The sequence below is a fragment of the Tachysurus vachellii genome, chromosome 16, assembly GCF_030014155.1.
Source record: "Tachysurus vachellii isolate PV-2020 chromosome 16, HZAU_Pvac_v1, whole genome shotgun sequence".
NCBI classification, from domain to species: Eukaryota; Metazoa; Chordata; class Actinopteri; order Siluriformes; family Bagridae; genus Tachysurus; species Tachysurus vachellii.
In genome coordinates, this window is record NC_083475.1 from 10,654,986 (window position 1) to 10,799,164 (window position 144,179).

At 37.2% G+C, this 144,179-nt stretch overlaps 6 protein-coding genes across 7 annotated transcripts in view; 3 read left to right on the plus strand and 3 right to left on the minus strand.

Annotated features, from left to right (window-relative positions):
* Nucleotides 1-2,446: 2,446 nt before the first annotated feature.
* On the minus strand, nucleotides 2,447-17,065 carry LOC132859008 (solute carrier organic anion transporter family member 1C1-like). The gene is made up of 15 exons (XM_060889554.1): nucleotides 16,983-17,065; nucleotides 16,188-16,244; nucleotides 14,956-15,097; nucleotides 14,607-14,739; nucleotides 12,337-12,461; nucleotides 10,891-11,037; nucleotides 10,364-10,462; nucleotides 9,918-10,172; nucleotides 9,398-9,562; nucleotides 7,949-8,144; nucleotides 6,940-7,105; nucleotides 5,746-5,930; nucleotides 5,600-5,664; nucleotides 5,378-5,495; nucleotides 2,447-5,133 (listed from the first exon to the last, which is right to left on the minus strand). Exons 2-15 carry the CDS (start codon nucleotides 16,236-16,238, stop codon nucleotides 4,914-4,916), a joined length of 2,067 nt encoding a protein of 688 aa, XP_060745537.1. The 5' UTR covers nucleotides 16,239-16,244; nucleotides 16,983-17,065; the 3' UTR covers nucleotides 2,447-4,913.
* Nucleotides 17,066-17,547: 482 nt separating this feature from the next.
* Nucleotides 17,548-39,598, minus strand: LOC132859120 (mucin-2-like). The gene is made up of 42 exons (XM_060889720.1): nucleotides 39,449-39,598; nucleotides 39,279-39,311; nucleotides 38,693-38,918; nucleotides 38,160-38,289; nucleotides 37,771-37,834; nucleotides 37,386-37,468; nucleotides 36,844-37,036; nucleotides 36,648-36,767; nucleotides 35,658-35,778; nucleotides 35,414-35,549; nucleotides 35,266-35,337; nucleotides 35,087-35,162; nucleotides 34,579-34,710; nucleotides 34,330-34,479; nucleotides 34,066-34,160; nucleotides 33,854-33,986; nucleotides 32,645-32,888; nucleotides 32,269-32,309; nucleotides 31,708-31,796; nucleotides 31,392-31,546; nucleotides 31,165-31,303; nucleotides 30,965-31,057; nucleotides 29,783-29,977; nucleotides 29,309-29,551; nucleotides 28,992-29,148; nucleotides 28,477-28,590; nucleotides 28,123-28,264; nucleotides 28,010-28,038; nucleotides 24,777-27,917; nucleotides 24,292-24,536; nucleotides 23,929-24,115; nucleotides 23,418-23,637; nucleotides 22,611-22,789; nucleotides 22,172-22,241; nucleotides 21,947-22,056; nucleotides 21,593-21,624; nucleotides 21,129-21,279; nucleotides 20,644-20,681; nucleotides 19,944-20,051; nucleotides 19,811-19,850; nucleotides 19,403-19,505; nucleotides 17,548-18,154 (listed from the first exon to the last, which is right to left on the minus strand). Exons 1-42 carry the CDS (start codon nucleotides 39,492-39,494, stop codon nucleotides 17,992-17,994), a joined length of 8,238 nt encoding a protein of 2,745 aa, XP_060745703.1. The 5' UTR covers nucleotides 39,495-39,598; the 3' UTR covers nucleotides 17,548-17,991.
* Nucleotides 39,599-43,236: 3,638 nt separating this feature from the next.
* On the plus strand, nucleotides 43,237-84,135 carry LOC132859015 (proton myo-inositol cotransporter-like). Its single transcript, XM_060889563.1, has 10 exons — nucleotides 43,237-44,039; nucleotides 48,503-48,662; nucleotides 50,286-50,494; nucleotides 63,135-63,243; nucleotides 78,927-79,090; nucleotides 79,586-79,706; nucleotides 81,467-81,592; nucleotides 81,825-81,934; nucleotides 82,129-82,281; nucleotides 82,464-84,135. Exons 1-10 carry the CDS (start codon nucleotides 43,463-43,465, stop codon nucleotides 82,688-82,690), a joined length of 1,956 nt encoding a protein of 651 aa, XP_060745546.1. The 5' UTR covers nucleotides 43,237-43,462; the 3' UTR covers nucleotides 82,691-84,135.
* Nucleotides 84,136-84,253: 118 nt separating this feature from the next.
* LOC132859135 (uncharacterized) lies at nucleotides 84,254-91,325 on the minus strand. The gene is made up of 11 exons (XM_060889742.1): nucleotides 91,154-91,325; nucleotides 90,952-90,991; nucleotides 90,574-90,721; nucleotides 90,319-90,451; nucleotides 89,669-89,732; nucleotides 89,336-89,527; nucleotides 88,804-88,910; nucleotides 88,462-88,574; nucleotides 85,759-85,871; nucleotides 84,754-85,387; nucleotides 84,254-84,580 (listed from the first exon to the last, which is right to left on the minus strand). The coding sequence occupies exons 1-11, from the start codon at nucleotides 91,174-91,176 to the stop codon at nucleotides 84,354-84,356; spliced, it is 1,794 nt and encodes a 597-aa protein (XP_060745725.1). The 5' UTR covers nucleotides 91,177-91,325; the 3' UTR covers nucleotides 84,254-84,353.
* Nucleotides 91,326-93,046: 1,721 nt separating this feature from the next.
* Nucleotides 93,047-109,445, plus strand: LOC132859087 (ATP-binding cassette sub-family D member 2). Its single transcript, XM_060889671.1, has 10 exons — nucleotides 93,047-94,192; nucleotides 94,814-94,994; nucleotides 95,337-95,458; nucleotides 100,407-100,575; nucleotides 102,646-102,740; nucleotides 103,199-103,344; nucleotides 104,092-104,237; nucleotides 105,192-105,276; nucleotides 105,361-105,486; nucleotides 106,890-109,445. Exons 1-10 carry the CDS (start codon nucleotides 93,239-93,241, stop codon nucleotides 107,104-107,106), a joined length of 2,241 nt encoding a protein of 746 aa, XP_060745654.1. The 5' UTR covers nucleotides 93,047-93,238; the 3' UTR covers nucleotides 107,107-109,445.
* Nucleotides 109,446-110,970: 1,525 nt separating this feature from the next.
* Nucleotides 110,971-144,179, plus strand: part of LOC132859086 (kinesin-like protein KIF21A) — a 37,469-nt gene continuing 4,260 nt past the window's right edge. The window contains exons 1-29 of one of the 2 annotated variants that reach the window (XM_060889669.1): nucleotides 110,971-111,269; nucleotides 125,600-125,822; nucleotides 127,290-127,472; nucleotides 128,107-128,256; nucleotides 128,662-128,793; nucleotides 129,346-129,513; nucleotides 129,867-129,982; nucleotides 131,280-131,475; nucleotides 131,637-131,826; nucleotides 132,397-132,460; nucleotides 132,600-132,803; nucleotides 134,569-134,616; nucleotides 135,187-135,262; nucleotides 135,594-135,702; nucleotides 135,964-136,152; nucleotides 136,844-137,043; nucleotides 137,211-137,318; nucleotides 137,399-137,467; nucleotides 137,998-138,143; nucleotides 138,398-138,542; nucleotides 138,660-138,854; nucleotides 139,100-139,201; nucleotides 139,815-139,980; nucleotides 141,758-141,815; nucleotides 142,084-142,138; nucleotides 142,724-142,908; nucleotides 143,071-143,196; nucleotides 143,455-143,487; nucleotides 143,772-143,908. In XM_060889669.1, the coding sequence (XP_060745652.1) occupies nucleotides 111,226-111,269; nucleotides 125,600-125,822; nucleotides 127,290-127,472; nucleotides 128,107-128,256; nucleotides 128,662-128,793; nucleotides 129,346-129,513; nucleotides 129,867-129,982; nucleotides 131,280-131,475; nucleotides 131,637-131,826; nucleotides 132,397-132,460; nucleotides 132,600-132,803; nucleotides 134,569-134,616; nucleotides 135,187-135,262; nucleotides 135,594-135,702; nucleotides 135,964-136,152; nucleotides 136,844-137,043; nucleotides 137,211-137,318; nucleotides 137,399-137,467; nucleotides 137,998-138,143; nucleotides 138,398-138,542; nucleotides 138,660-138,854; nucleotides 139,100-139,201; nucleotides 139,815-139,980; nucleotides 141,758-141,815; nucleotides 142,084-142,138; nucleotides 142,724-142,908; nucleotides 143,071-143,196; nucleotides 143,455-143,487; nucleotides 143,772-143,908 (3,817 nt within the window). In that variant the 5' untranslated portion in view covers nucleotides 110,971-111,225. The remainder of the gene's footprint in view (nucleotides 111,270-125,599; nucleotides 125,823-127,289; nucleotides 127,473-128,106; nucleotides 128,257-128,661; nucleotides 128,794-129,345; nucleotides 129,514-129,866; nucleotides 129,983-131,279; nucleotides 131,476-131,636; nucleotides 131,827-132,396; nucleotides 132,461-132,599; nucleotides 132,804-134,568; nucleotides 134,617-135,186; nucleotides 135,263-135,593; nucleotides 135,703-135,963; nucleotides 136,153-136,843; nucleotides 137,044-137,210; nucleotides 137,319-137,398; nucleotides 137,468-137,997; nucleotides 138,144-138,397; nucleotides 138,543-138,659; nucleotides 138,855-139,099; nucleotides 139,202-139,814; nucleotides 139,981-141,757; nucleotides 141,816-142,083; nucleotides 142,139-142,723; nucleotides 142,909-143,070; nucleotides 143,197-143,454; nucleotides 143,488-143,771; nucleotides 143,909-144,179) is intronic. The other variant, XM_060889670.1, reaches the window with a different exon arrangement.

The following is a 144,179-nucleotide window of genomic DNA, read 5'->3' on the forward strand; positions in this document are numbered from 1 at the left end:
ATATGACACAATGCAGAGAGAGGAGCTATGGTACTGTATGGGGATGTGGCAGGCGTGGCAGCAGTGAGATGTGCTGTACATGTACAGTAGGTCAGACAGACGAGTTCAACGTGGGGCTACATCAAGGATCGGCTTTGAGTCCCTTCTTGTTTGCTATGGTGAAAGACAATTTGACAGATGAAGTCAGACAGGAATCTCCTTCAACAACAATTTTTGACATTGTCATCTGTAGTGAGAGTAGAGTGCAGATGAAGGAACACCTGCAAAAGGTGGAGGTCTGCTCTGGAAAGAAGAGGAATGAAAGTCAGTCATAGTAAGACAGAATGCATGTGTTTGAATGAGAGGGTGGAAAGTAGAACAGTGAAGTTACAGGGGGCTGAGGTCAAGAAGGTGCAGGAGTTTAATTATTTGGGGTCAACTGTCCAGCACGACAAGGAGTGTGGAAAAGAGGTGAAGGGGTGAGTGCAGGTAGGTTGGAATGGGTGGAGAAAAGTGTCAGAAGTGATGTGTGACAAAAGAGTGTCCAAGGACAGGTGTAAAAGACAGTGAGTCCAGCTATGCTGTGTGGCTTATGAACTGTAGCAGTAAGGAAAAGACATGAGGCAGAGATGGAGGTAGCAGAGATGAGGATGTTGAGGTTCTCTTTGGGAGTGACAAGGATAGTCAGGATTAGGAACGAGCACATCAGAGGGACAGCTCAGGTTGGCCGTTTTGGGGACAAGGTCAGAGAGATTAGATTGAGATGGTTTGGACATGTACAGTGGAGGGAGATGGCCATATTGGTAGAAGGATGTTGAAGATGGAGCTGCCAGGTAAGAGGTCAAGAGGAAGGACAAATAGGAGATATATGGATGTGTTGAAAGAGGACATTAATCCTGCCATGGAGGTGGAAACATATGATTCACTGTGACGACCCCTAACAGGAAAAGCTGAAAGTAGAAGAGGAAGAAGTAAAATGTGTATAGTGTGCAGAGTGGAAGCAGGAACTCTGGCAAGATTAGCTATGACAGAATAACTAAGGTCATTGGCTTCAGAGAAAAAAAGGCACAACTCATCCCTGTCTGTATGAGTAGCTGAGATGTGGAGATTGTGGACTCTTACAAATACCTGGGGATCTACGTTGACAGTAAGTTCAACTGGACTAAAAACACTGAGGCAATATGCAAGAAGGGCCAAAGTCGACTGCACTTTTTGCGGAAACAAGTCCTTTAAAGTATGCATTAAAATGCTTAACATGTTCTATCAGTCTGTGGTGGCCAGTTGCCTTTTCTATACTGTGGTGTGCTGGTGCACCGGTGCAAAAGCATTTGACGCTAACTGGCTAAATATACTTATCAAAAAAAAACAAGTTCTGTCATTGCAGATGATCTTGTCCCCCTGGAGGTAGTTGTTGAGAACAGAATGATGTCCAAATTGCTGGTCATCATGGGTAACACCTCTCACCCTCTAAACGAAATGCTTGTTGGATTGAGGAGTAATTTTAGCTGGAGACTGATCCCACTCTAGTGCAACAGTGAACGTTATAGGAGGTCTTTTGTAGCCACTGCATTAAGACCGTATATATTAATACATCCCTCATGTGCAGAGGCACCTTTGACCTTTTTAGTTTTTATTGAAATAAACAGCCACACTTATTATTCCATTACAACTTGAAGATCTATCTATCTATCTATCTAGTCTAGACGTTACAAAAGTATGAACATGTGACATATTTCTTATCTCAGCTATGAAAGAAGGCTATCCTAGTAATATTATCCACATGAGTTTCCAATGAAAGGCTGACTCAATAATCATACAAGGTCTTTTACTGTTGCAATGATGTTTGCAACCAGTTTCTCTCAAATCAAAAAGCTTACTTATAATCTTTAATTAATCTGACTTTGTTGGAACAAATCTGTCATCAGTATAACAGTGGAAGTTAATACCATGTTTAGAAATAATTATGCCTAGAAGTAGCATATATAGAAATCAACCGTTTCTAACAGAGACTAAAAAAGAACCTTAAAAAACTATCTTGGTGTATGCATAGTCACCATCTGCAAACTGATAACAATCAGTCAAATAAGACCTGATGCAGGAAAGGGCTTTTCCCTTAACCACAACTCCATGTTCTAATCTATCAGGGAAATAGTATGATCAATAGTGTCAAAAACCACAAGGTTAAACAACAGAAAGACATAACCCTGTCCAGAGGCAAGTAGTAGGTCATTTATCACTTTAACCAGCACTGATGTTGAGCTATGATGGGGCCTAAATCCTGAATAATACATTTCATGAATGTTATTCTTATGTAGGTTTGAGAATAACTGTTGTGCTACAACCTTTTCTAGGTTTCTTTTAAACTAGAGGAATGCCGACTCAGTCACCTGATCAATTTCTGTGGGGTCAGGCGGTGATTTAATCATGGTTGATAATTCTGTGAGACTATTGATAAAAGACGACATGGTTACACAGCAAGCAGCATATATTATGACAAAAACACATTTTAAAAGAGTTGAATTTAGATTTATAGATTTAATAGATTTAAATTGGCCCTGCTTTCTCAGTGGGATAGGGTTAGGCATACTGTCTGTTGTAAATGTCATAAAAAAAAATGATTACAAATAGCAGTTCAGAGTATTCTGAATTTCAGTACATTTTGCTGTACATTCTTAGGCAGAGGAATTGCTTGTGCAGGAATCATGAACATGTTGGCATTGAAATAAATAGTCTTAAAATAAATTAAAGTAAATAATACTTAATATTTGGTTGTATCTTTTAATCCACTTAATCCCCAAGTGACATCGGTGTTTAACCAGATAGCAAAAGAAATGAATTTCACAGTCCAGTAAGAGACATTGGCGATAAGGAAAATTCATTCCAAAATGAAATTGTTTGTTTGGAAACATTGTCTACATGTTTGCTGATGAAGGATATTAAACTGAAACATCCTGCTTCTCTGGAAAGTTTGTCTACATATTTGCTTACGACATTTATGCGAAACATCCGTCTTCTCTGAAAAATTTGTGTATGTAGTTCTCAATTTTAGGAAGACAAACACAAACAAAGATTTTATTCATATATAGGGGAGCACTAAATGCTATACAGTGTATAATAAGACAAGCAATGGTTTGTCATTCTATTCCTATATAGTCACCAGTCATCAGTCATCAGACTCATGTCTCTGAGTTTGATGTTCCTTCAGAAATACAACACACTGATCCATATGGATGTTTCTTTTACATTTAGCCTATTCAGCAAGTGGTAGAAACAAAACGGATGTCCTTAGAAATGGAACAAACAACAAAAATCTTGATTAATTAAAATAAAAAAAAATTAATGGCAGGAGAAAGATTTTATATCATATAAAGGAACATAAAGGTTAAAAATTGGGTGGTTTACCAGGAAAAGTGCCATGTTTTAAATTTTTAATAACTAAAAGATTTTAAATATCAGAAATTTAAAGCTGAATTTCTAATGTCATTTTATGTTGATCTTATGATCTTAAACCCAAATGTTTCAAAAGTATAGCAAAATCAATAGAGATGGCCTTGCCTTTCCAGTACTTTCAGACAGGACAGTATATAGTGGAACCTGCTGCTCCAACCTGATCTGTCCCGACACTGCACAAGAGACACAGCAATGCTTCCCTCTACTGGTGCATTCAACACTCGACTACGGTTGTGGATGACCTGGACTAGGAAAAAAGCCAGACTGAAGTTTGAAGGTGATTAGCGAGATGAAGACTTAATCTCTGATCAAATAAAACAAAACATATAACTGTTAGGTCATAAATAATTATTATGTAGAACATGAAGGGTAAGCCTATTAAGCTGAAGAACAGTATCCTAAGTCTGAATTAAAAAGGTGGCAGCATCATGCTGTGTTATAGTGGTGCACTTCAGTAATCCTGAGAATTATCCTGAGTATCTATAAATACTGAAGTAGCACTTCAAGACAAACCGGTCTAAAAACAGGACAATAATACTATTGGCATAGCTCCATATTTTTACCAAGATAAACTTATAAACATCAGCTAGGACCTGAATTCCAATAGAAAACTGAAATGAAAACATTACACTGACTAAGTTAAACCAGTTTTGTTGTGAAGAATGGGGGAAAAATCTAGCTAAAATTCTAAGGCCACTAAATACATGCAAGCTAAAAGTGTTTATGAATGTAGTTACAAGTTCACTCTCACTGACCCTAACAAATGGCCAATCAGAACCTTCTAAACATCATTACATCAAACCGTTTCAAACTGTAGTTAAAAAAAAAAAAAAAAAAGCTGAAAAATGTTTTGGAGATATTTAAGAACTAATAATCAGAAAACTAGCTATTATTTTGAAATGACCTCTTGTGTGAATAAAATACATGAACATGCCATAACTGTATTTTGTTTTTCTTTGTCAGCTCCATCCAGATACTGTAATTATTATTAAAAACCTATTAATTTTTTTAGACGTACAGAGATTTAAATATACACCTTTCTTAACACTTCTGGTCAGTCAAGATAAAAATTGTTATGTTGTGTGTAATACATTTTGTAAAACTGGTGACATATATAATTGCAGCTCTAAAATCAAAGGAACATAAAGGTTAAGGTCAGAATTATAATCTGTAAAAATCCACTAATTCACTTTTTATCAGATCTCCCTACATTATCATTTTAAATCTATAAAACAATTAAGATACAAATGAAAAAAAAAATGAGAAGGTATTATTAAAGATGTCACAAAAATACTGATTAAAATACAAAATAATTGGCTCAGTCAAAGAGCATGTGTTATAACAAGCAATTTCAGGAACACATACTTGTAAGATAATTCCTAGCACAGAAAAGCTCCCATCACAAACTGTACACTGTACAAGATTTTCATCATGTAATCAGCATAAGAGCTTATAGAACATGGTTGATTTTGCCACATAAGAATTCAGATACTGGTCTCTCTATCCAGCTCTTCTTTGCACTTGACAATAGCTGATGGGGCATTTCCATTATCCTTGGACATGTTGTTGGCTTCTGGATCTGAGTCTTTGGTCTGGTTTTGCAGTGCCAGCTGTTGTTGTTGGTGTGATAGTCTTTTATACAGTAGTACCAAGAGCAGCAAGGCCAGAGCAGACAATCCGTAGATGAGTCCCAAGAAAGTCACTCTGGAGAGTAAAAACAGTCATGTAAAAATGTACAACTCGAGTATCAATAGAGTACAACTCAATATATAAAATGTATGTGTGTGTGTGTGTGTGTGCGTGTGTGTATTGCATACTATTGCAAAAAAAAACAATAGCCATAACACATCAAACATAATCACTATTCTTCAATCTAGTGCTGATGCAATAACAGATTTGCATTTTTTATTTTTTTTTTTGCTGTTGTTTATGATATGCGGGTATTTACCTAAATGCATCAGCGTTGTAGAGTCGACATGCACCTCGGCCTCCACATCGCTTTGTTCCCCACTTCAGACATGTCCTGTCAATCAAAGCTCCAAAATATACTGGAGGGGGTATTCCACCTGAAAATAATCGGTAATTATGTCAAAAACTATAATAGTCTTATCTTACATTGTCGTCAGCATTATCTAAATGTTGAAAAGAAGTGAAATGCTAATCATCTTACCCAGAGTCCTGACTATCAACATCTGCATTCCAAGGGCCAAAGACTTTAAGTCTGGTTGAATAGACCTAAAAGGTAGAGGAAACGATTATTTTCACCAACATCTGATATGCTTAAAGGCAAACATACCAAAGTTCTGAGTGGCTTGCCTGAGCAGAACAATATATCCAGGAGTGGCTCCACTGGCTGTGACAAAGGCCCCTAATACAGTCATCACCATGTAAATCTTAAATATGTAGTCACAGTTGTCCTTGCGTGGACACTGCCCCAACACTGCAGACATGTTTATACTAGGTAGTGGTGCTTCAGCAACACATGAGCAGTTGTGAAAGACCTTTGAAAAAACAAGAACAAAAAAAATCTGAGTTCCTTAAATATCTCATGTTAAATGATGTAAATGTGTAAAGTAAAAAGTGTAAATGGTTAGCAGGAAGTGGAAGTGAATTAATCATTATTTATGAAGAAAAAATAAAGTTGAACATATTGAACATATGTGGATATAAAGTAATTCTTATTATATATAGCTGGCATTATAATATAATGCCTACTTTAATCAGCCTGCTGGAACACTTTATTTTTGTTTTCTTGCTCCTCTTCAAAATGCTTTCCCTGGTAGTGTGTGTAATTAAGGTTTTACCCCAGAACAAGTACTGTATATTTGGCTGAGTGTCTCTTATAAAAACATCAATTTTTCATTTTATTATTTGGGAGGTACTCTATCTGAGGAAGGGTTGCTGAAGCACATGCAACAACACTAAATACAGAAAATACAGCACAAAAACCTTTTTCTCAACATAAAATGACATCTGCAGGGAAAATTACAAGCACATAGTTTGGCAGAACATAATTTGGCCTGTAATTTTCTCCAAGCAAAATGGAGGAAAATATAAACATGGCCAACCCAGTAGACAAAATAACACAGTAGCACCTGTAAACAAGATAATTACCCCAGGCCTCCATATTATTTTTTATCAAATTCAGACAGCATGAATGAAGGGGATTTTAATAGCAGATATTCATAAATGTTTATAAATACACTAAGCAAAACCAAATGGCAGATGTCAGATTTTGAATTAGACATATTGCTATATGTGGCATATATACATACATATATGGCATATAGACATTAGGCATATTGAATTTCTTAAGGCTTAACAAATGTTTTATTTTTTTTTTCTTATTCAAGAAGTTGATCTTTCTCCTGCCAGGAGCTAGTGCAGATACACAGATAAAATGACCATGACCATGACCATGACCAAATCCAAATTAATGGAACCTTTGGTAAGGCATTATGCCTGTGTCTATGCGTTGAAGAGGAAGCTATTTGAAACAGAGAAGCTCACCATTTCCTTGCCGTATCCAGTGGAGCTTTGGCAGCCTGCAAGGCAGGGTGTGGAATATGTCAGGCCGTTGTAGGCACATACTGGGTCCCAGTGTTTCAGAGAGCAGGAGCACCCTGAGTTACACTGGGACACCAAACTCTGCTGCTGGGTGGAAATGTTCGGAAAACTGACAGGGAGAAACAGAGCCCAAAATCATCATAAGCATTGGTTGTTCAAAAGGGAATAAATCACCAGGTAGCTGTAACTATTATTTAATACATAAAATGTAAATATAACAAGCAAATAGAACAGGGCTCAAAATCTATCTGACATAATTAAACTAAGATCCATATTATACCACATAAATTTTAAAACAATTTTATTTTGAGTATTTGCTTATTGCTAATAAGCAATATTTGTAAGTTGCTAATACTATATAATTATCATAAACACTGACATGAAGATGAAAATACTTAACGTACTTTCAAGGAATTTTAACAGCAAGCTACAGTCATACAATGCCATAGTTAGACAACGAGGCTCAGATTTACAAAATGCATCTCCACAACAAACATATAAAACATCTAAACTGATTTATTACATAATTACATGTTGACAATAAATCCCATAACCTATAATTTTATTTTATATTCAAGCTAATTTAATCAATAATAACTGTGATTATCAGTGCTATGCTTTATGTATATAATATATATTGACAGAATGTGTATATGAAGGTTTTATATAAGAATTCACCATATGGAATTTTTTGTCTTGTTTCAATATCTGTCATTGAGATTATTAACTCAGCAGGAAGTTATCAACATTATGTTATGTTTACTCTAATGTTTAGTCTTATTTAAATGTTGCTTGCTCTTACTATTTTGTACACAAATTGATTCACATAATTATATGTAAACATTTATTAGACTGAGGGTTTGCATTACTACAAATTACAAACATTCCTACCTTCTGATCGTTCAACAGAAATAAAATACTGTATGTAGGCAAACACTGGGATTGTATTTACCCCCCATAGGACACAGTAAGCCCTGCCACCTCTGAATTTCCACAGTGCAGGAAGAACTGGCTCAGCATGAGAACAAAAGCGAGAAAAGAAGCGGAAATGGACATCTTGGCTGCACCAAGTACGCTCAGTTGGAACTTTTTCATCACAAAGCCTCCTAAGACAATTCCCAAAGCCACGGCAGGCAAATTCATAATGCCTGATAGATACAGAAAAAAAAAACTCCTTGAAAAATACATAAAAACATTCAAATTTTAATTTTTATAATACAATGATTAACTTTTGACGGTTTTAAGTGAATGGTTTGTTTTATGTGTGTATACATAAAACTAATATTATCAGAAGTTAAAAGATAAAATGATACTTTAGTCACTAAAACCTTTACTCTTATAATTTCAGACAGTTTTGTTCAATTTATTAGGTGTTCAGTTTGTGCATAATGTGCACGTATGTGCATTTATTTATTATTTTATTTCATTATTTATTTTCCGGCTGCTCCCTGTGTGGGGTCGCCACAGATCAAATGGCCTGCATAGTAGATTTGGCACAGGTTTTACGCCGGATGCCCTTTCTGACGCAACCCTCCCGTTTTATCCGGGCTTGGGACCAGCACTGAGACTTAACTATTCAGTGGCTGGGTTAGCTCCCTGCCCGGGAATCAAACATGGGCTGCGGATCACCACTGGGATTTGTATAAGCAGCATAGCTAGTAACAGCAGTTCCCTAAAGAATTTCTGTAAGTGTTTTAATGAGTAATCTTTTTTAATGTTATGGGTGACTTGATTCAGAAGCAGATATTTTTGCCACCTCACAGGGTTCCTGGTATGATACTGAGCTCAGGTTACAGTCTGTTACAATGAACTGAATTTTACAATCAATGAATGTGTTGCTAACAACAGCTGTAGTATCACTACATATCACCAGGTCACAAGTCCATGTTTTTATTAATGTATAAATCAAACACAAATGAGGATAGAATATTGGTATAAGGACTACACATCCCAATACACATGATTTTTAATTTCTATACCATGTACACATGTTACTAATCATTACCAGAACTATATGTGAATATATGTAATGGACTTTTACACACATTATCAGCAGGAAGCAAACATTCTGTTTTTGTACTCATCTGAACTTTACCAATATTGTTTGTTGTTCTAGTTCTTTAGAATTGTGCTTGCCTGTTGACATTCATGTTCTACCTTAGCATTACTATACTTGTTGAATTTGTTTACTGGGTATTTAATTAAACATCAGCCTCAACTGCATCTGTCTCAGACTCCTAATTCATGGCAGTTGGGTCAATCATGTAACCATTATATACTAATTTTATAATGTACAAGGCTACATTCTCTCTATGATTTAGTTTTACAGTCTAAAATAAAAACATGAATAAATAAGGTCACTTATTTCCAACATTTCTGAAAAAGGAAATACTTACTGTACCTATCAGTAGGATAACCTTGGATGGAGACTGGCCATAAACCTGTTCCATGTACTTGGGCTTAAATGTGATCATTCCAATAAAGCAGCTGACCTGGACCAAACCAGTGCAGATGATAAGCACGTATATGTAGTTACTGAAAAGCCTCTTCAAAGATGGCAGGAAATCTATAGTATTAACCAAAATACATAGTCAACAAACACCATCTTACACTATAATACACTTTACACATAATTCTTTAGGTATTGCCTAAATGATGGCCAATGAATTCCCCCATGATTTACTGATATATATCATTTCAGGTAGTCATGTAAACAGAATTTTTACTGGAGATTTTTAATGATGTGGATAATACAAACACCCTTAACATCTTGAGACATTAACATTAACACCTTAACATTTTTCTTTCCTTTTATGTGGGTGTTTTACTTTATGTATGTGTGTGTGTGTGTGTGTGTGTAAATACCAAATTATTAAAACTATTTAAATTAACTGAGAGGGTTCTTATTAGTAGTGAAGTACCTTTGGCCATGGCAACCATGTTGCCAGGGTCAGCTTTCTCAGGTGGTGAAGTGCTCTCCACTCCGATTAAAGAATCTTGTTCGCTGTGATGGACTCCTTGATCTTTCCTATCGTTGCCCTCTGTTTGCTTAGGTAGTGACCGGGGCAGGAACCAGAATGGGATTCCAGCCAGTAACATCACAGCACCAGTGATTATGAAGCCAAGCCACCAGGCTCCCACCCAACGTGTGTCTTTGTGGGTTATTGATATGTTGTCTGTGGACACAGAGTAGAAAAACAGATATATTAACTGATGTTAAATGTACACAAAAAACTGCTGTAACTGGATTGATCAGATAGATAGATAGATAGATAGATAGATAGATAGATAGATAGATAGATAGATAGATAGATAGATAGATAGATAGATAGATAGATAGATAGATAGATAGATAGATAGATATTACCTAAGTCTACAGCTCCAAAATCCACATAAATTCTGGCGCAAAAGGAACCCAGCATAAAGCCAACCATAGGCCCCAGGATACCAGAACACTGTATACATGCTGTGTTTAGAGAAGGACACAGTGGCATCAGCCATTATGGAACCAATTCTTTTCACCGTACACATGTCAGAGAATTAGGTTATTGAAAGTGAGAGAGAGAGTGTGTGAGTATGTGTGTGTATGTGTGTATGTGTGTGTGTGTGTGTGTGTGTGAGAGAGAGAGAGAGAGAGAGAGAGAGAGAGAGAGAGAGAGAGAGAGAGAGAGAGAGACAGAGAGAGACAGAGATTACAATTTTTGACATATAAACTGATTTCCAATATCACTTCATATCATTTAGTAGCATGATAGTATGAGCACTTTTTCAAAGTTATTATTCAATGACATTTATTGTGGAACCTATAATTAATATGTAAGTGCAATTGCAAGCTACTAAGCAAGGTTATTATAAGCCTTGGTAGGCCTTGGGGTGTGTTCTGATTCTTCATACCAATATATAAAGCTGTGTTCTCTTCTTTGGCAAAGTCATCCATGTAAGACATTCCAAGAGGCATCACTGGAGTCTCCCCAATCCCTCGTAGCATGTTACCCAGAAACACAAGGACCCATAAATTGGATCCTGCCGTTTTCTCACACTCTGCAAAAGGTCACATTATAGACACTATAGACACTGCCTAATGGGTGCTGATATTATATAACAGCATCCCATGCTTTCATTGTTGATTTGTCTTTTTGGGTCAGTATGTGATGATGATTTTTAAATAATCATTATCATTAGAATAAATTGGAATGAATCCATTAACATTTATTAACATCATTAAAAATTAATTCATATTTACAATTTACAAATTTGCATATAAATTAAAAATTAATTCATAGTAATAGTAGGAGCTATAAAGCTACCTGGTAAATATCCAAATACAAGGAAGTAGAGAAGAGGAAAAAAGTTACATCAAAAACAATGCACATTTGGTTTGTTCAGAGTTTCAGGCAGTAGTCATAATTTTCCCCTGTGCCAGACATTTTTTCTTGCAATTTTCTAATAATATTTAATGGTATGTTGTGTTGTGTTGTGATGTGTTTGAAGGGGGGATATGTTTTTGATAAACAAAGGGGGGTCTGGTGCCATCAGTCTCATAATCAGTCTGATTATTCAAAATGCTACAGCGCACCTTGTTTTCAATCAGCCCAGAAGGACCCACATCTCCCCTCTCTTCATCTCCTTCCACTGGCTTCATAGAGCTGCATCACATTCAAGGCCTTGATGCTCAAGTACAAGCATTTTAGTCTCTGTCTAGAACAGCGCCTACCTCAACACTCTCTAAACTTCCCTGCTTTATGTTCCTTCCTACAACCTGTGATCAGCAAATGACCAATGCCTGTTGTGCCTTCTCATTGAGGCATGAGGTTCCTTTCAAGAACTGTTACACTGACTGTCTATCAGTGGTAGAATGAACTTCCAATCAATCTTCAAAAAAAGTCCCCACCTTTCATAAACACTTAACTAACCCCTAAATTGTCCCCATTCAAAAGAAATTCTGCATTTACACTAGCTCCTGTATCTCTACATTGTGCACTTTGTCCTTTGCTTGATATATCGTTTGTTTATATTTCCTCAGTTGTAAGTCAATTAGGATAAAATCTGCTAAAGTAAATTAAAATGTCTTGGAAAAAAGATATTAATAATTATGCCTTTGCATGCCTGTGTTTAATTAATTGTGCTTTAATTTCACTGTATTTTGCCAACTGACGTCATTCTGTTGAGCTTGTGTGCAATATAAGGCTGAGGGGAAAAAGTTAGAAAGAACAAATACACAACACACTTGTATGCTCATATCCTTGTGAGTCACCTATTCTCTCAAACATTATGCTGTGTTATGTTGTGTTGTGTTATATTTCTTTATATTTCTGATTGTTTAGAGTGGCTGATGCTGACCTGTTTGGCTCTCATGTGTGCTAGATTCATCCACTTGTGAATGGCTCCCAGTTGGAAGACATGGGAGAATGGATTCAGTCTCATTGGATTCAGAGAAATGTGTGATTGACGTCTCATACTGGTACCTGTCCAAAGACAAGTTACAACTGAGGCACTTTTCTAATAATGCTACACTTTTACACATACATTTGTGCAATACAATGTCATCACTACAAACATACTCTATGCCACAGACACTGTTATTGTCTTCACATTACATTCTCTGTATGAATGCTATGTTTCATAAAGTTTGCTTTGAAGTCCTGTAAATACATTTTTATTTTTATGTTCTATGTCCTTAGCATATTCTCTCATGTTTCTGTAGTAATGACTTTGGACTGTTTATCTTGCTGTGTTTGCCCTCTGTACACATTTCTCTGTGGTCTACAGCTTTGACTTGGAAAGTCCAGACTGATTTGACTTCAGGGTTTGTACATGGAGTGTCTAATCTGTCCATATTCGTTGTTGTTTCACAGAGTAGCCTGAGTAGAGGTACATGAACTCAAAACCACTCTGTTTGCATGTAAGCCCTTTATTTTTATCTCACAATAAATCTCTCAATAAATTGTACAGTACCTATCAGTATATACTGGTATGCCTATGATATACAGTAAGTGTGCCATCTAATCCCAGGAATACCCCATAAAGCTCAGTTTCCTGTGACTGTCCCAGCATAACATTAGAACTAATTTTAATGGATCAAAGGAGCATTAACTGTGTAGAGGACCCTTTGTCATGGCACTTGCATACTTCTCTCATATGGAAAGTCCTGCGATAGATAAGAAATCCTGATCAACATCTCTGAGGCTCTAGAACTGAGCAATATTTTATTTACTTGTTACTGCAGAATTATTCATTCATTCATTCATCTTCTACCGCTTATCCGAACTACCTCGGGTCACGGGGAGCCTGTGCCTATCTCAAGCGTCATTGGGCATCAAGGCAGGATACACCCTGGAAGGAGTGCCAACCCATCGCAGGGCACACACACTCATTCACTCACACAATCACACACTAGGGACAATTTTCCAGAGATGCCAATCAACCTACCATGCATGACTTTGGACCGGGGGAGGAAACCGGAGTACCCGGAGGAAACCCCCGAGGCACAGGGAGAACATGCCGGGGGAGGAAACCGGAGTACCCGGAGGAAACCCCCGAGGCACAGGGAGAACATGCAAACTCCACACACACAAGGCGGAGGTGGGAATCGAACCCTGACCCTGGAGGTGTGAGGCGAACGTGCTAACCACTAAGCCACCGTGCCCCGACTGCAGAATTATTTTTTTTAATTAACTATTTAACATTGTAAAGGTGATGAATGGAAAGCAAAGGTCATTACCTGTATAAGGAATCTGGGAATGTTTTATGATCTGGTAAACATTCATTTCAAGACTCACCTTGAGGTGATAGTTTACATAAATGGTTTTTAGTTCAGTAGCTGGATCCATTTCATTATGCAATTGCAAGTTCATTCTGCATTCCCGTGTCTGCAACTTTTAATAATGCAGTCTACAACTCCTATGATTTCATTGAGTCACCTGATTACTATTGGTACACATCAGTCTGCAAATTATACTATTTCCATTCATTCATCTGGACTCTCGGTTTTACTTTTCCTGTGTTGTGTCTGTGGCTTGTTATCGGGCTGTTATCTGCCCATTTAGATTAATGTTTTGACCCCAGATTATTTCATGTTTACTTCAAGTACAGTATGTCTTGTCTAGTTTATACCTGACTGGCAATTACTTGTCTGTCATCTAAGAATCACACTCCTTGTTTGTCTGCTTTGTTGTCTGCTACATACAGTTATATTTAAGCCAGAAAACTTGCATTTGTTTCTTTCTATCCTCTTAATGATACCCATGGTTAACTGGTGATGCCACCTCTTATCATCAATGTCAAGGACAGTCACTAAGGTGGTTCTGTAACATCCACTCACCACACCAGTCACCAGAGATCTCACTTTCTGGAATTCTGAGCTCATTTCTCCAGTTTTTTAACTTTATTGCTATTTTTTAACAGGTGTAATTTCTCATACTGTATAACATCATGCATTTCAGTTTTTGTTAGTCTTGAGAATATAGACTATAAGACAATTAGTTAGCAGTTGATTTCTTAGTGTTGTGTTTAGTTATTTTCTTGGGGTATTGACCTTGAACTAGTTATCTCTTCTCGGTACTTGGATTTCTCTGTAATTGTTTGTAGAATGTAGTTATATTGTAACTCACGGTCCCTGGAAAAAGTGAGGCAGGGCAGTGATGAAGGAACCAGTAGCCATGATCAGACATCCCACTCCAATCAGTCTAGGTCTGTGAAGTTTTGCTCCAAAATAACTCACAAATGCAATCACCAACAGGTTGCCTACACAAGTGAAGATAAAGCATCCCAGCAGTTTATGAAAGAAAAATACCCACCTGGATCTTTAGAGACATAAAAATTTCAAGCAGCAGGGAATATTCTTAGTAATAAAACATTTGTAATTTGGAGAGACAGACAGCAACATGTTATGACAAGTGAAGCCACACTGTTAGCTGATGGGCTACTATATATAGGTGAACTATACATCTTTCTTCCTACCAATTTCAAAGCTTCCATCAATGAATCCAATTTGGGTGCTGGGAATGTCAAAGCGTCTCTCTATCTGTGTCACTGAGCTTTTCATGTAACTGCCCTGAAATGCTTTGGCAAAGAAGACAAAAGACAAGGCGGCCAGAAAACTCTACAACACACAAACATTAGGACAATCACATGAAAAAGAAAAACAAATGAAATGACATATTGTAATACTGACAACAAAAATGGATATCTGACCAATCAAGCAGCAAATCGGCAGCAATTCATTTATGATTTAAGTTACATTTATTATATTATATTTAATTAAAATACAGTTTAAATAAATACTTATTTTTCTGATGCAAGGTCAAATTTAATTTGAGAAATAATGCATATATTACATTATACTTCACATACACACATCCTAGTACTTCAAAAATGATTTAAAACCACCACTTTCATTATGTTAGTTTGTGTAGAATTAAATTAAAACTATATTATTACTATTATTATTATTATTATTATTATTATTATTATTATTATTATTATTATTATTATTATTATATTGGTAGTGGTGCCTAAATTAGTTGCAGTTTTGTAAACTGTCCATGTTTTTGTTAAATTACATATTATAAACATTTTTAGCTTTATCCTTTCGGGTGTTGTTTATTATGACTGCTACATGTATGAAATCTTGTCAGTCAATTAGAGCACTTTTTATAATCACATCAGGTGCAATTTGAAAATTTGAAATTGTTTTTTGCTGCATTTATTCTATATAGAATTGAATTATTTTTTTTATTATTTTAGAACTTGAATTGTTTTAGATTATAAGTTTTACCTATCCATATTTTTTTTTCTGAATCCCTGTAAATGTAGACCTTTAAATTTTTTATATTTGTCGATGTTGGCGTGTTTATACTTATTTACCTACATTCTAAATCTAATTAGAAAAAATAATCACATTTTGTAGAAAGCGTATAAAATGTTGATACATACAACATGTAAAGGTCAGAATCCTCAAGCTTATATTGTTTATTACATACTGCACAGCATCTTGAATGATGCTTACTGCATTATAGACATAATTAGAATGTATAGGGGAATGTACACTGTAAGAAAGGTAACAAAGGATTCTGTATTATACAACTTCACTCTGTCTGCTTATTACATAATTATGTATAATTATTTACAGGATATAACAAAAAATGTAAACTGATTTGTAAAAGTTGTTTGTAAAGGAGAGAATAACTGACCTTCAGTTTGGAGCAGCATTGCTGCCTGGGTTGTTTCTTCTCCACACTCATGGTACTCTGTATGTCAACAAATGTGAGTATAATAAAGTAGCTCTTGCTAGCATTATTGTGAATCTGGACCTTTGAACATTATTTGAACCTTCAAAAACATGAGCTGAAAGGAAGGACCCCTGTCAACCTTTTTTCAGGAGGTTTTCAGAAATCACCACCCATTTCCTGATAGAGGAACACTGTTTATAGATATCAAAGAATCTGAGGATAATGTGCTTTATCTCTTTCCGTTGGTAAATACCAATTTCGAAATGAATATAATGAGCATTGTGTTTGGAACTGAAGGAAACATCTTTTTGAGGTTTGCATACCATGAAGACTGTATTTACTACAATTCCTCTGCTTAGAGACTTAGTGGGACATTTACCAAAAATGGTAACTAAAAGAAATCTCTCTTCAAATGATTACATAAATGAGCAAGCAATAAAATAAAGAAGTAGAAACTAAAATTATATGCTAAACATGAGAACATGAGCAACATTTCATATTGTTGCATTTTCATAGGATGTAGTGTTCTATTTTTAATTGTCATTGTCATATTTGTAATATCATTCTAAATGAATCAATCAAATATATAAAGCAATAAATTTACTTCACATTACAATTATGAATATTGAATATTTAACTTTAAACAATCTCCTATTATATTTCTATAATATACAAAACTATTCAACAAGTGGTTTTTTAGCCTGCTATGCTATTTAATTAATTATAGAAAGAGAGAAAAAGAAAGCGGTTGGTTACCTGCACTTAAGATCAGGTTCTTCAGAATGGACAGAGTAAGAGAAACGTGTATAAAAAGAGTTGTGGCTTTCTAAATGGGACTTTGTACCAATCATGTTTCCCCATGACCCTGCAGTAATGCACCATTCAAACACACACACACACACACACACACACACACACACATACACACGCCACCCCAACACACACACACGTGCACACAAACAAACAAATTATAACAGGTGATGCTTTTTGATTGTGTTCTCTAGGTGAATGACTCTGTATGAGTCTCATATGAAAGACAACAGCAACAGATTGTCAGGAGACACAACATTACGCCATTGGCTCTGGGAGTTAATTGCTGCTATCGCAATATTCTTTTGTAACACCAGATATGATATAGCCAGTTCAAAGTTCTAGTTATACAGGACCCTCTGCCAATCCCAACCTGTGAATCTCCCTATGTTTAAGAGACGTTGTGTAACTTAAGTCTATTTAAAACTTCAAGGTGGTCATTTTCTCAGAAAACCAATAGTGTTTCATGCATACTGTATTAAGGAACAAAAACCACAGAATGTTAAACATGTTAAACACAGCATTGCATATATTTATTTACTGATTACATATGATTCATACAAATATGACTCCATCATTGAAAGGCATTGCATGATCCACTGGTTGAAAGTGATTTAAAAACAGACATTCAAGGAACATTCAAGAATTTTAAAATGAATTAAAATGAAAATAACAATATCAACTTTAGCTGCATTAGATTATCGTTTAAACCTGAGATCGCAGATTTTAGTATTTAATCACACCATGTGTAAAATGTAAAGAAAACAAATGGCTCACAGAAAATTTCTTTTGGCACTGACAGTCACCAGATCACCAGATCTGGTGTAAATCACCAGATCACTATATCATATATCATATATCGAGACAACAAATCATGTAAAAAATTAAGATACTCAGAACTGGCTCAGACCTGGTTCTCTGAGCATTACAGTGACATTGCAGATCTTTTGAGGTTTCAGACTTCACGCTGACACTCACAGCTGGTGATGTGTTTGTAAGTGTATTGTGTAGCTGTAGCTCCACTGCATACCAGAGAAATCTGTCTTATCTCGTAGTCTCTCTCTCGGCAGCTGGACTGATTATGCTCCAACTTCAGATCTATTCCAGACCTCACCCAACTACAAACAACAGCACATGCAAACATTTTACAATCATAAACATTCATTCACATGTTTATAGATATGTACTGTATGTGTGGTAATTGCGAAAAAACGTTTTAAATTCTCGCAAACAGCTATCAAAGGTAAACAATTATATTTTGTCAAAAATTGTTGGATTTAATAGAATTCAATTAGTGGGATTTTTCTGTCTAATGAACATCAACTTTAAGGATAAATATATTTCAGAAAAATGTGTGGAAATTCATTATTTTTTTAGTAATAAAGCAGTGTTCTCTTTTTGAATGTACTGTAGGTCTTTGTGTCTATTCATTTGATAGAGGTTTAATAAGACTACAGTCTATTCTTTTGATCGAGGTTTAATTAGACTACAGGAAATGTGCATTGAAAAACTAAAAATTTTTGAGATTGCTTAGAATCTTATATCTGCTTGCTTTAAAACAGGATACATATATATGCTTAAAATCCATCCATCTATCCATTTTCTGTACTGCTCACTGGAGTCTATCTCAGAGAACTGAGGGACACTCTGGATGCAGTTCCAAACCATTATAGGGCTCACACTTACACACTACAGACTACTGATATATGCCAGTCAACCTACCACACATGTTTTAGGAAACCAGAATACCCAGAAGAAACTAAGAAAGCATGGGGCAAATTTGCTAAGCTCCTAACACACAGTAGAGGTACTGAATCCCCAACCTTGGAAGTGCTAACATGCTAACACCTCACTCTCACTCTCACTCATTTTCTACCGCTTATCCGAACTACCTCGGGTCACGGGGAGCCTGTGCTCTCAGGCGTCATCGGGCATCAAGGTAGAATACACCCTGGACGGAGTGCCAACCCATCGCAGGGCACACACACACACACTCTCATTCACTCACGCAATCACACACTACGGACAATTTTCCAGAGATGCCAATCAACCTACCATGCATGTCTTTGGACCGGGGGAGGAAACCGGAGTACCCGGAGAAAATCCCCGAGGCACAGGGAGAACATGCAAACTCCACACACACAAAGCGGAGGCGAGAATCGAACCCCCAACCCTGGAGGTGTGAGGAGAACGTGCTAACCACTAAGCCTCCGTGCCCCCCCATGCTAACACCTAAGCTTGCATATACACACACAATATATATATATATATATATATATATATATATATATATATATATATATATATATATATATATATATATAGGTTAATTATGACCAAAAGGTTTCCTTAATGAGGAGTCTTACAAGGAGCCTGATGCACAGTTTCCTTCACAGGTGGGCAGCATCACCTCCTGGGTGCAGTTCTCAAAAGTCATTCTGGACAACTTGACTCCACACGTTGTGTTGCCTAGAAGGTTTACACAAGCCACATGACAACAACAATATGAAAAAGTAAAAGTGTCTGCATTTGCATTTTTTTTTGACCAAAATTATGATTTTGGTTACAAAAAAGAGATAACTGAATGAAAGTAATGGTTAAATGTCTTTTGCACCCACATACAGTATGTATTAGCAGCCACATATGATAACCAAAACATTTTTTAAATAATTGCAATAATCCCTCCAATCTAAGTTTGTTCTTCAGAATATTCCCAAAATATTGCACCATGTTTGTTTAAAAGAGAAATAATTAGAAGAAGATATTTCACATACATGAATAGCAGCAATGATTCTCATCCCAAAAACGAAGTTCCTAGGTATGCAAAGATCAGATGAAGTCAGACAGAATTTAAGATCCATATCAGTAATACTATACTATTTTAAATGTGTTATAGCTTGAGCTCACCTCAGGACAAAACTGTTGTGGACACATAGTCCGCTCTATTTCAGTGCCTGCACTTGTACAGCGATATGATAGACACGGGGTCTTGGGGTCCCTCCATGCCTCACCCACCTGAGGTGTCCACAGGGAAATCATCAGGACAGTACACTCTAGTTTACCCATTTGTTCAGTGTTATATAATACACAACTTCAGTCTTATTCATAACCACAACTATTAGTTGTATCTTATTACTAGCTTGAATAAAAGTTAGAATAAGTAGTAGTATTAGATCTACTGTACCTCATGGTGCATTTTAACAGGCATGTCCCCCACTTTTCTCTATAGAACATCATAACCCCTAAAATCCCCATATGTTTATATATTGTATTTTTTATTTTTTGCAATCCATCTCTCTATCTATCTATCTATCTATCTATCTATCTATCTATCTATCTATCTATCTATCTATCTATCTATCTATCTATCTATCAGATACATTTGAAAAGCTCTGCTACATAAACCCAGGATTGTTTAAAGTTCAAAATGTGAATAGAATTAGAAAAATTGCACATTTCTACAGTTAATCATGAATGTTATTGAAGAAAATACTGAGTTTAGAAATTCAACTACATTCAGTAACCAAGTAGTTCTGGTTTGCCTAAATGTTCCAAATAACTTATGGTACTTTCTTCACTCTCTGTACACACACAGAGCAAAACTGACCTTATATATTGTTCCACTGTATTCACAGGTCTTCTCAACTGTGAAAGAAACAGATCATGATTTCAATTTGGAATTGCTTTATGAGCAACAATTAGGTTTTATTTTAAGTGGCACTGATCCATCATCAACTAGTTAATAGCATTGTTATGGATTTTGAAGTCCGCAGTCGTGTTTTATACTGTACTCTGGAATCAATTACTATAGAACACATTGCTTTATCTATTAGGTTTTGTTCACTGGATTAACAGATCCTTTATATGAATTGTAATGTGTATATGAATTATATGATATTCATAAATATTCATAAATAAAATAATAAATATTAATATTAGTATTATCTTAAAATACCCCAAATGTATATCATATATTAGTTTTCATTCACATTTAAAATAACTTGTTTTGAAATTAACAGAAGGTACTGCTTTTCAACAGTTAAAGCACATGTATTAAAAGTTTGAAGTATAGTTGATGAAGTCTTATATTACCGCATATCTGGTTGTCGCAGCAGTCAGAGATGAGAGCAAAGCCAGGACTGCATATAGGAGATGGAAGTGGAGGTTTTGGCCAGCATTCTTCTGTCAGTGTCTGATTATTGCATGTACACATGTGGCAATTTGACTCCCATGTTGCCCCAACCTTAGACAGAGATTTGGAGTGTACTGTAATTACAGACTTGGTGGGAAATAAACATATTTTTTTTCCTGACAAACTAATCAGTGTGCAATTAATTGAAAGGCTCCACTATAATCTTTCTATATCTGTTTTGAGTCATTTTTAGTCTTTGTCTTTGTTGTTTGCATAAAGGTGTGTAAAAAGGTCAAGATTTTATTTGTGGTATGGGTTAATAGATAAAAATGCTTCAGGAATTTTTTCATGCTCACTCAGTGATATGTGGGTAACAGGTAAACCTTTGTTAGCACTGCATTATAGGTAATAGGTAATATCTCACCAGCATGGGTTCTCCCAGTGGGCCTTTACAGTCTAATAAAAAAGCAAACCAGATATTTATGCACATTTATTTCACACAGGAAATGTCAGTTTTAACAGTTATTCTGAAATGACAACAAATATGAGCTGGGTAAACACAACCCAACATTTTATTACTATAAAATCCTTTCAGTGTCAAAGAATGTCAATTTTAAAGCAAGAGTATGTATTTTTACTTGAAAATTGACAGTTAATCTGATATGGCTTTGTAAAACCTAAAGCTTTATTTTAAATATATGAAATATGCTGACACAGAAGTCAAAACAAATCCTGATGCTCTTTGTAAATGACAGACAAAAATATAATAACCACTCACTGGTGCATTCGGATACACAGACCATCTTGTGTCTCTCAGCAAGTAGCTGGTTGTTGGGGCAGAAACATCCAGACCTCACTGTATCCAAAACTGTTCCCGAAACACGCATGCTACATGAAAAACACATATAAAACAATCTCAAAACAAACTTTTAAGCAGATTTAAGTATTGTCAAACAAAATAATTAAGCAGTTTGTAAAAAAAAAAAAAAAAAAAAGCCCTCACCTGCCACGGCAGAAATCAGTTGGGGTGCTCCGGCACTCATCAAAAATCATTCCTTCAGGACAAGCAATGTCTGAGAAAGGTAAAGATTGTTATTTAAAAGAATGGATAACTTGAAGAACTAACATCCTGGCACAGCAGACTAAATGGGATTGTATTTGTTTTAAACCCTAAAATGCATGCATGCTTTATTATACATAAATTTTAGAAGAATTTTAACACCCTTTTAACCTAAAAGGGTGTTTGGAAGATTGTATGAGAGGTTGGGTGGGTCAGAGTTCACTGGACTTTAGTTATGCATTTAATGGTTAAGAGAATTAAATTTGTCTCTAAAACATAGACATATTCTGATTCTACATCATCATGCAGTACATCACGATCCAATACAACATCTGGAACCTCGGCATGTGTTCTATGCAAGTAAGTAAAACAGCAACTTTACCACAAATTCCACTGGTAAGATTTCGCCAGGCCACACAAGTGCCCATCTTCTTGCAGTGATCAGCTAGACGCTCTAGTGGGGAGCACACACTGGCGTTGTTTTGGGCCATACAGTAATCAAACTTGCAGCTACTCACAAGCTTCTCCACATCAATGCCCCCACTGCATTCGCTGAACACTCTGAGATTCAAAAAGCATACTTTATATTAATTAAATGTATCCTATGGAATTAAACTGTTATTATACCAATTTGGTCATTTGACAATGCCCACTATTTAGCTCTTTGCATTATATAACAGTTTCCAAACAGTGAAAGCTAGCTTATGCTTCCTCTAAAAAACATGAAGTCAGCTATTGCATCTTGTTGGACACAGGAGAAAATGATAGTATGATGTCTATCTTGAAGATCACAAAACAATTCTGTATGTTGCTCTGAATACGGGTATGTTCCAAATGCGCTAAACATAATTATAAAAGCATTCTCATAAATATATGCTGAGTTCCATGTTTATTAATTATTATATCTAGTTAATCTTGTATCTAGTAAACCTGATCTGGGTAAACTGTAATTTTGTAAAATCTCATATAAAGAGTGTTAATTTCCAACTTAAACATTTTATGGCTATTATGAAATGTTATTTATTTTAACTTTTAACATTTTTTAACTTTTATTTGTATACAGTATGTTGATGAAGGTTTGCCAGTTTTATAGATAATCTGTAATGTACAATACTTCATCAGATCCAGCAAGTCTTTTTTAAAGCCCACTTTCCTTGACACTAAAGCTGAAGAATAAGATGAAGCTTACTGATGTCTGAGGAGGTCACAGAAAGGAGCTGTGCAGGACAGTGGTGTTGGCTCAGGAGAAATAGGTGGTATGACAGGGAAACACGGCACATGCTGGGGAGCTTGTTGACAATACGGTTTCATTGGATCATTTTCTATCCATTCGTATGCAGTCTTATCACAGCAGTCCTCTCTCTCAACTGTACCATTCCTGCGTATACATGAGGCGCCTCCACAAACACCTGAAAATAAGAATTAGAGAAAGCTAGATTGCTAAAATACTGTATATGTAAGCCACACATTTCAACCAACCAACATTTCAGATGTAATACTATAAATAAATATACAGTACCTCAACTTTTTTGAGTGCAGTAATACAATTGTATAATTAGTAATGATTAAAAACAGTTTGGAATGATACAACATGAGGCATTCACTTTTCAACATATTTGGCTATTGCCGATATCTTATTCTATTAGGAAAATAAAGAGTATTTTACAAATACAAAGCAAGCAAAACTGTTGGACACTTACCACACTGGCCCTGTGTGTTATTAAAGAAATGCTCCATTGCCAGGTTGATCTGCAGTGTGTTCCATACACTGAGAGAGATGTATGAGCGGATCTCTTTAATGTAAATGTAGACTTCCGCATCTGTGCTCTCAAACCTTAGTCCATGTGCTTGATATGGGGCCTTTATTGTTACTTGATTCAGAGTAATCTTGAAAATATAACAGAGAAAATGCAAATTGTCATGGCACAAATATTGCACAAACACAGAGTACCATACAAACTTTAATGCTGAAAGCATCAAAAGCACAGGGACCAAGTCATTCCCACCACTACATAAGAGTCACCACTAAACCGAACAGCTTACGGATATTTATGTAAACCTACTTGTAATATAGGAATATCATCAGGAACTTCAACCACTTGAAGCATGACTGTGTTGTTTTGGTACTGCACAATGATGCCCTTGGCACAAGAAGCAGATGGCTCACAGTAATAATTATCAATGCTGATGCTGAGATGGTAAAGAGGAGTCCTTTCCTCCACCAGAACATATGTACAGTTTTCCAGGAACGTAAAGTCCTGTCCAGCAAAGGTAGTGTAATGTGGGTCTCCAAAGACATCACACTGACCTGAACAAAACATTGAAGAAATGTTAGCGCAATACCTTATCACAAAAGAAGCAGGATCTCAGGACACAGATAGCTGTTATATGTGGTGTGAATAAAAATATGTAGGAAATGTTGAATATTAATAATGTATTGATTTGGAGAACTTGTTTCATTTTTCCAACTGAATATAAATCTGGATATAAATAGAAAAAAATTTTTAGAATGTAATATCAGATAATATCAAAGAACCATTTCACTCACAGTCACACTGCCAGGTGTCACAACAGCCTTGTTTATCTTTCATCAGCTTTGGCATTCCTCTGGGGCACACAGGTATGACTGGAGTTGGACATATCAATGGTCTTAACTCAATAACATTGTTTTTGCAAATTTTAGTGAAGCAGTCTTCTGTCCATTCATAACCCTCTGGCCAGGTTTGGTTTCTAATCAGATCATAGCAAGCAGTGTAATGTGCAGTTGTGGTTGCTGGTATTGATGTGGATTCGGGTGTCTTTGTTGTTGTAGTTAATGGAGTTGTGGTTTCTGGAGTTAATATTGTTGTTCTAGTGACAGGTGGCTTTGATGTAATTATTGTAACCGGGGTTGTAGTTCCTTCAGTTGAGATTTCTGTGGTTGAAATTGTAGGTCTGGTTACGGGTGTCTCTGTTCTAGTTGTAGTTACTGGAGTAGTAGGTTTAGATAAACTCGTGATTTTTGGTGTTAAAGTGGTTACTAGAGTCTCTGTTGTAGTAAGTGTAGTTGTAGATGTAGGTTCTTCAGTTGAGATTTCTGCAGGTGATGTTTTGTTGGTCACTTGTGTCTCTCTCGTTGTAGTTAAATGAGTTGTAGTTTTAGATTCTTCGGTTGTGATTTCTGTTGTTGATGTTGTTATTGGTGTCTCCATTGTAGTCGTAGTAAGTAGAGTTGTAGATGGAAATCCCTCAGTTATGATACTTTGGCTTGTTGTTTTGGTTCTTATAGTTGTCGCTGTTGAAGCTGTATCTAATGTAGTTTTTGGTTTTGATGTGGTTACGGGAGTCTCTATTGTAATTGACGGAGTAGTAGTTATTACTGGTTCGTTAGTTATGATTTCTGTAGTTGATTTGGTTAACGATGTCTCTGATGTGGCTGAAGTTCTTATAAGTGGAGTTGTAGATGCAGATTCTTCAGATGTGAATTCTGAGGTTCTTGTTGTGGTCATTATTGGTGTCTTTGTTACCACTGAGGTAGGAGGAGTTGCAGTTTCAGGTACAGATGTGATTTTTGATGTTGATGTGGTTATAGGTGTCTCTGTCGTAGTTAATGTAGTTGTTAAATCATTTTCAGTTGTGATTTCTGGCGTTGATGTTGCTGTGATGATCACAGTTGTATCTGTTGTAATTGTTGTTATTGGGGTTGTAGTTGTAGATTCTTCAGTTGTTTTAGTAGTGATTCCTGGTGTAGTAGTTGTGTATGTAGACTCTTGAGGACTTGGACTGGCTTGGTTCGTTGTTGTCCCGGTTATTATAACTGGCTTTGTTGTTAGTGATGTTTGGGTTATGGGTGTCTCTGTTGCTGTTGTGGTGATTAAAGTTGTATCTGTTGTAATTGTTGTTATTGGGGTTGTAGTTGTAGATTCTTCAGTTATTTTAGTAGTGATTCCTGGTGTAGTAGTTGTGTATGTAGACTCTTGAGGACTTGGACTGGCTTGGTTCGTTGTTGTCCCGGTTATTATAACTGGCTTTGTTGTTTGTGATGTTTGGGTTATGGGTGTCTCTGATGCTGTTGTTGTGGTGATTAAAGTTGTATCTGTTGTAATTGTTGTTATTGGGGTTGTAGTTGTAGATTCTTCAATCATTTTAGTAGTGATTCCTGGTGTAGTAGTTGTGTATGTAGACTCTTGAGGACTTGGACTGGCTTGGTTCGTTGTTGTCCCGGTTATTATAACTGGCTTTGTTGTTAGTGATGTTTGGGTTATGGGTGTCTCTGTTGCTGTTGTGGTGATTAAAGTTGTATCTGTTGTAATTGTTGTTATTGGGGTTGTAGTTGTAGATTCTTCAGTTATTTTAGTAGTGATTCCTGGTGTAGTAGTTGTGTATGTAGACTCTTGAGGACTTGGACTGGCTTGGTTCGTTGTTGTCCCGGTTATTATAACTGGCTTTGTTGTTTGTGATGTTTGGGTTATGGGTGTCTCTGTTGCTGTTGTTGTGGTGATTAAAGTTGTATCTGTTGTAATTGTTGTTATTGGGGTTGTAGTTGTAGATTCTTCAGTTATTTTAGTAGTGATTCCTGGTGTAGTAGTTGTGTATGTAGACTCTTGAGGACTTGGACTGGCTTGGTTCGTTGTTGTCCCGGTTATTATAACTGGCTTTGTTGTTTGTGATGTTTGGGTTATGGGTGTCTCTGTTGCTGTTGTTGTGGTGATTAAAGTTGTATCTGTTGTAATTGTTGTTATTGGGGTTGTAGTTGTAGATTCTTCAGTTATTTTAGCAGTGATTCCTGGTGTAGTAGTTGTGTATGTAGACTCTTGAGGACTTGGACTGGCTTGGTTCGTTGTTGTCCCGGTTATTATAACTGGCTTTGTTGTTTGTGATGTTTGGGTTATGGGTGTCTCTGTTGCTGTTGTTGTGGTGATTAAAGTTGTATCTGTTGTAATTGTTGTTATTGGGGTTGTAGTTGTAGATTCTTCAATCATTTTAGTAGTGATTCCTGGTGTAGTAGTTGTGTATGTAGACTCTGGAGGACTTGGGCTAGCTTGGTTCGTTGTTGTCCCGGTTATTATAACTGGCTTTGTTGTTAGTGATGTTTGGGTTATGGGTATCTCTGTTGCTGATGTTGTGGTGATTAAAGTTGTATCTGTTGTAATTGTTGTTATTGGGGTTGTAGTTGTAGATTCTTCAGTTATTTTAGTAGTGATTCCTGGTGTAGTAGTTGTGTATGTAGACTCTTGAGGACTTGGACTGGCTTGGTTCGTTGTTGTCCCGGTTATTATAACTGGCTTTGTTGTTTGTGATGTTTGGGTTATGGGTGTCTCTGTTGCTGTTGTGGTGATTAAAGTTGTATCTGTTGTAATTGTTGTTATTGGGGTTGTAGTTGTAGATTCTTCAGTTATTTTAGTAGTGATTCCTGGTGTAGTAGTTGTGTAATTAGACTTTTGAGGACTTGGACTGATTGTGGTCTTTTCCACCCCGGTTATTATAACTGGCTTTGTTGTTTGTGATGTTTGGGTTATGGGTGTCTCTGTTGCTGTTGTTGTGGTGATTAAAGTTGTATCTGTTGTAATTGTTGTTATTGGGATTGTAGTTGTAGATTCTTCAGTTGTTTTAGTAGTGGTGGTGTGGGAGATGGATGTTATCCCAGTTTTTATGCCTGGTGTTGTTTGTGGTGTGTACACAATTGTAGTTGGAGGTGTTATACACGGTTCTGTGGGAATTAAAACAGTATTACAAAGATTTTTTTAATGGGAACACAAAATTAACATTTTGTAGATATAGCCATGGTGGCAAAAATCTTACCGCAAATCAGTTGCCCCTCAATGCACTCACTATGGCAAAAGAGCACAAATCGTCAGATATAAGGGTATGCAGGGCAAAAAAATATCCATAATGCATATATGATCCAAACTTACCAGCATTCACTGGGTGTGGTCACATTAGCACCAGGTTCGACCACAGTATTGTTGAAGTAACAAGTGCACTTGTCTAAACTCGAACAGATTCTTCTGTTCTCATCATAATATGGTTTTTCACTGGGGCAATGTGGGTAACAACCTTAACAAAACATAAACATGATTTTATACATTTATACAAAATATTTTAAACATTTTCACAAAATAAATGTTAACTATTAATTAAATCATAATAAATATTTAGTGTAAACATCTTCTAAACAATAAAAACCCAATTAATAAAGTTATCTATTACTGTCCAGAAACCACAACTAGGTCATAAAATTGAAACAATACAAAGGGAAAAACATAAACCTTCAAGCTTTCCAGAAAATTTGTTGCTTTTCCCACAAGTCTTGATGTGTTGAGGACATGCTTCATAATGCCAGCTGCACTGACCCTCTTCATTGTAATAGTCACAATAGACCGCTGTGAGAGAAAGAGCACACACAATGGATTTTCATCTCCTCAGTAAGCAAACACCAAAGGAGTACATTTCCACCCACCAGGAAGTAATTGTGTGATTAGTATCTGGACTTATGGGAAACTAAAACTAGATTGACAAAGTGTCCTTTTTCACATTGGCAAATGTAATTTTAACTCAGGTATATTGTTTTCTGAATGAATCTTATTTCTACAAAATGTATTTAAAAAGAGAATCTCTTGGTAAGATCGTTAGAATTTAAGCCAAGCAATTAAACATATCTAAAACACCTTAAATTTACAATTATTCATTAAATTATTTCATTCTTGTACATTCTTATTCTTTACTGCTTCTTCCATAAGAAATAACAAATATAAATATGTTGTAAATGTTGCAAGACACGTACGGCACAAGTCAGGAGTCCTCCATTTGATACAGACATTTTGAGTTGTGCAGGCCTCAGCATATGCTGCCACAGCTGTGCAGAATCCCAGGAACTTGCCCTCAAAATCACAGGAGCATGACTCCAGAATACAGGCCTGGTAGTAAGGTGTTGGATCAACCTGCAAGTTATTGGAAAGTGAGACACAATTTAATGAGCAGCTATTGTTTCCACCTCATGTGATCTTGTAACAGAATTATTCATGCTTGCCCATCAAAGTTGAGAAAACTTTACCATCAAAAATGACATCAAAATCTGTATAAATAATAGTGGTAGAGAACCTTTAGGTGGCAGGCTTTGAACGTGTCACTTTGTAGAATCATGCAGCGACGCTGCGCCCAAGCTGCACAGTATGAGTGACGTTCACAAGGAAACAGTTCCTGGGTCACATCCGAACAGGGAGGCACGGCTGTCTTCCAGCTGTTCCCAAACTCCAGTGTGCTGAAGACTACAGTGGAGCTCCTCGTCAGCAGGTCATTCATTAGCTTTCCATCAAAATCACCACACAGTCCACGCACTCGACCCTGTCAGTCCACACACAAAGGAACCATGAGTATGAAACTGCAAAATCTGAACACAATGAATTTGAACTATGAGACTAACATTAACAGAAACACCTATGGCAACAGGATCATACTCCATACAGTACCAAACAGTATTAAACCATCTGTAGAAAACATCTTTAGGTAGCTTTTTCCAGATTTGTTTATGTTCGATAGTTAAAAAGAAATATGTTCAAAGACAAAGCTTCTTACATTCCAGGAAGTTTGCAGCTCAATTGTGACTTTAGTTTGCTTGTCCCAAATCACTTTGAGGCCTAGTTCAGGTACAGAAATGATGATATACAGGCCCACAGTGTGGACAGAGTACAGTGACTGAGCTCTCAAGCGCCACCCATTCAGGAACTTCTGACTTATATTCATATCACGCAAGGTCAGAGTCACTTCATCCTGTTTGAGGTACAAACAACATTTTTGTTCAGTTACAACAAAATAAAAAAATATATATGTCAACATGTAACTGTGAACTATGTTTGACTTTACCCTTGTACAATGTTCGGGTCTGTGGGACCCATATTCATTAACATCAATAGTTTGCTAAAAAAAAAAAAAACTTTGCTTCCTTGTAAATTTGTTGATTCTTCCCACTCATAACCTGATTAAATTTGATTTTCTTTTTTTTTTTTATTGCATTTTATTAAAAAACAACAAAAAATGAGTAGCACTTTAATCAAAAAATGTGATGTAATAAAGGTAAAGGGCACATATTAACAATATATGCTGTTTATATTGCTTGTAATTGGCATGAAGTAAACATCTGTAGAGTATTTTAACATAAAATTTTTGATTGTGTTGAATTAAAAACCCAAAAATGCAGCGGGTCCATACAAGGGTTTAATACATGATTGTTACTGCAAATCCAATCTGAAAAACTCCTCTAATTTAACATTAAATGCATCTCTACCAACAGCTTACTAACTGTTTTTCATTATTAAAGATGATTAGATTTTACTTACATGTTTCACTAATATAATAATCATTTGGTTGGAAAATTACAAGAAGTCTTCCAGGATTCTTGAGGTCTACTGTCTTCCCAATTACTGAATGTTCAGTCTAGGGCATGGTATATGTACACTATATTGCAAAAAGTATGTAAAACCATATATGCTTGTCATACATCCCATTAAACATCCTATTTTGCTGTTATATAACCCCCACTCTTCTGGGAAGAATTTCCAATATATTGTGGAGTAAGGCTGTGGGGATTTTTGCTAATGGTGGTTATTTAATGAACAAGACCCACAAAAAGAAATCATGAAACATTAAAACAATAAACAATTAATCAGATTAAAACAATAGCACAGATCTGAGTGTTTTAGTCTGTAAATAGTTCTAAAATAAATAGAATAACTATAGACTGAGATAGATTCAGATTACCTTTAGTTTCACAGAGATGGCGCGAGAGCAGGTTAGAACTTCATCGCAACATGGCACACTCTCCGCATTTATGGAAAATAGCCCATTGATGTCCTAACACACACATATGTTCATTATGGCTTATCAGGTAATCATTAATATTTTCTTTGGTCATTTCACTTATATAAAATATATATGAGTATATAGTATGCATAACTCACCTCAACCAGAGTGTACTGACAGTGGCCATCAAAACGATACCATTTGGAATCAAAGGTCTTATATTGTCCATTTCCAAACACTTCACACACTCCTGGGCATGGATCACCTTTACAGTCCCACTGTCCTCCTCTGCATGTGCTGCGCGAACAATCACAGACACTTTGAATTTCTGAGCAGGAAAAACTCTGCACATGTAAATAAAAATAAAGTTAAAAAACATATTCACCATGTTTTACAGTTCGATTCTACGGCCTGCCCAGATGCATAAACCATCCCACTGAATTCACATGTGCAATTCTCTTGAGTCACACAGTTGCCATTATGGTCTGCATACTGGCCTTCTGGACAGTAACAGCCACTGATACAACTCTGATCAGAACTCTGTGAAGGCAAATCAGTTCAGTCAGGAATAGTTTAATTTGCTTCTAATTTGATTTAATCAGCAAATTAATTCATAGACACAGTTGTGACGTGTTTAAACCAGTTTAAGTGCATTGTAGTGCAATGCCATAATTAATGTCTGCTGCTATAAAAATACTCACAGATGGTTTGCTCAGGCTCTCACATGTCTTTTGCACTGTGTTTACTGGTGCTTGTGCACAATGGACACATATTTGTCCATTTGGACAGTCTAAAGGACAAAGTAAAACCAATATGGGAGGCTTAACATTTATATGAGACATTGGGAACAAGCAAAAAGACTATAATTCCATCCAAAACAATCCAGTTATTTAGGAAGCTTATGTTCTAGATATATTGTATGTTATACATACATTATTTTAACATTACACCATGAATATACAGCATGAGTTGTGTACACCAAAATGTATTAAATATTTTGTTAAAAAAAACTGTCAGATACAACAATTCCAAAGCTTCAATTTGTCAAATGTAGCCTCAAATGCAGAAAAAAAAATTGCTCATGAATAAGTACATTTTTATCAGTATTGAATTATAAACAGGCTATGATTAATTAAAAGCTTGTGAATCTTAAGTGTGACAAATGCAAATAGGGTTGAATCTTTGCACACAACCATATTCCTGCTCATAGGTTTCTATTTTTAATGGCTCAATATTGCATATATAAAAATTTAAATCTTTACCGCAATTGTCTGAACACTGGAGATATCCATTTTCACACATGCTGCAAGACAAATTTCAGGCATCAGTTAAACCCATCATATTTATATATATATATATATATATATATATATATATATATATATATATATATATATATAAAACATAATAATGTAATATTCTGGTTATATGTGGTTTTAGTTTTTACCGTATAGAGCACAAATACACAAGTAAAATCAAGCTTTGAGAAAGTATATCTGGTTGCACTAGGATTTTTATTGTTGGAATAATAACTAACTAAACAAATACTTCCTGCTGGAAAAAATGCTCTATTTCCTTGAGAGCTCATTTGCATGCACCAGCAGTGTGCTTGAACAGCAGAAAATAAGCAGAGCATACCATTGACGTCCATCAATAACCACAGGACCTGGAGGAGTTGTTCCACCTGGGTAGTTGCATTGGCAGAGGGCACGAGGGCTGCACCTGAGTGGTGTGTTGAGATGGGTGCCAGGTGGGCATCCGCAGCCCTCCACTAGGTCATCTGGCATGTCACAGGTTGGGTCAGGACCAGACAATGAGCGGCATGTACGATTACATGCCTGCATGGTGTAATCAAACCTCAGATTGCTCTCACAAGAAGGAGCTGGAACACAGAGAGAAGACAACATAAATGTCACCAATGGTTTTCACATTACTACACATAACCAAAATGTCCTCTGAGATTCTCTAATGACCATAAATCTCATTTTAAATCCTAACATAGACAGATTACTTCACTATGCAAATCTTAAAAAGTTACATTTGGGATACAGGATCTTTAATAGAGTAGGCAGAGCAGTAGCAGCCATGAATCAGCTGCACAAAAAGTCAATTGCATATGCGAAGCAGTGAAGCATGTGTGAAGAAAGGCAATGATTAATTTCCCCTCACTCACCAGAGTTTTCTCATGAGTGAAGTTCTCTGGGACAGGGAGAAGACAGGTGTCTCCACTTCTATTACAGGTCACTCTTAACAAACCCAATCTCTCCTGGCAATACAGGTTCTCTTTATCTTGATATTAAAACTGTCTTTGGTGATGTTATTACAGATGGGATTTCTGGCTTTTTTTTTTGTGATCATTCCCATTTTTCCTTAAAAGGACAAAGTTTATGATATTTTCTCTAGTGATCTAACAATAGATAGATTGCATGCAAAACAATGCAGGAAGCTATAGCAAAAAAAGGACCTAGCATGAAAGCAACCTAAAACCTATCATAAAGATTTCTCAAGTTAAAAAAAGCCTGGCCTTTCATCTGCTATTTGTCACCTTACATCATGCGACTTGACCCTACATACAGTATGTGCTCTAACTAACAATGCTGTATAATTCCCATTTTGTGACTAGACTTTTGACTGAAATCTAGGTAGGTTGTTTTTAGTTTAATTTTCAATTACGAATTTAAACTTTTTTTACTTGATTTTGACATTTAAATGCAATATCGGAGTTAGTAACTACTTCCGCAATCCGATCTGGTTTGTTATGTTCTGTTTGTATCAGTTGTTATCTTTTGTTTAGTGTTTTAAAATTTTGAACTGTGTATCCATTTTTAACTTTCAATTCAGACTCACTGCAGGCTGTTTCTGCTCTCCAGTCACCAATGATGATGCCCTGACTGGCGCAGGCTTTGGCATAGTTTCCCAGGCCAACACACACATGCTCCTCTAAGCCAGAGGAAGCTTGGCAGGTTCTCCGAATGCAGGCCTGGAAATTTAAACAATACCTTTAGAATTGCTACAAATACTTCATTAAAACTTCCAGTTAGCTATGAATAGTATCTTACATCTAAATAAGAGTTAACAGGCACGTATTCATGGCACAGAGCAAACACACCACTTGTGTTTGTCAGCTGGGTGCACTTATGTTCAGCAAATAACTCTAGATAGAAATAAGATACAAAACACAATGTTATCAGTTAGAAAAAAATGAAAGATATTGAGAACACAACTAGAAGGAAATATCAAGACAATCAATAATATTGCATATCGCAATAATATTGCATTGGTTTACGAATAACATATTGTATATGATAAAAATGCAGCTGTACCGTTGTTAGTGTTGATGCATGCATAGGGGTTATTTGCTGTGCAGTCCCCAAGCGTCCATGATAGAGCAAAAGACTGAGCTGAGTTTTCCACAATACCACTGCTCGTAGTGAAGTCATCTTCGGTGTTGTTGTTGTTTGATCCACAAAGACCTGTAATGTTGAAATGTGCATATAACCACAAATAAATTCTACAATGGATGTTAGGGTTATTTTTAGGCAATAAACAAATAATTTTTGTGTTGTGGATACCTGTGGCCGTTACATTCTGTAGCAAATACAAGTACATTTGGACTTCAGGAGAAACTTGGACTTGCATCTTCATTCCAAAAGATGTCTGGACCATAACAAACATGGAAGACTGCCAGTAGACTGTGACATGTTCTGAAATGGAAATATTATTTTCATTTTTTTTAAAAAGCAAAAAGGTAAACAGCAAGATTGGGAAAACATCACTGGCTATGTTAAACTTTGTAAGGTTTCACAATGATAGTTGTAGCCTCTATAATAATAATATAGATTGAAATGAAACATTAATCGGATTCCTTTTGTCTCCACTTTTTGTATCACATGGTTCAGACTTTATTAACTTCATGATAGCTTAGTTTAAATTTAACTACATCAACTACATCCTTTTTCTGTTTTATAGTCATTTGCATTAAAGATTAACTGCTACAGGTTATTTATTTAGTTTCCTTATTAAAGTTTTTTTTTCCAAGACAAAATTCTTTTGTTTCTAATTGCATTGTAAAGTACCTACCAGTTTGTGACAGATTTGTGGCTGTAATTTCATTTTCCCTTAGTTGTACACTGTTTAAGGAGAAGGTGTATCGTTCCTAAATATAGAGAAAACCATATTTGTTATTTATATCTGAACTACTTAAAAAAAAAACTTAAAAAAAAAAGAATAGTGCCATGTTTATATGGTGGAAAAAACACCTGATACACATCAAGGTAAATTTCTTCTATGGTCATGGCAGAAAACCTGACGGTGATAGTCCAGTTCAGTCCCTGTGGAAAGACACGATAAGTTCATAATTTGCTTGACAAAAAAAAAGTAATATTAACATATTTGATATTTACTAACCCTTGAAGCCACATAGGTACATGTCCCAGGCAAAGAATATTGTTTGCCATCAAAAGTAGTGACAAACCAGCCTTCAATGATGCACGGAGTCATACAGGTGTTAGCTGAACAGATCCATTTTCCTTTGATGCATTCACTAAGACGAAAACAGAGATAGGTGTGCATTAATACAGGAAAATGCACTACACGCACTGCAGATCCAAACAGAGCATATGGTTAGAACATTACAGCAGGCTCATCTCACCAAGTTTGGCACTTTGTGCTGCGTTTATCTCTTGGGGCATAAATATTTCCTCTGTGCACACAAGGACAATCCTCCACTTTAACACTGTAGTAGCTTTCAACTCGATCGTTCAGGACCAACCCTGAGAGAGAAAGTGGAAAGAAGAGATTAAGTGAAAGAGAGAGTGAGAGAAAAATAAATGGCAAGGTTGGCTATCACTTAATAATAGGTCATGCACAGTATAAGAATACACTTGGAGCAAGGATAGGCTTGTGCCATATAACAATATAATCACCTTGAAAAAATCTTACACTGCTCTGCTGTTCTGTGACATTTACTCCTATCATATTATATTACCAAACCTGCCAATCTTTCTGACATTATTCAGCATCTGCCAGCATTTTGACATTAGATTAGGTTGCTACTAGTAGTATATTAGCTACTAAAGACCTGTCTTTTCCCTCGGTACAACAAGAGAAGAGCACATTGACATGTTCATTCTGAAATAACTGTTGCATGGTGTTTTTATTGCTGTTTTGTCAGTGCTCAGATATGTTCAAACAATTTGAACAGCAAGAAAACAGTGACATTTTTGTTGCTGTTTACTATGCTGTTTACTGTGCATTTCTGCAGAATCACCTAAAAATTCAGCATCAGCCACTGCCACTGCCAACTAGCTGTTTACGACTGCACAGCTGCTAATATTACTATTATTATTATGTCCTCTCATCGATTGATAATAATTTTAAATCTGATTATATTTAAATACTCGTTTTTTGCTTATCAGAAAATGCTGTCGTTTAAATCTATGGTTTATAGATGATTACATCATTAATTAAATACATTGTGCAAAATAAATATTGTGAAGCCTAAACAAAATATTGAGTTCTGTAATCTGAAAACAAGCTTCATAACACAAAACCTGTCACTTCGCATTATAACCTCATAACCCAAAGATGTCAATGTGTCAAATTGTGTTTGCTTGTGCTACCATAAAACAGAAATACCTACCATTTGGAGGAAGACAGGTGGCAGTTTGAAAATCTGTCTGAAGCTGGGGGTTTGAGCAAGTGGGAGGAAAAGCAGCACCTTGGTCCTTATACAGCAGATCTCCAGGACAGTGATGTTCCTCTGCAGAGAATTTCTCATTTATTATCGGTACTACAGTTGGAAAATAAAGTAGTCCTATAAATTATGTGTCACTTACGGCATGAAGTTATGTTCCGCAATTTTGTTTGCAGGGCATATGATTGATTGCAGAAAAAAAAAAATTCTTCATAGAAAGAACACTTTGCCGATTCATGTATATTGATATACATGTTTAGCTTGCACAGTTGGTCAAAAATATAAAGCCTCTTGCCCAAGCACTCTCTAGCATTAGATTTAAAGTCGTTACAAATCTGGAAAACAAAACATTTCAATTATTCATCATGCAATAGATAGCATGGATTCTGACATGCAAACATTTGGTGCCACTTGGTCTACGTTCCCTTGGGCAAAAAGCAACAAATCTGGTATTGCTTGTTTGTGTTAGGAGAATAAGATATTACAATTTAGGCAAATTATTCTCTGCTCTCCTATGGCAACACTATCAGAGTTTTCAGATCCTACAGTATAAGAAACAGGATAACTTTATTTATGTCAATTTTTATTTTTATTATTTATTTAATGTCTCCCCCAATTTTTCAGACATCATCTAGTTTCTGGTACATAAAATTTAAGTATTTTCCTGAAAGCAGGTGTTTTTACCTTATCCTCTACCGGTTGGGAATCACCAGTCACACATATCTCATCATGAATGACATTTCTATCAAGAAGCTCTGCTCGAGTTTCTGTGGTAAAAAAAATATAATAAACATATTTCAGCGGTATGGCATATTCTTAAATCTCAATGAATTTTTTAGTAATAAATGAACCACATTTCTGAAAAAAATAATAATAATAATAATAATATAGAATATTATTATTCTACATTATACATTCTATTATTATACAGAGAATTATATATATATATATATATATATATATATATATATATATATATATATATATATATATATATATATATATATATATATATAATTATTCTTTTTTTTTTTTTAATCAAGTTTAAAAATATTGATGCCATATTAACCTGAACTATTTTGTCTCCCACACATCCCAGTCATCCCATCCACTAATGGCCGGTCCAGTTGCACCTATAACAAGAGCAAAACTTTTTTATGAAAAACCTATCCTATATCTGGTCACTTTTATGTAATAAAATTGTAATATTTTCTTAACAAAAAGCACTTTGTCATGTTAGTATGTTTTACAAATAGTTAATAATTTTAAAGTAAAATATAAAATCGTTAACATTTTGGAAATTTATGTGAAATTTTTTGTGAAAAGTTTCTTATTTTTATTTCTTGCCTTATTTTCAAAAATCAAATGTCATTGAGGTTGTATCGAGAGACAGCAAAAAAAGAGAATAAGAAAGTAAAAAGAGAGAAAAGAAAATATTGCTGTTTTTGCTTTACTAACCCAGAATCTTGTCACACCCATTGGTAAACTGTACCATGTAACAGAAAATGGCAGAACTTTGCTTGTAAGCTTTGTATAAATGCCAAATGCATACACTTTCTGATAGGTGTGATCATAGGGCAGGGAGATGCTGCAAAGGAAAATGATAAAGTTAAATTTGTTAGAATCTCTTGGTAATCATTACACAATGCATTGGGAAATGCTTTACTAAAGCACCATAACCAGAAGGTGTGGACTGACCTGAAAATGTATAAAAATAAATGTAATTTTGTACACCAGAAGGTGATAAGAGGAAGATAAAACTGTACTTTATAAATGTACTTTTTCATGCAACCTAGTAGAATCATTAACTTCAGTAACCCTAGTAAGTGATTTTAATCGTTAAGAAATGTACAATGGTAACTCAATTCTAATTTCAAAATCAGCAGCTGTAAATACATAATAATCGTAATTTAAATTCATTTAGATTATAAACTTTTTTAACTTTAGGTTCAGCAAGTACAAAAAAAAATTATATCACATTCTTGAGCTACCTGTTTCCTTCCACAGTGAGGATGCCATCCTGAATGATGGTAGCAATTTTATTCACATAAATCTCAACTCTCTTCATGATGCCAGTTTGATCACGCTGCACAGAGATGAAACAGTCGACTCCCGCATGAGAGAAGTGTGTCAGTGTTACAGGACATGTGGTTTTCACATGGAACATGGTCCCATTGAAAGTCTGCATGACCCCACTGCCAAAGGTCTTGCACACATCTGAAAAAAAAGAGAGCTGGAAAGTCAATAGTCAGGGAAATGACTATAACACAATTTTTAATTACAATAATTTAAAAGAAGAAATTAATTAAAAATAGGATCAAGATTAAAATTCTTTACGACTACAAATGTATAGAATAATATTGTGCTAACTGCTTAGAGATTTTAGTACACTTTTGTAAAATGATTTCAAATTAGGAAATAATTGAAGTTTGCTGGAAATCAGATCCAGCTGAGGACAACACAGTAGCTGAAAGCTGAATCGCCTTAGATAACCAGACCCAGCTTATCTGAGGAGCCCAGTAATGGAGTACTTTTACAACATATGTACTAAAGTTCAAGGATGACTACTGTACTTACTTGTGCTTTGGGTTGAGACAAAGCCAAATTGACCTAAGGGAAAAATGATTTAGACATTTAAAGTGCTATATAAAAGTACTGTGCATTGCAGGTGTAGTTTTCTTGACAAAAAAATGTGTGGCCACAACAAAATTTAAATTTTAAAATGAATCTATGCAAAAAGCACTTACCTGAAAAAAACACTAAAATCCCTAAAACGATCCTACGCTGAGCCATGTTCTAAACATGCAACTCTTAAACATGCATGCAGAATGTAAAAAACTCTATCCTGCCATCCGTTTTATACCCAGACCCAGTCCCCTAATTTGCATAGCATGAGGAAATAAATTTAGGATTAAGCAACTGCATCCCCTTGTAATTAAACAGACATCTTAGATGTCAGACATAAGAAACCTCCTTGAAGCCGCACTTCAATTTTATTGCTTTGTATTGGGTCAGTGAGCAGAAAGGCTCCATCCCTCTCTCTTTGTTCCTGCATTTTCCAGGGAGGAAACAGAGCAAAGCAAAGACCATAAAAACAGAGTTGGGTTTCCTTCAGGAAACACAGATGCAATGTACAGTAACAGAATGTACATATGGTGGGAAAAGTATTAATAGAAACAATTTTAGAACAAGTAGTTATGCCTCAGTGATTCTGAGTAATTTTAAGTAGGCAAAGCAGGTTCATTTTGTTTAACACTCAGGAACCAGGAACTAGGTGTGTACTAATGGTTTGAAATGATGTTTGTACAGTATCAGCCCAGACTTACTGGATTTGACTTTCGTTTAAAATGAAACTCACAATTTCTTTATTAACTGTTTATGTAGATTATACAAATTTGAATTAAGGGAATACCACCAGGTTGTAAGGATGATTGCATACCCAAATGTATTCCATATTGGGAGTTTATTCATTTGAATATTTGTTACTGTTGTTTCAAAGACTAAGGCAAACAGATCCTTCCTCAAGCTGGCAGCTAATAACAATGGATTTGTCTCCAAGGGTGATCAAGGAAATTCCATCATATTACTATTTAAAAAATTTCCTTGATTCCACTCAACATTCTTTTTAATGTTCTGTAGAGCAGAGATTCTTTGTAAAAGTTTCTGCTGTCAAAAATGGATTGAAATAGAAGAGCCATAAGATGAAACATCACTGAAATAGACATATAGGCACATTTAGCCTTGCTCTAGTGATTTTTTCCTCAACATGCTGTCACGCTAGCACCAAAATCCAGACACTCCACTTATGAGAGCACACCATGGCAAACCACAAAGGTCACCATAGACAATCTCCAGCACAACACTCCACTAGCATTAGTGTTCTAATCTCACACACATTTGTGTTCACTCACACACATTTGAGTTCTAATCATGGACACGTTTTCCCAGTCACACTCACACCACATATCCTCTATACCGACCTCACCATGGACTCTTTACAAAGTAACACAAAATGTGCCTTAACCTGTCATAACAAGCCTTATGTTTTTTCTGTGTGTTTATGATTTTTGCTTCAGATTTTGCAATTGTTTGCCTATTTCAGAATTATTAATTTACCTCATGATCTATTATGTAAAATACTGTATATAACTGATAATATCACAATATATTATACATAAGGATATGTGAACAATGAGGAAGGACTGACTTAAACATAAAAATACCAGGGATTTGGCAATGTTTACTCATAAGACCACAAGATGGTGACATACCCTGTGTTATGAAAGTGTCCTGCTCCACTTCTTTACATATTCAATTATTTGTTAAAATAAACCAATGGAACACCAATATAAAGTGAAAAAACACACATGTGGCCTGACGTCTACAGTCTCTAGTTGTTATCCAGTCCAAGCTTGTATGAGTCCACTAATCATTAGGCTTAATTAACACAGGGTTTGTGCAGTATTAGAAATAATACTACTAAAAGTGATGAGCCATTCTTTCCACTCCTTTAAATAACCATTCTTAAATAATATGTACTTATTTACTGGTACAATATGTAGAATAATAATTCTCCATTAAATTAATATGAATATTTAAATAGTAAATGGTTCTCTGCAGAGACAAAAGCTTCCTTTGCAAACCAGAACTGGTTCTTCTCTCATATTAACAGACTACAGTTTAATGATTATCAGAACACTTAGTGATTAATTTTCAATTATGAAGTATGTGAGTTAAACCTCTAGTCTGACAGTGCATACAAATTATCAACAGTTACATCATAGATTTTTTCAAAAAAACACATTTTAACTTATTAGATAACTATCAGTTTACTTACAATTTTACTAAACAAAAATATTTTTTTTCCCCTCACAAATTATTGCCATGCTTCCAAATAATATTTTGTGATGCTTGTAATGGAGATAATAACAGTCTCTTCCTTTAACAGGTAGCAAAAGACTAACAAAACTGTAGAAAATTATTATTATTATTATTATTATTATTATTATTATTATTATTATTAAGTGCTATTAAACCTAGTATTTAGGAGACACATCCCCTGAATATGAATAATGTAAAAGTAAAAATAGCAAAATGTAATGATTTGCCATCCTGTATATGGCTCTCACTCTGATTGATTTCATCAATCAGAACCACAATTAGCTTGTACAGTTCATGCTTATAGACTAGTACTACAGTTCTGGCATAAAACAAAACACAGAGTAATACAAAAACCTAATGACAGCTACAATATGACAGATTACAGTGCAAATATAACACAATCTTAAGGACCCCTCACACAGAACACAGTGCAAACATGGTGTAAAGAGCTTATTAAAATTAAAAGATTCTTTCAAAATTAAAAGAAAGTTAAAGATAAATTTTAACATATCTTTTTGTTTCTGTAAATAGTCATATGAACCATGTCTAAATCATGCTAAAATGCCATTGGGATATAATGAACAGAATATTATGACTATCCATGCTTCAACTTAAGTACTTAAGCTTGCTGTTTAAAAGTATAAGCATCATGGTCGACAAACCAAAGTTGGAAATTTTCCGTACAACACAGTAAATAAGATGATCATTTTATATATATATATATATATATATATATATATATATATATATATATATATATATATATATATATATATATATATATATACTGTATGTTGACACCCAACAGTTGACCATGAGTACTTATACTGTATGTATTTTTTCCACCTTTGGAGCTATAACATCTTCCACACTTTTCATTGGATTTTGAGACAAGAGGTCAGGTTAAGATGGTCTTCAGTGGGTTGATAAAAGTCTTCATAAAGCTCACTTTTTTGCCCAGGGGCATTGTCATGCTGGAATCGATTTGGGACAGTGAAAGGAAGTTGGAAATCTACAGCATGCACAGACATCCTATACGTTTATGTGCTTCCAACTTTGTGACAACAGTTTAGGGAAGAAGCATACATGTATGGGTGCCTAGTCACATACTAAAGGTATGAAACATACATGTTAAAGGTGCCACCACAGTGACAAGGAAAGGTTCAAGTTGGTGTGTGACATACTGGCCTACGTCTTTCTGAATTACTTAAACTAGCACTTCCTTTTCTGTATTTTTCTGTATTTTTTCCCAACAGCGTTTCAGACTGATGATGTTCTCAGTCACCTGCATTGATGTATTCTTTGACAGAGACTTCAAAAGCACTTCTATGGCTAAGATAAGGATCAGACACTAAACAACTTCCACAAGCTTTCAATAAATAAATCAATTAAACAATTTACAATTAACACCCTGAAAACCCAATCTCTTAAACATCTGCCTTAGCAAGAACTTTCAGAATTGGAGAAGAAACTTCAGACGTTTCTGTTGTGCATTCTATCCATACGCGTGTGCGTGCGCACGTGTCAGTCAACGCTTCACGTCACGAAAAAAAAAAAAAGAAAACGCCGGTGATGACGAAAGCCGTCGACGCCTTACTTTGTGAGAACACCCCCGAACCTGCCCCTCTCCACCCCCAGCCCCGCGTCTCTTATCCGTCCGCACGCGCGACTTTGGATCACCAGGATGTTTATGATGATGCTGATGCTGATGCTGTTTCTGCTCGATGCAAAGATTTGAGCTTAAAGAAGACAAACGTCGGAAAATAGCCAGTTCTTAAAAAAAATACTTCTGAGAATATTAAAAAGACCCAACAGATTTGGGATATACACTTTTTATACAATCCGATTTATTACTATTTGAAACATTTGCTTCCCTACTTATGTCCCGCAAATCCTCCGTACATGACTACACCCTCCGCAGCATGACCAACCTGATGGGCGAGAGGAGGAAGAAAGCGGGAGGAGGCGGCGATGACGGCGGGGAACGGACGCTCATTACCGCTCCGTCCAACACGAGCCTCACTAGCCTGACCGCCTCCGCCTCCTCGCGCGCATCTTCCGAAACCGCGTGCGCTGCCTCCACCGGAGACTTAGAGCGCGCTGCACGGAAGAACTTCCAGCGCGATGGTGCGCCGGCCTACGTACGCGTGTTGGCGATACTCTCTGCGCTCGGCGGCTTCCTGTCCGGATACGACGCCGGTGTGGTGTCCGGAGCCATGTTGCTCCTTAAGCGGGAGCAAAACATCACACTGCCGTGGCACGAGCTGCTCGTCTCGGGCACCGTAGCCGCCGCCGCTCTCTCCGCTTTCGCTGGAGCTTTTCTGAACGACATGTTCGGCAGAAGAACATGTGTACTGCTCGCCAGCTTCGCCTTCTTTATCGGTGGGATCGTGATGGGCTCTGCGCCAAATAAAGAGGCTGTTTTAATCGGCAGGCTTATTGTCGGTATCGGCATCGGTAAGAAGCGTTGTGTTTGTTCTGTAGTCTAAAATAAAACAACCAGGGATTTATTTTATTTTTACCTGAAACGCATCAAAGTACACACTCAAAACTTTACTCCAAAACGCTCGAGCTCGGTCTCTTTACCCTCTGTCATGCTCAACATGCCAGAAAATCTCAGCATGGCATTGTTCATAGACAGTGCATGAGATTAGAAACAACACTTTACCTGAGCAAGTAAGTATCGGATTAATGTAGAAAAGCAAACACACGTATCATACACAGTGAGTAAAATAACTTTGATAATAATATTTACCCTGCAGTAAATATTTAATACCCCCCTGAGTCCCTAGACCTCAGTTTATTTCAAACATCTGACAGAGCTTTTTGGGTTTTTTTTCTAACCCAAATCATGAACATAATTAGAGAGAAAGTTTGCTTTAAATAGCTACAAATCTTACCTAGAGCTGCAATATTGTCAATAAACTATCAATTGTGGCTCTGCTTCCCTTTTAGAGGACTATGAGTACAAAAAAGCATTTGTTTCCTTTTCTGAAAGTGAATTCTGTGAAGAATTTAATCTGTGTAAACTATAAAGGAAACAGAAAATCGTTAAACACACCATTATTCTGCTGTGTTGTCTTGATACGAATACATTTTCATCTCTATTGACTCCATAGCATCAAAACAACATTCACCGAATGATTACGAAAAGAAACTTCTTCTAACATGCACATCGTTACAAGCACATTTATATTAAACACTGTACCGAAAGTCCCACTTGCACATTTTTGTTTTCTTTTGCTTGTTTATTGATTTGGCTAATTAGGAACAAGTTAATCACATGGCATGACATGCATTGACGGTATGTCCCGCAGTGACTTTTCCATCAAAATCTATGCTTAAGACCTCTAATCAAGCACAATTTATGTGAAGACCCAATTTTAGGAACCATGGCTAACAGCCTGGTAGATTATTCTGGTGTTAATTCTCATGAATAATGGTGGATGTGAGTGAGAGTTAAACATCAAACGAGTGTAGGATCATGTGCTCTTTTTTAATCTCTTAATACTGATTGCATATTCACAGTTTGGTGTGGATGAAATAGAGAATAGTGTCTAATAAATTGTATTTGCAATGGAAAATAATACATAATTTTGTGGCATAAACTGACACAGCACTAATAAAGTATAATGGCTTGTCCTTCTTCAGCTGAGTTCCCCAATGCACAATGACACATAATCATCACCTTGATATTTACGTCTATTTAGGAAGGTATTTGTGCAGCGTTCCGCACTAATTATTTTGCCCACATATTCTGCCAGTCTGTCTTAATCAACATATTGACACTCATTAAATATTGCTTAGTGTTTTCTGTTACCAAAAGGTCAAATCTGTCTGTTTGTCAAGCAAATAAATGTCATACCTTCCCGTTGACACTGCTGGCTTCCAATTTGAGCAGTTTAGCCCAATTATTTGTGAGTTGCCCTTTGTGCCAGCACACCAGTGAAGCAGTTCATGGTGAACCAGAGCCACTTTAGCCATGAGAATAGATGACCTTTAGCCATTGTCATCATTCAGCATGAAAATTTCAAATAAATAAATAAATAAATAGATAATAGCAAAAATGCTTAAAGTTTGTTCTCTAGAGTTCAAATCCAAGTCCAATTCTTAGAGTACATATGATAGTTTCTGCTCCAGCATAAATTAACAGTGGTGTCTGAAAAATGCTTCTATTAAAATACCCTTATAACCTCTGAAAGAGCTTTGCTCAACAATAGATAGTAGAAAAATGGGTCCCCTTTGGCATCTAAGTGGAGAGGTTAAGTTCTCTGTCTTCAAGTGTCTACAGGGAGAAGTCATTTAAAGCAATTATGACCTCTAATATTAAACCAGAACATGTCCTTAGATTTTACAGCAATCCCGGACAAATCTCCTTCGGACATTGCATTTAAAACAGGAAATTTTAGCCTGAATAAAACATAATTGTTAACACCAGGTTCTGATAGAAAAGATTATATTTACTCTCAGTAATTTATGTCTCCTCTCCTCACTCCTCAAATATTGCTCTCACTTTTATACAAGTAAGACCGCAGGAGCACAGTACAGCTGTACACCATCCACTTTTGTACACCTGCACATTCATCATCCATACAATTATCTAATCAGCCAGTCACATGGCAGCAGTGCAAAGAAAATACCATGCAGATACAGATCAATAGCTTAAAGTAAAGTTCACATCAAACATCAGATTAAAGAAAATGTGTGATCTCTGTTACTTTAACCGTAGCTTTGATGTTAGTGCCAGATGGGCTGGTTAGTGTATTTCACCGGCTGATGTCCTGGGATTTTAACACAGAACAGTCTCTAGAATATTTATCGAATGGGTTGATCAATGATCAGTATCATACCATGATGTATGTAACAGCCACAGCTTTTATGGATGAGTAGATTTGTTTCTGTGAAGCACAAGCTTTTTAAAAGTCTAATGAAACGCCGATAAGAGTCGTCGAAGCAGAGTATTGATTAACCTCATGTAAGCAGGGAGCGAGGGGTTCCCATGGCAACAGGTGCGTCGTCGACTGAGCAACGGGAGCGTCAGGAAGCAGTGAGCAGCAGCTATTAATAGACTTTACAGCAAGCAATGATGCTGTGGCCCTTGTCATATGAATCTGCACACACACGTTGTTTGTTCTCCCATGTAAATATCATGTAGACATTTGTTCTGCCCTGAGATTACATCTTTATTACAGGCCGTGGGAAGCAAAAGAGTGTGTTTTTGTTTATATCCAAGCTTTTCTCAAATATCATTTGCACAATATGACACCTCCATGCTGTAATTGCCTCAGGATGATCATGACTGGCTGGCTTGTAACGTCAAAGCTCTCTTAAGGGGCATTTGATTGACAGCTGGGTTGTAACCATACATTCATTACTATTCATACATTGTACATGTGTAATGACGTGTTTCAAGGCATGCTAAGTAAATAAATATTCAAAGTTTATTAAACAGAATGAGGATTTGTTTTGACAGAAAAAAATATTTGCTGTCCATACCTTATTTCACTGCATAACATCATTTATTAAATGAGTACTATCTGCAAACCAATTAAAGTGTTTCTTCTGAGCACACCGTCAAGTTCATGACACAATTTCAGCGTCCCAAAGAATCATGGGCAGGCGCATGACTCAATAAAATTGAGCATGTTTTATAGATTGGCACGAGAAACTGTGCTCTGTCTCATAAATGTTGTCTGCCCCATTTACACCACTTTAAGCAAAGGACACGTCCTAGAAGTGTCCGATTTAATACGAGACAGAATTACACTTTGACATTGTGCTTAAAATGATGGCTTTCATTTTGGGAAAAATCACATTTATATTTCACCTGTGCTTTGTACTGTGTCCTCATAATTATTTTAATGTGGTTGCTCTTGAATAAAGCCTTTCTTTATCTCAAAATAGAAACCTGGGGTTTGGTAGGCAGTTATTGTTAACAGATAAGCTTTAGTTTCCTGTTTCTATGTAGTTTCTCTGATTGAAAAAATATTAGGTAAAGTTGGTTGTAAACAGCATTCTGTAATATTTAACTCATGTGTAAGTGACTGAGGTGGCAAGTGAAGTCTAACACATCAATCCAAATTCTCCCTATGTTTACGATAGGGCTCTCTCTCTCTCTCTCTCTCTCACTCTCTCTCTCTCTCTCTCTCTCTCTCTCTGTGGTGGCCATGAACCATTTTTCAGCTGTCTTTTTTCTAGTCTTTTTATCTCAGTCTCTCTCTTCTCATTGGTTTGTTGCTCATTTATGTTCATCTGAACTGTGTTAATGATCCATTAAATTGTTTATGGTTTATGCATACCCTGCTTCATGAAAGGCAGTTTAGAAATTTAGAAATTGTAGTAATCATTACACACCAGACTACTAATCATTTTGACCATTGAGCTTTGTCTTGGAACAGGGAGTGGTGACCAAAAATAAGCCCATATTATTAACATATCAGGGACTGGGTGACACCCAGCGGTTGATTAAACACTGGGTGATTACAGAGTTGGAAAACAGGAAAGGATTGTACATAACTGGGTTATTATAGAGAGGAAAACTGATTGTTGATTAGGAAATATGTGTGGCTAATACTTAGATTTATTCTAATACTTAGACTTGTTTTATCATCATTAACCACTTTTATACAGAAATGTTTTGAAGCCATGGTATTCCATTTATAGCTGCTACAATTAAACCTACTGACCAAATTAGTAAATAATCAAAATTATTCTGATCAACTAAACAATATATAGTAAATATTTTAAGAAGCCTTTTTAACTGTGAATATTTATAATAACTTGAATTTTGTTGTGGAAATCTGGGAAAGAAGAATCGAAAAAACGAGTGTGTCATAAATCTCAATTTGGTTTTTATTGGCATTCTGTAAATCATGCATCCATTGTAGTTTTCATTCCTTTCCATCTTTTGACTCATGCAGGAATCAGCTCCATGACTGTTCCTGTATATATTGCTGAGTCTTCACCGCCGCAAATGAGAGGACAACTGGTCACCATCAACACACTCTTCATCACAGCAGGCCAGTTTGTGGCCAGCCTTATTGATGGAGCATTCAGCTATATACAACATGGAGGATGGAGGTTTGGGGTCCACAAATATTAATTATTTTAATTTTCACTGGTTCTGTATTGCTCAGCAGTGCAATCTAATTAGCTCAGAATCCTACCCAAGGAGGTTTGGGCTAGAATGCATTGGGCTAATTATGTTAGGAGTTGGCATAGCATGATGAGAATAACTAATAGGGGTAATTTTTTGCTCACCACAATCTATTGTGTTTTTCAGCTCTCTGACTCACGGTTTCTCACATGCACAGAGTATCTGTTTGTTACTGTCGCTTTCAGGTGATTTATTATAGTGATTCAATTGAATCTTTTGTAATATGTGGGAGCGAATTTGAGTTATGAATTGAAAGAGACTAAGATTTACCTTGTCTTCTTGTGCTCCAAGCCTGGCACTCGGCTGGCTTTCCTGATAACAAAAATGAAGCTGTCATGGTTTGTGGTGAATGGATGAGTCTTGCAATAAGATATCTTTCTACAGCATAGGGTTTTGTGATCTGCAATATAAATACAATTAAGTGTTCTGCTGCAGTGGAAAGGGTGACACTAAATCTAATTTTTTTGTGGCCATTTGCAGCATATACCGTATGCCAAAACATTTATATGCAGAATGTTAATAGACTGGATGTTGCACAATGAATGATATCCTGATTATTGTGTATAAGGTTCCGAAATAATCCTGGGGCATTTTTGGGATTGTGTGCATTTATTCATCTGTCCAATTCTTTTATACAATCTGAGGCAGAATCCAGTGGCAGTGCTGAGCAACTTGCACTCTGGCAGCTCTGGTATATATACAACATTAGAGTCTCCAGCACTTTTCCATAATATAGAAAGATGCTGTTTCTCTTGGTTGCATCCCTTATAATGAAAATACATCATTGCTCTCCTACATACTCATGAGGTTCACAGAAAAGGCTGAATAAATAAATAATAATTTTGACAGTTTGCTCAGAAATGATTTCAATTCGGTCTCTCAATGAGTCATCAATTATAGGGCATGTTTTTGTTGAATGAGTTGTTTGAATTTCAATGTGGCAATTATGATTGCAAAAAATCTACTGCACTTATAGGATTCTTCAAATTCACAGTGTTTTTGCTATGGTTCACAGCAATTTAATGATGCCATTGGTTCACTAAAGTACAGATAGTAAGTAACTATAGTAAAATGATTAAGATCAGTGGGTAAAGTTCTGAAAGATTGTAGTTTTATTCTTAGCACTGTCAGATGGCTGCCACTAATAGACGCTACTGTTGGGAACTTGGTCAATGTCCTTAACCCTCAGCTGCTTATGTGTGAATTTTAATCACCCTAATAATGTGAAAGCAGCAGAGTATCTGGAAATTGGAACTGGTGTTTTTTCATTGGACACAGATATATTAGCAACCACGTGTAACCACATGGTTACACCACACTTTTCACCATTCATAGTCCTAGAATCATTTCCATCAGATTATTGTTTGTTTTGTATTTGAATGTCAATTCAAAATAGTTGAGAAATATTAGCAATAAAAGGCAGAATGATAGAATACTTTGATGATCTTGAGATATAATACCATAACAGATAGAACTGCTAGATGATAGAAATAAATAATCATGTTTGGTATCTTTCTAGCAGTTTAAATCTCTCTCTGCTGGTACAGATATATGCTGGGCCTGTCAGCCTTGCCTGCTCTGGTGCAGTTCCTGGGATTCCTCTATTTGCCTGAAAGCCCTCGTTGGCTCATACAGAAGGGTCTTACCCAGAAGGCTCGGCGTGTGCTCAGCCAGATTCGAGGCAACCAGAACATTGACGAGGAGTATGACAGCATCAAGAGCAGCATTGAGGAAGAGGAGAAAGACGGTGCAGGAGGTGAGTAATATATATGAGCCATAAAACAAAGGCATGTTCATTGTATAGTTCTTTTCTTTTATTTAACAGTGAACCGTGCCCATTGAATTGCTGGCTTTATGCTTACCAGCTAATTTCAGGCATGTCTGGTGGCTCTATAATCGTAGTACATGCTATTGGTAGATGTTGCAAATGTAAGCATTTTACAGGTTATTATTTATCCATTTTGGTATCTCAGGGACAGTATTAAATGTCAAGTAATATTTTATAGACAGTTTTTGTTGCTTTAGGAAATAATTCAAATAAAATATGGTTCCATGTTATATTTTTTTTTTGCTCTTTTGAATGCACAAAAAAACTATAAAATACAATCCAGAAACATTACAGTAGATTAATCTCCATTCCATGTGAATGTCAGAATATCAGAATTTTAGTAGACTAATCAGCTGATTTTTTTTTTTATTCCTAATGTAATAAAAAAATCTCGATCCTGATCTTCTTCTTAATAATGTTGTTGAAACAATAAACATTGTTTCTCCTGTTCTTGTTGTTCTTGCTGTTGTTGTTGATTAATCCTATGATCATTAAGCTTTGATGGACACAGCTGAAAAACTCTCTGTTCCTCTCTGTGAACTCAGACATTAGATAGAAATCAGCATTAGTTGGGCTCAAAAAAGCCACTCACATCTGACAGATTGATCCTGTTTCATGAGCAGAAGTTTTCTGAGCTTTGAGCAAAGCCAGTGCAAGGTCACACAGCAGGTCAGGAGGAGCTGTGAAAATTGGATGTGCTCTGTGAGTCATTAAGCCTGACACAGAGCTCTGTCGCAGTAGTGATCCTCTGGAGGACCTTTGATGCAGTACCTGCACTTTTTGTCCTTATTGCTATTGTAAGGCACTTTGAGCATTCACAGCCACAAGGTTGCTTTGAGTGTATAAATATTTGTCAGTAGTCTGGATGCTTGTTGGCAGTCATAGCTGCTATCATCTTGTAACCATGTTAAGTTCTTTCCAACACAAGGGACATAATATCAGGTTGAAAACTTATGTGGCACAGTGAGGATTAATTTATCCTTTCCAGTTCACTGGTTTCTGAAGGATACCCAACACAAGTTTGTCCACCATATGTCTTGTAAATGTATTCACACCCTTGAATTTTTCCAGATGTTTGTGTGTTACAACCTGAAACAACCTTCTTCTTTTTTTTAATTAGGATACAAAAGGTTAATTTGAAATGACACGGTGGTTGTATAAGTATTCTCTGCACATCTAGATTCTGACTTAGATTCTTCATTGGATTGAGGGCTGGGCGTTCTCAAATTTAGTTTTGCTGCTATGCTTAAAGCCTTTCTCTAACAGAAACCTCCACCCCAATGTCAAGTCTCTTGCTGATCTGGATTAAGGGCTGAGCATACTCAAATTTAATTTTGCTATTATGCATAGGGCCTTTTGCTAATGGAAACCTCCACCCCAATGTCAAGTCTCTTGCTAATCAGAACAGATTTTCATCTAGGATCGCCCTGTGTTTGACTCTATAATCTTGCTATCAAACCCTGACCAGTTTCCTAGATCCAGCTGATACAAGAGTATTCACACTTAATGCTACCACTACCATGCTTCACTTTGATGGTGTTCTCAGGGTGCTCAGTACTGCTGGATTTCCTACAAAAGTAGGCCAAAATCCCCCTAGAGTTGGAACTGTAAGACAAATTCGTAAATTGCCTTTAAATTTTGTTCAAAAGCATCATACTTAGCTCACAATTATGGCAGCTGTCAATTTAAGCCATTTGTGTGAGACAAAGACTTTCCTTTAAAAACAGACAGAAGATCATCTAGAGTAGCAGAGGCCTTAGGGCCATGTCACACTCACACAGACACACTCACACATTCACACACACACACACACACACACACACACAAATGAAATGTTGCAGCCCTCACATTTCAGGCGTGTAATGTCACTGGTCATTGCCTTAAAACAAGAGTGCAGAAGAAAACGTCCATTCCACTAAGCACTGCCTGGACATGTCAAACCCATTTATAGTAGTGAGAAATTTTCCTTACTTTTGTTTGCTTTCACCAAATCAGACTGCCCCTGATTTCACTTCAGTGACATTAAATTTAATTCTGATGTGTACATGCATGAAAAAGCTTCATTATAGTTGAAACAGTTTAAGGGCCTGGGTTTCTGATCAGAAGATTGCAGTTCAAGCCAACCTTCCACTATTTTACACTTGAGCAAAGCCTGTAATCTATTCTGATCCAGGGACACTGTATCACGGCTAAACCTGTGTTCTGGCCTCAACTACCTAACATGTTGGTATACACAAAGATAATAATTTTGCTGTATTGCAATGTATATGCGCATGGGCATGGATGGTCTTGAGAACCGGACACCTTGTGTCATATAAATCAAGCAGCAAACTGTTTAATGTCTGCACAGATCAGATTTTGAAATGATTGATACTGATTGATGAAAGACACTGCTTGGGGTAGCATCTCCTGCTGTTTTTTTTCATGCTCCTGGTTTTAATTGCTCTGAATTGTTTCACAGAAGGGAGGAAAATTTTGTCTCCTGGGTAAAGAGGGTCAGCAAAGGGTTTGCTTGCTCACTCCCTGGTGAGCCTCTAGGTTTTAAAAGGTGGGCCGGTTACAGCTAATTATTTTCTCTGCTAATTATTTTTATTGGATAGTGTGTTGTGATGTGCATTATTTGTATCTAAAATATTTATTTGAAATAAAAAATAACATTTCTTATTGTTGTAAAAATCTGTCATTTATAGCAAAATGGTTTTGTTTTTTAAATAATGTGTTTATTCAAATTTAAAGATAGAAGGTATTTTTTTTATCACTGTTTACATTTATGGCATTTGGGAAACACCATTATCCAGAGCAACTTACATTTATCTCCTTTATACAACTGAGCTGTTAAGGGTTAATGGCCTTGCTCAAGGTCCAAGCAGTAGTGGGATTGACCTCATGCCCATTTTAACAGAAGTCCAGTGGTTTATCCCCTGAACTACCACTTCCCATAGTCATAGCTTCTCTAAGTCATTTTATTATTCCATTTAGTGTTTGTGGTCTTTATTCAGCTAAAGGTACAATTAATAAGATAACTAATTGTTCACATCCCTTCAAAAATATTCCAGTATTTTCTTAATACAAAATATCGAACATTTCTTAATTCATCTTTGATATCAATGTGTACTAGTTTATGTATGACACCTCATTGGGGTTATATTGGGTTGCACATCAAAATGCATATTGGTGTAAATTTTTGCCCATTCTTGTCTTTCACTTGACTGTTACTGTGTCAGGGTATTACCAAACCATAACACTGACCACTGTAGATGGCACATTTTTAATTGGCTCAGAAGGTCTAACCTTGAAAGATAAATTCTGAGGGGTCTAAAATACTAGAATTTTCCTTTTGGTTAAGTCACATACAAAAGAGAAATGTATTTCGGTTCAGGATGGCCTGTAATTGAAGTAGAAGAAGTTGTATGTGGTAACTCAGAATCCTGAATAAGTTGCTTTGGAAAAAGATGTCTGCCATATGTTGCAAATGTCAATGTAAGTGTAGTAAAATGTCAGTTTTTTTCTACATGAAGAGTTTTCCTAGGATGCCAGACATTTGTTTATTTTGTTTTTTAGTAAAAAAAAAAAAAAAAAAAAAAAAAAAAAGGAAATTGCTTCTGTAGTGCTTGCTTGATCTCAACTGAAATGTAATTACATAATAAAGAGTAAACATACTTAATTGTTCATCACATAATACCTTTATATGTCCTTAGATTAGTTTGGTTAAAAATAGAAAGCATCCTCATATTACGGCACCATTATTTACGCTTTTTTTGGCTGATATTCAGAAGAGATTCAGTAGGGTCATAAACCATGTTCATGACTAATGTGACTAACAGTGATTAATTTCATGGGCATTTTGATCTCTTTGCGGTTTAATGATGCGGTCTATTTTTATATGATGATAAACATTATCTAATTCAGGTTCTTATATTTATGTGCCATCTATGGGTCAGGCAGCTTATTTGAAGCTTGCACAATGAAGCATGAAAACTAGAGAAATGGAGGCTGTATTAATGGATTTGCTGAAGAATAAATAATTCACAGTTTTAGGAATTTATGAAGCTCACAGCTCACGGTATGGTGGAAACAGCTGATTGTGCCATTAGGTTCAGTGTAGGAATTATGACATTATGATATTGTGTGTGCATGTGTGTATGTGTGTTTTTCATGTGATTGCAGTCTAGCTAATACTAATTGCTCCAGAGTGTTACACATTTTTTTAACACCCCAAACACTGTCGAGTTCTTTGCTCAACACTATTAATTTGGCTCTCTTAAGATTTACATGTTGTAAACAGAACACACTTTAATTAAATAGTATGATGCAAGAAGCATTGTAGTCTAATTCATTTCAGTTAATCAATTTAAAAGGATCATTTTCTGTCCCTCTCGTTGTCTGTGTCTCACCTCAGTTTTATGCAGCTTCCCAAGAGATAAAAGACAAATAGATCTTTGCTTAGACTGCCTTTTAATCAGTTTTCTTGTCTTCAGTGATGTTTTAGACATCTGTAAGTATCTGTTTTCCATGATGCTTTAATTGCGTTGTTTAGCTGATTATATGTAAGGACATTAGTCAAACATAATAAAGCTTATTCACCACTTTCCTCATTACTTCTCATTAGTGGGGAATTAAAGCATGATACAGAGGATCATTCACCATGCAGATGAAAGTTTAATGCAGGCAGATAGCAGTTTTTTCAGAGCCAGTTAGGTGGAGCTGTTTGACGTCCTACCATCATTAAGCTTTGATGGACACAGCTGGCTCATATTTCTGAAATATTACCAATGCTTCCTGGACATTTGGCCTGGATATCTCCAATTCCATTCGCTAGCCTCCAGCCGAGGCATAGAAAAAGATGCCAAATTGACAGTTCCCTTTGAAATCTAATCAAAATCTGCCCAATGTCTCTATTTTGCTGTAATCACTTACAGTGGCAAATGACCAAATGAGCAATTGTGGGGACTGAAGGTAGAACAAACTGCTCTGTGCCTTGGTAAAACTAGACAAGATTGTTAAATCAAAAATACCATTTGAACTCATTGGCTTTAAGAATATGCTCATACATACATCTGGAATGATGGCAATGTATTACAGAAATATTCTTGGGTTTTTGATCACTCAAAACCATCCATTAGGCTGCTGAAGATTCGACAGAAATGAGAGCTCAAGAAAACAGTCATGAATTACTCCTTCTGTAAGATGTACAGTATTTACACTATGAGTATAATATTTGCAGTATGAACAGGATAATATACAGATGAATATGCTACATTTTCTACAGGTTTTCTTATAAATAAAAGAATAGTTTACAATGAAAAAATAAAACAGTAGGTACACTTTACCAAAGGTTTTTGCCTGGCCATCATACCCATATGCAACAGTCTTTCTAAGGATACATTTTTCAAAAAGTCAGGAAAATACTATTTTAGCTGTGCTAAGAGGGGATCTCAGTAGGTGGTATCCAGAGCCCAATTTTGAAGCAGATTCAACAAGCAACACTGTGTTATTGGATTTTACTTTTTAACCCTACACTGTATGTTGCATCACTTCATCGCATTAGTGCAGGTACTTTAGTTTATTTAAGTAGAAATAAACACCCAACCAGTTTACACTCATTATAGAATCTGTGCTTAAACCCATGGTGAACAAATATGGTGCTAAAATATGTGTTTCAGATGTCATTAAAACTCTGAGATGTTGGGGTGTAGATACTAATTGTAAGTTATCGTTCATCTCGTGGCAACAGAAGATCTTTGACTGCATTCCATAATCCTGCCTGAGGCAAGGTATAATCAATTCATTTTGACTGACATAAAAGTGAACTTGAATGGCCCAAATAATTAAAAATGGATATTTATAACCAAATCAACATTTTAAAATATGCTGGAATTAGTCCTTTGTTCTATTGTCTGTCTAGTTAGTATGCATTGACTTTACTTGAATGTTTTGCACTTGTCTTCCAAATCATCCAGATGAAACACTTTTCTTCCAGTGTAAACAAGTAATACTGAGATGACAATAAAATCTAATTAAACTAGAAGATTCTCAAATGAAATATTATACAGTATATATAATATTCGAGATCATACACCATCATGTTTTAACCTCAGAAATTAGAATTTACATAATATAATCTAAATATCATGAGACAGGCCCAGACATTACCACTATAACTTTTATCAATAGAGAAATGGTGTTGTTACATTTTAGACATACTAGCTAGTTAGACTGAAGTCTTTCTTGTTTGAGGTTCATGTCTTTTATCATGCCATTTAATATTTGCAGCCTGAAGTCGTTTTCCAACATGTTGTGTAACACTAGATTTGTTTACACAGAGAACTTGTAATTCGTTTTATTTTTTTCTATATTGCACTGATGCTTCTCTGAGAATCCAAATGCAGAGCCACACATGTGTCTTTCACTGTTTACAAATGAAGCAATATCACAAAGCAGGACATAAGCATGAGCAGATGGCTGCATCTTCATTCTTGAGCCTCACAGATGATATGATCAGATTATGATACATAGACACAGCTCCATGTGCATAAGAGAGAGAAGATGACAGAGTGTGCATCTGTGCACGTGTCTTCAAAAATGAAATCATTTTATATGCGTATGCTAAATAATGGAAGGGGCAAAAGAGTGAGAGCTTTGCTTTCACCCTGCAGGTTTGTAATAAGGAATGAATGTCATTGTAGGGAAGCACAGCACACGCCGCTGCACTTTCAGCTGAACCTTTCTAAAATTTTAGCAAATAATGGAGGGTACTGGATGATAATTAAAAAGCCTGACTTGCCTTAGGGCTAGCTAAATGATTGAGATGCTTTTGAGAGCAAAACATACATATGAATTTATTTTGTCTTTTATGGGGCTGTATAATAGCACATATAACAACTTGATATGTAATAGGTTGATAGGTTCTTTAGGCATTCACAAAGCCAGTATGTATTAAAGGAACCATTTGTCTAAAAGGTGGATTTCCATTGAAATTAGAACATTAACAAGCATTCTCTTTATGCCAATGATCTCATCCTATTAGCTAAAAGTTTATAAGCTTTGTGAGTATTGTACAATTTATTTATTTTTCAATTTTTTTTTATTTTTATTTTTTTACATATTTACAGGTGTGTATTTTTTTATTCTCTATTTTTAATGTCTGTGTGTTGTTGTCTCTGTGTACGGGAAGCATATGACACTAACACAAATTCCTTGTATGAGTAGGCTTTGGAAGAATATGTGAGGGGCTGAACAACTTTTTGTTTTTAAACTGTTGGCAGGGTTTGTTAGTCTGAAGAATTGTACAAGACTTGGTAAGCTGTATTAAATGTTTTAGTTTTATTAATATGCATGCACAGATATATAAAGTTGTAGATACTGTAATATATGTAAGTATAACTTAGATATACATTACATACTTAATTAAATGTAAGTTTTTAATATACCTTTTTAATATACCATATGTAGTGGTTGCTAGTTGCTTGTTATTACTGTATTTTGGATCATAGAACTGATTATAAACGCATAGTTAGTATGTATTACTATACTATATTAGTATACTATTTGCTTGTTTTGTATATGCTTCTAACTATAAAGCTCCTCCTCTACTCATGCCTTCATTTTTTTCTCTCCTCTTCTGATGGCTTTTAGTTGGCTTTCAGCATCGCCCCTTAATCTCATTTTCTTCTTAGGAAAAGTGTTTTTTTTTTTGAAGGAGCAAAAAGTGCCATCATGCAACAATAATACTTTTGCTTTTTTCACTTTATTGTCAGCTCACTATCTCTGCACTTCAGTGTTTCTGCCTATTCTTGAATGTACAGGCCTTCTCATGAGTGATGAAAAGACTATAAAACTAGCTGATATTCAGTCTAAGGATGTTTCTCAGCTTTTGAAGTAGTCCTCACATTACACAGTTTATTACTTCTTGTATATCTCAAAAGCATACTGAGCAAAGGCACACATGTTTTGCTATGCATAAGCTCACTCAGTGATAACAGGGATGCCTAAAATGCTCAATGTAAATGTAAATTTCCACTTTTATGTGGAAATTATAGTTATAAGGAGATTCATAAGCCCCTACAAGTTGTCCTTCCTATGGTTTTATACCCTATTTACCATATACTGTGATTATACATACATGACAGCAAGATAAAAGCTAGGCATTATTCATACTGCCATTTTTTGATAATCTGTGAGGGGCTTTGTGCCAGACAGGAGATATGACAGAGTAAAAAAGAGAGAGCAAAAGACATACCTCTCCTGGGTCCATCTGTCTGGTCAGACCTTGCTTTAGGATCCTAGCAACCAGTGGTCCTTGGTGCCCTTTGCATAACTATCCAGCTGCTCTGGCACATCTGTGGAGACCAGAAAACACAGAGCCAAGCTCTAAAAGTGTGTGGCAGACTCAATAATGTGCAGACTGGCATGAGAGATGGTCCAGCTGGGGCCTCATCACCATATGAGAAATAATAGTCTAATTAGCTGCATATTCATTTTATTTCATTTCTGTTTGTGCCACTTCCGACTCTATATCCTGTTCCATTGATCTATATAAACATTTGATGTACAGTGTGTAGTGGTGGCATCTTGCAATCAGTTTCATAGATAATGTAAACACGGTGTGATGCTTATAACAATGCTGCCCTTGGTGGGCCTACAGTATCCGTGTACAGAAATTCCACTAAATTGTTATCTTTGCATGTATATTTGCAATCCCAAACACTGTCACCATTATAATCACTAGTATAATTACCGTTTGAAGGGTTGTTGTTATATATTTTACTGTATATAGATTTACACAGAATTTACATGATGTACTTATTTGAGTTAATGAAAAAAAAATTTTTTTTGTTGTTGTGTGCAGTGGACTCACATCTAGAGTGCACATGAATCTATTCCAGATCCATCATAACACTAGCCAGGATAAAGGATAAATTGATATTAATGCAAAGAAGGGAACTTTTCATTAGTAGCATTTTTACATCATTTGCATTTATCACTTTAGCTGTTTGCAATAAAACAATGGATAACGACAAGAACAAAAACACTATGGCAGCTAAGGTAGATAAGTACACCTTAATATAAGCACACCAACTAAGAAAAAACACTTTAACACATGTAAAACACTGTTAAAATAGCTTATATTAAAAATTTAAGAAAGAAATCATAGCATTTTCATCTGAGTGTGTTATTCTGCCCCAAGACACAGAATGGGCAGCAGTGGAAGAGAGCACATGGTAGACTTCTCCCACCAGGATTGGTAGCTGCTGGGAAAAATCTAAATAAATAAATGCAGTTCAATAGTAGCCCTTATTTTTCTTGGACAGTATGGAGCATGCTCCTCTGATCTGCTCTGATTGGATTAACATAAGGGACAATGCAATACACATGCTTGAGCAGCTGTTAGGAAGTAGAAATTGTCTGTCTAAAAGAATGGAGTTAGCTCTTCATTATAAGAGTCTTTTCACCGATGGCCTGGTTCACAGCACTCCATGAATCTGTGTTTGTAACTGAAATTGAGTTAGGTCTGTAGCACTTGTCTCAAGGGACCAGGCAGTGATCATTTCCCATGTGACATATGAGCTTCCTCTGGCAACATCATACTGCACTGATGTTCAAAACATCATAGTTTAAACATTTCCCTCTCTAGTAACCTGTGCCTTCTTGCTATCCCTGCCTCATTTTATGCCTTGGGAATGTGGGGATGATGAATGGATGGATGAAATTTGATTATGGAATCACTGAAAGAGTGAACTATACAAAATGGACGGGGAAGTGGTAGCTCAGGGTTTAAGGTGTTGGACTGCTTATTGGAAAGTTGAGAGTTTAATTCCCAAAATCACCAAGATGCCACTCGGCAGCTAAACTGGACCCTTAACCCTCAACTGCTCAGTTTTATAAAAGAGAAATATGTAATTCACTTTGGATTAGGGGGTCTGCCAAATGGTGTTTTGATTTCTAATTACAACCCATGTGTGCATCATTTGCATATGTACATGCTTTGGGGATTTCTTCCAGGTAATCCAGATTCTCCATGCATTGTGAATTGAATTGTGAGTCTGTGGTTGTGGTTGTGGTTGCGAAGAGGAAGTTGTGTCCCCTGACTTGTGCCCTGAGGCTCCTTGGATAGATGCCGGGATCCTCATCAAACTGTGTTTTATGAACAGTACAGAAAATGAATGGATGGATGAGAGTACATTTATGAAAAGCTATAACTAATCTGTATACATTTATATCTATGTTCATACAGTAGACTTTTGAAAAACATTTCAATTTCTTATATTCTCTAAACAAAAATATTGAAATGAAAAATGAAGCTTTGATACCCATTTTCAAATTTGCTATAATATACACTGCTTTATTAGGCCATGTCATAGATCAGTGGCAAGGTTTTCTGTCCTAATGAATATTGCAAGATGTTTCCATGCCGAAACATTTGCATTGTTTATAACATGACCTAACAGAGAAGTATGGCAATATCCCTGCCTTGAATCCTTGGTGGACTGAGTGCTTCCCTTGACCAATAAATGTGGATTCAATGCAATTTAGAAGATTGTTTGGGTCATATTACTACTGACAACAACAGGATGCAGCTAGAACTTGTACATTCAACTGGCTGGCATCATATACATCAAACTGGGCTCCAGTTATGACTCAATTGTTTTTCAAACAAGTTATTCTTTAGTTTAGTTGCTGCTGATTAAAAATTGAATCTTGGAACCTACTTCATGATTATCAAACAAGACTTTGTGTAAGTTTTGTATGTTATGTATGCAACATGCTGCTTCATTTGCGGTGTGAATGATAATAAATGAATAAATATATTGCATTGTGAGCTACTGTATATGAATGAAGTCATACACATATCCATGTAATAAATACCAATGATCTTGTGTATTCAGGCAGGTCTTCCAGATAAATTTTGTACTTCTTTTATGCATGCTTTGATAAATGAGACTTCTAGTACTTACATCACTCTTTAATCAGTGAACCCTTGCATCCATGACGAAGACTGGCTCCACTCTCATTTAGCAAATCAGATGAGTCAGTGAGTTTAATGAATCTTAACTGGGCTCATTCAATCTGATGTAAAGGACTCAAACACACAGTATGGCTCCATGTGCACAAGGTTTATTCACAAATGGCAAAAAACCTTGATGAAAAACAAATCTTTTGGTATAGTGTTCTGTGAACTGATCATTTTTCAGAGGAAATGGGTCCTGTAACATCTAGTGTAAAACTACTACAGCATTCAACAATAAAAACATCATATCAACAGTCAAACATGGTGGTTGTAGTCTGAGTGTGGGGATGCTTTGCTGCTGAAATTCAAGCAAAAGTGGTTATGAGGCAATCCAAAGCACAAGTGAAAATCTACCTCTGGGTTTAGTGTGACGTAGTCAGTGGCCATTCACAATTTTAGAAAAAAGAATGAAGGATTCATAGTGAAGTGAATGAATGGTATCTAGATATCAGAAACACTTGGTTGTAGTTGTTACTGCCAAAGTACTATAAGCAGTTATTAGGTTTAGGAAGGTAACTAATTTTTTACATGTGTATTGTAGAGTACTGTCGAGTACATTTTCTTTTTCATTCATTCATTCATTTTCTACCGCTTATCCGAACTACCTCGGGTCACGGGGAGCCTGTGCCTATCTCAGGCGTCATAGGGCATCAAGGCAGGATACACCCTGGATGGAGTGCCAACCCATCACAGGGCACACACACACTCTCGTTCACTCACACAATCACACACTACGGACAATTTTCCAGAGATGCCAATCAACCTACCATGCATGTCTTTGGACCGGGGGAGGAAACCGGAGTACCCGGAGGAAACCCCCGAGGCACGGGGAGAACATGCAAACTCCACACACACAAGGTGGAGGCGGGAATCGAACCCCCAACCCTGGAGGTGTGAGGTGAACGTGCTAACCACTAAGCCACCGTGCCCCCTACATTTTCTTTTATCGATTAAATTATTATTTAAAAACTGTGATTTGCGTTCATTTCCTCATATTCAAAAATCATGTTTGTCACAAATATGCAAAAACACTGTAATCTGTTTGTTGCTTTAGATGGTTACATAAGCAGGCTGCACATTTGTGCAAACCATACAAATGGTGAAAGGACCAGAACATATCATATAACTGGAGTGGAATGTTGTAAATCAGAACGATTAAAGAATTCTAAAGCATTTAGATTGGTAAAGGAAACATTTGTGAAAACATTTGAAAGGAAAAAAGATTCAGGACTGTCAATCAAGTCCCTCTATGTTAATTAAGACTGCCTTCAGCTGAAGTCAAAGAGAGAATGCACTGTTCAACTTTGAATTCATTTTAGACATTCGATTATAATCAGCACAGTATGCAGCTGAAGCTTGAGCACCACACAATTATGGAAGTTATTGGACTGCAACTGAACAGTGTATTTTACTTTTAAATAGGTAAATAATTACCTTGGAGACACAACAATCTTTATGTCACTGCATATATGTGTGTGTGTGTGTGTGTGTGTGTGTGTGTGTGTGTGTGTGGAGAGATGATGTCATGAAAAGGTCATTTGTGTGTTATTTTCCTTGCAGAGGGCCCAGTGATTTGGCGTATGGTGACCTATCCTCCTGCCCGGCGTGCCCTTATTGTGGGTTGTGGACTTCACATGTTCCAGCAGCTATCTGGCATCAACACAGTGATGTAGGCATTATTGCTCTCTACCACATTTATTCATTTATTTACAACAATACTACTTCAATGCACAACAATACTAATAATAATGATATATTTCTAATTGTTTTCATTTGTATAGTACTTCACACATAAAACCACCTGTGGAGATGAATAAAAACAATAAAAACTCTATTAGTCTAGTTAGAGAGGGAGGAAGACACTGTGTGTTAAGTAGCCTGTGAAATGTTAAAAATGGTGGAAAAATAGACAAATAGTGAGAAGGCAACTAGAGAAGGGGAGAAAGAAGGATAATGAGCAAGACAGCAGGCTGATGGATGGATACTTGGTGATTAGTGGTAGTTGAAGGTAAATGGAGTGATATTGAGCAAATTATGAGAATGGATGGACAGATTGGATATAGTTCTCTAGAGAAGATTGGAAGGAGGACCTGGCCATCAGAAAAGATTTGATGAATTGATATTGAGCAGAACATTAGAGATTTATATTATGCAATGGTGGCCTCTGATACAGGGAGTTCGGTGATGGGATGATCAGGATGTTGATGAAGCCGTAAAAGGAGTTTGGTTGGATGATGAGATAGTGACCATGCTGACTGAAGAGATTGCATGATAGGATGGTGTTCAAGCAGAAAGTAGAGACTGGATGATTGATGATTGAACTGGATGGACTGGTGACCAGGCTGTAATTGGCGATTGGATGATATGCTGGTCACCAGGCTGGAAAAGGAGATTGGATGATATGGTGGTCACCAGGCTGGAAAAGGAGATTGGATGATATGGTGGTCACCAGGCTGGAAAAGGAGATTGGATGATATGGTGGTCACCAGGCTGGAAAAGTAGGTTGACTGATGGAATGGTAACTAGGACAAAAGAGGTGATTGTATGATAATTAACCTTGTAGGGTAATGATAAGCTTGTAGAAAGGTTTAAATAAAATATTAGTATGTGGATAAAGAAATACAGAGGACAAACACAGATGTGAAGGGAGATGAATGGCCAAGTAGACTTGCCCTTGTTGCCCATGCTATATCCTTGCCAAGCTTCTGTTATGCCTGCCTTCAAAGGCCATTTGAACACACACGCACACGCACACGCACACACACACACGCACACACACACACACGCACACACACACACACACACACACACACACACACACACACACAGGTGTCTTGCTTACTTGTCTCTTTAAAAAACTTTTTTTTTAGTTCACTGACTAGCTTACTACAAAACTGCACTGTATAGACTAGCTGGCCACACCCAGTATACATGGGTGGGTACAATTAACACTATAACCATTATTAACACTGTAGGCTAATGGATTGTTGCTCATTGTTTCATTTTTAGAACCTCTCTTCATTCCTGTAATTTCTTCTGCTCTACCATCTGCAACGAACTTCTCAAAGAAAGCTTTACACAATCGTGGAATATGTGCCGTCGCTAGGCAACCACTGATGTCACTAGCAAAAGGAGTAATGAATGTGTGCGTGTGCACACGTCCAAATGTGTTTACTTTGCCTCAGCTCTTATTTTGGAAAGTGATAGGGCTTTTCATACAGGTCTGGGAAAAAATTCTCTCAACGTATGTAGCATCAGTAAGTCGGTCTACTGGAACAAACATACACACACAACACTAAGTTTTACCCCTGTACCTCAGACACTCTCTCTCTGTGTAAGACACAGACACATTCAGGCACACACTCACACACACATACTTTATTTAGTACAATATAATAGCACTGAAAACATAGCGGCATCGGTGGATTTATGGTTTTTATTCAAGGGTCTTTGCCTGGTCTTGCTCTCTGAATGATGTAACATGTCAAACTCTCACACACAAACAGCTCGTCACTTCGTCATCTGTCAGGCTCAGCTGTCCAAGACATCCCTTCATCAGCCTGTCTCATGAAGCACAGCTCTCTGGGGCTTTTGTGGATGTCACTTGGAGACATATAAGGGATGAGGCTTATCTAGACATAGACAGCTTTTATCCTCTGTGTGGAAGCTATAAATGTTATCTAAAGATAAGCATTTCCGCTAGCACATGATAGTACTCTCTAATTCAGTATGTAGCTCATTATCTCCTCATCTTCATTCATTTCTCCCTCGCATTTTCTCACTCTCTGTCTCACTCCCTTTCTCTTCCCATATTTAAACATGCATATACATATAAAGGCCTTGAGGAGGAGACCCTACTTCACCTTTATGCATAAGACAGTTAATTCAAAGAACACTGCATAGCACTTTAAGCATCACTGGTGCTGAGAAGCACACTCGTCTCTCCTGTGTCTTTCTTTCCCTTGTTTTTTTTCCATTTTACCCATCTATCTCATGATTCTCTCTCTCTCTCTCTCTCTCTCTCTCTCGCTCTCTCTCCCCCCCCCCCCCCCCCCCCTCTCATTGACAACTGCCTGACATTTGTTCTTAAGCCCTTACCCATCCAGCAGGCCCCAATTAACCAATGCTAAAATGTGGACATTAACAATGACCTATAGCCACAGTAATAGTGTGGTTCTGCTGAGTCCACAGACAGTCTCAGTGGGCTTCCTTTATCCCTCTTTAACTCATAGGTGAAAACAGAGTGCCAGTGTAATTAGACTATGGTAATGTTCTCTCTAATCAGACTCTGACAAACACAGTCCTGTCCCATAATCTCATGCTAAACCTTAAGCTCTATTCCATGATTGCTTATTTATTGTCTTCTTCTGCTCTGTAACAAACATTTATTACCACCTCAGGCCATTATCAGCATACAACCCTGTGAGCTGATTGTTTGCAGTGGCCTACTCTGTATTTATCATTGTTATGAGACTCTACCTGTGCCCCAGTCATGTATTTTGTGAAGGTCTTATGCGAGTGATATGTTCATATTGCAGTGTAGTAAGATGCAGTACTATTACTAATAACAAAGATACAAAGCATAAACGAAATTAACATATTACTTATCAGTCATTTCTGTCTTCACATTCGTGTTGGATTATCATACTTATAATCTTAACATATCTGATCTACAGTATACAAAGAAAGTGAACAAGTATTCATGGAAGTAGAGTTTCAGTAGTATCCATCTTTTCTACATAAGACATATAGTATAAAACAATAAAGTACATTGTCTTATATAATATCTAGTTTTTTCTAATATCAAATAATTGCATAATATCCTTTATCCAAATTTAAAGGTTGGAGTAAACTTTTCCTTAAACTTAAGCAAGATACATTGCCTAACCTTCAGGGTTGTAAAGCTTATTATATTTTCAGTTTGGAGATTCTGTAGAACAACCCGAAATATTGCAGTAATTGGAGATGGTTCTATGCGTACTTTCAGGATTTCTGACAAAATCTTGAGTGCCAGAAAGTGCTTAGTTTTCAGCAAAGCCATTGCATATGTGATATGGTGGCTGGTGCTTGCTCTCATCAGTCACATGTAGGGTTTAAACTTATCATACTTTAGACCAAGATAAATAGTGAAGAAGTGTGAATTAAATTATTACATTAAGTAAGCAAGGGATTTTTAAACTGGACCACTGAATACCTCTGGCGTATATAAACATGCTGTCTATATTATAATCACATACACTATACTGTATAGCCATATGGGCACCTCTATCATCACTGTTATTTTTGAACCTTCCTTTCCAGATGTAGTCCCCCTAGTTATAATAACCTCTCTTCAGGAAAGGCTTTCCACTAGAATTTGGAGCATGGCTGTAGGGATTCGTGCTTATTCATCTACAAAGCATTAGTGAGATCAGGCATTGATGTCAGTTGAAAAGGCTTGGTGTGCAGTCAGCATTCCAGATCATCCCAAAGGTGTTGTATGGTTGAGGTCAGGGGTCAGTGCAGAACATTTGAGGAAATAATGTCTTCATAGAGCTTACTTTGTGCCCAGGAGCATTGTTATGCTAAAACATGTTTAGGTCTCTTAGCTATACTGAAGGGAAATTGTAATTCCCCAACATTTTCAAGAAGAAATTGTGTGTTTCCAATTTTGTGAAAGCAGATTTAGGTAAGGCCCTCACATGGGAGTGGTGGTCATGTGTACACAAGCCTTTACAAGTTATGGCTTTATGATGCTGACTGTGTTTATGGTGTGTTTATGGGGTCCAACAAGCTGGATGTGTGTCTAGACTTGCTTTACTTTCTTTTGTAACTTATTGGAGAATACATAGTCATAATGAATACTTCAGTATAAATAACTAAATAAAAAGCTGTGACTTTAAGAGGTCACCACTGTGCTGTTTGCATTATCTACATAAATCAGATAATGACTGATTTATTGGTCTGTGTGCAAACAAACACGTTTGTATCACGAATCAGCTTTTATATTCTAAAATGGATTATGCTTATTAATAAATGCTTGTCTTTTACATTCTCAAAACTTGGGATGTGGTAGCTTAGTGTTTAAGGTATTGAACCACTGATAGGAGTTGTGAGTTTGAATCCCAGGTCCACCAAGTGTCCACTGCTGGGCACTTGAACAAGGCCAAATGTGTGTTTAAATACTGCTGATGCTTAGATTGACAGATTAACAGCACTTAGACATCAGTGCAACTGACTGAAAGCAATCTATGTCTTACACCCTAGAGGTTCAGCTCATGTTCTTGTCCCAAGTCAGAGTTCCTGTTTTGACCAGGAGGTTATTTTAGCCAGTTGTTGCATCTTCACTATTATCAATAGCTATATGCTTAGCTATGTTTACCATTAAGGTCCACATAGACAATTATAATGAGATTCACTACCTACAGTAAATTTAAAATCCATGATTTTTATATTGACTTTATATTATATTGACTGCTCTTCCTTTTCTCTGTGTGTGTGTGTGTGTGTACTTGGCTGTGGACATGGCAAAATAGGTACAGATTACTGTTTGTCTCTGTGGTGCTGTGCAGCATCTGTGTGTGGTACTGTGCTCATTCCCTTTCATTAGAGAAATGGGTCAGATCTCAAGGGGGCAATGTCTCTCTCTCTCTCTCTCTCTCTCTCTCTCTCTCTCTCTCTCTCTCACACACACACACACACACACACACACACACTCACACACACACATTATTTCTTTTGTTCTCTCGTGCCTTTTAACTCAAACCTAGTGTGCTTGGTACTATCTTCTCACTTACTCAGATGGAATGATCCCATATGCATGTATATATAGCCAAGTTGCAACAGTTTTCTGATCCAGCCGTCAGAATTAGTTTTTACCAAAAAGTGTCTATTCCTCTTTTTATGGAACAATTATGGACATGCTTATATGATGTATTAACCATATAAACAAATGAAAGGGAAATTCCTAAGTGTCTTAGTAAGGTGTTGAGCATCCAGAACAATTTTAGTGTGCAAGAGTTAAGATTTTTAAGTGTCACTTATTTTAAATTAAGCACAGTATACAGATTGAAATGAAACCTCCTCATAGGCTGTGCATATAAAGACAGAAATTTTAAGAAACTAGGTTGAAAAATATCTAAAAAATAGGCAATAGAATACTGGAGGGGTGAACATATACTGGAGAGATGAGATGATGGAGGAACACTAATCTTACATCAGCTATTGTCTCAGTTAGTGTTTTGCTGATTGAGATTACTATAGAACTGTGTGTTCTGATGGGTTGAGATCAGGTGACTGTGACAACCACAGTACATGTTGTACATAGTTTTAGCTCTTGCGCCTTGTGAATAGGGACAGGGTCACTCTGGAAACGACCACGGTCATCAGAATAGAAATGTTTCATCAAAGGCAAGAAATGCTTTTTTTGTATAGCACATTTCATACACAAGACAATCCAAGGTGCTTTAATAAATACAGGCAATTCCCACCATCCACCCAGTGATAAAGGATAAAGCAGCTACTGAAAATGAATGATTGAATAAAGTACATTTGCATCAGAGATGTCAAATAAGATGAGAAAATAAGTTCTAAGTGTAAAGTTTAATTTGAAATACATAGTAATTAAAAAAATGCACAAAGTTTGCAGAGAAACATGGGAAATAAATGAAAAAGGTATAGCTCAGTTGAGATATGAGAAATCAGTAAATTGAGAAATGGCTAATCTAGATTTAAACTGTATACAGTAGCCAAAAGCATGTGGAGCATTTTCGATTCAGCCAGAGAAGCATTAATAAGGTCAGGAACTGAGCTTAGACAAGAACGTGTTCCGATATAGGGTTTAAGAGTGATTAAAGTCCACAAATAAGTCCACAAATATTTAGGTTTATGTTTCTTGTGTTATTTAATATGTAACGTTACATTATTATTCAGTTAATTGCTATTGTGTATTATTTGTCAGAAAGAAAGAAAGAAAGAAAGAAAGAAAGAAAGAAAGAAAGAAAGAAAGAAAGAAAGAAAGAATCTTAGAAATCGTGAGAAATGCAGGAAGGTATAATGGAACTAATGCAGCCATGCCTAAATATGTTTTTCTTTCACAGCTTCTTTCATGGATTCTCTCTGTTCTTTCTAATACAATCTTGCAACATCTCTCACTCTCTCAGACTCCATCCAACCAACACTTGGGTAGCAGAGATCACTAATGTGTTTTCCTGTATGTTCGTGTGATTGACAGGATTGTTACACTACAGAGCACAAGAAGCAACCTCTTGTCCAAACAAGTGTCTGTCATCGATGTCTGCCTGTCATATAGCTTACAAAACCTTTGTACTGGCCATCATATTAGTGCATGCAGTCACCCCTAACCACTTCTAAATAAATTAAAACCAAGGAAATGTATGCAGCATCTGTTCTTTCTCACAATGAGAGACAACCAAATGGATAAATACAGCCTTCTCTCCAAGGCTGGTCTTTATCACTCCTAATTTATGTTGTACTTGTAAATCAGTGTAATATCGAACATGCATATTCCCAGGAAATTTATTGTTCTCTTACTGAGAATCCCACACAGAGGCTTGATATTATTCATACATACAGGCTCACACACCGTCATCATGACATTTTATGCCAACAGATCACCTCCTCCTCAGCCATAGTGATTCACTGGAATTTCAGTCATTGTTATGCTAAGCCCAAGCTCTCCCAGTTTCCAAATGTGTGAGAGAAATCCTGTCCCCCTCTCCCTATATGCTAAGCCTGCTCATCCCCAGTAAGTCTAGCAGAACAGCATTAGTAGGTTTTAACAAGGATCTGTGGCTTGTCCTTCTGCCTGCTAGTGTTCAGCCACTGAACATTTTGTCCTGGACAATGTCCAGCTCATGATACTTGAACCGAGATGCCCATGCTGTACTGTATGTCTCTGCAAAGTCCTACTAGAACACCTTTCTTTATTGTGCACACAACCTAAGACAAATGTGTACAGTCTCTAAATGTTCCTCAAGGGTTGTATAACTAGCTAAGAATTCTTCCTTCCTGAGGGATGCTACTTAGAACAGTGTCCCTAAAATTTTCCCTTCGTGGAAATCTTAAAGAAACAGCTTCAAATTGGAATTTGAAACTACTCCAAAATGTTACATACAGTAATCATCTCATTACAGAAAACCTAATATTTTTCTTATTCATATACGTTTTTGTCATATAAACGAACAATTATAGCATGACTAGAAAGACTGAATTAATAACTTGCAGCCATATTATTGACTTGCAGCCATATTATTGTCAGAGAAAATTGTTCTAGAAAATTGTTATAAGAATCTAATCAACACCGTTAATTATATTTGAGACTTGACAAGTGTGCTGTGGTATATGTTGGTCATAATTACCAATAAGTCAATTAAAGATTGCACTGCACCGACTAAATTTTTCACACTGAAACACCATGTGTAAAATTTACACATAGCCAAGAACAGGTGTTATGTCTAATTAAAAGGTGTAAAGGTGATAATTGTTTCTTGGACCTGCCCAGTTTGTTATATTTACACATGGGTTGGTTAGTAGCGTTGGTTTTTTTTACACTTAAATACATTTTATAACCTGAAACCACTCTCTTTAGTCTATGTTGGGTTTTTTGTCCTACAAAATTTGTCCTCTTTATTTATTTACGAAATCTACAAAATCTATTTGTTATGATATTTAAGCCTGCAGCTTCATTCAGAATATATAGCTTAGTTGATCATTCATTGCTGTTAAAAAATGTAGAAAGTTTTATTTTGTGTTTTTGCAAGTGCATTTTTGTACACTAGTTGCATGACTTCCTGTGTTACTTACAGTCTATCTAGTAATGATGGTATGTGCATAGAAACTGGAAATATGTATGCACTCAGCAACTGGAAATTGTGCTTGAAATTCAGTACTTTATTTACAGGTTAGGATTTGACACAAATAAAGCGCTCAAGCATGGATGTGTCCGCCTTCCAAACAGTTTCGAACATACAGCAAAAGACTGTTTCCTTCTTAGCTCCCTTCCCCCACTGTCAAGCTGAAGCCTCTGTCCTAATGTATTCCTCTATTACTCTTCACATTTCTTCCTCACCCAGTAGCTTTTAATCATGTTCCCATGAGCCTCTGACAGAGAAAGTGCCAATTAGAGTGTGGGAGTTTTTTTTTCCCAAAGATATGACAAGGTTCACCACTGATTCTTGGTACCCACTGCAGTCTGACCCCCAGGAACCAGTCCGGAGCTTTTAAGGCTGCAGTGTAATTTTCTTTCTCTTTTTTTCAGTCTATATTTTTTTTACTTTAGACTCTCTAGAGTTGAAGTACTGGAAATTTTTAATAAGTCTGAAAGCTGCAGGAAAATCACAACCCAAACTTAACTATTCTACCTCCTTCTCCTGTTTTGTATCATTTTGAAAAATTAATCAGTTTTTAATGCATTTGTGCCTTTCTAGTTCTTTTCTATATATTTTTTAAGTTTGAAAAAGTTACCAGGCCTGTTGCTGTGCTCCAGCCAAACATTTTAGAATAAAGATGTCATTATTTGTCACATATACATTACAGCACAGTGATATTATGTTCTTTGCATATACCTGTACCAGATTGTGAGGAAGTTGCAGTCAGAGCACTGGGTCAGCCATGAAACAGCAAACTGGAGCAGTGAGAGTTAACAGCCATTCTCGAGGGCATAACAGTGTCAGCTACTATAGGTGGTGCTAGGGCTTGAACCCCCTGACCAGTAACCCATTGACTTAACTGTCGAGCTGCCACTGCCGGCAAGCCTATACTGCAATCTGTTCTGTAGTTAAACAACATGGCTACAACTGCATCATAAAATGTAAATAATGTTTCTGTGTACATTTTTCTGAATCAGCAGATTTGAAGTAGTCTATAACAAAACCTGTAAACAATGTTATTTATGAAATTTGCTCAAATCACAGCTCTCATAATCATTCTGCATCAGTGCAGCATGTACTAGTAAAACATCAAATGCATGTTAGTCAGAGATCAATTTTATTCATTTAGTTTCCTATTATAATTTGTATTAAGTTCAGGAGAACTGTCAATTTTGAGCAATTTTGTAAATGAGTACTCAAACACAAAAACATATATATTTATAGTCTATAAGTCTGTGACAGAGGGAGGATAATTCCTTATGCATAAGATGCTGGTTTCCACTAAGACTACACGGGAGAAACATATTCCACGTATTGTACAGTATATTTTTATATAGAAGTTATACTTTCAAATAAGTGGACAGATATCGATCCACAGATTTTAATCCAAATCCTCAGTTTGTTGGGTGAGAATGTTACAGAAATCATAGAAATTCGAACATTCTTAAGACACAACTTTGTTCATAAACAAGCCACAACTAAAGTTTATACATATGAATATTTACATCAAATGTTTGCTTATAATGCTTCGGTAACCGTATAAATCTTCACAAGTACGTTACAGGTACCTGTACAGTTTATTAGAGATACTTGGAGGCAGAAAAAGAAGCACTAAACATGGGATAATACTTAAAACTTTAATAATGAAATAAAGTGGGGTGTATGATACTACTTCAGGTTTATCTAACAGCACAGCACAAAGTGTCTCTTTTCCTCTTATTACATCAACAGTTGCCACTAACATATTTTCATTCATATTTTTTTTCTGTTAGTAGTTTGTTTAATGTTGAAGATCATCAGAGAATCCAGTTCATGTGGTTAGTTATATTGTAGCAGGTATTTATTCGCTTACCATCTCTCTCTCTCTCTCTCTCTCTCTCTCTCTCTCTCTCTCGAATTGTTACTGAAATTCTACAAACCTTCCATCTGAAATACTATATTTATGTCAAAAAACGTAAAGAGCTTCATCATATCAACAACTACACCCTTTTTATAATCCGTTTATGTGACGTGTCACCCATACTAGTACCTCTGTAATTTTGTGCCAAAGAAACAATAACATAATAGAAAAACAGGATTTATCAGGATTTAATTTAGGCTTCACACTTGTGAATTTATTTCCCTTTTCTTAACAGCACCGGTTTAATATCAGAGCAAAAGCATTGCGTTTTTTATGACCCGAAATCCACATTGAGTGTTTGAAATTATTTTTCAATTATGTTCAAAAGAAAAAAGAATTGAGAACATTTCAATATTGTTCCACATCATGCAGCAATGGGTGGTCTTTTCAGACACACAGATGAGCCCTGTCTTCCCACAGGCAGTACAAACAGCTGTACTAATTGAAACAGCTGGGGTGAGGGTCGCATTCTGTCTAGTAATTTTTAGGTGCTGATTGTTTTTTGTTGTTGTTGTTTTTTTCAGTACAAAACAATCCTCACAGCAAGATATCTTTACCAAGAATTTTTGATTTATTCATGTTTATTTCTCCCTGGTTTGAAGCAGTGTATGAGAAAAAAAATACCCTTGAAGCACTTTGTTATTCCCACTTGATATCCTGTTAATTTTATTAATAATTATAATATTACTAATTGATTATTATTTACTCCATTTGGGTTTTTGTGGCATTTTTTTGATTGTTACAGCTTGATTTTACTGAACCATTTTTCAAAATTTGCAATGCTGTTTGCAGATTTTTGTGGTTTTTTTTGTAGAAAATTACTTATAAACATACATTCATTGGATTTGGCTGAACGTGTGTTGTGATGAAGTTACACAATGCATCTTGACCCAAATCTTCAGAAAGTCTACAATAAAATTTTGTTGTCATAAAAATTGTTAAAAACACTGTTTATTCAGTGTTAAGATATAAAGAAAAAATTCTGAGATGTTAAATGGAAAGAATGCCATAAGATCTTAAAATCAAGAGTTAATTACTCAAATTAAGCACATCATACTTTGAAATAATGAGTTCAAAATAACAATTTACAGTTCAGAGTCCAGTTTGTTGCATGTTTTTCCACTCAGAAATAGTGCGACAGAGTGCTTTTATTGTGACTTACAGTTTAGTAACTGATGGTCAAAGGCTTTGCTGGCTCTCAGTATAGGAAATTAAACTCTAAATCCTGCAATCACTAGCTAAAAGATATTACTAAATGATCCACCAATACATTCCTCGCAGCTTTATTTGGTCATTAATCATAGAGCAAAGAACTCGGTACGATCTCTTGAGGCTGCTGTTTCCTGATAATTTAGCAGCAGCAGCCGCAGCAGCATCAGCGGGAGCGACTCAAAGTGCAGGCATGTTTAAACTACGGTTTCTCACCTAATCAAGCATATTCTCTATCTACGACACACAGCGTGAAGCTTAAGTGGAAATCCAAACAGATGCATTTAAAGCCACTGTTCTCTGAATCCGAGCTTCGTTATGGAGGAAGCTCTAAATCAAAGGAGGGAGGTCTGAATCAGACAACTTTTGTTTCCAATTGCTTGTAACACTATAAATCTCCATATGTGGACTCATTTTGCATAGTGCATTTATTGCATTTGTGTGTTTTTTTCCACACATTGGCTGTTGAGCTTGTAATAAAACTGTAAGGCTTTCTGTAAAACTATGATTTTTATGCCTGATTAAGCAGCATTATTGCATCATTGCTTGGTATGTTTTATGCTTAAACATATTTTTATAACATAAAAAAAGAATTTTAAAACTACTAAAAAGTTATAATTAAGGTATAATTAGAAGTTATATTCTTGCCTGAGCATGTCTGAGTATTTTAGTACTTGGGAGTTCAGCTAGAGATCTATGACCTCATCTTGCTCCTCTGTTTGTCATTTTTTTCCCCACTTGATCTGTTTGCTTTGAACATTTTACCAAAACTAACATGCCAAGCATGTCCAACAAAGCTGCCATGCTGCAATTACTGTAAGATATGTAATTATTAACAAAATGCTGTATAATGCTGAGCACTTTGATATCACATGCTGAGCAACAGAAATTTTCAGAAAGGTCTAAAAGTAGCTGTGAAGCACACTGTAATTTGTCAGATAGTGTTAGATAAGTGATGAACAAAACATCAATATGAGAGACAAACACAGACCAAAATGTAGGTCTTTAAACTATCCTGTCAAATAGCATACACTTTATTTAAAGGTTTGGCTGAAGATGATTTGTCTGAATTATTTCTTGACAATTAAAAGGCTTGAACAAATCTCTTAGGGTCAGACTTTGGTACCAAACTTTTACACAATGGTATTAAGACCTCAGCTGTTTTTATGGACTTAAGCACTAATACTCAAATACAGGCATGTACCACTATATAGATGTAACCACAATACATCACACTGAAATATGTGATTCACTCCAAAACTATGGAATATAATATGAGACCAAAATTAAATACATTTAAATATTTCAATTTTCTTTGCCAGGAGTATTTTTTTGTATGAAGTAAACCAGAGAATTTAGTACTGGCACATTCTACTTATGGAAGTATGATTCAAATGAGCAAAAAAAGCTACTTTATTTTAAAGCAAATTAAAGACATGATAAAATAACCGACGTTCCCCAAACACAACAATTTTATGATTTTAGGATCTTGTGACTTCATGATATTGTGTGAATAATTAACAACTGGTGCTTGAAACATTCTTTTATTTGATGAAGCAAGTGTTATTTTATAACCTGCCAAATAATGAGGATCATACTGTTAAACCAAATGTTCAGCGATTAATGTGAAATCATAACTAAGGGTATTCATACAGCAATATATTGGGAAAAAGTTTCCTTCTGTCTTTCTCATTTATATATGTGTCTGTTCTAATCTTTTCTGTTGTAAAATGTGCCTGGCTTTTGTGTCACATTGTAATACAACAAATAAAATGTTAGTTTACATTTTCTATCACTTTTAGGCTTAAAAGCAACTGCTTGTGTTTTAAATTAAAAAAAGGAAAAACTCCATCTTGGACACTGGCAACCTTGGAAGAATAAACTGAGAATCTTGGATGCATAAGGTCCATACAGGTTAAAATGAGAAGCCCAGAAAACCAAGTTAAAGTGGCTGCATGAATCCATTCTTATTACAAGGAACTTTTCATGTGTAAATGTTGACTTTAGGACTTAAGTTGCAAATATTGATCATTTTGAAAAACTGGATGCAAAACAAAATGTATATTATTTGTAAATGCAGCAGGTGAGTTTGGAAGTGAATGAAATACAAATTTACTTTGACAAGATTAAAAAGATTACGGACTTGGGCATTAGGTCTTTCACTGAAAATCAGAATCGATCGAAATACAAGTTTACAATTTACCAGTTAATACAAATCAACATTTCAGTATATGCTGTATTTTAGTATGGATGCTCACTTTGATTTAATTATCTTATACTTGCACTTGTACACTGGGAGAGATGTGTGTGTGTTGCGCCTTCTACAACAGCATCTAGACTATGGGAGCATAAGATAGACTTTTCTGTCTGTCGCTGATGGATGTTAATATGCTGTTGGTCTTGAAGGGCAATCAGTTTAGCGTGTATGCTCAACATGAAGTGAGTACTTTAAATCATGAGGATGGGGTGAGTGTCTCTGATTGACTAGAAAAAATCGGGAACGCCACTAAGGACACATACCCATTATAAATAACCTTTTGTTCTACATTTGTTAGACAGACTATACATTGCTATACTGTTTAGTCACCTACTGTATATATAGTTTTGTTACCTAACCATTTAACATATGTACAACTGCTAGTTCAAGTAATTATCCAATCAGCCAATCATACAGATACAGATCAATGGCTTCAGTTAATGTTCACCAAGCATCATAATGGGGAAGAAGTTTAGACAGCTAAGTTACGCTGATCGTGGCATGTTTGTTGGCATGCCCAGGAGTAAATGTGCAGGCGGGTTCAAGCTGGCAGTAATCCACATAACCACTCTTTCTCTTTGAAGAGAACACAACACACAGCAGATGGGGTCCACTCCCAAAGCCAAAAAGATGAATCTGCCTTCTCACTGGGCACAGACTCATCAAACTGGACAGTTAAAGACTAAAAATGACAGAACTTTTTCCTGGTTGGACTCTAGGGAGACATTGTTGTCTTTGTGTCTGTGCCATGTGCTTTTGTTTGTTTTTTGTATCACGTGTGTTAGACCCACCCTTTCCTTAACCGGTACCGCTTCTGCACACCTGTTCCTTGTGTTTCAATTATTGTCAACCCTATTTATACCAGTTGTCTTGCATCTGTTTTTGAGTCCTTGTCTTTGGTTTGCTGTTTCTTTGTTTGTTGTTCCTGTGTTTTGTGTTTCCAGTCTCCTAGCGTTTCTTGCCGTTTGTCATTTTTCCCCTAAATAAACCACCTTTATGTTATCCCTGCTTTTGCTTCTGCTTTTTTTTGTATGAACTTTTCTTACTCTTTAACTTCCCACTTTGTAAAATAATTAGAAGTTAAAAAGACGATGCCAGTTTGTAAAAGTGGCAGAGTGGTCTAGGTTGTTACAAAAAGAAAATTTCATCCTAATTGCATAAACAATCAGTAACAAAGGGACAATTTCAAGCCATGGTGCATAAACAATTCTAAAGAATAATTAAGGGGCCAAAAGAGAATACAAAATATAATCAGTGCAGTTCATTGCAATTACTATCTGCAGAGTCATTTTGTGAATGTTCCAGAGGGGCTTTAACTATTAGAAATTTACTCCTGGTGGAAAGACAGGATTTCTATCATTTCACATTCATTATTTCTATTGGTTGTAGATCATTGAAGTACATGGAGATCTGTTTGAGTGAGATTTTTGCTTTTATGCTTGTAATTTATTCACAACTGTTTATTTAATCTATTCACAATTCATTGTAGCAACAACGTTCCTCTGTAAATATACAGATTTTTCTAATGATACTATAATGTTTGGCTGTTGGTGGAAATTTTATTGTTGTTTAATTTATATCTACGTTTGTGTTGTAGAAATAATTTAGCATAAACGGTATGTTTGATATGTCAATTTGTAAATATGATAAAAGGTTTGACAAAATCCAAACAACAAAAAAATCAGAAAACCATGAATCTGTAAGTACTTCAAAGAATTAAAGTGCATAAAGATATGTAACCAGTTAAAATGGCATTTTGATATAGACATTACAAATATAGTTTTTATATTTACAGTATGTACATGGTCACTAAACACAGGAAACATATTTAGGGTTTTCTTGAATCCTTTGTTTTGTAATTCATTGTTTTGGATGTTATGAAACACAAGGCAATAATTATTGTCATTTTTGTAAAAAAAAAACTGTTAGCATTTGATTTTAGGTGCATTTTTTTATGAAACCCAAACACAAACACATATCAAAGGTTCATTAATGTAATTAGTACTAATTTGACACTGGTTCTTTCAACATCCTGAGGTTCTATTGATATACGTCATTTCACAGTGCATAACTATGTTACACTTTTGTTTACAATTCCACTTTCCCCCTTCCTGCAGGTACTACAGTGCCACCATTTTGCAGATGTCTGGAGTGCGGGATGATAAACTGGCAATCTGGCTGTCCTCACTGACCACCTTTACTAACTTTCTGTTCACACTGCTGGGTGTGTGGATGGTGGAAAAAGTGGGGAGAAGGAAACTGACTCTTGGCAGCTTTGTTGGTGAGTATGTACTACATGTCTCACCTCCTTTTTCCCCTGCTGTATTGGTGGCTAAGAGACTATGCAGTAATTTCAAAAAATGTAAAATATTGCCAAGCAACTGTGCAAACAGGATGCCTTGGTGACTAGCTTGGAGACAAGGAGTGAGGTGAAAGAATGACCTTTTTGCAGAAAAGAAAATATTCTGCAAGTGATTTAAGTGAATGCCTTGTGTTTGAAGATGCAGTAAATTCATTGGGTGACCAAATTAGCTTGTGATCAAGCTAAGATTAAAGAATAGATTCATGAGCATTTTCATGAACATGAGCTTGAGTATTTGATGCAACACCATGCAGGCACCATGTTATAGATATGTGTATTAAGTCATTTTATGCATTCAAATTTATAATTATAATTTATGGGAACAGCTTTATAATCTATAATACAGTATCTGGTATGTTTGACATTGCTTTATTTATTTAGTTAATGTTACTTTCTTTCCTTCTGTCTGAGCAGGGACTTGTTTAAGTCTATGTCTTCTGGCTGTTGGGTTCCTGCTCTCTGCTCAGCACTCTCCCCCTGTCACCCTTCATAATGCTGACCATCCTCTGGCCAACACCAGCTGCTCCACATATCTGTGAGTATAGTAAATGCTGGGTATGTCCTTCTAATCCTCTTAAGCTTAATGCTCAATCAATTCTGCTGCATATTATCTAAATTATAAAGATGATGTGGACTGGTGGGTCTGAGTTCGGATGCAAAGTATTTCAGCAGAACAAACCTGTTGCTGCCCATATTCCAGCAAGTGTAGTTTTTCTACATGAACCACTGAGTGCACATAATATAACTGAAGGTAGCAGTTCCTGTTGCTGTGTATCAAATCACCTGCCTTTGTGTTAATTATTTCACTAAAGGTAGCTCATCAGACTAGAGATTATCCACAGGGTGAGATGTTATTTCAGAAAATGTTCACAGAATTTTCTGTTTCTGGTCTGAAAGCATTTCTGTTTAATGAAAAGATCGAGAGGAATCTTTGCTTCAAGTTCAATACAGATGTCTTCTCTCTTTGGTGTCGAAACTGGTAACAAGTACCACTATAAAACAAAATGATCATTTTAAATTGTCTATAGTGTGGTATAGAGGCATAAACAGATTTGTTAAGTAATAAATCTAGCAATTCTTACCATTCAGCCATGTTAGGTACATATTCAGACCTTTGTAAAGAATTGTATATAGCTGAAATATATCGGAGTATCTAAATTTTGAAGACTTGCTGTTTGAAGATAAACCAGTTTCAGGTGAAAGTAAAAGTCCACATTTAACTGTCTCTAGAAATATAAAGTCTTGTCATTTATAGTGTGCAAAAGACCAATAAGCAGATCATTTATTGCCAAATGTGTTGCTCAAAAACGTTCTTATTGCATGGATTTTTTGTTAATCTCCTTACAACACAATTGAATCATCTAATCATGGGTTGATTAGCTGACAAGTGGCATCAGGTGTGCTGGTGCTGCACAGAGATTGCTGGCTGAAATGAGCTGGTCTAGTGCCCAATCATTGTTTATGAATGATTTATGACTCAAAAAATGTCCCATGTGTAGGTTAATCAGCTGTCCAATCCTGAAACGGGACATTCATAATTTGTTGTATTTTGCCAAATAAGGCACTTACTTTTTAAGAACCCATGATGAACAAAACAGGATCTTGCCTTTGGGTCTGTGATGGCTGTAAATTGTTGTGTTAATGGACTTCACTCTGTGTAGTAAAGATCAAACATGGCCAATGTGCTTCCTCTGGTCTCTGTTGTTTGGTTAATGCTGTTGTAATAGGGCCTCTGATGCATGTGAACCTGCAACCTTAAGCCATGCCATCTCAGAGAGAGAGAGAGAGAGAGAGAGAGAAGCTGCTTTTTCTGTCCCAATTTACTCTCATGCCACCCAGTTTTTTCTGTCCCAATTTACTCTCATGCCATCCAGCTGCCGAAACAACACTAGTTCATTAGTAATTGAGGCTGAATGGATGTGCTGTCATCACAAAAACAAGCCAATCTGTGCTAGCAGATTTATGTTCAGTCCACTCTCTGCTCATTGTATTCTTTATGTTCAATATATATATATAAATATTAAAAATGTACATAAGAAATATTCCCTTATAAATTTGGTAGTGGCTTTCACCAAACTGGACGGATAAAAAACATCACCTGGTCTTTTTACCGGTCTTTAATTGTTTGAGTCTGTGCACTGTACCCTTAGTTTTTTGCACTTAGCTGGCAAAAGTAGAACCTGAAGTTCAAATAAAAGCTTAAATAAAGATAACACTTTTATTTACTATCAATTTATAGTTCAGAGTTTCCATACTCCCTAAAAGCAGACTTGCGTGTCCTCACTTTTGCACCAGGTCATGTGAACTGTGCATGCTGGATCCAAGCTGTGGTTTTTGCTACCAGCAAAACAGCACCGCTGTGTTCGCTTCCTCCTGTGTGACAGTCAATCAGGCCTCCACAGAGAGAGCAGCGTGGGGCAGGTGAGTCATAATCGGCATCTGAGTGTGTGAGCGTGAGTTTGCCTTTGCATGTCGAGATTTTCCACTAATGCTCAGCAGCACGCAAAAATGACATTAGATCATGCTGGATGTCACATAAGCAGTTTCTTTTTAATCATGTCGTGACTATTCTTTTCATTTCCGCCAGAGTGTCACAATAACTTATTGTTGTTTTGGAGTTTGCAAGTTGATATCACTGTTTACTGTGCTGCAGGTGCTCGAACTCCAGCTCCAATGGTTTTTGGGCTTATAATTTCTGCCCAACCTACTACTCTTGGGTGGTTCTCCTGGGTCTTATTCTTTACTTGGCTTTCTTTGCTCCAGGTAAGCGGTCTAAACACACCCACTGATTGGAACTAATGGCCCATGTTAGACTAATTTAATTAACTTACATTTAAATGCTTATTAGTATAAAGTTGACTTTGTTCCAACAATGTGTCCTTGGTTTCATTTTGGTTGTTTAGATAATATTTTATAGCTTTTAGGTTAAATCCTAAAAAAAAAAGCATGTCTTCCAGGACTGGGCCCAATGCCGTGGACTGTTAATTCAGAGATTTACCCACTGTGGGCAAGAAGCACAGGCAACGCCTGCTCAGCAGGAGTGAACTGGACATTCAACGTGCTAGTGTCTCTGACCTTCCTACACATAGCGCAATACCTCACCTACTATGGTACAATTATAAATATATATAAAATAGAAAAAAATGAGTGCTATTTACAATGGTTCATTTTGTGTCGTATATTACATACTAAAATGTTATTTGATCCTAAAAGAAAAAAATTAAAAGATACGTAAATTTCTTGCATTTCAGATGATTTTTGAAGTTTGGAGTGAAATTGTTCTATTTTCTAGGTGCATTCTTTCTATACTCGAGCTTGGCTCTGCTGGGCTTCTTCTTCGTATACGGCTGTCTCCCTGAGACGAAAGGCCGTCGGCTAGAGGAGATCGAGTCGCTGTTTGAAACCCGCCTGTGCTCTTGTGGTGCATCAGACTCAGATGAGGGCCGGCAGGTGGAATACATCCGGGTTAAGGGATCAAATTATCACCTGTCAGATAATGATGGTTCAGATGTGGAGTAAACTTCAGTTGAAAGGTCAAAGAACACCCAGTAGATCCTCTCTCAGCTCTGCACATGGCATGAAGAGAAGAGCTTTTCAGCTTCACCCCACCATGACATCAGGCCCATCTGTAGCAGTCAGGCTTCATCTTACAAATGCTGCACTCCACTTTAAAGGATAAATGGAATTGGCATATCCAAACATACAAACACAATAACAGAGCTACTCCTGCTTTTGTGAGATGTCATTTAAAAATATTTGAGTTGGATACTGCAGTGATCAGAGATACTGACAGATGTTACACTTTTCTGTTCTCACTGAAGTAAAATGAGGTGTTTGCTATACAGACCAACTGTCAGTCGGTTAGGGTAGTCTTATGTTTTTGTGAAGATGCTAGGCTTTGGCATTGGCAACATCCTCTTACCACAGTGTTCAGTTCATTTATGCAAACAACTTTCTGTAAAATAGTTCACATTTTGTAGCATACCATGGGTTGTAACCTGGATTGTCTTATGCTGTTTCAAGGAGCAGCTCTTTTATCACGAAATTGTATTTGGAGCTGAGAGTGTTGGAATCGATTTGTTCAGAATTTAGAAACCGAAACATTTCTGCATTCCTTTAGTGTATAATGACCTCCTTAGTCTGTTTTTCATATCTGTACTCAACTCAAACCCATGTATAACATTATTTGATTCAATTTAATTTAGTCTTCCTCATAGCCTTGTGTACAAATGGCTTTGCATCTCATTGCTCTCGTCCATGTAACAGAGTGGAATATGTTTTGACGAGTAGTGTAATATCCAATGTTATGTTTATATTGTACTGCCGTGAGTAAACACCTTGATAGTTTGGTACACATAGAAAAGTGCCAAGCAGACATATTGTGGCTATATGTGTAACAAAGCAGTTAATGGGTATTGTAAAAGCAACAATATCAAACAAACTGACACAAGCTCGTTTTAATGCTATTACTGTTGAATGTGTAATACGTGTTTGTTCACTGTTAGCACAAACAGATAACATAATTGTGTTTCATGTTTAACACTAAAGTATGCTGAGTTTCCCAAAGGCAGAAGCACACTATAGAGCGGTTACTTCAGTCAGGTTTTAATCAGGTATGCTCATATCAGTTCTGATTATTGCAGTGAGGGAGAGAATGGTTCAGAAAGTATATTAATGCCAGTTTGTTTTTTGGAATTTGTAACAGTTTTACTGACCAGACGTTAGGGTGTGCCACATCTTTTAGAATGTATTTGATGCTGGGGAAGGCTTTGAAGTCAACAAGTCATTGTGATTCTTTGACGAGAGAGATCTAATCTATCTTGTGGGTGTGTGTGTTTTCTATGTAAAATTAGTACTTTTATTACTATTATTATTATCAAAGTGTTTTTATGATCAATGAAACACTCGTGAATATAAATGTGTATAGTCTTCATTTGATTATTGTTGCTCTAAATGTTTTGCTAGATTTCTATTCTATGAAAACAAATATTCATGACATTTGAATATTTAAACAATAAAAAGCTGTCCACTGTTTGAAGTAAAATTTTGGTTTTTAGTATTGTTTTGCAGTGTACTGTACTGTAACTCAACCATCCAAACCAGTGACACATACGACTATAAAGCTTCTGAAAACAGATGCTAACTTTCAACATTCAAAACAAGTCGGTGTCATCTCACATTTTTATGGATGCTTATTTTTATGCTTCAGCATGAGCAGAATGTCAGCAATTTCTTCAAGATTTCCTTTCCCCTCAGATACCCTGTCTCCACCTGTTTCAGCAGTGAAGGCATTGTGTTCCTCTGTGCAGCTGGAGTTCACAGTGGGGTTTTGATTCACACTCTCCTCCTCATGACCTTCACACCTTTCTCCTCTGAACACCATGGTCTCTGATGGCTGCTCCTTTAGCTCTACACAAGTAAAGTATACCTGTTATACAAAACTTCATATGCCTATGCTCTACTGGCAATTACTGAGATCAGGGGATTACTATGCTTCACTGAGACCAAGTTAACACCAAAGTTAATAATGGTTAAAGAACTCTGTATTTAATGTGATGTTGCAATCTATTTATTATTGATACCTGGACCACTTATGAGAGAGGAGTGCAGTAATGGATGTGTTTTTTTAATGGATGCCTGTCTCTCAGAGTTGCTCAAACTTTCATGCCTTTTAATTGTTTCAGGCACTTGCTTTGTGAGCTCCTGTTTTTTCATCAACCAGGAGGTGTTCCAACCCACCTTTGGGATTTCTGTTAGAGCAAACTGTCTATGATCAGGATTTTCTTTGCTGTGACGAGTCTGCCTCCTAGTGGCAGGAGCTTTATGTGTTCTACTGTGGTGAATATGAAATGTGGGCTTGGTGAAAATACTCATCCTAGCTGCTTTCAAAAGGCAACATTGTACTGAGGCATCTTGAGAAGTCAAACTGGAAAAATCTGCAGTCTGTGTTGCCTTGTCATGTGTCCTGGGAGTTTTACCACTTTGTGTGTTAGTCAGCAGACAAGAGGGAACAAACTGATCCTCTTCACAGTAATGCTTGTGATTAGTCCGTCTCAAAGCTTTAGAAATCCCATAGGCTTTACTCTCCCTTTCTCTATGTTCATAGTCACACATCACTTTCTGGTTGAAGGACATAACTCTTCTTGTTTGGCTTGTTGTGAGAATGTCGTTAGAGTGACACATGTAGTTATGACCATCCTGATTTTTTCCTTCTTCCTGTGTAAATACAAACAAATGCATAATTCCCAATAAAGGAAGGTAAACAATAAAATCGGAACCAATAAACCATAAAATAATTATTTTAAAAAAAGAGTGTATACATATATAACTAATAGGTTTTGTTAGTATATCTATACGAACTTGCAGGAGTACATGAAATTTTTGCTTTTCTGTTTGGGGAGATTTTATATCCATTAAACATTCCATTTTGTGACATATTAAAAAAAAATTCAATCAAGGTATACCTAATAAACTGGCAACTCAAAAACAGAAAATGTCATCAAATACTTAAATGTTACCCTCTAACATCAATGTGATTTATGCTGAACAAAAATATATTTTGTGTTAAGGATCATGAAACAACTTACTAAAATGTATGGAGCAGAGCTTGTTGCATCATCTGAGGTGACACAGCCCTCTCTGCGATTACAGGTTACTGGTAAATCACAGGCATGTTCTGAGGCAATTCTGTGTATCCTGCCTGTAGCAAGAAACTTACTTTAGAGCCTATTAAATGAGTCAGGCACAAGACTAAGATTAAAGTATAAAACTCAAAGGGTCTACTATCAATATATCTAGACATGTACTTTGAAACAAGAGGGTAAAGAGAGAAGATCAAACATCGGCCTTCAAAGTAAAAAATACAATTTGGCTTCTGCAGTACGTTGCTAGAAGCACAAGCTAGCAAACTGCAAATACAAGTGGTTCTGTGAACAGTGATTTTGTTTTTAATTGTTTTTAAATGACATTTCAAAATAAGTCTAAATAAGGACTGAGTCTGGGAGTAAGGAGGTGATTATTGGATATATTTGAAAGTCAACATTATTAGCAAGTCAGTGCTTAAATAATAAACTCTAAGAGAATTAACTAAATAAATATAAGACAGTTGAAATAAATTATTCAAAATGAACAGCACTGTATGACCTAGGATTTAAAATCAGTACCGAGATCTTTTTTGTATGATTCAATAAAATCACTCTTTATTTGATGTAATAAATTTTTGCAAAGGGAGGTTAAAACAGTGCTCTTGTGGGTAGATGTGGTGTCTCCTTTTGAAGATGGAGATTTATCAATCTCTTACTCTCTTAAGAAATATCAACCATGCACCATACCAAGAATACCAGTTAAATACTGCACTAATAAAACTTTAGTCATCTTCATGGAACAATGCAAAATCACTTGATTGGCTACAAAAATAGATGGCTTAATCATGAATAGGAACCCTGATGTGTCCCCTAAGTCATCTGGTCCCGCAGCAGACCCGGATTATAGGCTCTTAGCGGAGCATAGCTCTTACAGAAGGATTATGCACTCTTAAGGGAGCATAGCTGACAAAGGCACCTTGTTATTTTTAATAAAACTTGTAATAACATTCTGTGCCCCCAGCAAGATACCATCCACAGTGTCGGCCACCTTTATACATCACTTTGGCCAATGCAAACACAATACATGTCTCAAACTGCTAGTGAAATTTATTAGGATTCTATATGAATCAACATAAAATAGCCTTCACTATTTGCTAGTGAATTTGTTAGTTGTAGATAATATATAATATACTATACAAATTTAATTATTGTTGTAATTGGAAAAGTAGTGCAGAAACCTGTAAAAAGTTTTTATTAGAAGTCAAATAATTTGTTGAATATTGAGTTGACCTATGTTCAATTAAAGTGTTACATGATCTCAATACAAGAACACATGTTCCTTGAAAGGCCTCAGAAAGAAAATGTCTAAAGAGCCTCACAATGGCATAGGACCTAAGAAAACCAATGTCAGCACAAAAATATCATATTCTGATAATAAAAATACATCCCAAACTGTGAACATGGAACAATATTAAATATGACTCAGGCGGTAGGAGGCCAAATGTCAATGACTGTATAAGGAGTGCATTAGTCAGACAATTAATTAAGAGGCCAGTGCTAATTATTGCCAAGATACTATCACCCGCATGATTCCCTGTAGGGATGGTGCTTTTAGGGGTAATGAGCAGTGTGGGATATTTTAATAGCCTATCCTTGGGTAATTCTTTTCTAAAACTTTGTCTTGGACTTGAATTGATAGTAATTATATCTTCATGCCTCTACAGTATATTTGTTCAGATATGTTCTGTAACAAACTCTAAAGCATTTAAACTCCAGGGCCAGGTTTATATATACTGAGATCATGTGACTTTTGCAAAAAAATTGGACTTCATTTAACTACTTGCATGATTTCTGATGATAAAAACAAGGATTTAAGTATTTTACATTTTGATAATGCGCTTAAAAGTTATATTTATTTCCACCCACTCCAGTATTATTTTGAATTTAAGCAATTTGTGTAGATTTCTGTAACACAGTATAATGTGATTACTAAAAAAATTAATCTTTTGTAACTTTAAAAGTACATAAAAGCTTTTTTTTGTTTGTTTGTTTTTTTTTAAAGAAAAATGTCTTAACTATAAAGTCAAGTTTAAAATCTTTCCATTTAAAAAAACATAATGTGCACACAGTATTTTCTTGTAATATTTTAGGAAACTTTACAAAGCTTATGAACTTTTATTATGACATCAACCACTGACCTACAATAGTACTTCCCAACACATTTTGTTGTTCCTTCACTTAAAAGTCACCTAACATGGCTAAGACTTTATAATTTTTTAAGATGATGAATTGCTGGTTACTCCAGGACTGGGATTAAGAAACACTGGTCTAATGTATGAGAAAAGATATGTTTTTTCATGATATTTAAACTCTGAGCTGTCAAGAGCATCTTAATTAATAAATATATTAAATAACACTGAAGTAAGAAATATACATTATAAGCCCAAAAATCAAATTACTAATCCTGTATATTCTTGATGAAGAAGGTTTTTAGTTAATACATATTACTATCCATTATCTTCTTGAAAATAATAATAAACCTTTATTGTTTAAAGTCAAATGCACTTCAGGCATGGCAAAACCTTATAGACTATATATACCTTTTATATATATATATATATATATATATATATATATATATATATATATATATATATATATATATATATATATATATATATATAAAATGACAAGTAGTGTATGTACCTTCAAGTCCACTGTTAAATCCAAAAAGGTGTGGCTTTTCTTCTCTGTCATTCATCTTTAAATCACTAAATGGGTTCTCAACAGAGTATATGGATGGCCCACTGCTTTCACTTCTATTTTAAGACAATTATTGAAGACAATAATAGAAAAAATATGTACATAAAAATTGTTTAGTTATCAATAATAATAATAATAATAATAATAATAATAATAATAATAATATAATAACTTGAAAATCCAATTGAAACAGAATTGTTAAAAAAATATTGCTAAGCTCCCTGGACTAAAAATTAGTCACATTCAGTCACCTGGGGTTAGGTTATTATTTAAAGTTCATCTCACCTATGTAAGACACTCCCAAACTGTACTCCATCTGCAAATCTAGTCTGGGGGGCCTCTGTTTGAAAAGGCTCTGTCCATTGTGGATTATACTCACACATCCCCACTGGCTGGGAAACAAGCATAAGCAATGCTTACCATACTGTAAGTGATATAAAAATCTAGAGAACATCAATATAAGATATGTGCACCCTGATATGTTTTTGCCTGTGCTCAGCTTCAAGCCAAGGCTGAAATATGCAGTGAAATATAGGTGGAATCCGAACAATGTATCTAAAATATGAAAATCTCTACAAGCCCTAACTATTTGGTTGAAGACTGAAGTAAATCTGATCATGCTAGTAAGGTTTTATACCAGTTTTCTACCACTTAAATAATGACAAACAAATCTTACCTGAGTACCCTTGAGGTAGAGCACACTGCCTGCTAAATGTAAGTGAATAACACTGTGATACTGTGAGCCTGATAGTTGAGCTTCTGTGCATCTACATTTACGAGAGTACATTTACATTTATGACCACTTTTCAGGGCTTACCTGAAGAGATTTTGTGCTGTACAGTTCTGTAGGTGGCAAGGGGGAGTTGTGTACGGTAGGTCTGGACTGGAGGTTAAAGGCCTCTGATGAGGATGGTGAGGCTGAAGAAATGGAACCTACACTGCCCGGAACCCGGTGCTGACACACTGACGTGCCGGCATCAGACAGGTTAGTTTCCAGCAGCGGTGACAGCTTAAGCCAAATAAGACATTAAATATCTTATAATATTTATAAAGTTTTTTAAAAAATAAAAATAAGCATGAAAACACTGAAACAGTAATGACTATTGTAATAGTGCCCTTCCAGAGCAACTGGTTTCATATTGGCTCTTACCGTATTGAACTTGAATTCATCTAGGAGACTATGTTTTCTCTGCTTCAAACCCAGTGTTTGCTCACTAAAAATAAATAGGGTAATAATTACAGCATTTTGTTAAGCCTGCAAAAGCATCATTAAGAACTTTTTTATACCCAATGTATCCAAATATTTGTAGATACCAGACCATCACACCCATATGTGCCTTTTGAGCATTACATTATTTAGATTTAGTCCAATTTTGCTGTTATAATAACCTTAAATCTTTCGTGAAGGCTTTCACTAGATCTTGGAGAGTTGCTGTATAGATTTGTGCCTATTCAAACCCAAAAGCATTAGTGGGATAAGGCAATGATGTTGGGTGAGAAGACCTGTGCAGTTTATCTCAAAAGTGTTCAGTGGGGTTTAAGTCAGGCAACAAGTATTCTTCACTCCAAACCATGTCTTCACAGAGCCAATAATACTATTGTGTGCTTCTAAGATTCAGGCAGTTTGGGGAACAAGCACAAGTGTGATAGCCATCTATCTTATCTTGTGACATTTAAAAAAAAAACCTAGAAGTAGGGAAAAATACAGGCTTCTGTTCTTCTGTTGAAACAGGTGAAAAAGTTTCAGCTTGGTTTATAGGTTATTTAACTGTGGGCTGTAGATGAGAAAAAAATCAGTACCTGTAGTGAGATTTGCTCTCTGCCAGGCTCAAGCGTGATGGAGAACAAGGACTCATTGGCAGCTCTAATGACTGCCCACTCATATATTTATCAATTCCTTTTGATTTAGGTAAGTGTGTTTTTTTATGGTTACCTAAAAATAAAATAAATACTTCTTATTTTGACTGAGCAATAGATGTGCAAAAAGTTTTTCTAATCTTAAATTGTAAATCGGTCATGTACAATTGTAAATTGTAATATGCACCGTTTACTTACCAGCATGTTCTTTTTTTAATGCAATTTGTTCTACAATAAACATCGTAAGTAAATCCATGTTGCCAACATTGCCTTTCTTAGGTGTTACTGGTGGAGGTGGTGCAGAGAGATTATGTCTGTTCTGCATTCTTTTCTTTTCAAAAAACTCCTTGAAAGCAAAATATAAGACAGAAGTGTTATAGAGAAAACTTAATACATCCAGATACCTAGCAAAAAAGTACAAGATTTATTCAGTCAGCAGAACAACCTGTGTCATCGTGTTTTAAACTATACATACACACTTGCATATTTAACAATTTTGTTTTTTGGAAAAGTCAATACTTTGACTAAAATTGTATGAATTGATGGCATTTATGTAACGTTTATTTTGTTAGTTACCTTTTGTTTTCTTGTGTCACCGCTTTTCATTACACGGCTTCTGTATCAAATGAACACGTTAAATAGTACCGTTTGTCAGTCACACATGAGTAAATAAGTCAAGAAGAAAAGTTTATTACAACTTTTCTTCTTTACAACTATTAGCTGTACAAACAGAAGTAAATGATTATATCGCTATGTTTATATTGAATCGTCGACGTACCTCCAACCTCCTACCCAATTCATGTTAAGAAACGCGACAGCTAGCTATATTCTAATATAGTTTAAATAAAACAAATTCATACAGAAATTTTGAAGTGTCTTAATAACTAATATCTTTTGTAAAATATAGAAATGTTTAGTTAAGTGCTGACAGGAGCTACAGCCGCGTTAATGCTAACAAATTAGCCGTTATAACCGCAAAGTGCACGAGCTCAAGTCGTTATCGGTTATAGAAAGGAAGTGACGTTTGAACCTTTCGATATTAATCTTTAACGCAATAAATATTAGTTTAAAAAACATTTATTAATTTTATTTCATTACTTCCCCAAACGTAACTGTTATTAAAATATTAATATCTGCAATATTAAAAGTTAAAAAAAATACCGAATATATATTGAGCCGAATATCCTTAGGTCATGATAACATTCTTGTTTTATACATAATAAACTGCATGCAGAAAAAAATGTCTACTTATTCTTTTCGTTAGTAAAATGTACACTGCCTTAAAAATGGCAAAATACCGCATAACTTCAACACTTTTATGCATCAAGGAAAAACGTAATGATATGTTTTTAACTAGCTGCAATATAATTTAATCTACTTTAATAATTTGTTTTTTAATAAATTTTATTAATTTACCGTTTTATATATTGTATTGCACCCGTCTCACAATTTTTCTTTTTTTTCTATTTAATTCATAAAATTGGACTGTTGTGAGCCTGTTAATCCAGTTAGTCCACTCAATCATTTAACTTTAGTTTGTTTTTTATTATTTTGCATTGTGTCTACACCAGATGGCGTTCATTGCATCTGTAAATATTGTGAATCCCAACCTTTGGAGCTCATAGAGTGATGACAAGCTACTGTACCCCTTGATAACTCTTTAATTATGCCCATTAAGGCTCGTGCAGTTAACCAGTAAGGTTCATGCAGTTAACCAGTAAGGCTCATGCAGTTACCCAGTAAGGCTCAGACAGTTAACCAGTAAGGCTCATGCAGTTAACCAGTAAGGCTCAGACAGTTAACCAGTAAGGCTCAGACAGTTAACCAGTAAGGCTCATGCAGTTAACCAGTAAGGCTCATGCAGTTAACCAGTAAGGCTCAGACAGTTAACCAGTAAGGCTCAGACAGTTAACCAGTAAGGCTCATGCAGTTAACCAGTAAGGCTCAGACAGTTAACCAGTAAGGCTCATGCAGTTAACCAGTAAGGCTCAGACAGTTAACCAGTAACACTCAGGCAGTTAACCAGTAAGGCTCATGCAGTTACCCAGTAAGGCTCATGCAGTTAACCAGTAAGGCTCAGACAGTTAACCAGAAAGGCTCATGCAGTTAACCAGTAAGGCTCAGACAGTTAACCAGTAACACAGGCAGTTAACCAGTAACACTCAGGCAGTTAACCAGTAAGGCTCATGCAGTTACCCAGTAAGGCTCATACAGTTAACCAGTAAGGCTCAGACAGTTAACCAGTAGGCTCATGCAGTTAACCAGTAAGGCTCAGACAGTTAACCAGTAACACTCAGGCAGTTAACCAGTAAGGCTCATGCAGTTACCCAGTAAGGCTCATACAGTTACCCAGTAAGGCTCATACAGTTACCCAGTAAGGCTCACGCAGTTACCCAGTAAGGCTCACGCAGTTACCCAGTAAGGCTCACGCAGTTACCCAGTAAGGCTCAGGCAGCAGACTGCATGCCTTTTAAATGTATACGGTATGATAACTTATTGTGTCGTTCGCCAAAGAGTCGAGTCTGAAGTGAACGTTCAAAATATCAAAATATAGCAAAACAAAAGAATCATGGCATTTGGGACTCTAGAGAGTCGACTCTAAGCTGACTCACTGATCATTTGGTTCAGCCGGAATTCCCATCACTAAGCTCCAAGATCACAACTCGTACAGTCATGTCACGGATGTGCCCAATCCTATTCTTCGAAGGCGTGGCGAACTAGAAACGCCGCATCGTAACCGGAGTGACGGAAAGGAACAAATAACGGCGCTGCAGCAAAGCGGCGCACGGAACAGCGTGAATGAGGATTTGTTCAACCTGATGGAAGTGGATTAGAGAGATCCGGTGTGAATACAGGAGTAAAAATGACCAGTATACTGCATGCAGCGTCTAAGGTGAAATGGAATAAGAGCGCAGCGGCCAGGCGAGCTGTGTTTCTCGCGGCTGCTGCATATGGATTAAAAACCCTTTACCCCATCATCTACAAACGGATCGGTAAACGCACAGAGCCCAAAAGCACAGCTAACGGAAACCGTGAGCAGAATGGACTAGTGTTGACGCATAGATCCATATTAGAAAGCGTTTCCGGTCCAGATGACCATCACAGACCGCCTGGCGTGGACGCGCGCTTCTTTAGACAGATCCTCGATGTTCTCAGAATAATATTTCCGAAGCTCGCGACCCGAGAACTGGCCTTGCTCTGCTTACACTCGGCGGCTCTTGTATCGCGGACATTTCTGTCAATCTATGTGGCCGGCTTGGATGGCAAAATTGTCAAGAGCATCGTGGAGAAACGGCCGCGCAGCTTCATCGTCAAGCTCATGAAGTGGCTGCTTGTTGCCGTTCCTGCTACATTCGTAAACAGCGCGATCCGCTACCTGGAGGGGAAGCTTGCACTGGCCTTGCGCACGCGCCTGGTGGAACGCGCCTATGCGACCTACTTCACCGGGCAGACGTACTACCGTGTGGCGAACATGGACGCGAGGCTGGCCAATCCAGACCACTCTCTCACGGAGGACGTAGCGATGTTTGCGCAGTCTGTCGCGCGCCTGTACTCCAACCTCACCAAGCCAGTGCTAGATGTGGTCCTGACCTCGTACACGCTCATCCAGACCGCGAGGTCGCGCGGTGCAGGGGCCACAGGGCCCACGCTGCTAGCCGGGCTCGTGGTGTTCATCACTGCCAAAGTGCTGCGCTGGTGTTCCCCGACGTTCGGCCAGCTCGTGGCTGAGGAGGCGCGCAGGAAGGGGCACCTGCGTCACGCCCACTCAAGGATCATCGCTCAAGCAGAGGAGATTGCCTTCTACGGAGGGCACAAGGTGAGTCCTTGGCTAAAGTGTTACTGTACATTCATAAGCAGTTGTAGTCATTAGTATGCGTTCTGCATCACGTCTAGCTCTCTTATCCAAAATATCCATAAGTTAGAGTGAGTGGCCTTTAACCAAGATATTCATATACCTGCTTTCCTGGTCCTGATCTGCATGATATTGTGAATATAAACACATTCCTACTTTGTATAATTTAGCCTGATATCTTAGTGCCATGCTGGAGAACTCAGAGGAAACCCATGCAGACATATACAGAAACTGTACACAGACAGTAACCTGAGCTTAGAATTAAACCAGGAACTCTGGAGCTTTGAGTCAGCTAGCTTTATATTATTTATGTTTTTGTAAGTGTTAATTGCACAGAGAACCAATCCAACCCTGAAAGAAATTATTAAACAAGTAAAAAAAAATAATTAAACCTCATAATAGTAGTTTCAGCACTAATACAACAATTTGATAAGCAACAGTAAGTGTAAGTGTTGTTAAGCACGCCAGTTATTAATTCATGTTGGAATTAATTAATCGTTATTAATTAATTAATGTTGGTGCACCCCTGATTCGGTGATGCTAGAACTTTGGCACTTGTCAACCTTTTTCTTTTCAATGGGGCAGGTAGAGATGCTGCAGCTGCAGAAGTGCTACAAGGCTCTTGCTGAGCAGATGAATCTGATCCTGTCCAAGCGTCTATGGTACATCATGGTCGAACAGTTTCTCATGAAATACGTTTGGAGTGGATGTGGACTTGTTATGGTGGCTGTCCCTATTATCACTGCCACCGGTTTTGCTGACAACGGTAAGCATCTTAGTTGATTTCATTTGCTGTATTTTTACAGTTTCAGTAGTAACCAAGCTTTCTTAAGACACATGTCTAATTGGTTACTAAAGACGTAAACATTTTGAAGTTTTATTAAAAAACATGGCCTGTTTAATAAAGGAATCAATAAATAAAATACACAGAAGGGTTATGCAGACACATTTCGCAGACATAATCAAATGAGTGTCCTCTGTTAGAGCTGAAACACGAACATATGACAACTCCTGAATTACAATGATTTCAGAATTGTAATTCCAAAAGTGTGTGCTATTGTTGAAGTTGGTTAATGTTTGAAACTTGAAATGATGTTCTTCCTTATAGAACTTGCAGATGGCCAAACACAAGTGTTAGTGAGCGAGAGGACAGAAGCCTTCACGACTGCACGCAATCTTCTAGCCTCAGGGGCAGATGCCATTGAGAGGATCATGTCCTCCTACAAAGAGGTAAGACGAGTACCTGTGTTCTTCCTCACAGACACCAACCCTGATACTGAAATTTGTAACCCACATAGTATTATTTAATCAGGGAACAAACATAGAACAATAATTTTAGCTGTTTCTGTTTCTTTTGTTTAAATATTGGTCAATAAAAGTGTGCAAATGCATGTTTATGGAGTAGGCTACTAGTTTTGCTAACAACGTTAGCTATTTGACTAAATTACGTGTGTTAGCTAGCAAGTAGGGATCCTGTGAAGAACATTTTGTTTCACTTTCTGAAAAGTGCTTTTGTACAGCTCAAGAATATGAATATTTTATTGATACTGCATCTGACTTTTGTACGAGTGTGTAAGTGTGCACTCTATCAGACAAATTCCAATATCAGTATTAATGCATCCCTAAAACAGCTACTAAAGCAATTATTGAATGGAAATAATTTTTGTAACATGATGAACAGGGGGGCATGGTGGCTTAGTGGTTAGCACGTTTGCCTCACACCTCCAGGGTTGGGGTTCGATTCCCGCCTCCGCCTTGTGTGTGCGGAGTTTGCATGTTCTCCCTGTGCCTCGGGGGATTCCTCCGGGTACTCCGGTTTCCTCCCCGGTCCAAAGACATGCATGGTAGGTTGATTGGCATCTCTGGAAAATTGTCCGTAGTGTGTGATTGCGTGAGTGAATGAGAGTGTGTGTGCCCTGCGATGGCTCCGTCCAGGGTGTATTCTACCTTTTAGCTGTTTCTGTTTCTTTTGTTTAAATATTGGTCAATAAAAGTGTGCAAATGCATGTTTATGGAGTAGGCTACTAGTTTTGCTAACAACGTTAGCTATTTGACTAAATTACGTTTAGCTGTTTCTGTTTCTTTTGTTTAAATATTGGTCAATAAAAGTGTGCAAATGCATGTTTATGGAGTAGGCTACTAGTTTTGCTAACAACGTTAGCTATTTGACTAAATTACGTGTGTTAGCTAGCAAGTAGGGATCCTGTGAAGAAAATTTTGTTTCACTTTCTGAAAAGTGCTTTTGTACAGCTCAAGAATATGAATATTTTATTGATACTGCATCTGACTTTCGTACGAGTGTGTAAGTGTGCACTCTATCAGACAAATTCCAATATCAGTATTAATGCATCCCTAAAACAGCTACTAAAGCAATTATTGAATGGAAATAATTTTTGTAACATGATGAACAGGGGGGCATGGTGGCTTAGTGGTTAGCACGTTTGCCTCACACCTCCAGGGTTGGGGTTCGATTCCTGCCTCCGCCTTGTGTGTGCGGAGTTTGCATGTTCTCCCTGTGCCTCGGGGGTTTCCTCCGGGTACTCCGGTTTCCTCCCCGGTCCAAAGACATGCATGGTAGGTTGATTGGCATCTCTGAAAAAATTGTCCGTAGTGTGTGATTGCATGAGTGAATGAGAGTGTGTGTGCCCTGCGATGGCTCCGTCCAGGGTGTATTCTACCTTGATGCCCGATGACGCCTGAGATAGGCACAGGCTCCCCGTGACCCAAGGTAGTTCGGATAAGCGGTAGAAAATGAATGAATGAATGAACATGATGAACATTTTTATACATACTCAAATGAAAGGCACATCTATAGCTGTGAATCAGTGCTAAATGTTTTGATGCAGCTCAACACATTTGAGTATAGTGAAAATCTCAGTCAGATGTAATGGGAAAAACTGTTTTAGAAGTTGTGGCTGTTTTAGTGGCGCTGAGAGGCACAGAGTCTATGACCACTGCAGGAACGACTTCTCTGGGGCTGTTAGGAACAATGGTTGTAATCTCTTTCTCTGGGACAGAGGTGCATAATAGCCATGCTGCCTTCCTTTAAGACTGATAGGTATAGTGGCTACAGAGAGACTAGGTATCCTTCCTTGAGATTGCATAGTGTCCTCACTCACTCACCTCATGTCCTTACTTCCCTCACAGAAGCTCATAGGTACAGAGGCCACACCTATTTACTCTGAAGGCCATACTTCCTCTCAGGGACTGACAGGTTCAGAAGCAGTATCTTTCTCACAGTGACTGGCAGGCATACAAGCCACTCCTCCTTTTCATATTAAAGGGCACATAAAATTCTGCAAGAGGAAGAGAATCAGGAAATCTGTATAATTCACAAAATGCTCATACTAAACAAAACACTCTGTTCAAAACACATACTCTAACTATCAGGGTGTCACCCAAAAGATGGGTATTTTTATGAGTCCGTTTTTGCTGAAGGCTTCTTCCTAATGTTGGCTCAGGGAATCTAAATCCTCTAAAGATGCTTTATGTTATTGTGTACTGTTTAAAATTTCTAAATAAATATATATTGTACTTAATTTTATTCACGGTTGACTCCCAGTACCAATGGGATTCAGAGGGAGTGTAGCTTACTGTGTACTAATAAAAGGCCCCAGAGAGAGAGAGAGAGAGAGAGAGAGAGAGAGAGAGAGAGAGATGTTAAAGAGCTGTGAGTCTTTTAGCTAGTCTACATGCTGTGTAGATCTCTTTTTGAAACAGAATTTAATTCCCATTTCTTGGAAAGCTGTAAATTATCATTTTATGTAATGTTTTTTTTTTTGATTGATTGATTAAATACACATACACATTAACCTGCATTTTGTTTGTTTTTGCTTGCCCCAGAAATGTTAAAATGAATTAAAAAAAAACCAGAACCCAGATGGCAGTGCTTTAGTGACTGAACAGACTGAACATAACTCCTTTGTGACCCTCTCTAGAGAAAATTCATGAAATGGTTTGGAATTAAAGGTACAAAATTATCTGCAAAATTTGGTGAATAACAGGAAAACAATATTGAAACCCCGTTTAAGGATTCTGAGAGGAAACTTTTCAGCCATGTCAGACTGTATTTACTTGTAATAGAAGCTGATGAAGGATGATGCCTTCATTAATGTGAAAAAAGTTGGGAAAAGGAACTCAAGGACAAAAGGCAGAACCTGTTGGCAGGTCAGGAAATCTGAGTGCCAGTAAGTCTGAGAAATTGCACACGTGTGGGTCTGGGGCAACCACCAAACCTTGATGGAAAAAAGGAACCCAGTTTGAAATGAAAACTTAACATAGACTGCTATGTAGGTTTGCCTCAGATCTGTATATAAAGCCACTCACTGTAGACAGGTGGCATGGTATCCCTGGCATAGGCATGTGTAGTGTTCTCAGGGATGGCCCACAGGTAGAGCAGTAGAGGCAATGGATGGTGCATCTAACTCCATGCGCTCAATGCATCCAGTCATGTTGTTGGCCAAACTGCCTAATTGTGTAGGACACAGTGCCTGGTTTCATACCTCCTACTGACTCCACTAGCCAAAACATTTACAGTTTCAGGGACTTGTTTGATAAAGGCAGCAAATTCTTTGACTCACTTATAACCTGGGTCTCCATAAAACTTTTTTTTCTGGTAAGCCATCACAGAAGACAAGATACACTTTACGCTCTCTCATTTATCTTCAGTAACTGTTCTGTCTCATTCAGAGTTATGGTGGATTCAGAGCTAATTAAACCAGAAACATACATTAAACAAAATTCTGTAATAACACTAGGATTTATTTTTCTATCAAAAAAGTTTCACGGTGTTTGTGTCACTCTAGCAGTGACATACAGTAACATACCCTGCAGAGTATAAAACAGTAACATACCCTGCAGAGTCTTACAATGAATATAAGAAAAACCATAGAAGGGTTTGAGAAAAAGTTGACAGGTACTGTACAAAATGCTTAGTAATATTTCATGATTAACATAGAACAGGTGAGCATAGACTGGGAAATAAACCACAGTAAGGATGGGGCAGAGACAAGACCAAAACATAAATTCATTCATTCATTCATTCATTTCTACCGCTTATCCGAACTACCTCGGGTCACGGGGAGCCTGTGCCTATCTCAGGCGTCATCGGGCATCAAGGCAGGATACACCCTGGACGGAGTGCCAACCCATCGCAGACCAAAACATAAAGTAAAGCAAAAACAGAATGGTATACAATTTAAGCTGTGTTGCAATGTGAGGATGGCATGAAATGTAACAAGCATAATTACAGCTAAATTAGAGGGTGAGACTACATTAGTATGTAACCTAGATAGAATTATGCTAAATTATACAAGAATAATTCAGAGTAGTTCCCCTGGTGGTCCAGCAGCAGGATCCTGAGCTCTCACTGCCATGGCCCGGGTTTGCTTTCCGCACTGGAGAGAACGAATAATGCCAGTCCCAGTATGTGGACCAGGTGATCTGCTGTCGTGGCCCTGAAGAATGAGCATTTTAAAAAAACAAGATACAAGAATAATTCATAATAGTTCTCAATGTTCTGAATGTGCTTACCTTTAGGAATCCATTCCACCTTTAGAAAGCATTCTTGTTCACAACTTAACATGCCATGATGGCAGCAGTACTGAGCATAGCACTGGATCTTTTTTGCTTTCAAGCATCATTAGCTTTAAAGGATGTGATATTTCAGCAAGATCAGCCTTCCTTTTGTTCCTGTATTGCTTTGGTATCTGGATATCTCACTTAAAGGTGGCTTTAGTCTGATGTATTGGCTGTAGAATACTATTGGTTTACATACTGCTGGAGAAACTACTATACCATCAGTTTATAAGCAGCACTTCAAGCCTACATCACAAATGCTCAAATTCGAATATTTTTCTGTCAAAAAAATATTAAAGAGAGGCTCCCTGACAACCCTTTTCAATTAAAGGATAAGAAAATGCTTTGAATGCAGGGAAAACTATGCTTCTCAAACTTAATACTAATAAAATAGCTAATTAAGAAGCAAATAAATCAATAGCATATTTTTTTCCCTTAGGCATTTAAATTAATGATCTGTACAATACCTTTTTTTGCAGTGAGCATTTGTATATTAACTCAAGAATTAATAAATAGCTGAATTAATTCTTGGAAACTGAAATAAGGCAGGGATATGTGCAGGGTGACCACCAACTGACTAAACTCTTCTTTTGGTCCACAGGTCACTGAGCTGGCCGGATACACGGCCCGTGTTCACAACATGTTCCTGGTGTTTGAGGAGGTGCAGAGAGGTGTGTATAAGCGTCCACTGGTCTCTGCAACTGCAGCAGCTGGAGAGAATGGGGGTGGCAAGCCTGAGCTTCACATTGATGGTCCACTAGAGATCACAGGTACATCAATAACCCATGGGAATGAATCATATAAATGTCTTTATAACATTTGCCCTTTTCTAAAGCAGAAGGCCACATGATTCAGAACCAAGTAGAAAACTGTGGTATCATAGATAGAAATATTTGAGTTAACTGGATCATGTCATGTTTATAAATATGCCATGAAAAGATTAGTTTAGCAGCAAACACAAACAGGGAGCCTTTTTCTGCTTGATAAACAGAAGTGTGTGTCATATCAGCGGATGACGTAACAGAGCAATAACAAAGCAAACAAAAACTGATTGCTCAGAGGCAATTAGCGAGCTCAAATTAAATGAATTTCTAATCTGTAGTTAGATGTCATGGTTGCAGACACAAGCTCAGAATTTGTATTAGAATCAGAATTTGCAATGCCTAACATGAAACATATATTGGTGGCATTGTCATGGTTTCTGTAGCTATTAAAACTGTAGTGATTTGAAGACAGACACAAGATATCCTATTTGGATGACTGAAAATCCCAACATCTAATTACTGCCATATACACATATCACTTTCTATACTGCTGTAAAGCTTCTTTGATGCAATGTCCATTGCTAAAAGTGCTATACAAATAAATTTAATTGAATAGAATTTAATTGGGGGGCACGGTGGCTTAGTGGTTAGCACGTTCGCCTCACACCTCCAGGGTTGGGGGTTCGATTCCCGCCTCCGCCTTGTGTGTGTAGAGTTTGCATGTTCTCCCCATGCCTCGGGGGTTTCCTCCGGGTACTCCGGTTTCCTCCCCCGGTCCAAAGACATTCATGGTAGGTTGATTGGCATCTCTGAAAAAATTGTCCGTAGTGTGTGATTGCATGAGTGAATGAGTGTGTCTGTGTGTGTGCCATGCAATGGGTTGGCACTCCGTCCAGGGTGTATCCTGCCTTGATGCCCAATGACGCCTGAGATAGGCACAGGCTCCCCGTGACCCGAGGTAGTTCGGATAAGCTGTAGAAGATGAATGAATGAATGAATGAATAGAATTTAATTGGGGGGCATGGTGGCTTAGTGGTTAGTACGTTCGCCTCACACCTCCAGGGTTGGGGGTTCGATTCCTGCCTCCGCCTTGTGTGTGTAGAGTTTGCATGTTCTCCCCGTGCCTCGGGGGTTTCCTCCGGGTACTCCGGTTTCCTCCCCCGGTCCAAAGACATGCATGGTAGGTTGATTGGCATCTCTGGAAAATTGTCCGTAGTGTGTGGTTGCGTGAGTGAATGAGAGTGTGTGTGTGTGTGTGCCCTGCGATGGGTTGGCACTCCGTCCAGGGTGTATCCTGCCTTGATGCCCAATGACACATGAGATAGGCACAGGCTCCCCGTGACCCGAGGTAGTTCGGATAAGCGGTAGAAGATGAGTGAGTGAGAGTGAGTGAGAATTTAATTGAAAACACTCTGTGGAGGTGACTTCCGAACAGGGCTGACCAGGAGGGCTTCATTGTCTGCTGAGTGTCTCTGTGAAACCACTGAAGCATGTACAGGTATCAGTGGTTGACTCTGCAGAAACTTGCTCATCTGTACATGTGTCCTTTGCCATTTTATATTCTTTCTGCTTCTGCTGGAGGCTGAGTAATTGCTGCCGCACTCATTGGCTGCCAGTTGTGTGCCTCTGCCACCCCGCCTTGTAGCCATGTGCTCCTTTGCTCTCTACAGCCTGAGGGGTGCGGAAGTTGTGTCATTTCATGACGTCCATTCGGTTATTTAATGTAAATATCATTATTTTTCATACAGTGCTTTTTGGTGTACGAGATGTATGGGTTTAACTGTTTAGGATAGTCTCTCTAAAAGCATTCTGTTGTGAGAAAAATGTTAACAGTTATAGGAATAGTTATAGCTCAATTGCAGTTTAGATGAGCATCCAGGGACAGTAATTGGATCTGTAGATGTAGTGCAAATTACTTTATAGCTGTGCAATTTATGTTTTTTATGGCTGCTATTCTAACATATTTAAAATGTTTTCCTAACAACAAAGGATTATTAAAAAATTATAGATTTTACTGTTGCTCAGTTTAAAAAAAATAAATCTTATGATTTATTTTGGATTTTCTTTCCCTTTTAGGAAATGTGATTGATGTGGATAAGGGTATAGTGTGTGAGAGTGTTCCCATCATCACTCCAAACGGGGATGTTGTTGTGTCCAGCCTGAACTTTAAGGTAAGAAGAAGGACACATCCCTTGTTTTGTACAGCACATACTTTAAAGCCTCAGTTAATACTGTGTCAAATATCTACTGAAGTAGATTTTGGACTTCACCAGTGAAAACAACCTGGTAGAAACATGTCTAAATAACAAATAAGAACATTTCCTCTCAGGGAGCTAACCCAGCCACTGAGGAGTCAACTCTCAGTGCCAGTCCCAAGCCCAGATAAAATGGGAGTGTTGCGTCAGGAAGGGCATCTGGCTTAAACCTGTGCCAGATCAAATATGCTGACCAGATGATTCACTGCGGAGATCCCGAGCAGGGAGCAGCTGAAAGAACAACAACAACTTCAATCAGTTTGTTAAAAATAAAGTGTGTTTTGTATATTCCAGGGGAAAAAGGTTAAAAGAAAAGGTCATAATAATAAGAAAAATAAAAAAAAACGTGTGTCTGTGTGTTGCATGGTGTGTAGGTAGACGAGGGTATGCACCTGCTGATCACAGGACCTAATGGCTGTGGGAAAAGCTCTCTCTTCCGTATCCTCAGTGGTCTCTGGCCTGTGTACAGTGGCATGTTGCACAAACCTGCTCCGCAACACATGTTCTATATCCCACAAAGGTGAGCGCACACACACACACACACACACACACACAGATGCAATTACAAATGCTCTTCTAATATATGTGCAGGAATACAGTACTCATTGACATTCAGACACATTGTCCATATACTTATGCAAACACGTGCATGTCCATTCACACAAACATTCATACACACTGACTGCAACACACACACTGTGACAGATACTCCACCACAGCAGTGGTGTAGTCCATGCAGTGTAACAGGAGCGAGACAGTAATTGAAGCTGGAAGATGCTGCTGAGAACAGGAAACCTGAGCTCTCACTAGTGAAATATTTAGCAGGCTCACACATACCACTTTGGATTAAAGTGAATATTCGGTATTAAACAACAAGTATTATTTTGCATTTCTTTTTTGTCTTCTTCTTCTTCTTCTTCTTCTTCTTCTTCCATTTTATTGTACAATATTTTATTTTAAAATTCATTATTTTTTAATTAATCATTTATTAACACCATGTTTCTTTAAGAAGGGGGCTTTCTACAGTATTGTCAGTGAATATTTGACAGGCAACAGGAATATAATGCTTCTTTAATTTTCTATTTTTATTTAATTATTGTCATGCAAAAAAATAGAAATGGTGATGAATTTAATTGTTCAACCTTATTTTTATTTTGTGAGCACTGACAGGGCACATTCATACGATCCTCAGCTCAAGAACAGACATGTACAGACATGTAACTCTTTGTTGCAGCTGTCAGACTGTGAATGTGAATCCTCTTTACAGGCCTTACATGTCTATTGGGACACTGCGTGATCAGGTGACGTACCCTGACTCTGTGGAGGACATGCATGAAAAAGGTTATAGAGACAAAGACCTAGAAGACATTCTGGATATTGTCAACCTCAAACACATCGTTACCCGAGAAGGAGGTACGCTGATCTTTGCTGCTCCTAAATAACTTTTACTGAACTACATTTGAAAAGCCCTTCTGATCCACAAAAAGCGTTTTGTAATGACACTGAAGCTTAATGAGCTTGTTCAGGGTTGGTGAATGGGATGCAGATGTGTGTGTGTGTGTGTGTGTGTGTGTGTGTGTGTGTGTGTGTGTGTGTGAATGAGTGCTTTCAAGATAGAAGTAATTCAACCACTGTATTAGACCGTTTTTACATTTGTGTATTATTAATCTTTAATATTTATTGCACTTGTGTGAAAGAACTCAGGATGAGGGTGATTATTTTTAATCATATGTGAGTCAGGTCCAAAATTACTGGTACCCTTGGTGTAAAAAAAGTCTTTGTAGTTAATCAGCATAAAAAAAAATGTTAGCGTTTATAACTCTTTAGAAAAGCAAACATCAGCCAGCTAATATTATATACACTTACCATCTAATACACACTGAGTCTATCCGAGTCTCAGAATATTCTCACAATACACAACAACTGCAAGAACATGTATTTTTGGAAAAGTGTGTAATATAAAGATATTGCATGTAAATAAGATTTTGTGACTTCTGTTTGCGTTTGCGGGGCACGGTGGCTTAGTGGTTAGCACGTTCACCTCCAGGGTCGGGGTTCGATTCCCGCCTCCACCTTGTGTGTGTGGAGTTTGCATGTTCTCCCCGTGCCTCTGGGGTTTCCTCCGGGTACTCCGGTTTCCTCCCCGGTCCAAAGACATGCATGGTAGGTTGATTGGCATCTCTGGAAAAATTGTCCGTAGTGTGTGATTTCGTGAGTGAATGTGCCCTGTGATGGGTTGGCACTCCGTCCAGGGTGTATCCTGCCTTGATGCCCGATGACGCCTGAGATAGGCACAGGCTCCCCGTGACCTGAGGTAGTTCGGATAAGCGGTAGAAGATGAGTGAGAGAGAGTGTTTGCGTTTGCAGGTTGGGAAGCAGAGGTGGACTGGAAAGATGTGCTCTCAGGAGGAGAGAAGCAGCGGATGGGCATGGCTCGGATGTTCTACCACAAGTAAGATAAATGATACTCATTACGGGGGCAAAATCATCAATGTATGCTTTAACTTTGTCTTAATATCCGAAATTCTCTCTTTAGGCCCAAATATGCCCTGCTAGATGAGTGCACAAGTGCTGTTAGTATTGACGTGGAGGGTAAAATATTCCAGGCTGCAAAGGATGCTGGGATCTCCTTGCTGTCTATTACACATAGGCCCTCTCTGTGGTAAGGTCTAGGAATGTCTAGGCAAAATTTCAGTTTCATTGTTTAGATGTTGTTAAAAGCCCCGATTCTGCCTTTACAGCGTTCCTGTTGGGTGAAAATGTGAAACCATGAATGGGCCACAATACATGATTCATTTTTTTTGTTTCTTTGCTTCTATGATCAGTTAGTAGCTTTAACTTTATAGTAAATACCAAAAGGATTTTAAAAATATTTCTTTCTAGCGTTTCAATCATCTAATACAACTATAGCCTTAATTAGTCTTTATTTAAATAAGGGGTTGATAACTACAATACACTATTACTAACATTTATCAGTCACAGCATAAGAATACATCAATCTTGCCATAACATAAAACCACTGACAGGTGAAGTGAATAATGTTGATTACATTGTTACAGTGACACTTGTCAAGGGGATATATTAGGCAGCAAGTTAACAGTCAGTACATAAAGCTGATGTGTTGGAAGCAGGAAAACTGGGCAAGTGTAAGAATCTGATGGCTAGATGATGGCTTCATAGCTTTTCCAAAACAACAGGTATTGTGCAGTATGCGATTGTTTTTACCTTTCTGGTACAAGGAAGGACAAACGGTCAACCAGCAACAGGATCACTGATGCTTGTGGGGAGCAAAAGCTGAGCCCTTTTGGTTCAATTCCACAGAGGCGCTACTGTAGAACAATTTGCTGAATAAGCTATTGCTGGCTATGATAGCAAGGTGTCAGGACGCACAGTGTGCTGCAGTGTCAGAGCTGCTTTTGCAGCATAAGGGGGACTGACACAAAATTACGCAGTTATTAGACAGGGCTGGTGTATGTGCTTAAGTCAATTATTGTTTTAACATCAGATACCCAACCTAACATAAAGTATTATATTCTATATACTTTACATTTTTTACTGTTTTGCACATTTTCACAATAATATATCAGTGTGACTGAAGGTCTCACTGGAGGAGGATCTTACCTGCAAGTTAATTTCTCAATCATCAAATTAAAAAAAGGCCAGTGTCCATTGGATATCTATCAAAATGACACACAGAGATGCTAAATTCATTTCACTTGCCATGTTTTCATGAATTTAATTATGTGTGTTTTCACTGAGTTTTCACTGATTATGCTCAGTATGTTTTCAGATAATGGACTCAAAAATGTTAGGCTTAAACGCCTACAAATTAGGGACTTGACTCTTTTTGGGATCTAATTAGTATCCCACAACGAGCTTCATAAAATAGACAATTTTAAGCTATTTTTATTACAGAAGTTTGTCAATAACTTGTTGCAGCTCTATTGGGTTCTATTATTATTTAAGCCATTCATAAAAAAGATGTTTTTAATTAATAACTTTCTTATTAAATTAATGTTAATGTTAGCTCACATTGTTGCATTTTATTCTTGACACGTGGTACAGGAAGTACCACACACACCTTCTGCAGTTTGACGGTGAGGGAGGTTGGCGATTCGAGCAGTTGGATACAGCTACCCGGCTCTCTCTCACTGAGGAGAAACAGCGTCTGGAGTCTCAGCTCGCCGGCATTCCCAAGATGCAACAGAGACTGAATGAACTGTGTAAGATTCTGGGTGAGGACTCTGTGCTGAAGACAAATGAGTCCAATGATGGGGAATAAGAGACAGGGAGCTAGAGTTACAGCATACGCACACTGCACGCCAGACAATAGTAACTCGCAAAAAGTCCCAACTCCCAAAGTGTGAGTTAGGTTCTGCCACTCACTATCCCATAATTCCTTCCATATTTATTCACTACTCCAAATTGACAAATGAATGGGAGGAAAATTTCAGTAAGCACATATTTTTAAACCATCCTTAATACTACCTGCAGTTCCTGCAGTGATTTTTAAAGTTTGTTGCTTTTGAAAAAAATGCCATTTTATTATCTTCTTTTCCCATATGGAAAATCTCGAATGTCTTAGCTATGCTTTATCTCAGAGTTCAGAGATCATTTCAGCTAAGCTGTTTGTAATTATATGTTAGCAGTATAATTTGCTGATTCAGACAATAGGATTGATTGTAACATATTTGTGACTTTTTATTGTTGTACATGTCATACCGTGACGATGACATCTATCTCTGCTTCTTTTTGGAAATATCTGTTCCTTCTTATTGTTTTGTTCTTTCTAGTGACTTAACTGTGACTTAACCCTTAACAGCTGATTTCTCACCCTTAAATATGAAGTCTAGTTTAATATTTGTTTAGTAATAGTTATTTTGTGACTAATTGGTGCTATAATTTATCATTTGCTTTTGTCAGTGACTCGTTCAATTAGTAAGCATCTTTCAGTATCAGCAATTGAACTTTGAGCTTTTGTGTTTTGTGACGTGACAGAAGAGACCTTGTTTCAAATATTCTTACATTCATCTTCAGTAACAATTTTATCCTGGTCAGGGGTGTTATGGATCTCGGGGACACAGTGGATGCAGCAGAAACACACTATGGGACACTAGTCCAATGCAGGGCACCATGCACACACATATATTCACACCTAAAGGGAAATTTATTATAGCCGGTCTACCTACAAGCTTGTTTTTGTTGTATGGGAGGAAACAGGAGAACCCAGGTTAACTCCACCAATCATTCTGAGTGACTCTAGCTCACGATCAAACTGGCAACCTTGGACCTGTGAGTCAGCATCACAGTGCTGCTCCACTGTGCTGCACAATCATCATATATATATATATATACGCACACAATGCATATATGAGCTACTAGGCTGTTGATATGATCTTTTCATTGTGCTGCTTTTTGGAATCTGTACCCCAGCATGACAGGGATGGAGAACTTCCATGGCCAGCTCTGGCACTGATACCCCAGAACATGTATAATTTACACAGGTAAATGGTGTGACATGGTTAAGATGAATCCATAAGCACTTTGGCAATAACCCAGAAGACAAGATGGTTCTTTTACTTTTAGTGTTTTCCTGACAACAAGCCTGATCCTGCCAAAATTTATGTTTTGATTTATCCTCTGCTTTGGTGTAAATGTTGCAGGGCCGAGAAAAAAAATGTGTCTTATATTCTGGACAATCTGATAAATAATAGACTGCAGGCTGATTATGGCCATTTTGTGCCCTTAGTTCAGGAATTATAGGCTTCTGTCACCCATTCATTTTTAGCCCAGACAGAACTTTATAATATTAAGGTTATATATTTTTTTTGTTGTTATTGTTGATGTTGTTTTTTTTTACAGTTCTCCCAAAACGCGCAATCATGTCTGTCTCCAGATGGACTAATATACTGTGAATTTTGTCAATGCTGATTTGATGATTGCCTGTCAGTGACTTATGAGCAAATGCATTTTAATGCATTGCTCTCAAGCTTGACATTATGTGGTTTGACTTTAATAGCCTTGATTATATACTGTACAAATGTTTTCTGCTTTGCAAACTCAAGTTCAGGAAGTTTAGATGCTATTTTCTTTACTGAATAATTGTTTCTGGTATATGAAACATTCTGGATACCAGATACTTTGGCATTAGAGATTATTTTTATTTCTTTATTTCTGCTTTCAGTATCTGTATCAGGGCCTGTGTCATTTTCTTCAGTAGGACTTAATATTTACATAACATTGATTTCAAATGTGTAATTCTGGAACTGTAAATAGACAGGATTTTATATGTTTGAAACTTATGTGGTCTCATATATTTTGACTGGCTTATATTTTGCCAATACAGACGTATCAGAGATGTTTTTCTGATGTGATGAATTTACAATTTACTATAATGATTGGTGCCTGGATACATGTCAGCATGTTTTTGCAAAGTCTTTTTAAGGCCAGTTCTGATTATTAATTATTTTTATTCCTGAAAAATTCAAATATATCCTGTTAGGAATATAACTTGGAATGGACATACTGTCATTTTGCATGTCATAATACATCCATCTTTTGTCTAACGTGGAGGACTATGTAAGGTTTGAAACATTGCCTGTTACGTATCTAAACAAAGAACTGAAATGTTGAGTATAGTAAATAAGTAAATAAGCATTAACATGTGTACAGGTTGTCTTATTTCAGGGTTATTAAAAGCCTGTACTTCATATTGAAAGTAGCTGTTGCTCTAGTGTAAATCTTAGTGTTCATTCATTCATTCATCTTCTACCGCTTATCCGAACTACCTCGGGTCACGGGGAGCCTGTGCCTATCTCAGGCGTCATCGGGCATCAAGGCAGGAAACACCCTGGACGGAGTGCCAACCCATCGCAGGGCACACACACACACACACACACTCATTCACTAAGCCTCTAAGCCACCGTGCCCCCCTAAATCTTAGTGTAATAGTCTAATTTTGGGTCACTGCCTGAGAAAGATGTCTGATCTGATCTTTTCACATGCATAAAAGCTTTTTTCTTTACACTTATTAGTAGCTTCAGATTAACTGTAAGTAAATGTATCCTTAGAAACCACTTAGAAACCTTTGAGCTGTTTGTTTGGATGAATAGTGAGGTGTCCGTTTTACTTTCAGCTGTGTGCACAATGCAATTACAGGCAGCCGGTTATTATGAAAAATAGAAATACATCTTTATACTGAAGCATTAGGGAGATCAGGTACTAATGTTAGCTAATGTGATGTTGGGCGAGGAGGTCTGGGTTGCAGTCAGTGTTTCAGTTCATCCAAAAGGTGTGAGTTTGAGGTGCAGGACAATAAAATTTGGCAAAGCATGTCTTCTGTGAGATTTCTTTAAAGATGCTTTGTGCCATTGAATTGAATTGAATTGAATTGAATTGAATTGAATTGACATTTCATTTAACTGAAGAAAAAAAAAACATTTAAAAAGTTGGAAGAGGTTTGGATTTTTTAGTCCCAGTGAAGGAACATTTTAATGCTACAGAAAAAAAAAATCCTTATCCGTATGTGCTTCTAAATTTGTGGCAACATTTTGGAGAAGGAACACGTACGGGTGAAAGTGAATAGGCTATAGGATGTAAACATAAATCATGTCTATTAAATTCGTCTATTTGTTTACAGATATTCACCTAAACTATTATTCTAACGCTGTTTAATTTGTTCCCTAATGCTGTAAAACTGCTGCTGATCTGTGCAGTACTACATGATGGTCACCAGGCTGTGGTGTTGTTCTGATAAAGCTTATAGCAGTGGGATTTCTTTGTATTTGTTATGTTATCTTATGTCTGTATGTAAGAAGGAAATAAAAAATAAATCAATCAATCAATTCCTAATATATAAATAAAAAATATAAATGATGCCCCTAAGGGTTCAGTAGAAGTGATCCCTGTTTATTATGCTATATAACACCATTTAAATTTCCCTTTACATATCACATGTTCCAAAGCTCCTGATATAAGTGGCTTATAACTTACGGTGTATGAATCAATGTTTTTTGTTTTTTTTTTCCACCATAATAAGCGCACATTAGCGTCTAATTTGTGATTGGTCGATCAATCGTCGGCATGTTTCGTAGCAGGCCGGAGGGTGTGGCTTAATGACGTTTAACTCTCATTAAGACACGCCTACTGGGCCAAACGACTCCGCTCGAGCGCACTGCGAGGCTTAGCTGTCGTTGCTTGGAGACGCGACATGGGGAACTGATTATAAAATAAAGCTAGTAAACATGAATGATTATTTATTTCTAACAGAAATACAAAGCGAGGAAAGGACGAGCAGCATGGCAGAATAAAAGAAGAATAAGACTCCGCGTCTGTAGCTACCTGCTTTAATCCGATCACAAGGAATATTCTGTATGTGTGTTTATTCTGCTGGATTTGGATCATGACGACCGGACAGGATGAAAGTTCTGTTCGAGTGGCTTTAAGGTAGGTCTGTAGTCCCTAAATGTCCTCTTTCTGTCCCGATGATCCACTGATGCTGTATTTAAGCACCGCCTTTTCTCCATGTACCTGCTATTATTCAGTAACAAAGACTCTGACATGGAGGATTCAGGATCAGACAGCATCCTGAATCCCTTTAACTCACTACATAGACTATTGTGTACTGCACTGTGTAATCTGCCTCTCTAGATAGTAGGAAGAAATGTAGGATCCAGCCTAAGGCTTTATTTCTGTTGGAGAAGGTGTGCCTTTACTTACATATACTTTGAATATTTCTAATTTGCATATTGCTTTTGTAGCATAATGCATCCTGATCTACTTGGCTGTCTAAATATCACAAAGCATTGCATATTCATTTTTCATTTACAGCGTAGAAAAGATTCCAGTATTCAGGTGTTCGTTCGCATTAAATGTCACTGTCAGTACTGGTATTTAAACTCATCATTTTCCCCATAAGCTTAACTACAGAGCTTTTGTGCACATGAGACCGACAGAATGATGAAGAAGATTTTAATCACATAATTTACAGCTCGAACTGAACTGTAATTACAGTTTTTGAGGAATTGCAGTCTTGGTTTATTGTATTTTAGCTATTAAGTCCACTTTAGAAATGTAGCCGGTGGATTAAACGTAATGAAAAGCACTTGCTGTGTTTGGGACCAAGAGGTTAGTGCAGATTTTACTGTAGCTACTTCTTAAAGAGTTCAAGTTTTTTTTTTTTCTGCTGCTTAGAGAAGCTTTGAGCTAACAGTGCAACAGTAAAGATTAATAGGAAGAAAATCAATCTAAAAAGTAAGGAATAAAAATTCCTATAAATTAAAGAGCAAGAAATATACTTATATAAAGTTTTGCGTATCTTTTCAGCGATATCCAACGTCATATTAAAGAGAAATACAGCATGGAAAAGTGGCCACAGCAAAGGTTGGACCACATGGTTTGGGAAAATGACATAATTGAGTTACTACAGAGTAATATACATCTCTCAACACAGTTAGCTGCCTAACAGACAGGAGAATTTCATCATAAAACAAATCAAAGATGAAATTAAAGATTAAAATGCAAGTTGTTCAGTCTGGATTTTTATTTTCTGGATATTTAAATTGCAAATTGTCACCAAACCTGTGCGGACTAAAGCCGCAACGGCCAAAAACGTGAATGTGTGCATATGTACAATATAACACAGGTGAAAAGAGAGAAGAAATGTTACACAAAGCCACCTATGAAAACATCTGTGATGTATAGAGAAAATGAAAGAAGCTCAATAGCACAGGTACTAAAACAGGAAGCAGATAGAGGCCTATATTGTGTGCTTTTGTCATTGAAGAAGGCACTGTTCAGGACAAAAGCCTTGCAGCCAGGCTCAGGTTACTTTATTCTAGCATGACTGCTCAGCTCCAGTTACCAGAGTCAGACTTTGACCCAGCATGCGGTTTGTTGTTTGTTTTCGACTTGGGCCTAATGTCACCTACTGCACGCTCTGTGTTTAGTAAATGCTTGGGTGTTCGTATGAAAACATCTTTGCATAGCAAACACCAGATAAAGAGGGAGCTAAGGTGAAATGTGAACGAACAGAGAGCACAGACAGGTGCACATAGTTAAAAAACCAGTGGATTGTTATAACATGCACTCTTGTACTCTTTTATTATGAGCTCTTTTACATATTGGACATTGAATTTGTTTGTGTTCAAGAGCTTCAGTGCTTTCAGTGCTCTCATAGATGAAGGCTGCCACAAGAGACAAACTGTGTTTTGACATGATCCAGGGTATTTGGTAGCCTAGTGGTTAAGGTGTTGGGCTGCCAATCGCGAGGTTGTGAGTTTGATCCCAGGTCCACCAAGCTGCCACTGTTGGGCCCCTGAGCAAGGCCCTTAACCCGATTGCTCAGTTGTACAAAAAAATGAGATAATGTGCATTGTCTAATAAACCGTCTAATCATCAATATGTTATGTTGACACTGATTTGCATTTGTCAATGGCAGGTTGCTTTATTAATTTAGGATTAATGATGCATATTCATCCTGTGACCTTTATGTCAAGCCCTATGTCAGTCAGATGGGCCTCCTGTCAGTCATTTTATAGATCCTGTGGGCGGGGTTTTGTAAACATGGGTGGGAATGGGAGAGTGGACTCAAGGAGAAAAAAAAATTAAAATGTAAATAACAACATTTTATTTTCGTTCTTAAAGCTCTTAAAGGCTGTTTCTCTTGAAGGTTTGTGTGTTTAGTGTGGGCATCATGTACTGGTTACATCAGCACATTTTTTTTCATATTCAGTTTCATTTATCTGGGCCACATCTTCAATGTTGTTCAAAAACTCATTAGTCATACATCGTACATTAGTACATAATCTCATTATAGTCAACGTGTCCAGTGTTCAGTGAACTTCAGTGTTTGCTTTGCACAGCCAATACAAAGCAAATTCAACCAGTTTCTTAGTAATGCTGAAGCTGGTGTCTGAACCTCCCTTGGAATTTTAACTGGATTGTAGCATACCAAGTGTAACATTGTGATAATCCACGCCTGTCTGTGCTTGCTGGAGCTATGACATGTGTTAACATCACCTCATCCATGTTGGGTTAATGACAGAAATTCATTAGTGTACTAGCTATGTCTCTAATGCAGGAAAGACATATAGCTCTGTTCCTGACATTGAGGATCATGTACCGTGTTCAGTGCTTTTCTCAGACCTTGAGAACTGAAATAAAATACTGCATTAACGTTATACAACACAAAAAGCTTTATTCACATAACACACAGGAGGAAGTTGGGGTCAAAGTGCAGGGTGAAGAATGTACAGATGAGAGTTAACACATCACACCAGCATTTTCGATCCAGTACACTTGTACCTGTAGCGGATGTGGGGGAAAAAAAACACAGATGAGAAGAATGAATACATTCTGACTTGAAAGACACTTGTAATAAATTATTATACATTATATATTACATGATTGAAAACTGTACATAAAATATTTTTGTATTACAACCAAAATTGAGAAAGGGGAAAATTGCATTTAACGGTTTGTGGCACAGAAGCACCATGGATGTTTTGACAGACAGTTACTGATTACTATCTAAACTGAATAGGCACATGCAATAGGATCAACAACGTGATCAATACATAATCTGAATTTAACATCAAACAATAAGGACATGCCAGAAAGTTTTACTAAAGTTTTATCTTTCAGTAAACATAGATGTGGGACAAGGCTGACACCAAAAATATAGATCAACTGACTATATTTGTAAGGAATAAGCATCCGTTTTTTGTTTTTTTTTGCCTGAAGAATTTATGAAAGATATGTGTTGTGCGTAGATGCCCGTTATTAAGGAGCTCAGAGTTGATAGTGATTGGATTTAGAAACATTGGCATTTTTAAAAGAAATCTTGCTTAAGGCTTCAGCAGTAGTGCTCTTGCAATCCTGGGTATTGAACTCCCACTTCTACCAAACTTTATCCATTGAAATTTGTAGATATGTTTGCTAACATGATGTATGTGTGCCACGACCGACAGCCACACATGCACAAAACAAGCATCATTCAGCAAAGGATACACAATGAGTGCAAGCCTCTCTGTACTGTAAGAGTGTGTGCTGTATAAAGGACTCATCTGAAACAATTGTTTGTGTCTGTCTTGGTCTCCGCTACTGGTCTTTTGAGTGCCACTGTTCTCTTGCTTGTTTAAACCAAGCCATTAATAATGAAAGGCCTTCAAGCGGTCAGTAGTGCTCTTTGTAATGTTTATCTCTCAATGGTGTGTTCATTTCTCTTCTAGTGTATTTTTTTGATCCATGCATTTACTTCAGTTTGGAAAGGAAACGTCAAAAGTCAATAGATCAGACTTTATTGTGAAACTGACGGATTTTCATCTATATGGGACTCATATTAATGAACAGCTGAGTGCTGTTTTACATTTCATTGTTGTGTGTTTTTTATATTCCTCCTCATCATAATCTGTAGACTGATTGTCCATCAAAGCCTGTTACCGGGTCTTTTGTTAGGCAGGCTAGCCGAGGCATCTACCTGCTGTGTCGTATCAAATCTTATTGTGTGGACCTGCTTATCAATATTTATGAGCCAGTTGTCGAGAGCTGAAAGAGGACCGTCTCTGAGAGCCATCTGTCATCTGGTTTGTATGTAAGCGCTGACTCACTTCAGATGAGGTCATCCAGAAAATCCACTCATGTGTTGAAAAAGCTGAATATCTCCCAGCGTTTATCAAAGTTGCTGGCAATCAGAACGGGAGCTTGCCTTTCACAACCTTGTCATGGTTTATCTTATCGGCTTTCTGCTCTATCTAAATGAATGGCAGGGAGTCCTTCATTTGAGCAACGTCGCCGTCCATATCTCACTTCATTTTTTTTTTTTGTTAATTTTAAAAATGAAATTGATTGTTATATTCAGGGATTTTTTTTTATTTGTATCAATTTTAAGTGGCTTTTTAAAAGGCTTTAATTATTTTGAATCCTGTTTGGTTTGTGGATAAAAAAAAAAAACAGGATTCCATATTTTTCCTTATCTTGTGTTTGCAGCTTTTCCTCTATGTATAGTCAGCTAATATCAAATCACACTGGACTCAGCAGCTCCTTTCCATTAATAACTGTACTGCTTTGGGAAGGGGAGGTGGCAGGCTGTTTTGCGTCCTTGTGTTCGCTGGATTTCCACTCACTGACCAGAAAATGAGGCAATCTGACAGCTCGCCGTATGCCCTCTGCCCTTTTTCCTGCAGCCGCTCGTGTGTGCATCGTGACCTTAGACCGCGAAAGCCGTCAGGAGCCGATCAGTGAACCATTCAGGGTGCTTTGAGACCATTGAACCTCATTTTGTAACTTAGCTTTCATTCTTTTTAGTGTAGGGAGGGACTGTTCCAAAGTTCCTCATCTGTCAAAAAAATAATAAATGTATAGCTAAGATCAATCACCCTATCAACATTATTAAAGTTACACCGTTCTAGGTTTTAGTTTCTGCGCAGATGTCGATATAAAGTGCTGAACTGCTATATGCTTTATATGTTCATCCTGAAAGTAATTAATGAATATCTCACGCTGCAAATGCAGACCAGTTAGAACAGACACGTGAACACTGGTTGTGACGAGTGGTCGTGACAATTCTTCCTCAGGTTTTATCATGAGTAATATTGGCAATACAATTTCACTGCAAACATGACTTTGCCTCAGTGCAGCACTATAAAAGGCGCAGAGCGAAAAAAAGGCATTATTCACTCACTTCCACTTAATACATTACATCTCACAGCTCTTTAAAAATAGTGTGTTTCAGTTCACGTTAGTTAGCTGGATAATTTATTAGCGTATTTAACTTGTTGACACAACACGAGTGTTAACGTGAGTGTTAAGAAAAAGTCTGAACATAAACTGCATTTCAGAGAAAATATGCACTAGCAGCTTATTATGTATTTATCTTTTAATAATCTATAACCATGCTCATTTTAATACTTTTAAACTGTTAACGATAAACTTAAAAACTCCTAATTAATTCTCTGTCTGTTTGATTTTAAATCATAACACTCACTCACTCTCATTTTCTACCGCTTATCCGAACTACCTTGAGGCACGGGGAGCCTGTGCCTATCTCAGGCGTCATCAGGCATCAAGGCAGGATACACCCTGGACGGAGTGCCAACCCATCGCAGGGCACACACACACTCCCGTTCACACACTACAGACAATTTTCCAGAGATGCCAATCAACCTACCATGCACGTCTTTGGACCGGGGGAGGAAACCGGAGTACCCGGAGGAAACCCCCGAGGCACGGGGAGAACATGCAAGCTCCACGCACACATGCAGAGGTGGGAATCGAACCCCCAACCCTGGAGGTGTGAGGTGAACGTGATAACCACTAAGCCACCATGCCCCCCTAAATCATAACAAAGTTATCATAATTCAGTAATTCACATTGAGCATGCATTCATAACCAAGAAGCAGCCACACGTCTCCTCTTTGATTTCCTGCAGTCAAACCAGTGTTTCAACTCTTATAATTGTTATTAAAATATTCTCTAAAAGTTCTTAAATGACGCAACAGAAAAGCTTTTGTGTTGTCATTCTGAGATCGCAAATTCCATGGCTGGGAATAGCCATTGTAGCTATGGGAGCAAATGGATGGCATCTCTTCTCTGTCAGTCAAAGAGACTCTAACAATTCAGCACCTTTTTCCATGTGTGTTACCTTCACAGTGTGGGACGGTGCTCTGCCGTTTTCACTTGTTATGGAGGACACACGTGTTTGACAGTGGTATGATAGGTGAGAGATGGCTGGTCAATGGGAACTGGCAAGATTCAACTACTTACTACATAAGTTAACATGACATCTTGTGACATTTCACTTGGAAAGAGTAATCTATTTTATTGTTAATATGAAAGCAATTCATGTGTGGGATATACTGTAGGTATTACAATAGAAAGAGGGATCAGTACAGAACGTCATGCTCTTGTGGTTTAGCTTATGAAAACTAGCATCTAGCTTCTGCAATCTGTGAATCTGTATTTTAGATTTACCGTATTTGGCAGACGAGCTTATCCAAGGCGATGTACAAAAGTGCTTTTAAGTCACTATCGATGATTACATTAACACTGGTTCACAGACTTAGGATACCATCAACCTAAAACCGTTCAGGATTTTTATTATTTTTTTCATACACATAACAAACAAGGGAAAAAGTGCTAGTTTAAGTGCTTCAGGAAGAGGTAGGTTTTCACCTGCTGTTTGAAGATAGCCAGTGACTCTTCCATTACCTCTGTGCCAGAACAAAAATATTTTGTTAAGCGATTATAAAAGGTTTAGTGTAATATGTCCCCTGAGCATTTTGGGCCAAAAGAGGCTTGTTTGTACCTGTGCCTGAATGTGATTATGCCAGACATTACCTCTACATCCTAACAATAGTGGCTCTTGAACTAAAAACATCAAACTGCCCCAAGTAGCAACCATCAAACATGTCGACAGCATCTTAGGCTCAGCTCAAAACACCACAAATCTGAGAAGGCCTTTGTCTCGGGTGTCTGATGTCACACAGGTAAGCAAGTTTTTTGAAATGGCAGCAAGAATGACAACCAGGGTCTGATTTTCTGACAAGGGGAAAATCCTCACATCCAGTTTGAGTCTTTTTTTTCCCTCCTGTTTCTTTTCATGTGGCGGTCGTTTCCTGAGTTCAGAGGAGTGAGTTAGGTGAGACGCCACTGTAGGTGCTTTTGCTAGGGTTGCACAGAATGAAAAGGAACCTTGTCATTGAGCTGGATGTGAGAAAAAGGAAAGGAAAGCAACACTATATCCTACAGGCCTGAGAACCGCATCATGATCATGTTTCCTTCACTTTTTGGGAGCATCCAGAGATTATGTATTATTCCAGCCACACTCTTTTGTATACACGGAAGTAACATGTAGAGTAATATAGCACCTTTCAGCTAAAACATCCATGCTGTGCTGGTTATACCACATGCTGATTCATGTTTTATAGTATATAGTGTATATTAGGATATGAATCTTTTGGAATTATGAATTCGTTTTCATCTCTTCTTCATACAAACATTTTACACAGGAGAGTATAAGACATACTGCACCATTATAACACATTATATGCATAATATGTTTCTCATTTTAGAGGTTTATGCAAATTTTGCTTTCATTTTGCTTTTAATTTTTTAATATATACTGTAGTATAAATCTTTTGCAGATCTAGACTGATGATGCCCACAATCCTGTTGCTGAATGACCAGACTTAACTGGTATAGGGACAGAAGAATAAAACATCTGATCAATCAGAAAGAAAGCTGTTGATATGCTGTTTATAATATAACTAGATATATAGGGGCAGTGATGGCTGAAGCGGTTAAGGCTCTGTGTTGTTGATCGGAGGATTGAGCCCCAGCACTACCAAGCTGCCACTGTTGGGCTCTTGAGCAAGGCACATAACCCTCACGGACCCTGTGCTCAAACCCCAACCTCCAAAAGTTAGGATACTGTATGTGAAGAAAGAATTTTACTGTGCTGTAAAGTATGTGACCAAACTAAATATTTTTTTAATATTTATTGATGAATTTATTTTGCTATGAAGTCTAAATTGGATTTCCTTTGTTACTGTTTCTGATTAAGTCTCGATGCTCTGCCGCAAGATGCAATTGCATCTCTGTTGCATCCAGATCATTCCTAAATGATTAAGCCATGTGTAAGACATAATCTTTCATGACATGGGACATGTTAGACAGGCCAGATATGTCTAGATAAAACAAACTTATCCTGAATAAAATGCACATATTGTACTGCTGAGTAAGTTTACATGTTAAAAGAAAGGCTTGATCCAGGCCTTTTTGTTAGTAAGGTGTTTCTTCTGAAGAGCAGGTTATTTGTCATAAAGATTGGTGTTTTGTGTAACGTACGATTAATAGCAAGCGCATCGAGATGTGGCAGGCAATGATTATTAGTAAGAGTTAAGAAATGTGCAGTGCTGTATCCCAAACCACACTGTTCAGGAGTTTATCCATAATAAGTAAGTATTATGGGTAGTAAGTGTCCTCTATGGAGGCTGTAAGCGCACTCAAAAGATGGTGGGATGGATTTCTGTAAACTGCCTGTCACTGAATGAGTCATTTCTTTATGAAACACTTTACTGAAAATTCCAGCAATATAAGAAAATAAAAACAAACTCTATATAGAGGCTGATGAAGAATATTTATAGCTCCTACAGTATATCATAGTTGATAACACAAACTAATATGTTTTGTTAATATGAAGATACAGTAAATGGATAGAAATGGATGAAATGTCTCCAGTGTATGAGGAATAAACACCACTTCTGGAGATAGTGTAACTGGAATCATCTAAGTGGACTCCACTTTTTGCACTTTGACCAGAAGGAGCTGCGTGTCCGTTTTCTTAAATGTCCCTCATGGACCATTTGCAAAGCAGTTGCAAAATCCTTTTAGTAGAAATGTTGCGAGATGAGGTCAGTTATGGACGAGCGCCGATCTCTGGAACAGACAATGAGTCAGCTGCTAACGAGAGCAGGAAATCAAATCGGCCATAATGTTTGTGCCCTCTCTAGAGACCAGTTCAGATCAGTAGCATCAATGTGAAAGATTTGTGCCTGACTCAGTGGCCATGACACAGCTAACCGCTCCCGCGGATTAGTCTTTTGTGTAGATTTTCTACATTGTTTTCTATATTGACCTCTCTGACACGTCACACCTAAAGCCCTGCTGCTAAATAAGCTTCCATTAGGCATGAGATTAGCAGGGTGAGATTAGGAGTTGATTTAAAAGAACAGTTTGGTCCATAAATATCTGCCCCAGACTATATCAAGAGACTTGTCAGTATTTTATAGGATAAAGTGTGTCTTTCTGTAATCTATTAATGATATGACAGTACAGGCAGACATATTGGACAAATGAAATGACATTTCAGTGTCATTTGTACATCAGACACAAGATTCTTTTCATTTGCAGAATGCAGATGAAATGCAGAAATGTTAAGTTAAGGTGTTTTATGACATGCATCAGCGTACCACAGAGTATAGATGGTGCTATAATGAAAACCTGCAAGTCGCACAAATGATGTTGTTTGGATAGTGTAGGATATATGAGTTGTGTATTCACTTGTTGGGTGCACTCGAATCATACAGGTACATGCAGCCCAAGAAGCAATGATACACCAGGCATGACTTCCCTAATTCATTTAGCAATTGATTGACAATATACTGTAGTTGTATTTTTTCTATTTTACTCAGTATGACTCACCTGTATTTACTGTCTTACTCGGGCACTCCTCACTCAGGGATGGGAGGTACTAATAGTTTTATACACTTTTCTGGACTCAAGTTTTAGGATCTTACAATCTTATTGACTGCCTGCACTTCTTTGTATACACACACTCCTATGTTCCTGTTTTCCAGCAAACATATTTGAACGACATTCTGAAAAGACTTTCGAACACTGTGACTATAATGAGTATTTTAACACAAGATACCCAAACACAGTGCATGGAATCCCATCATTAAGTTCTCACTCACTCACTCATTTTCTACCGCTTATCCGAACTACCTCGGGTCACGGGGAGCCTGTGCCTATCTCAGGCGTCATCGGGCATCAAGGCAGGATACACCCTGGACGGAGTGCCAACCCATCGCAGGGCACCATCATTAAGTTATTAAATGATATTAAAATGTTTTACTGTAATCATTTAGCATCACAAAAAAAAACAAAATAATCCAGAACAAAAGTTACATATTTACTGTATACAAGTTATTTATGCAACCCTGGGTAGGTGAAGATTAGTAAGGTTAGCTGTCACAGTAATTGCTGTAATGAGAGTTGTAGCTTAAAACTTAGTAAAGCCGTCACATGGTTAGAGGTTAGAAGGTTTGAAAGCTTTATACATGTACAGCTCACCTTCGCCCTCAGTATTGTTGATGCAGGATAATGCTGATACTGCTTTCTATTTTAATAAATAAATCATTTTATTAAAAATTATTTTCATTTCCCTGATAATTCCAGCTTTGTCAGCAGAGTTAAAGTATAGAAAGTCCCATGAAGGGAGCCCTTATTCTAGTCCTGGCAGTGTTGTGTTTATATTTTAAACCTAAATCTGAAACCTGTGCGTGAACCCCAGAGTTGTTACATGACCACTATATGAAGTGTCGGGCCAAGAAATTGCTGTATTTTTATTCACATCTCAATTTTTTATATACCCTGCATGAGATACCACTCCAACCCATGGCATCATGCGCACACATGTACATTCACACACTCATTCACACCAGGGCTAATAAAGAATAGTTAATCCATCTACTGTCAAGTTTTTGGAAGGTAGGTGGAAACAGGTTCTCTGGTTTCTGTCCAAGCTGAAAAAAACATGGAAACATGTAGAGAATGTGAATGTTAATGTGAAATGCCACACAGACAGTAACCCGAGCTCAGGTTTGAAATTGAGGGACTCGTGAGCCCAATATGTCATCCCTGTATGGCCCCTGGACATGGGTATTACTATGCATGGCCAAAAGTATTTGGACTTACAGTAGTAATTTGATTTTATTTGAACATCCCAGTCCAGAGTTTGTACCCCTGTTTGCTCCTATAGCAGCCTCCGTTTTTTTTGGAAAGGCTTATGCTATATTTCTGAGCATTGCTGTAGGGATTTTTTTTTCCATTTAGCAACAAGAACATTAGTGAGATACTGTAGAGAGAGGAGACTCTGTGAAGGCTGCTTGCATTCTTCCACTCCAAACTTCTTAAACCATGTCTTTTTCGTGGAGCTTGCACTGAGCACAAGGACCATGTCATGCTAGGCATGGCCATGTTTGAGCCCCTTAGCTCCAGTAATGGGAAGTCATAATATTAAAGCATACAGAGACATTCTAGATAATCTTATGCCTACATTTTTGTGGCAAAAGTTTGGGGAAGGCCCATATATGAGGGTAATGTATAGGTGTTCATGGGCTGTATAGTAAGCAAGTCTGACATTTTAGCCCCAGGGTATTAATGAGACCACATAGACAGAGTATGGCAGTGATATACAGGAAGAGACACTGTCTGTCTGTATCAGAGTAAGACACAGAGAGACACAGAGATAGAAACCAAGTAAAGACAGACATAGAGACAAAAAATAAACAGGCAGAGAGAGAGAGAGAGAGTGTAACCCAAAAACATATAAAAACAAAATTATGGAGCAGAGTAAACACTGAAGCTGTGAGTTTCAGTGCTGTCCTTCAGAACACAACGTCATAACACAACTATCAAAATGCAGGTTTTTTTCCAGAAAAAGAACCGTCCAAAAGAAGTGACATGCTGTTGTTCCTGTATGCTGTATAAACCGCAATGAGCTCATAGTTTTCAGGGAATCAGAGCTGAAAGATTAATCCTTGTGCGTACTGATTTTACCCTGATAATCCCAATCCCATGATTCTTTAGCGAGAGGTGTTAAAATAAACACCATGCATGACCTTTTTCATTACTCGACAGTCTAGTTTATGAGGTTAGAAGCAGCTTAATGATATGAAACCTGTTTAATAGTGCTACTTTATTTTGAGAAGGATATTTTAACAGTGATTGTCAGGAACATAAGTGCTTTACTGTTAATTTATAAGTTAGTTTTGTATATATCAGCCTTTATCAGTCTTTCTGTTGGCTGTCCTTCCAATACATCCTTCTTCTCTTCTCTCTTCCCATCCATGTTCTTGGAGATGAATCCTTAGAGCAGGGATGCTAAATTACTGGGATCTGATGTCATTGACACACAATAAGAGCTCTGTGGCAATGAAGTGTTACCGCTGTAGCTTGTGCCCAAGCAGTGCCAGGAGCTGCAACACTAACCTGCTACCCAGTTAGCAGCTAGCGTCAAGCTATCAAGACTGACATGATACTGACACCGTGCCATAAATAATGCAGTACAATTCCTAAACACAACCTTTCACGCAGAGTTTATAGTGTATGATGATGTTCCTGTTCACTGCTTATTGATGAATGAGTGCTGAGTAGCACTGACACTTGTGTGTTTTGCTTTAGTTCATATCGAATGGAACAGACCTTCAGTTTCCAAACTGAAATGAATGAGGCGTCAGAAAACGGACAAAGGATGCTGCAATGAGCAGTGTTACTGTAGTCTGAGACAAACACGGACACTCAGGGTGGTTTAGTAGGAAAAAAGGATGAATAAAAGCAAACAAAATGAGTTAATGAAAGGCAGGGCATGACTGTGTACTCAACGGGTATGGCCATTTTCCTTCTTACTGTCAGAACAGTGAATGCTCTGTTCATATGCCAGTTAATGTTAGCTGTGCAGCAACGTAAGCTTTCGTACACACTGCAGCCAGTCATCTCACGTATGTACACTCAGTGATCAGTGCCTGAGCTCTGGATACTGCCTGTATGGAGTTTTGCCTCTTCCTCCATGTCTTCCATGTGTGTTCTCAATCCTTCTGTTCACCCAAAACATGCCAATAATTGGCTATGCAAAATCGCACTTAAGCGAGAAGGCATTGATTTCAGGGTGATTATCCAGCATTCAGTGTTTCAGCCTTGTGGCCAGTGCTCCTGGAGTCACCACCTTTTCTTTTTGGATACATTACTCAAGATTGAATGAATGAATGAATGAATGAATGAATGATAATAACGTTACCAGTGACAGTGGGATCATATTGAAAAAATAATGAATTTTGATAATCTCTTAAAACTGCTCTGCATCCTTTTAAATAATTCATTCAAAGGCATCATCTTTTGTAAATACAATTTTAACCAAATAACCAGTTGAATTAACAGCAAATTAAGATTTTTGCCTTGGACTAATAGGCAGACAGGGCAATTTTTCTTTTAAAGCATAGTTGTTGCCAGCTAAGTCAGGGTTCAGAGTAGATGAAGGGCAGAGTGTTCGTTACATAGTGATAGCAACACATGGACTCCAGTCATATCTACAAAATGACTTTATGGTAGGTATACAGTAGGTGATAACATGGGCAATAAAGAAGGTGTTTCTAATAAACTAGCTACTGAATATTTACATCTCGGGTTACTCATGCACCATTCTTCCCATTATTCACACATAAGCACAGTTGACACAGCTCACCACTACAAGGCATGTCAGTTGTCTGAGTGTTAGTAACGTTAGAGCCTCTGTTTCGGGTGTAGTGTAATGTGCAGTAATGTATTCAGACGTTTAAACCACTGCAAGCCAGGCCTTGCCAGGGCATCGCCCAGCCCTGTACCTACTAACAGCTGCATACCTTCAGTCAAACTGTCAGCACATTAAATGTGTTTAATAAGGTCCAATGACAGACCAGCATGTGATTACTGCATTAAGCATTGCTATGAAAACTGCATCCTTTGTATCCTAAACCGTGTGTATAAATAGGAACCAGTGGTTTTTATTTCTAAAGCTCTGATTCCTGTTTTTATATTCATATTTATGCTTTTGCATGCCTGTTGCTGTCCATGTCTCTTTCTTTGCTCCTCTTTGTTTTTCCGTCTCTCTCTCTCTCTCTCTCTCTCTCTCTCTCTCTCTCTCTCTCTCTCTCTCTCTCTCTCTCTCTCACTGTCTTTTTCTTTGTCTGCCTTTCTCTCTGTCTCTCTGTCCCAACTCCTCTCTCTCACTCTTGATGTCTGTCTATCTCACTCTTTCTGTGTCTGTCTTTTCTCTATTGTCTCTCTGTCTCTGTCTGTGGCGTTCTCTGGGTCTCTCTGTCTCTGTTTTCCTCTCTTGCCTCATCTCTCTGCCCCTTTGTGTTTCTCTGTGCTCTGTCAGTCTGTTCTTGTCTATCTCTTATACTTTATGTCTGTCTCTGTTTCTCTCTGTCTCATGCTGTCTCTCTCTGTTTCTGTAGGATCCGTCCTCAGCTGGCAAAAGAGAAGATAGAAGGATGTCACATTTGTACATTTGTGACCCCTGAAGAGCCCCAGGTGATTCTGGGAAAGGACAAGGCCTTCACCTACGACTATGTGTTTGACATGGATTCCCAGCAGGATGCCATCTACAGCAACTGCACTGAGAAGCTCATTGAAGGCTGCTTTGAGGGCTACAATGCCACGATCTTCGCGTACGGTCAGGTAAAGCATGCCAAACATCATTTATTATGTCTAATCCTCACAATACTGCAGGTGAGATTAAAATACTTACATGAGTGATGGGTAACATAAATGTTACAGCTTTTTTATATGCTACATTGCTATTAAGATGACAAGCCTAGATCGTTCCTTTTCTCTTCTGTCTCTTGTCTGTTCTGTGTCTAACAGCATTTCACAATAAAAGGTGCTTACAGCTGAGTTGTTTCCAGTTCATTTCATATCAGCCACGAAGAAAAGCAAACAAGCCGTGAAACCTCTGTCAACAGTGCAACATCAGACATGTTTCAACAGTGAGCCTGTGGTGTGTGTGTGTGTGTGTGTGTGTGTGTGTGTGTGTGTGTTTATAGACCTGATAAATTAACCAAATGAGCTCTTGCTTAGAAATCACATGTCTGTCAGATAGAATTTCATACAGAGCTCTTCAAATCACAGTTACAAAAGCACCAAGGAATTCCACAGGAGGCAAGCTTGACGATATTCCTCCTCTCCCCAAATCTCATCCTTACTCGTCACACACTTTAAAGGGCTGCTGTGAGAAGACAGGGGGGAAGCTGGGATGGAGGGGTGGATGGGGCCAGTGTGTGAATTTGGACGCACCATCACATTCCTCTCTCTGTGGCCATGACAACATCGACTCCCGAGCCCCTTTTGTGTCTGCCTGGTTATCCCAGCGCTCCGATCCAAACAAAGGAAACACTCCTACTCACATCTTTTTATATGTCAAACTAACAGTAATGAACTATCAATCACTGTTTGCCCAGGCATCAGTGTCTAACCTTGTGGATAGAACCTTGTGTTTTTTTTTTCTGCAGCTCAAAAAAGCTTTACAGACACCACAGTTAACTGTTTACTTAAACAGCTGAGAGCCACTTTGCATCATCTGAGTAAACGAAAGTATTTTCGTCATTAACCTTTAACATTTAACCTCTGGGTCAAAATGATTTCTTTATTTTTTCTCTTCATTAAATGTGGACTAGAATCATACAAATAAATTCACAAGTTATTTTTATAGTATTTTATTATGCGTGAGTCTTTATTAGTTGTTATCTTTATTGTATTCATTTTCCAAATTTAAGGGAAAATTTTAAATATTTGTTTTTTTTTTTTACTCAGAGGTTATGGGTTAATGCATGTGTGGAGTATAAGTGTGTATTTTAGTTCATTCAGGTCATAGATGTACTTATCCTTACAAAACAGTTGAAGGAGCGACAGTACAATGTCGTTCAAGAGTGCAAAGATTAATGCAATGCCAGTATACTGATTATAAAAAGATTTGTTTATTCATAATGTAGAATAAATGGTATAGTTGATCTGGTATGATGTTAATAGATAGTTCCACACAACATTCATCACTACCATTCAGCTGATCCCTTTCTGTTGTGTTTGTGTGACTGAAAACATTGATGATGTGATCAGTCCTTTTGCTCGCTCTATCTTTCCCTGCTGCAGACCGGCTCAGGGAAGACATACACCATGGGCACTGGGTTTAACGTGAGCATCAGCGAAGATGAGCACGGCATTATCCCACGAGCAGTGAACCACCTCTTCAGGGGCATCGAGGAGAGGAAGCAAGCTGCCATGGAGCAGGGTCGTCCCGTACCTGAATTTAAGATCAACGCCCAGTTCTTAGAAGTGAGCATTACCATTTTTCTCACCACCCAAACTAATCAACACTTTGAGTTGACTGGTGAAGTACATTAATTACATTAATCCATGAGTAACAGCAAGATAAAATGTTTATTCCAGATGTATTGCTTCACTTTTTATTCAAATAAAGACTTGATCCTTTTATCAATTTAATGAACAATGAAATTTTGTTTGACAAAAAGTAAAACTGGCAATAACATAAAAAGTGATTTATTTTCTCTAAGGGAAAGCCAACTGTATACAAAACAATAACATTTGATTTGATTTGATTCTGAGAAGCATGTTTGCATTACTTATCATCGGTGATAAGAAGCAGTAGACAGTTGTAGTCGTGTTATTTCTGTACATGTTTAAAATGAACATGTCTGAGTATCACCACTTAGCTTTAAATTTAACTCCCAGATAATGGTGAGCAGCAGCTGCTGATCCAGCATGTACAGAGCCGTGTCGACGCTGACTTATAGATTACACTGTTATCTTGGAGGCAGTGAGATTTTCCTAACCGTATGTCTGAATACCACCAAGCGTGCCTGATATGTCCTGGGCTTGGGTAAAAGCCAATCTTTTGCTATTAGACAGTTTTGAAAAGCATTATCAAACATTTTTCTTTCTTTTGTAGTTGTATAACGAGGAAGTCCTGGACCTGTTTGACACTACACGGGATCTGGAAGCCAGAAAGCAGAAATCAAACATTAAGATCCATGAAGATGCCAATGGAGGGATCTACACAGTGGGAGTCACCACACGAACAGTCTCCACTGAAACTGAGGTTAGGTTTACAGTGTCTTAACTGCGGATTGTGTGTATTCTTGTTCTCCAGGACAATATATTTTACCGGTTCATAAACATGAATGGTAAGAACTAAGCTGTATAGCTTCTGGATAATATTTAGTGAGATTCAGAAGAGATTTTTATCTTTTTTTTATTACCGTGTCAGTAGAACCTGGAGTGTGCTGAGTGTCTGAGTTGTTCCAGATGTAAATACAACGCTGTTCAATTAGGATCTTTCTTTACATAAGTATCAAAAATATATCAGTATCATTGCACTTTTTACACTGTTTATAATCAATATAAAAGCATTTTTATGTGAAACTACAGGCCACGTAGTTATAACGTTGTTGGTCAGACTGGCAGCTGAAAATAATCACTGCTCTGTCTCTTTCTGTGAGTTCAGATGATGCAGTGTTTGAAGCTGGGCGCTCTTTCCCGCACCACTGCCAGCACGCAGATGAACGTCCAGAGCTCACGCTCCCATGCCATCTTCACCATTCACCTGTGCCAAGTCCGGGTCTGTGCCTCCAGCAATGTAGGTGGCCCAACTAACACATCAGCATCAGTCCTACTGTTTACATTGTCACTATATCATCTTAAAAGTCTTCTTACTGAGACTCCTCACAATTCATCATCTTCTCCTTCTGATTCAACACAATTTCCATTCTTCTCCTTTTGACTCCTCATTAATCACCCTTTTTCCCTACTTTCACCATTTCTCTCTCTCTCTCTCTCTCCTCAATATTTTTTCTCTTCTGCCTCTGTTACTTTTAGACTTCTACATTACATATGAGAAGGTTGGGGAAAAATAAACATATTGTATGAATATTTATATTGATTTATAATTAGCTACTTATTACTGTAACAGTGATATTGACGGATGTTATAAAAGTACTATTACTTTTAATTGTCATGTTTCCCATCCTTAATTCTTAATAAAGACTTTTGCTTAAATGAAGTTTGCAGAGCCATTTTCAGTTTTTTTGACCCTTATTTAGGTACTGATTTGGGCTGGGTTTTCATTTTAAATCTGTGTTTTTTATTATCTGGTGGCATCTTAATCTTTCCTCATTACTCCACCCTTTAGAACAATGAGACAGACAACAGACTGGCCAATGACTCCTCTGAGATGAACGAGTTTGAAACCCTCACTGCTAAGTTTCACTTTGTGGACTTGGCTGGCTCAGAGCGGCTGAAGAGAACGGGAGCGACCGGGGACAGAGCTAAAGAGGGCATCTCAATCAACTGTGGACTGGTATGATTCAGGGTGGTGTAGGGTTTAAACTGTGCTTTAGGTTTTAATGATAAAGATGATGACTTAAGGAAAAGTGGTGTAACTCTACTATGTTTTAAAGATTCCTAAGATCCAACGGTTTTGAACCATGTATCGCTTTATAGTACATAAGACTGCATATTTCTCCAGAGAAGATGTTCAATCCTGACAAGAATCTTTGAGATAAAAGATATTTTATTCCAGTCTGCTCCTAAGTTGTGGTCAACAACGCCATCTGGTGGCGTTTTACATAAACAGCAGCACTTCATCTTGATGAAATTAAAGTTTTATTATTGTTTTATTTTTTACGTTTGTGTGTTGTGAATTTTGTACAGCTCGCTCTGGGTAACGTCATTAGCGCCCTAGGAGACAAGAGCAAGCGCTCTACACATGTGCCGTATCGTGACTCGAAGCTCACACGTCTCCTGCAGGACTCTTTGGGAGGGAACAGGTCTGCATTTCTAGATTTTATAGCTTATGTATAAGTGATACACTTGTTAAGTGTTTGTATTTAGCTTCTCTACTAGACATTGTAGTATATTTTCAAAAAAATCTTACATGCAGGTGAAAATAATCTTTTGTTTATTAAATGCACAGAAGCATTTTGTAAGCACACACAATGTATGCATTTCCATAATTCTTGTCTATATTGCTGACATTTATAAGATAAATACCCAGATAACAGGAGCACAAAAGTCTACTCTCACACCAATTACCTTCATGTCCTCTTTTAACACATCCATATATCTCCTCTTTGTCCTTCCTCTTGACCTCTTACCTGGCAGCTCCATCTCCAACATCCTTCTACCAATATAACCATCTCCCTCCTCGGTACATGTCCAAACCATCTTAATCTAGCCTCTCTGACCTTGTCCCCAAACCAGCCAACCTGAGTTGTCCTTCTGATGTGCTCGTTCCTAATCCTGACCATCCTCGTCACTCCTAAAGAGAACTACCTCCATCTACCTCCATCTCTGCCTCATGTCTTTTCCTCACTGCTACAGTCTCTAACCCATACAGCAGAGCTGCTCTCACTAATGTCTTGTACACCATTCCTTTGATTCTAGCTGACACTCTTCTGTCACACACAAACACTCCTGACACTTTTCTCCACCCACTCCAACCAGCATGCTCTCACCTCTTCACCTCTTTTCCACTAGGACCTATATATAGTCTGATTAAAAAATGTTTATGGTATGCCAGATTTATACAATCTATACCATTTATTGTACATCTCCTAAAGCCAAATTCTGCATGTTTAAAGTGCAACTAAATGACAGAGCACACTTGAAGTGATAACATGACAGTCATTATTAATGTTACTCCTAGGATATAAGAACAATGTTAAACTTTGTTAAACTCTACATGCTCAACAGCTAGAGTCTTAGTTTTGACACATTTTGACTAATGCACCTTCATTTTAGCTTTAATACTGAGTGGAACAGCTTTCACAGCTCCGTCTGTAAAGGTTTGGCTGGATATTTAAGTTTTTATTTGAAATAGAAAACAAAAGAGAATGCTTTTCTGTATTAAAATATGTTGCATAGATTCAGTCTTCAGTGCAGTTAAGTCAGTGATAATTTAAACATGCTGAAGTTTATGCATCTTTTATTTTATATTTTGTTCAAATTCTGAAAGAGCTTTTCAGTGTGAATTATTATTTTTTTTTTCAATCATTCATTAATTTATAATTTTTTAAATATCTCTATATTTCTCTATCTGTCTGTCTGTCTCTCTCCCCCCTCCAGTCAGACAATAATGATAGCCTGTATCAGCCCATCAGACCGGGACTTCATGGAAACCCTGAACACACTGAAGTATGCAAACCGGGCACGTAACATCAAGAACAGGGTTGTGGTGAATCAGGACAGAGCCAGCCAGCAGATCAGCGCCCTCAGAACTGAGATTGCACGGCTGCAGATGGAGCTCATGGAGTACAAAACGGTGAGAGAGAAGGAAGAAAGAGCCCATGATGGAGTCGAGCTGAACAGCGTCTTAGCTCTTTGAAATACTCAGTTATAGGTGTTTTAGGGGCCAAGAAAGATAAAAAAGTGTTTTAAAGATACGATTCGGTGCAATCAGTAACGAAAGATTTTTGTTGTCAGGGTAAACGCATGGTAGGTGAGGACGGCCTAGAAAGCGTTAACGATATGGTCCACGAGAACACCATGCTACAGACGGAGAACAAGAACCTGCGTGTTCGTGTCAAGGCCATGCAGGAGACCATTGATGCTCAGAGAGCTCGACTAACACAGCTGCTGACTGAACAGGCCAACCAGGTCCTCGCTAAAGCAGGTATTTTTGAGACAGAACCGCTTTCCCCACCACCTCATACCACACCCACACCAACTATAAACCATAAAATGTTTTGAAAAATTTTAAATTTCAAGTCATTTAAATTGAAATGATTTAATTGTTTTCACATAAAACATTACCTTACTGTAAGCTATCATTCATTTCTGATATTATATAAAGACCAAAACACACATTGAATAATGAAGTATTTTATTCTTCTTATACCACAAAAATTTGCCAACAATTCCATTTTTATTTATTAAAGAACATCATACTATTTATCTGAAACATCTGGAAAAACAAAGCAGTACTTATTTTGTCATATTTTGTTACCCAACCTGCTGTGGTGTAAGGAGTTTTAACCACTGGTTTTAAATAACTTGGGCTTAAGTGTAATATGAACCTGTTGTATTCATGCATGTGCTTTAGTACCTAATTCCTTGTGCTTCACTATACAACATGGCGTCATGCTATGAAAAGTGTTTATACAGATTAAGTTTGAGATTCCTGTATCTTAGCAACAGCATTTTGCAATTTTGTGATTATTTTTTTCCTGCTGTTGCCTTGCAGGTGAAGGAAACGAGGAAATTGGCAACATGATCCATAATTATATAAAAGAAATTGAGGAGCTCAGGTAGTGTATTGATTATTTTAGTATTCCTCTATTTACCTTAAGTGTACAACATAATTATGTGTACGTGCATAGGTGCGGGTGTGTGTTCGGGTGTTTTTCTGTCTTTGTGTTGATATGTTGACATGTATATGGTCTTCAGGGCCAAGCTTTTAGAGAGTGAGGCAGTCAGTGAAAGCCTGCGTAAAAACCTCTCCCGTGCTGCCACACGCTCTTCTATGTACGGAGGAAGCAACTCGTTCCCCGCCTCCCTGCCTGGTCCAGAGAATGAAGCATCTGACATAATTGAGATCGCCAAGAAGAACCTGGAGAAACTCAAGAGAAAAAAGAAGAGGAAAAAGAAGAGGTGAGTCTCCTCACACACCTGCAGGTTGTCAGGATTTCAGTGTCATGTTATTTTCTGGTGTTTTGGGTAATTACATGTTTGCTCTGTGCCCTGCCCCTTCATGTTCTGGGTTCTTTGCACACCTGCTGGAGTCGCTTTTACTCTATAATGCCTCATTACAGAGAATGACAACTGTGATTATAACACCAGACAGTGATTATTTTCTCCATGGAATTCATTTGACAAACCTTACTAAGCTGTTATGTGTAATCAGGGTTGTCAATGGGATCTTTGGAAAGCTTAGACAGACTAGACTTAGCTAATATCCTGAATACTTCCTGTCTGGACAAAAAGACAAAACTAACATTACGTTTAAATTTATTTATTTACCGAGACCATAGCAACACTATACATTCCAGCATATTGTAGATTTGAAAATGTAGTTTTGCATACAGTCTCTTTTGGGTGTTGCTATGGTCTTTGTGCCACATGCAGAATATTAGCTTCTGTATGTTGTCTAAACATAAACATATAATGTATATTAGCCATGTTTTTATTTCTGTTTTAGAACTAAGGCAGTTTAGACTCCAACACAGATGTGAGCAATTCAGATTTTCAGCATTATTTAAAAGTTTAATAGTGAATCTCTGGCCAAGGATTTGAACAAAGGATCTTTTTGGTCATTAGCACTGAACTTTAACCACTGGCCTTAGCTCAGAAAAATTACTAAACCTTTTGTTGTAAAAATAATATAGATTCTAAGTCAGATTCTGAGTCAGATATAAGCTCATCCCAGTGTATATGTTTTTCCTAGTCATACTTTAAATAATACCATGAAAAATTACACATTAAACAGTCTGAGTAAAGTCTTGAAAACTATTTTTATACATGAAATGATGCAATGCAGGGGGGGGCACGGTGGCTAAGTGGTTAGCACGTTCGCCTCACAGGGTTGGCGGTTTGATTCTCGCCACCGCCTTGTGTGTGTGGAGTTTGTATTTTCTCCCCGTGCCTCGGGGGTTTCCAAAGACATGCATGGTAGGTTGATTGGCATCTCTGGAAAATTGTCCGTAGTGTGTGATTGTGTGAGTGAATGAGCGTGTGTGTGTGCCCTGCGATGGGTTGGCACTCCGTCCAGGGTGTATCCTGCTTTGATGCCCGATGACGCCTGAGACCCGAGTTCGGATAAGCGGTAGAAAATGAGTGAGAGTGAGTGAGTGAGTGATGTAATGTAGTAAAAAGATAAGAACCCTGTAATAGTTAATAGACTGCTATGCTCATTCTCTCTACAGGTTTGGTTAGCCAGCTTGCTACTGAGATAACTGAGATAATAAACTGATATTATGCGATTTCTGAGAGGAATTTCAGGACATATTTATCTCTGTAAATTTTGATGATCATCTTTGTAAATGCTTTCCAGTTGACTAATTGACAGGATTTCTGAGAAGATTCATACACTTTACTGCTGTTAAACAACTAACCTGACAGGATTTTTTTGTTAATGCTAATACTAGCTAGCTGCTTGATCTAAGTTAACTTGACAAAGTATCTGAGAAAACATTAGTTTAAAACAAAATGTTAGGGCAGCTACACAGAAAAAAAATATTTCAAGAACATTACTTTGAGTATACGCATTGGTTAAAAAATAAACAGTGTCAAAGATCTGCCATATGCTAACTAAATAATACCAACACATCAGAAACAGTTAATCTATCGATGGATTTTTCACTTACTGTTTTGTATCTTGGTGTACTCTCTGACCTCCACTCACTCTCCTCATCTGAAGACTACAGCAGATGTTAAAATGTGCCTACGACGACCCTGACAAAGACAGGTTTGATCATAACTTCACCGCTAACCCTTTAACATCATTATTATATACTATTGTTCATCGGTTGGATGCCATCATGGGAGAAACAGACCACATTCTAATTCACCTCTAACTTCAGTTACTCTGCTTATCATCCATACATATAAACGAGTGCTACTGGTATATTACTAACTCACTTAATCCATGGGTTTCTGAATCTTTAATCACTGAATGCTTGAGTTTCACTTTCCTAGTGTGTGTCCTTATAACAGTTATAGACCACATAATCAGAAAAACTGACAACATGACAACTAAACAAACTGATCTGTTATGATTTTTGTCAGAAATGTGTAACTCTGAAGATTAAATAACCTTAAACCTTGGTTAGTGATCATTTTAATCATCTCCCGTATTTAATATTTTTGTGATTTATGGACTAACCAGCTGTATTTATTGATAAAATTGATGCTGCTCCCTAATCATTCTTATTCAGATTTGGGGTATGTTTTCCAATTATTCTGTGGTTTTAAAAATGTATTTTTATTTAGCTGATGAGTTTATTTTAGTTGGAGAATTTATTTATGTTTTTTACAGTGTGATTAAAGATGAGGGGCCTGACAATGACCAGGACAAAGAGCCCTCAGAGAGGATCAGTGAGGAACCAGAGGCGGTGCGTTTGTTTGATATATTTATTTAGTTATTTATTTTCTTAATATTTTCACATGTTAAAGCATGTTAAGTAAATACTAATTTTGTTTTCTGTTTAATTCCTATTTACCAAATTGTTTCAAGAAAATAATGTTAATAATAAATTGCTCATACATCGTGAATGTATTAGAGATTAAGTTTAAAAAAGTATTAATGCTTTTGACCTGTTATGTTTACATCATTGACGTTATACTTTATATTCCGTTTGTGAATCAGAATGTATCACACGTTTTCAGGAACACTGAAGAATTGTATTTATTAATTTGATTTACCATTTGTGACGGATTGTATAGGAAGGAAGCGACCATGAGGAGGGAGATGACTGTGAGGGAGAGGAAGAGGAGGATGAGATGGAGGCAGATGAAAGCTCGGATGAGTCAGACTCAGAGGTGGATGAGAAAGGTAAAAGAAGACTTTTTCACTTCCTCCAAGTGTACTGTAGCTAATGGTGTGTGTAACTGAATAAAAACATGATTTGTTACTTTTTAGTAGGATACTGTATAATGGTAAAGGACTGGATCACACCACTTGTTGACTATTTTCTTACAGCACTTCATTGTCTTTTTTTTTTTTATTTAACCAAGTCACTGTTAGAAATCATCTATTGATCAGTAAAGAGCCTGTATTTTAAGCATGGACTGTGTGGTGTGTGATTGTTCACAGATACTTTCCAGGAAGATTTGGCCAACATTACTTGTGAGATTGCAATTAAACAGAAGCTGATTGATGAACTGGAGAACAGTCAGCGGCGTCTCCACACACTGAAACAGCAGTACGAGCAGAAACTCATGATGCTGCAGAACAAGATCCGAGACACGCAACTGGAGAGAGACCGGGTGCTGCAAAACATGGGTATGCTACTGTACTCTGAGCAACACATTTAAATCTGATATTATTTACAGTTATGGTTTCATATTTTGGAAAACGGCCCAAGCAACATTGTTTTCAGTGTTTCTGTTCTTAGTTTCATACAGGCAAAGCCACAGAACACTGTGCTTTATACCGCAGGAACAGAAACTAAAATTTTTAGTTTTTTTTTTTTTTTGAGGACATGTTGCTTGTTATTTCATGGCAGATACAGATACAAAGACAGTCTTTTTCTTATGCTAAATCAAATAACGTGCAAAGGGATCATTTTTTTTATTATTATTTTGGCTGTGTGCATCTATGCATAAAAAAGCCATTTAATGAAATCAGTGCTGCATATTTATCTACAGTTACATATTTATCCATAATTACACATTCATTCATTTTTATTAGAGTGTTTTTTATAGTAAACAAACCAACACAAAGTGAACAAAAGAACAAAAACTAACCTGATATTTTTAGATTTTTTACTTTCCACAGTTTTTTCTACAAAAATGAACCCTTACTAAAAATTATGTAACAATTGGCAATTATTTCCAGCTTGCTAATTATTTGCTAATTACCTCCTTTTCTGCTTGTCCTGTTTGCTGGTATTAATTCATCAATTTTGTCATAAGAATCCGTGCCAATATACCATTGCTCGAGTCTTATTATTGAAGGTGGCATTTTGCTGCAGGCTCGGTGGAGTCGGGCACGGAGGAGAAGGCGAAGAAGATCAAGGTGGAGTACGAGAGAAAGCTAAGTTCGATGAATAAGGAGTTGCAGAAACTACAATCGGCTCAGAAGGAGCATGCACGCCTTCTAAAGAACCAGTCTCAGTATGAGAAACAGCTAAAGAAGCTCCAACAGGAGGTCTCTGAGATGAAGAAGACAAAGGTATGTATATACTTATGCTAATTAATGTGTGTTAATTTCATCACATGTGGTCTGCAAGCTAATTTTGTCTTTAGTGCAAGTATAGCATTGAAGAAATTGCATAGTTTGTAATACTCCAAAAAAAAGTAGAAAAAATTTCAGAATCATGCTAATAATGTCACACTCAGGTCGGGCTGATGAAGCAAATGAAGGAGCAGCAGGATAGGACCCGTGCTTCAGAAACCCGTCATAACCGTGAGATAGCCACACTCAAGAAGGACCAGCGCAAACAGGAGGTAGAGAGACTCAGACCTCACTTCATATGTGCACATTATCTCCATGAGTTGCTTATTTCCATTTCTTTTCTTTTATACAGCACCTGGTACGCCAGCTGGAGTCTCAGAAGAGACAACAGGAGCTCATCCTGCGCAGGAAAACAGAAGAGGTGATAGCAACAATTAAAATAAAAAGAGAGGAGCAGAGAGAGTCTTTGATAGAAAATTGTTTGCAGAATGTTAAAACACAATTTTTATATCAAACATAGTTGTTCAGCCAAGACAGCTGTGATTTATAAGGGAATTGTGGAGATATCTGTAAATATGGGCTAAACATACTGAAATGTTACAACATCTATGAAGATTGTCAGATTGGTAATTTGGAGTATCGTATTCAGTCGATTGTTAAACTAATCTCTCATCACAGAATCGTACGCAAAAAATTTCCCACTTTTTTCCATTTAGGTAGAGAGTCTACCATGCTGTACAGGACCTGTATATGTTGTTACTGTAGTATCAATAACATAATACAGATTTGCTAGAGCTACTGTCAGTCCTGTGCTGATGTAAAAAATAAATCAACGCCCTTCTGACCAATCAGATTTTAATATTCAGCACTTATTTAATGCGATGCTATATGATGTTGAAAGTGTTTGACCACATGTCTTAATCTGTGATTTTTTGCATGTGTGTAATATAGGTAACGGCTTTAAGGAGGCAGGTTCGACCCGCGTCTGGAAAGGTGAATCGAAAGATCAGCTTACCTGAGCCTTTACATGAGCCTGCTGCACGTCCTGGACCTCTCCGAACAAACACCGCTGGGAGTAGTGCACCTATCGGGACCAGGTACTATCTACCAGCATTCATTCTCTCTCATTGAGTCCTACACTGTCTAATAGGGAATAAACATCTTCAGAAGTGTACTTAATACAGTTTTAACTCTCCTTTTGCACATTGATTTTTGGTTCAATGTGAAAAAGCTTGTTCAGAAGCTGGTTCAGCTTCTTTACATTGTGTTTCTCTCAGCTTAAAACGATATTATTACATAATTTCTAGAGTAAATAATAAATGAGTTTAATTCTGTATGAACTATGTGACAGGAAATACCAAATGCGGTCAGGGGGTGTGTCCTCCACCAAAACAGCACGGGCCAAATGGCAGTCACTGGAGCGCCGTGTCAGCGGCATCATCATGCAAAGGATGACCATCTCCAACATGGAGGCAGATATGATCCGTCTCCTCAAGGTGACAACTGCAATTGTCTTGTTAATCGTAATCAGTAATCCGCATATGTAAAAAAAATAACTATGATAGTGTTATTTAAATTGATTAAGTTGCTGTTTGTGTGTTTGTGTGTTCCAGCAACGGGAAGAGCTGACCAAGCGCAAAGAGAAGGTGTTAAAGAAAAGGGATAAGACCGTAACAGAAGGCAATGACACAGACAGGACCATCCAGTCTCTCAACGAGGAGGTGGAGTCTCTCACAGCCAACATTGACTACATCAATGACAACATCGCTGACTGCCAAGCAAACATCATGCAAATGGAAGAAGCTAAGGTGCACATGGTTATAATCATGTTATAAATCCACTTACATGCAATCACTTGTCTTATTATCTCACATTTGTATAATCATATATTCACATGGCAGATACAGACGCTTGCAGCTTTGGGAACAAATTGTACCTTCTTTGCATAAATTAATTTTAATCTAAGACAAGGTTACCCAAATGACCAGTGATTTATATATGGGAGGTTATGGCATGAAATAAAATCCATATGTATGGCATATACGTCCTTTAGGAGGAGGGCGACACAGTGGATATCTCTGCTGTGATCAGCGCCTGCACTCTATCAGAGGCCCGCTTCCTACTTGACCACTTCATCTCCTTGGCCATCAATAAGGTAAACCAACTTATCCAAAAGTCACATTTGAAAATTCTGATTGTTGCTAATGTGCACAACTTCCAAAGTCTTTTCATTACATTTGAGCTTAATTTTACACCAGACTATAGCAATAAATGTCACAGATTTTTATATTTTGAATTTTAATAGTATTTATGTATTGAAAGTTTCACTTTTTGTATTTGTAGGCAGGTATATTAATATAAAATATAAATGTTTTATATTATGTTCACAATATTTTGTTCACAAGACTTATGGGATGGCAGGGATCACCTTTTTAAACCCACCTTTACTATGGGTGCCAATATTTTTGGAACGTGTCCCGAAAATGATAATAAATTCACCTTAATCTAATTTTGAGATGATGTGTTACACAGTGCACTACACTCCCATTACCAGACAATAATGGAGAAGTATTGTTTTTTTGTTTTTTTTAATCCCTCCAGTACATTACCACACTTTGACATCTATGCCAAAAATCTGTTGGCTTAGTTATATCTGAATTCTAATATAACATTTGAGTGGAATTTTTAAAGGAACTTGAAAGCCCTACCTAAGATCAAAAAGGGCAGAGTGCACTTATGTGTCCTAAAAGTGCATTTTCCACCTCCAGGGCCTTCAGGCAGCACAGAAAGAATCTCAGATCAAAGTAATGGAGGGCCGACTAAAGCAGACAGAGATCAACAGTGCCACACAGAATCAGCTTCTCTTCCACATGTTAAAGGAGAAAGCCGAGCTCAACCCAGAGCTGGACGCGCTACTGGGGAACGCTCTGCAAGGTGCAAGTCACTGCCACACACACACACACGCACACACACACAGACATGCATGGACCTCACCTAGCACCTAGCATGGCTCTCATATTCTACACTTTAGCCTGCCCTCTTTGAGTTTGATCTTGATTTACTTTTTCTTTTTGTCACCCAAACCCAAACAGAGCTAGGTAACACAGCAGCTGGTAAGTCCCTAAAACTGTATGTGAGTACGTGCATCTCCGTCAGTCTAACCAGAACCTGTAACTGTAGTACTGTGCATGGGGTCTACCTTTCCCAAAACCTCATATTCTGTCTATAGAGAAGGTCACATTCAGACCAGCCTAAAGCACCTGTGAGCTTCTCCTCTTTTTTAGGATGGTAACAGATGGGATTTAGTGGGTTTTTGAATGCTATAGATTCTGAACTCTTTTCAGTAGTTAGACTGCTTGCCCTCGGAAACACAAATACAGGACTTTGTGTAGTAGAAAGTGTAGTGACTTACTAACAACTTGATGGTTACTGGTTTCTCTTTACTCGACTACCTTTCTCTCTACCCTTTTGTTGTGTTGAGTCATATTGAGACTGTCACAGTCTTTAACAGTGGCTCACTGTTATGTATATAACACGTCATTTGCTTTCTTTCAAACTTAACATTCAGCTAACTTAGAGCAGCTAACCTCATTAAAGTAATTAATTCGGCAAATATCGACCCCTCAACCCTTATATCCTATAAGTGTGGAATTAGTTTGAGAAAATATAGACACCTTTAACTTAACCTCATGTACTAGTGGTACTGTCCAGTTTTTGTGTACAGTGTTTGCTGTTTTTAGCTTAAATCTAGAGTAAAACTGGGGTAAAGAACAGCTAAAGGAAATTATCTCCAAACATATCTTGGCTTGAGGTAAGTGTAACCTTGTGGAAATCTGTTGTCTACTCAACAATTCTCCATTCTCAATTCTCCAATTTTCCATATGTTTACCTCAAAATAACATACATCATAAATGCACCTGTCAGATTCTGAACTGGTGCAACTAAGTCTTATTGGGAATGTGCGTCTTAAATTTGCCACAACTATCTATGGTCAATAAAATAAAATATATAAAATATAAAATATAACTAGTCCTGTTCTCAAAATGGGAAAGATGGCGCTTTCCTGTTGATGTAGTTCATTAGTTAGTTGATTTAGTTAGTTGGTAATCCTGTTCATTTATTCAGCTTCCCAAAGATGTTCGAAGGAAGCATTTTGAAATTGGGATTTTATTTGCACATATCTCAAACATATCAACCATATTACCAAATTCTGTAGCAAATCCTCTTTACACCCAAACGTTAAAAGGGAGAATTTTTATATTGAAAGGTTTCATTCCAATTTCAATGAAAGATGCAACACTTAGCTGTATTTGTAAAGTATAACAATGAGTTATCGCAAATTACCAGCATCATCCACGTAAGGATTTTTTTAAGCTGGTTGCCAATTATGATCTTTGCATTCAGTATTTGCAGAGTGTATTTTGGTAAAATATATTTAGATTTTCCTAAAATAAAGGGTCAAAGCCCAGTTGGCATCACATGTGGTTGTTTTCCAAAATTCAGCCATAGCGATATCCGACAGTTTACCAAAGACCATATCCAAAGACAACCACATATGTTAACTTTCATGAGCTGCGACACATTGTGACCTCACTATTGAATAGTAATTGGATATTTTCAAAATTCACTACTTTAGTGCTATTGGGGAAATGTGTGCATACATGCATTTGGGCTAACTATGTCATGGCCTGTATATTCTGTGCACATTCAGAGAATGGTGAGGAAAGCAGCAGTGATGAATCTGACCGGAGTCCAGCAGCTGAAGGGAGGTAACTCAACAAAATAAAATCAACACATCACTCATGCACTAACTATTAACAAATGCCATAATTGCTATATTGGTTTCAAACAATCTACCATTCAAACATAATTGTTCATCTGCTTATTCACTGCAGTATGCATCTCAGTCCTTCGCACACTTTAATGACTCGTGACAGATGACCAATTCTAGCAATTAGCTTCCAGTCAATCCGCTCATTGAGCCTTATCTCATTCCATGTTTTATGTCTCAGTCGGGTTTTGATTTGTTTGTTTCAGCTCTTTGGCCTCAGACTTAATGAAGCTTTGTGCAGAGTCCAAACCCAGGAGTAAGGTATAGCACCATACAAATCTATTGCTTACATTAGGACCTGTCAACATATATATGTATAAATATGTATATTTATACGTATATATGCTTAATATTACATTTACATTTACATTTACAGCATTTGGCAGAATGCATATTAGATTTTCTAACTAGAGAAATGTTCATGCCTGGAAACCTAAGTCTCCCTTACTGCCACCCTGTATACTGCTCTGTACAGAAAAATAATCTTTAAAATGAACAGTTACAGTAATAAGTGTGTGATAGAATAATGTAATAAAAACTTGAAAAGACCATAATGTGGTATCAGTTTGTAAGAGGAATATACTGGAGATATTTTTATAAGTTTTCTCTCGAGCTTAGTTCAGCAGCAAGTTGCAATTTGGGTACCACATGTTCCCTAATTATTAGTTTGGTATTCTTTGGTTGTTCAACCAGTTCATATCTCTCGATCAGTGAAATGACAGTGTTTCACAACTTACTCTAAATGTTGAAGTCATTTCACTGCTAATTAACTGCTAATTACACGGTCAGTCATCTTGACATCATACCACTAGTTGGTTCTGATGTTTTGTACTGTTTCCTCCAAAGGCTCGAAGAAGAACCACTACCCAGATGGAGCTGCTGTATGCTAACAGCACTGACCCTGATGCCCCTCTGGACGATTTCTCAGCTCCTCTCTTATCCATTTCTGAAAGCTCAGAGGGCATCGTGATCCTGTCTTCATCCATGGACAGAGACTTGGCCACAAATTTCTCATCTTTAACAAGCATTTCGTACGTCTTCTTAGATTATTCTGATTATATAAGAAAATTAACGAGTTTAACACGTGCTCTGTTCAGGCCTAATATTGAAGCTTTTGCCATTCTTGTGCATTGAACATATACAATATGTTTTGGACTACTGTGGATTTTGAGAAGTTTATGTGCTCCACACAGATCTAGTCTCAGGTCTCCCACAGCAATGGAGAAGAGATCAGCAGAACGCTCACCTCTGGCACACAGGACAAATCAGGAAAGGAGTCAGATGTTCACAGACAAGCCCAAGAGTCAAGACAGTAAACAGTATGAGTTCAAGTACATTTTACCTACTAATTATTTTATCCTTCATTAAGTCCTTAATAGAACATGCACTTTTTATAATTAATACTTTTTAATTAAGGATGTGTAATGCTTAATTTAAAAAATATTTTAAGGTACAAAATCTGCCTACTCAGTGTGTCCTTAACCGCTAAACATTGTTCTGTGCATTACTACAATTTCATTCTTTTTTTGACATTGAGGCCTCCAGTGATTTGGGTTTGTTTTGCTTTTCTCTTAAAGATTTGATGATCCTGTTCTTTTCGAGGCTCAAAGGTAGCTGTTCCTGACCCCCTCTCAACACACCTCAGTTTTATCACTACTTTCATTTGTCTCTTTGTTAATCTTGTAACAGGTTACTTTGTCATCTTTAAGCCGAGTGCTGCCATTATCAATGGGCCTTTTTCATTTCCGCCAATTGTTTCATTTTATTATTATATTTGATACTATGACAATAATTAATTTAGTCATTCGTTAGATTGTATGTGTATCTCTGTGTACAAAATAGCTGTGTACATGTGTATGTGAGTTATGTGTGGTTACACGTGTCCTTTTTCTAGAGGAGTGATCAACACTGTGCCTTGCCCTAAGGGCAGTAAAGCAGCCAAGCTTCAGTGTGTGTATGCAGCAGAGGGACACACTAAAGCCCTGATGTGTGTAGATTCCACTGATGATCTACTGTTTACCGGCTCAAAAGGTAAAACCTTGAAGATCTCCCACTTTTTCTTTTGTGTTTTAGAAAAGAAACAACACACTCTCTGGTAAGTTTCTGCATTTCTGTTTAAGCAACAGAACATTTTTATTAAGGCTAATAGCATAAGAGCTGAAATTTGGACACCGATCATCATTGCCATGATGTTATTCCGGATAACCCACGAGCTCATATATTCTTTGTCATTTACAGTTTACAATGAAAAGAAATTCAAATTCAAATTTTATTTGTCACATTCATAAACATATACTGTATG

What these genes read in the sequence shown, in the direction of transcription:
- LOC132859087 (XM_060889671.1), top strand. Translation starts at nt 93,239, where the DNA reads ATGACCAGTATACTGCATGCAGCGTCTAAGGTGAAATGGAATAAGAGC. An exon ending in CCTTCTACGGAGGGCACAAG is followed by an intron (nt 94,193 to 94,813) that starts GTGAGTCCTTGG and finishes TCAATGGGGCAG; the next exon opens with GTAGAGATGCTGCAGCTGCA. An exon ending in TGTCCAGCCTGAACTTTAAG is followed by an intron (nt 102,741 to 103,198) that starts GTAAGAAGAAGG and finishes CATGGTGTGTAG; the next exon opens with GTAGACGAGGGTATGCACCT.
- LOC132859120 (XM_060889720.1), bottom strand. Translation starts at nt 39,494, where the DNA reads ATGGCTCAGCGTAGGATCGTTTTAGGGATTTTAGTGTTTTTTTCAG. An exon ending in ATTTTCTGGAAAGCTTGAAG is followed by an intron (nt 28,265 to 28,476) that starts GTTTATGTTTTT and finishes TGTTTTGTTAAG; the next exon opens with GTTGTTACCCACATTGCCCC. An exon ending in TGAGGGGCAACTGATTTGCG is followed by an intron (nt 27,918 to 28,009) that starts GTAAGATTTTTG and finishes TAATTCCCACAG; the next exon opens with AACCGTGTATAACACCTCCA.
- LOC132859015 (XM_060889563.1), top strand. Translation starts at nt 43,463, where the DNA reads ATGTCCCGCAAATCCTCCGTACATGACTACACCCTCCGCAGCATGACC. An exon ending in GAGAGAGCAGCGTGGGGCAG is followed by an intron (nt 81,593 to 81,824) that starts GTGAGTCATAAT and finishes ACTGTGCTGCAG; the next exon opens with GTGCTCGAACTCCAGCTCCA. An exon ending in GCAATACCTCACCTACTATG is followed by an intron (nt 82,282 to 82,463) that starts GTACAATTATAA and finishes TCTATTTTCTAG; the next exon opens with GTGCATTCTTTCTATACTCG.
- LOC132859135 (XM_060889742.1), bottom strand. Translation starts at nt 91,176, where the DNA reads ATGAATTGGGTAGGAGGTTGGAG. An exon ending in ACAGCACAAAATCTCTTCAG is followed by an intron (nt 88,911 to 89,335) that starts GTAAGCCCTGAA and finishes CTTGTTTCCCAG; the next exon opens with CCAGTGGGGATGTGTGAGTA. An exon ending in CTCTCTCATAAGTGGTCCAG is followed by an intron (nt 84,581 to 84,753) that starts GTATCAATAATA and finishes TTACTTGTGTAG; the next exon opens with AGCTAAAGGAGCAGCCATCA.
- LOC132859008 (XM_060889554.1), bottom strand. Translation starts at nt 16,238, where the DNA reads ATGAGTGTGGAGAAGAAACAACCCAGGCAGCAATGCTGCTCCAAACTG. An exon ending in GAACACAGCTTTATATATTG is followed by an intron (nt 10,463 to 10,890) that starts GTATGAAGAATC and finishes CTCTAAACACAG; the next exon opens with CATGTATACAGTGTTCTGGT. An exon ending in CTTACTGTGTCCTATGGGGG is followed by an intron (nt 7,106 to 7,948) that starts GTAAATACAATC and finishes TCTCCCTGTCAG; the next exon opens with TTTTCCGAACATTTCCACCC.